The sequence below is a fragment of the Apodemus sylvaticus genome, chromosome 13, assembly GCF_947179515.1.
Source record: "Apodemus sylvaticus chromosome 13, mApoSyl1.1, whole genome shotgun sequence".
Taxonomy (NCBI): Eukaryota; Metazoa; Chordata; class Mammalia; order Rodentia; family Muridae; genus Apodemus; species Apodemus sylvaticus.
In genome coordinates, this window is record NC_067484.1 from 37,118,686 (window position 1) to 37,245,207 (window position 126,522).

Sequence of the window (126,522 nt, forward strand, 5' to 3'; positions counted from 1 at the left end):
TTTTCTTTGTAAACAGGTGTCTTAGATTCAATAATATTCATTACATTACTATTATGTGAAATAAATTTATTAACAACTAAGATCCCTTTGTATAATATTGGTAGTTTTTGAAAGGTTAAGTTTGCCAGCAGAGGTCATGAGGCTGACACAATGGCAGGAGTGATGCTTTCATAGAAAGATCAAGAACATCCACACATGCAGGAAATAAAGTCAAGTGTGGACATGAGGATGATTGATCTTTCCAAGGATCTGAACATGACTGCAACTGGATCTTAGATCTGGATCTCCAGATGGTGTACTGGAAATGTCAAATACCAACAGCAGACACTCTTTGTAACCAACAATTTATTAAGTATTATAGTAGTTCTTCATGATCATAATCAAAATAGGTAGTGATAGAAAGAAAGACCTCAGGGTTCTCAACCAGTCCTGGGACAGAATTATAGATCTTCTTTATTGTCTCTAGAAGAATTCAGATAGGTATTTTAGGAATTGATTGGTTAATAGCAAACTTGGGATTGGTGGTTATGGTTTCTTTTATTTTGGTTCTTAAAGTCTTCTTGTTGATAGAATCTGTAAGTTATCCTAGTCATTTTCTAACACAGGCTTAATGAGGATAAGAAGAATTGTTCAGGTGTGTGTGTGTGTGAGTGAATGTGGTGTGCTATGTGTATGTGTTCAAGCATGCATGTAGAGTTCAAAGACAGAGAACAAGATATTAGGGAATGTAGAGAGTTGAAGAGAGATTGGGGATTATCAAATTCTGACATAGTATTACCTATGACCCTAATCCTTAATTTTTTCCCATAGACAAAGAGCAAGGTATTAGGGAATGTAGAGTTGAGGAGAGAGAGTGGGGATTGTCAGGTTCTGACATAGTATTACCCATGACCCTAGTCCTCAGGTTTCTCCCATAGATATAGTTGGTTGGCTAGTGTAAAGAAAAGATGTCAGAGCGAGAATTTATCAAATGATTCCCTGGTATTAACCTGTTGGTCTTGTAATTGTAAGTAGCTGTGGGCAAATTGAGTTTGAGCTATTTTTTTGAATATGCCTCTTTAAGGAGAACTTTGGCATCTTCAGCCACTGTATCAAGGAAATGAAATTGTAGGTAATAGGTTTTCCTGAAGTAAAGACCCGTTGCCAGGAGCCCGCCATTAGCTGAGGCAAATTTCTCCAAACAGTTCAAAAGCATTCCTCCTAATGTTTCCTCTTTAAGTTCCAACAAATAAGGAGACTTAAGTTTTTTTTTCAGTAGTTCAACAGACACTTGGGAATCCTTAGCCATGGCCATTAGGGATTCATCATCTACTCCAAAGAGGTCACGATAGTGGTTTAAAATATTCTTCAGCCTGTCCATATCCAAGTCCTTTAAAATGCCCACTACAGGAACAGTCGCCAAAAGTCCATCCTTCATGGCGTCCAACCAGATAAACTGCTTAGTGGAGTTGTACTTTTTTTGGATGGCTGCCTCAGTAATATTAGGCAAGGAAAGCAGAAAGTTGTGGCGCTTTTCAGCAGGAAGGTCCTTAATCAGGGTGTCCATCAGGAGTGGAAAATCATAGTCAGATAAACTGTGGTTAGATATCAAGAAAACCTTAGGCTCCTCGATTTTATTATTCTTAAAGCCATCCAGACAGTAATTTTGGATATCTTCCAGGGTGGTTTCTCTATTAAAGGTACGTGGATGACATTTCTCTTCATTTTCGAGATCAACGTCCACTTTGGTTCTCACGAAGTAGTAATTCTTTTTCATAATTCTGATTGCTTTGGCAAGGTCTAGTTCATGTTTTGTAAATCGTGTGGAAGAAGCAATAATGAAGAAGTCATACTTTTTGAACTCTACCTTTTCCAGATAATCTTTTGGTTGAAATTTCATAGTTCCAATACCAGGCAGGTCCCATAATGTCAAATTTTTAACTTTGGGGTGTTTGTATGAAACTGCTTCCGTGGTTGTCTCTGTTACCCCCACTTTAGCTGCACCTTCCTCTTCGTGTTCAATCTCTCTCAGGGTATTGATGAGGCTGGACTTCCCTGCTCCAGACTCTCCTGTCACAGCAATATTTATTGGGGCATTATCAATATTTTTTAATATATCACTAATTACAGAGTTTGCTCCCTGAATGTCCCCCTTTTTCAGGCGTAACTCTATTGAACGGATGTTTTCCTCAGAAATTATTTTGGTTTCTGGCTTATACTTCCTAAAATATTTAGTGAAGCTGGACTCCAAATTTCCATTGTCTTCATCGTTAGGTGTATTAGAGAAGAGCTGACCCATGATTGTGATCAAAAAGGCACTGAAAGAAGGAGAGAGTAAGTTGCAAGTGATTAAAGATGTCTTTGTTGTTCTCAGTGTCTCAGACTCAGTTATGTTCTGATGTAACCAGTTCCCATATATATTGTGGTGGTTATTTTTTGTCAACAAGATACAATCTAGATTCCTCTTGATAAAGGAAACCTCAGATGAGGAATTGTCTCTATCAGATTGGACTGGGGCATGCCAATGGAACTTTTTTTCCCTTTTTCATTCTTTAATCTTTTATTTACACTCCAGTCTTTATCCCCTTTCCCATCTGCCCTCTGACTGTTCCACATTCCACACTTCCTCTGTTCCCCTGTCTCTAAGAGGATATCCCTACCCCACCCCCACCCCACCAGACCTAGCACTTATACAGCAGAGAACTGCTGGGTCTTGACTCAGTGATGCATCTAACCCCCAATGGACTTGGTAGTGGGATATTTCTTGATTGAGGATTCATGTGGGATGTCCTAGCCCAGGGTGGGTGTTACCATGCCTGGACAGGTGGTCCTGGGCTGTGAATTTAAGCAAATGATCCAACTATGGGGAACGAGGCAATAAGCAGCTTTCCAGTATTGTTCCTGCTTGAGCTTCTGCCCTGACTTTGCTCTGTGATGGGTTGTGAACACAAAGTATAAGCCCCACAAAACACTTTTCTCTCCCAAATGCTTTGGGTTATAGTGTTTTTCATATCAATATAAAGCAAACTAGAACAAGTATCAGGTATCTACTACCTCTCAATTAATCCCTTAAGTATGGAAAAATTAAAACTTATGTAAAGTAATAGGAAATAATCTAAACATCTCCATGTGTTCCAGAGCCAGCACCAGCAACTATAAAAACACAAGCAGCTGTGCTCCATCTAATCTGACTGGAGTGATCTGTATGAAATCAAATGTCTTCTCCATCTGTGCACACTTCTTTTAGTGTGAGCCTTCAAATGTGTGGGAACTTAATCAACATACTTTTAGTTTCTCAAACTCAAAACCAAGTAAAAATGAATAATAATCAACACCAGTCTTTAATCAATGCCAAATCTGTAATGCTCACATATATGTCAGTTTTATTCTTGTTTTCAAAAGATGTCAGTAAGTCCAGGTAATACATTTGGTTGAAACAATTTTTCTTAAATATTTATTTTATTTATATCAGCAGTCTATCTGCATGTGCACCTGCATGCCAGAAGAAGACATCAGATCCCATTATAAATGGTTGTGAGCTACCATATGGCTGTTGGGAATTGAACTCAGGAAGAGCAGTCAATGCTCTTAACTGCTGAGCCATCTCTCAAGGCTAGCTGAAATAATTTTTAATTTGTCTAGAATTTACTTTACTTCTGTCCTTTTCATGGATTGGAACTCACCTTGAGGAATGTAAACTTGGAATAATATAAAACTTCTTTACCCTTAAAGTCCATGTTTGTTTGTTTGTTTTTTTTTTTTTGTTGTTGTTTGTTTTTTGGATTTTGGTTTTTTTTTCGAGACAGGGTTTCTCTGTGTAGCCCTGGCTGTCCTGGAACTCACTCTGTAGACCAGGCTGGCCTCGAACTCAGAAATCCGCCTGCCTCTGCCTCCCAGAGTGCTGGGATTACAGGCATGCGCCACCACACCACCTCTTAAAGTCCATGTTAAAATACATTTATTGGTACAATATTTGAGTGTCCTGAAGTCATCATTTAGAGCCACTGTTTTCTTTTAAACTATTTATTTCATGAAAATAATTCAACTGTGCACTGCAGATACATAGGTCAATTGCTAGACTGCTTTCTCAGTATGAGTAAGCATACTTAGGCCCTAGGTTCAATCCCCAAGTCCTCATCAAATGCATGTGATTGTGGATTTCTGTAATTCTAGTACCCATTAAGTTGAGCTAAGTGTGACAGTACTTCAAGGTCATCCTTAGTACTTAATGAATTAGAGGCTAGCCTGGGCTACTTAAGATCATGTTACAAAAAATAAATATCAAGTCCATTAAGCTAGTGACTATACTTGCTGCCAGGTCAAAAGACCTGAATTTGATTGTTGGGTCATTAGTTCATATTTCTGCTCTTTATTCTTCATAAACCTGCCTACAAGACCTCCTGTAACAGCACAATGGACCTCACAATCCCTTAAGGAAACAGCAAAACCCCTGCTGTTACCCTGGGGCCTGCTCTCTCTGTTTCACCCATATCAAGTCAGTATGCAGACTTAAGTTCTATTTCCAGATCTACTCACAAATGATCATTCCTCCTACATTATCTTCTGCAAGACCTCCTCAGTCCCAGATTTGATTATGGGCATCACGATTACTGCATTTCCTGTGACTGTTTTTGCAACAACATGGATTATCAGATAACCAGTTATCCTATTGACACTGAAGTCCTGTCATGTCAAAGCAATTCTGAGAGGCTCCACTAGGATCCCCATCCACTCAGGGAAACCTCATTAGGTGTACAGTGTACATAATACACACAACATAACCTTTGAGTTTAATTATTACACCTCTGGAGCTGCTGGTGTCAGAATTCCAGCCACTCCGTTATCTTGGGCTGTCTTCTCATCTCAGGACTTTGTACTTAGTGACTGCTTCCTTTCCTTGATGTTCTTCCCCAGTAATCATCTGGTTAATTTTATTACCTTTCTGTAGGTTCTATTTTGGTTAGACAGGATTTGGGAAAGAACACAAGCTGTTCTCAACTCTTCAGTTTTCTCCTCCCATTCTTTCTATTCTTGCTCCTGGATCTGTGATGCAGACTCCAGAGTAATAGGCATCTGCAAGGTCTTCCCAAGGAAGATGAACACAACAGACAAGAAGGCTGTGTCACAGCCATCATTACAAAAGGGAGCCTGCCTCAGTGACAGCTGTCATCACACCCTGACCCAGCTCATGTTCTGTACAGATGCAGAGAAGATCCTTTAGCACACATGCTTAGTAATAATGAAAAGCACAGTGACCATGTTCTTGGTGCACAGATTTCCACAGCCTGCTCCAGCAGAAGGAGCATGCAGAGAGACCTTTTCTCCACAGGTCAGTGTCCTTGGGGCTGTTAGGAATTAAATATTTGATGCTGAACTAGGAAGCAATTTGAGCCTGAGATACAATAAACCTCATACACTCTGCAGAGATATTCTGTCACCTGACGCCCACTGCAACAATTTTAAGGACAGGAATAAGAGCCAAGCAAATCAATTGGATAAGTTTTTACCAAACCCAACATTCAGATCATTTCTTTAAGGTCCCGCATTTGAATGATGTGATCAAAGACCATCCACAAGCCAGTTCTGCTCACTGACCACCAATGCCCCTTAGCTTCCAAGCTGAGCATTCCCCAGTGTCTGGGCATCTTCCTAAATGTCTTGTTATGTATTAACTCTTTTGAGAAAAGAGATGGTAAGGGTTTGAAGTCAGATCTAAATACTCCTGCCCACTTACCGTAAACTCCTGTGTCCCTCTGATTCACACACTATAGTTCAGCTGCTCTCAATTCTGCTCCAGGGTCTTACATGAAACCCAGTCCTGCGCCTGAGGAAAGTGGCAGGTGCAAGGTGGTTGGTCAGGACTTATATATGATTCTGACTTCTCCCCCTCCTCTCTAGGTGTGTACTGTTAGATCACAGAAGAACATGGATATGATTGTTTTTCAGAAGCACCCACATTTCCAAGAAGCTGAAAGTGAAATATGAAACTACTAGCTGTCTTTCAATCTATTAATCTTTCATTTCTTGGCAGAAAAACCTAGATAGTCCTAAAATGTTAACATTTGTTGAATGTGGGACTTGGAAATTGAGACGGAACACAATAGCTTACTAACTAGGCTGAAGCACAACCTTGAAAGACAACTTTCCTGATGCCTGACTTCACAAATGCAGCTTGAACTGAAGTCCCACAGGACATTGTCTGGGCTCCTGTACAGGTGCCAATCAAAATTAGTCTTACCCAAGATACAACCCGTCTCCTGACTCTGACTGCAACCTTATTTCTTGCAAGATTCATGTACCTTGCAATTCCTGACATTCCCCGTCCTGCTGGGATTTGGTCTGGCTCGGGTTTGACAGGTCTCACATGTGTTGTCACAGTCTCTGTTCATATGTGGAGCTGCCCTTCTGTGTCCAGAAGTTACTGTTTCTTTCCTTGTAGTGATCTATCAACCCTGGTCTTACAGGTTTTTACCCCTTGTCCCACAACCACTCCTGTGTCTTTGAAGCAGAACTATTTATACTTCATCAAGGGCTAGATATTCCTCACTGTCTCATTCTGTGCATCATGGCCATTGTGAGTATCTGTGTTGATTATCATCATCTGAAAATAATTGTGTTTATGGTAAAAATTGAGTGCTGCCTTAATCTATGGGTCTAATGATAAATCATTAGGAAGTGGCTTAATATTGTGTCCATTTAACAGTAAAATATTAGTCATTCTCATCTAAGGTAACTGATCTGTCTAGCATTTAGTTCTTGGCCAGATATAGGTTTCATCATATGGAGAAGCTATTAAACCAGGAAGCAGTTGGTTATTTAGATGACATTCTTGCCACTATTACACTTTATGTGTCTTTAGCTTTAATTAGTGCTTGCTAAAGACATAAGTGGGAAAGTCTTTCCCGACCAGTCATTATTGTAGCTCACATCTGAGGCTGGTTAATGATGCCTTTTCTCCTCTGGTACTATAGGCAGTACTTTCCAGCACTATGAATGTCAGCCAGTAGAGATGAAGCTTCTGGATCAGTTATTAGCTTGATTTTTGCCACGTTTTATAACTCCAGTATGTGTCCATCTTATCTTCACTTATTGGAAATTGCAAGATTGGAACCTAATAAAGAACAGGGACAATGGCCTATACTGGCCAGGGACCACTCTGTCTAGGAACTCTAAAAATCAAACTAGTTCCTGGGAACGGGCTTCTTGTTGCCCTGTGGTGTCTAAAGGGGCATGACTGCCTAAGAGGAGGGCAATGCTATCTTTTTTTTAATTGAATATATTCTTCATTTACATTTCAAATGCTAAAACCTTTCCTTGTATCCCCCCTCCCCGAAACACCCAACCCCTTCTCCCACCCCCCTGCCTTCAAGTATATGCTCCTCTACCCCACCCACTCCACTCCTTCACCCCCCCTCCCTTGATTTCCCTTTGTTGGGGCTTCTGTTGAGTCTTCATCTGACCTAGGACCACTCCTCCCACTGATGCCTGACAAGGCATTCCTCTGCCACATTTTTGGCTGGAACTATGTATACCCCTGGGTTGACGGTTTAGTCCCTGGGAGTTGAAATTATTTTTAATTTGCCTAGAATTTACTTTCCTTCTGTCCTTTTCATGGATTGGAACTCATCTTGAGGAATGTAAACTTGTAATAATATGAAACTTTTTTACCCTGAAAATCCATATTAAAATCCATTTATCAGTATAATAATTCAGTATCCTCAAGTCATCATTTAGATCCACTGTTTCCTTTTAAACCATTTATTTCATGAAAATAATCCCACTGTGCAGATACATAGGTCAATTGTTAAGAGTATGTTCTTGGAATGAGTAAGGTCTTGGCTCAATCCCCAAGACCTCATCAAATGCATGTGGTTGTGGATTTCTACAATTCTGGTACTCAGAAAGTTGAGCTAAGTGGTCAGTACTTCAAAGTCATCCTTAGTACATAATGAATTAGAGGATAGCCTGGGCTACTTAAGCTCAGGCTTAAAACATTAATTAACATGATTAACATTATTGTCAAAAAACATAATTAACATTATTGTTATAAAACAATAAATATCAAGTCCACCAAGCTAGTGAATATAGTTGCTGCCAGGCTGAAAGACCTGAGTTTGATTGTTGGGTAATTAGTTCATATTTCTGTTCTTTATTCTCCACAAACCTGCCTACAAGACCTCCTGTAACAGCACAATGGACCTCACCATCCCTTAAGGAAACAGCAAAACCCCTGCTGTTACCCTGGGGCCTGCTCTCGCTGTCTTACCCATATCAAGTCAGTATGCAGACTTAAGTTCTATTTCCAAATCCACTCGCAACTGGTCATTCCTCCTACATTATCTTCTGCAAGACCTCCTCAGTTCCAGATTTGATTATGGGCATCACGATTACTGCATTTCCTGTGACTGTTTTGCAACAATATGGATTATCAAATAGCCAATTATCCTATTGACACTGAAGTTCTGTCATGTCAAAGCAATTCTGAGAGACACCACTAAGATCCCCATCCAGTCAAGGAAACTTCATTAGGTGTACAGTGTACATGCTACAAATAACACAACCTTTGAGTTTAATTATTACATCTCTGGAGCTGCTGGTGTCAGAATTCCAGCCACTCTGTTATCTCGGGCTGTCTTCTCATCTCAGGACTTTGTACTTAGTGACTGCTTCCTTTCCTTGATGTTCTTCCCCAGTAGCCATCTGGTTGATTTTATTACCTTTCTGTAGGTTCTATTTCAGTTAGACAGGATTTGGGAAAGAACACAAGCTGTTCTCACTCTTCAGTTTTCCCCTCCCATTCTTTCTATTGTCGCTCCTGATTTTGTGATGCAGACTCCAGAGTAATAGGCATCTGCAAAGTCTTTCCAAGGAAGATGAACACAACAGACAAGAAGGCTGTGTCACAGCCATCATTACAAAAGGAAGCCTGCCTCAATGACAGCTGTCACCACACCCTGACCCAGCTCATGTTCTGTACAGATGCAGAGAAGATCCTTTAGCACACATGCATAGTAATAATGAAAAGCACAGTGACCATGTTCTTGGTGCACAGATTTCCACAGCCTGCTCTAGCAGAAGCAGCATGCAGAGAGACCTTTTCTCCACAGGTCAGTGTCCTCGGGGCTGTTAGGAATTAAATATTTGGCCCTAAACTAGGAAGCAGTTTGAGCCTGAGATACAATAAACATCATACACACTTCAGAGATATTCCGTTACCTGACATCCATTGCAACCATTTTAGGGACAGGAATAAAAGACAAACAAATCAATTGGATACGTTTTATGAAAACCAACACCCAGATCATTTCTTTAAGGTCCCTCATTTTGAATGCTGTGAGCAAAGACCATCCACAAGCTAGTTCTGCTCACTGACCACCAGTGCCCCTTAGCTTCCAAGCTGAAGATTCCCCACTGTCTGGGCATCTTCCTAAATGTCTTGTTACGTATTAATTCTTTTGAGAAAAGAGATGGTAAGGGTTTGAAGTTAGATCTAAATGCTCCTGCCCATTTACCGGAAACTCCTGTGTGCTCTGGATTCACACAGTATAGTTCAGATGCAGGTAGCACACAATTCTGCTCCAGGCTCTTTACAGGAAACCCAGTCCTGCTTCCTCTGGGGAAAGCAGCAGGTGCAAGGTGGTTGGGCAGTACTTACATACAATTCTGACTTCTCCTCCTCCTCTCTAGGTGTATGCTGGCCAATCACAGAAGAACATGGATAAGACTGTTTTTCAGAAGCACCCACATTTCCAAGAAGCTGAAAGTGAAATATGAAACTACCAGCAGTTTTTCAACCTAGTAACCTCTCTTGGCAGAAAAAACCTAGACAATCCTAAAATGCTAAAGTATGTCAGACGTGGGACTTGGAAACTGAGGTGAAACACAGAGAAGCAGCTTACTAACTAGGCGAAGATACAACCTTGAAAGATAATTTTTCTGCCTGACTCTACAAGTTCAGCTTGAACTGAAGTCCTATAGGACATTGTCTGGGTTCCCGTACAAATGCCAATCAAAGTTACTCTTACCCAAGACACAACCCATTTTCCTGCCTCTGACTACAACCTTATTTCCTTGCAAGATTCATATACCTTGTGATTCCTGACTTTCCTTGTCCTGCTGGGATTTGGTCTGGCTTGGGTTAGACAGGTCTCACATGTGCTGCCACAATCACTCTTCATATGTGGAGCTGCCCTGCTGTGTCTAGAAGACTGTTTCTTTCCCTGTAGTGATCTACCAACTCTTACAGGTTTTTACCCCTTGTTCCACAACCACTCCCGTGCCTTTGAGGTAGAAGAATGTTTGTTACATCAAGGGCTAGACATTCTTCATTGTCTTACTCTGTGTATCATGGCCATTGTGAGTATCTGTATTGATTATCATCTTCTGAAAATACTAGCATTCCTGGTAAAATTTGAGTGATGCCTTAATCTATGGGTATAATGGTAAATCATTAGGATGTGGCTTAATGGTGTATCCATTCAACAGTAAAATATTAGTCATTCTGATCTAAGGTAACTGATCTGTCTAGCATTTAGTTCTTGGCCAGATATGGGTTTCATCATATTAAACCCAGCCAGGAAGCAGCTGGTTACTTAGATGACATTCTTGCCACTATTGCATTTTATGTATCTTTAGTTTTATTTACTGCTTGCTAAAGACATAGTGGCAATATCTTTCCCAGTCAGTCATTATTGTAGCTCACATCTGGGGCTGGTTAATGATTCCATTTCTCTTCTGGTACTATAGGCAGTACCTTCCAGCACTGTCAATGCTAGTTAATAGAGATGAAGCTTCTGGATCAGTTATCAGCTTGATTTTTGCCATGTTTTATAACTCAAGTATGTGTCTTTTTTATCTTCACTTATTGGAAGTTGCTAGTTTTGGAAGCTAATCAAGAGCAGGGACAATGGCCTATACTGGTCAGGGACCACTCTGTCTGGGAACTCTAAAAATCAAAGTAGTTTCTGGGAGTGGGCTTCTTGTTGCCCTGTGGTGTGTAATGGGCATGGCTGCCTAAGTGGAGGGCAACACTCTCTTAACTCATTATATAGATGTTTGTAGATTTATTTTAGGAAGCCTCCACGGTAATAGGTTTTCATACGACTCTTACAAATACTCTAGTCTTAGTTGTCCCTCCCACTGTCTCTCTTCATCCTATTGCCCACATCCCTTCCCAGTTTTAACCCTTCCTGTTCTATAACTCTCTTTCACCCCTTTCTACCCATTGATTATCTCTTCCCTCTCTTAAAAATTCCACTCCTTTGCACCATAGTAATTTCAACACCTCCGTGGTTATTCCAAATGGAGCACACACATCTGGAGAGTTGAAAGCTCACATCTACCAATGAGAAGGATTAAATTATGTTTGTCTTTTCTAGCCTGTGCTACCTCCCTCAGAAGGGTATTTCTAGCCTATCCATTTCCCCATGCATTTCATAGTTTCCTGTTGCTTTACTGAATATTCCACCGTTTAACATTGCACATTTCCAGTGTCCATTCTTCAGTTGATGGACATCTAGTCTGTTTACCTCTCCTGACTATTGTGAATAGAGCATGGAGGATGGGTGAAAGAGCTGCTCTGCAGGAGGACATAGAGTCATTTGAGACTATTTCCTAGAGTGACAATGCTGGATTAGGTAGTAAACCTGTTTTTCCTTCTTGTGGAATTTCCACATGAACCACTTTAGAGATTGCACCTGTTGGCACTCCAACTGGCAGGGACTGAGGTCTTCTCCTTTCCTTAGGTCTACAATAGGGTTTTTTGTTGTTGTTGTTGTTGTTTTATATTTTGTTTTTGTTTTTTCTTTTTATTTGTACTTTTGTTTTTAGCCATTCTGACTGAGGTGAGATAAAAATGTCAAAGTAGTTTTGATTTGCATTTTCCTGAGGGATAAGAATGTAGAACATTGTCACCTGGGAGGCTCTGCTAGTGCATGATAAATACAGAGGGGGGCACTCTCAGCCATTAAACTGAGCACAGGGTCCCCAATGGGGGAGCTAGAGAAAGAACCCAAGGAGCTGAAGGGGTTTGCAGTGCCATAGGAGGAACAATGATATGAGTCACCCAGTACTCACAGAACTTCCAGGGACAAAAACATCAACCAGATAGGACACATGGTGTTACCCAGGGCTCCAGATGCATAGTCAGCAGAGGATGGCCTTGTTGCACATCAAAGGGAGGAGAGGCCCCTGGTCCTGGAAAAGCTCAATGCAGCAGTGTGGGGGAATGACAGGACAGGGAAGTGGGAGAGGGTTGATTGAGGAACAGGGGGAGGGGAGATGGCTTATGGGACTTTTGTGTGTCTGGGGGAACCAGGAAAGAGGAAATAATTTGAAATGTAAATAAAGAATATATCTGACTAAAAAAAAGAATGTTGAACATTTTAAACATCCTTAGCCATTTGCATAACATCTTTTTTTTCTTTTTTTTTCTTTTTTTTTTCTTTTTTACTAAACTTATTTCATTATGCTGTACTTTTTTGTTTTGTTTTTGTTTTTTTTTTGATATATCTTTTTTATTCGATATAATTTATTTACATTTCAAATGATTTCCCCTTTTCTAGCACCCCACTCCCCGAAAGTCCCATAAGCCCCCTTCTCTTTCCCTGTGCATAACATCTTTTAAGAGTTCTGTGTTTGGGTCTATGTTCCATTTTAATATTGGGTTACTATTTTTTTGATGTGTCATTGTTCTTCATAGATTCCAGATACTAACCCTCTGTGTGGTACATCACTGGCAAAGACTCTTTTCCATTCTGAATGCTACCCCTTTATTTGAGTGATCATGTCTTTTTCAAAAGATATTTTTGAGATAATATCAAAAGCTATTGTCTTATTCTGGAATGGAACTGACCATGTAGTTTAGGCTGGACTTAAGGTCATAGTGATCTTCCTGTTTCAGTTTTCCCAGGGATTATAGCTAGGAGCCACTGTGTCTGCCTGGCTCCCATTCCCACTTTATAATTTCGGCAGTCTGTCTTCAGCTTTTTGGTGAAATGTGCACATCAAACAGTGTTCTGCAGATGGATATTGAGAGGGATGTACAGTGTTCAACTCTTATCTACACCTCCAGTGGTATGCTTGTCTGCCTGCTACCATGCTGATGGCCATGATGGACATGAACTCACTGTCTGAAACTGGGCAACCAAGGCCCTCATCTGTAGGCGTTCTTCATCCAAATCTCCGCATACCAGCAGCACCCATTGTAAGGCGAAGAAAACCAGCTCTCCTCAACTCCTCCTGGTTCTTCTGGTTCCTGTTCAAGGGAGCAATTAAGTTGTACGATTGTGCTTGGGGAGACACCAACTAATGTCTACTCATCCCATGACAGGCCGAAGAAAAGAAGTCTTCCTAGTCTAGCTTCATGAGTAAGTGATTTTATCAGGATGAGGGTTAAGTACAGGAGCATTGATCACTCAGAAGCAGCTGCATCACAGAAAAGTCCACCCCAGCATGGCAATAAACCACCATAGCTGCAGCCCTGGAGCTCCCTGCATGATTTGCAGGCACCTCAGCTAGTATGAAATTTCCTCTCCCTCAGAATGCTTACTGTTCATATAACTTTGAGAATAGGATCCTGATCTTTTAAGTTTCTGTACTTTCTTCTTCTTCTTTTTTTTTTATTTATTTTTTTGGTTTTTTGGGTTTGGTTTTTTGGAGACAGGGGTTCTCTGTATAGCCCTGGCTATCCTGGAACTCACTCTGTAGACCAGGCTGGTCTAGAACTCAGAAATCTGCCTGCCTCTGCCTCCCAGAGTGCTGGGATTACAGGCGTGCACCACCACCACCCAGCGTTTCTGTTGTAATTTTATTTACGTTCTGTTCTATTTTATTTCATATTTAAAATGTATCTATGTGTATGGCGTGCATATTTGCAGGTCTGTGGGCAAGTTAGGCTTAGGTTGGGCCTCTTCTGCAATTTCTTTCTGCATTTTCCGTCCAGGAAGATGCCCCATTTGTTTGGAAAGGTGTCCCAAGCTCTTGAATATATACACGCTTCAGCTAGTCAGCTTCCATGGTCTCTGCCTCCTGAGTATGGACACACAAGGTGGCTGCAAGCCCCACTCTCCATTTATGTGGGTTCTGGAAATTGAGCTCTGGTCATTTTTTTTTTTGTTGTTGTTGTTTGTTTGCTTGTTTTGTTCTCTCTCTCTCTCTCTCATTGGATATATTCTTTATTTCCATTTCAAACGTTATCCCTTTTCCAGGTTTCCCCCTCTCCCAGAAACCCCCCACCCCAACCTCTCTCCCCCTCCTTCTATGAAGGTGTTCCTCCACCCACCCTGCTCCCACCTCCCTGCCCTCAATTCCCATACACTGGGGCATCTAGCGAGCCTTCATAGGACCAAGGACCTCTCCTCCCATTGATGCCTGACAGCTGGAGCCATGTGTACTCATTGGTTAATGGCTTAGTCCCTGGGAGCTCTGGGGGCTCTGGGTGGATGATGTAGTTCTTCCTATGAGTTTGCAAACCCCTTCAGCTCCTATAGTTCTTTCTCTAACTCCTACACTGGAGATCCTGCGCTCAGTCCAATGGTTGGTTGTGAGCATCCACCTCTGTATTTGTAAGACTCATCAGGGTCTCTCAGCAGACCGCCATATCAGGTTCCTTTCAGTAAGCATTTCATGGCATCCACAATAGTGTCGATGTTTAGTGACTGTATATGGGATGAACCCCCAGGTGGGACAGACTGTCCTTCAGTCTCTGCTCTACACTTTATCTCCATATTTGCTCCTGTGAATATTTTGTTCCCCTTCTCAAAAGAACCTAAGCACCGACACTTTGGTCTTCCATCTTCTTGAGCTTCATGTGGTCTGTGAATTGTATCTTGGGTATTTGGAGCATTTGGGCTAATATCCACTTATCAGTGAGTGCATACCATGTGTGTTCTTTTGTGATTGGATAACCTCACGCAGGATGATATTTTCTAGTTCCGTCCATTTGCCTAAGAATTTCGTGAATTAATTGGTTTTTAAATCATTTTTAATAGTTGAGTAGTACTCCATTTTGTAAAAATACCACATTTTTTGTGTCCAGTCCTCTGTTCTGGGTTCTTTCCAGCTTCTGGCTATTATAAATAAGGGTGCTATGAACATAGTGAAGCATGTGTCCTTATTACATGTTGGAGCATCTTCTGGTACCAGGAGTGGTAAAGCTGGGTCGTTAGGTAGTATTATGTTCAATTTTCTGAGAAACCACCAAACTGATTTCCAGAGTGGTTGTACCACCTTGCAATCCCACCAGCAATGGAGGAGTGTTCCTCTTTCTTCCCATCCTCTCCAGCATCTGCTGTCACCTCCGTTTTTAATTTTAGCCATTCTGACTGGTGTGAGGAGAAATCTCAGGGTTGTTTGGATTTACATTTTCCTGATAACTAAGGATGTTGAACATGTCTTTAGGTGCTTCTCTACCATTTGATATTCCTCAGTTGAAAATTCTTTGTTTAGTTCTGTATCCCATTTTAAATAGGGTTATTTGATTCTCTGGAGTCTAACCTCTTGAGTTCTTTGTATATATTGGATATTAGCCTTCTATTAGATGTAGGATTTGTAAAGTTCTTTTCCCAATCTGTTGGTTGCCATTTTGTCCTATTGACAGTGTCCTTTGCCTTACAGAAGCTTTGCAATTTTATGAGATCCCATTTGTTGATTCTTGATGTTAAAGCATAAGCCACTGGTGTTCGTTCAAGAAAATTTCCCCTATGCCCATAGTGTTTGAGGTTCTTCCCCACTTTCTTCTCTATAAGTTTCACTGTCTGTGGTTTTATGTGATGGTCCTTGATCCACTTGGACTTGAGCTTCGTACAAGGAGATAAGAATGGCTCGGTTTGCATTTTTCTACATGCTGACTGCCAGTTGAATCAGCACCATTTGTTAAAAATGCTGTGTTTTTTCCACTGAAAGTTTTTAGCTCCTTTTTCAAATATCAAATGACCATAGGTGTGTGGGTTCATTTCTGGGTTATCAATTCTATTCCACTGATCTTCCTGCCTGTCTCTGTAACAATACCACACGGTTTTTTATCACTATTGCTCTGCAATACAGCTTGAGGTCAGGGATGGTGATTCCCCCTGAAGTTCTTTTATTATTGAGAATAGTTTTCACTATCCTGGGTTTTCTGTTATTCCAAACAAATTTTCAAATTGCTATTTTCTTACTCTATGAAGAATTGAGTTGGAATTTTGATGAGGATTGCACTGAATCTGTAGATTGCTTTCAGCAAGATGGCCATTTTTACTATAATAATCCTGCCAATCCATGAGAATGGGGGATCTTTCCATTTTCTGAGATCTTCAATTTCTTTCTTCAGAGACTTGAACTTCTCTTACAGATCTTTCACTTGCTTGGTTAGAGTCACACCAAAGTATGTAATATTATTTGTTACTATCGGAAGGGTGTCATTTCCCTAATTTTTTCTCATCTTGTTTATCCTTTGAGTAGAGGAAGGCTACTCATTTGTTTCAGTTAACTTCATATCCAGCCACTTTGCTGAAGTTATTAGCTTCAGGAGTTCTCCGGTGGATATTTTTTTGGGATTACTTAAGTATACGATCATATCATCTGCAAATAGTGATCTTTTGATTTCTTCCTTTCCAATTTGTATCCCTTTGACCTCCTTTTGTTGTCTAATTGCTCTAGCTAGAACTTCAAGTACTGTGTTGAATAGATAGGGAGAGTGTGGGCAGCCTTGTCTAGTCCCTGATTGTAGTGGGATTGCTTTAAGTGTCTCTCCATTTAGTTTGATGTTGGCTACTGGTTTGCTGTATATTGCTTTTACTATGTTTAGGTATGGGTCTTCAATTCCTGATCTTTCCAAGACTTTTAACATGAAGGGCTGGTAAATTTTTCAAATGATTTTTCAGCATCTAATGAAATAATCATGTGGATTTTTTCTTTGAGTTTGTTTATGTAGTGGATTACGTTGATGGATTTCCATCAACTGGGAAGCCAAAGCCAAGAGAGAGAGAGAGAGAGAGAGAGAGAGAGAGAGAGAGAGAGAGAGAGAGAGAGAGAGAGAGAGAGAGAAACCTTCCTAGGGATAACACTGTAGGGAAGAGGCCAAAGTTAAAGCAGGGTTTTGGGGAGACTACCCTAAGGAACACATCTCTGTCCACTTTGACCAGCTATTGGGTACTATTACTCCACTGTCCCCATAGTATCTGACCCAAGGAAGAGAGGCTCCTTTTGGCTCAGAGTTGCAGTTCACCATCAGGAAAAGCACAGGAGAGTTGGTCCCAGACTTTGTAGAGGGACCATGAGGGATGCTGTTCTCAAGGCTCCGATGAGGAAGAGGACAGGGCTAGAACCACAAACGGTACAGAGCAGTTCTAACACACCCAGACAATGTTTACTCTTTCTGTTGATAAAATCGTCTCTTTTCCCGATTCAGGGCCGGATCTGTTCTCTGCCAGTGTCTGCTTGTCTTCTGTGGAATGCTAGGTAAATGAAAGCGTGACGGGTGCCAGCTTGCCTTGGAGACTGGTTCCTTTGCGAGCACATGCTGTCAGATCTGCTCTTACTCTGGCTACGCACGTGGTTCTGTTCCTTTACAGGCTATGCCACCCCCTGATCATCTCTTAATGCACGAGCACTGGAATTGTTTTCAGCCGCTGTTTCTTCATTAAACAGCCATGATCGTTACATGTGCAGAGGTTTTAAAATAGTGTGTGGTGTTGCATGCAAGCGTGCTTGCCCTTGTTCGAACATCCAGAGGGCAGAAAAGGACTTGGTGTAATTGTCCTCTGTCATTCTTCACCTTATTGGCCGAGACATCATTTCTCACTGATCTACCTATGATTGTAGACAGGCTGGCTGGCCATCTGTCTGTCACTTTCCACAAATCCCCAACACGGGGTTACAGGCACACACTTGAGATTTGAACTCAGGTTCTCCTTGCACAGCATCCTTGCACAGGATGCTCTTATTCACAGAGCTGTCTCTCCAGCCCTTTGTATAGAGTTTTATATAAATACAACATTTCATTTTTATTTAACTTCTTTTACATATTTATTTATGTATGTATGTACTTATGCATGTATGTATGTGTATGGGCATTATGCACATAGGCAAAGGTAAGTGGACAACCTGCTGGAATGAGTTCTCTCCTTACCGTGTGGCTCCCAGAGATACAATTGTGATTGTCATGTTTGGCAGCAAATGCCTTCACTGTCTGAGCTACTCACTAGCCCCAAAGAATGCTGCTTAATGTGGAATTTATATCCTTCCCAGAGATTGACTAGTGTAACCCGTCCGGCAGGTCCAGTTATTCCAGAGTTCTGAAGGGGTGCTACCTGAGGGTCAAAGGGGGGAGAGAAAGAACCAGGCCAGGCAGAGAAGGGTTCAATTGTCGAGGCCTCGTTTAATGTTCTGGGGTACACAGGTTTTAAGGCTTTCAGGAGGGCCGTACCCCAAGGTAAGGACAAAGAGGGGCAGAGGTATTCCTGGCACTTACGGCAGGAGGTGAAGAGGTTATCTGATGAAGATACCCGGAGTCGGGGGTGTTGAGGCAGGCAGGACCATTCTGCAGTTATCTCGAAACAATGGCTAAACCAATGCCCATAGGAGAGGCTTTTGTTTGCTGATCTTAGGACCTTTGCCCTGTCAGCCGAAGTGAGGGTCTTTAATGGCTTCCCACATTTCCTCCCTTTCCTTATATTAGAAGTGGAAAGGTTTGGGGGAAATACTGGTCAAGGGGGCCAGACCGAAAATGTGTAGACGTCTCTTGTCTTAGGATCATCCTCTCTTTCCCTCTGCCTTACCCGTCGTAGGGTTACCTTGTCATCCTCAAGGTCTCATGTCTTAGGTTGGTCAGGGGATGGAGGATGTTGCCTGTCTTTAAGATGGCTACCTTGGGTCAGCTCCCCCTTCAGATAAACCCTGGGATGAATAGGTGGGAGCCAGGCAGAGCCTCATCAAAGGAGCTTATTGAAATCGAGCCTCTCCGTGGCAGGTATTGCAGTTGTTTCTGCTGAGCCGTCTTGTCTACCGGGTTCCATCGCTTCTGCTGCGTCCAAACGATGATACTGTACCGAGATCTAATTCTTGGGTAGGGTGGAATCTATTTGTGATTTAACAAAGCGGGTTAATCGTTGAAAAGCCCAGGGACCAAAGGAGATTAACAGCAATAACCCCATGAAGGGTCCTAGGATAGAAGGTAGTAGGGTGGAAAGCCACGGGGATGTGGAGAACCAATTTTTATACCAAGACTCCTGTTGTTCTCATTCTCTATTGCGTTTCTCTAAACTCTCTTTTGCTTTCCTCAGGCTGTCATCTACCAGGCCTGTCTTGTCTACATAAACACAGCATTCTTCCCTTAAGGCTGCACAGAGTCCTCCCTCCTTCAGGAAGAGTAAATCAAGACCTCTCCTGTTCTGTAACACTACTTCTGATAAGGAGGCAACAGAATCTTTTAAATTGGCTAAACCATCTCTGAGTTCAGCCAGGTCCTTATCAATGGCAGCACTAAGTAAATATTGTTGTCAATTCTGTTGAAAGGTAACATGGGAGGCAATGTTTGTGGATGTCTTAAAGAAAATAAATGGCAGGCCACATTCTATCTGGTCTACATTTGAGATCTGTAAAATTTAAATATATTGCCTTTTGACACCCTGAAGGGGGGCAATCAGCAGTAGCCAATATCTCCCCTTGATCTATTTATAATTTGTTTAATCTTTAGCTAAACACAATTGCCATGCAAAGAGGGATGTTGAGTCCGTAGTTATCTGTGGTGTCAGCATTAGTAAGAAGCATCCAAAGGTGTTGAGAACCACGGCCATTTTCAATGATCAGCATCTCTCCTTAACCACTCTGGCAGCTAGCATGCTCCTTCAGCATCCTGTAGAAAAACCACAAACATGCCCTCTTTTCTACTCAGAGAGATCCCTAGCATTAAAATTTTAAAATTTTTGTGGTATATAGAGATGTGATTCTCTCCTCTTTTATTATAAAAATATTGTTGTAAAGTTCTATGGGCTTGTTCTATAATATCTTGTCTTTGCGAATTATGAGGAATCTCAGTAATATGACTTAATATCAAATTGTTAATAAGACATCTCAAATGACTGATTATAATAATCAATTATAATATTTGTCTTAATTTGATTTGGAACATTTAGTATTAAAATATAACATATGTAACGACTAATTTTATATTTTATTTCTTATGTTAAAACAATTATAACTAGAAAGCTTGAAAAGCTGTCAATAGTCGTATGTATATTTTTGATTAATTTTTTGAATTGTATTTGTATAAATAATTGTAAAAGTTAAGAATTAGTATCATTAAAAAGACACAATTTTAAGCAATTGTAAACCATGAGCTATATATGTATTATTAATATATAAATCAAAAGTTTGATTTTTAACATTTTAAAAAGAATAGCTACAGCACCCAATTCAATTATCTGTGTTGAAGCAAGGGGACACTCAAAAGAATAAACATGTGATCTAATTATATGAGCTTTACTCCCATAGTATGCATTTTTATAGGATGCATGTATAAATCTATAGCAATATAAAACATGTATAGAGGCAAATTTTTAACAATTTATCTTTTAGATAACAATTATTAATTTTGTCAAAAAGGCTTGTCATGTCATAGATTAACAATTAATAATAATCAATTTGATTGCTGTTTAAAATAAGGAACAAACATTTTATCATGCTCTTAAAACATTCTTTTAAAAATATTTTTATGATTTTATTTTGTAACATTTTATTATTATGTCAAATCTTTATTGGAGGATGTCAAAACCTTATTTGGAGAGATTTCATATTAATCTTCTCTTTGTTAAGGAATGGAAGTGAACATATATCATAAACTGTTGACAAATACTTATGGTGGCTTTCTCTAAGTTATGTCTCTCAGTATTTGTTTTGTATCTATCTTGAGAACATCAGAGGCTTAAATGACAAACTTAAAGCAGTGTCTTAGGCAAAATATTTATCTTAACACCTTTTGAAAATCATTTTCTTAAAAATTTTAAAAGCTCAATGTTAAGAGCAAGCCATTTCTTGAGGTATGACTTTCTAATGAAAATCTTTTACAGATCTAAGTTTGAACTTTATTTTGAACCGCATCTGTATGAATCTGTTAAAAATGTTCTTTCGGTTAGAAACTCTCTAAGTGAGGTCTGCAAGACAAATCTGCATCTTTCAAGCCTCTGCAGCTTTGAGCAGCTTTGAGGAAGCTCTGAGCTTTGTATTAACTCAAATATAAATCTCCTGATCTGAGTTTGTTATCTCTAAGGCCAGACCTACACCCATCGGTCCTGCAAGGAGTAGCCTGTAACCAGACCCCATTGTATGGAGGTCAAATAACAAAGGGAACCTGTAATATCAAAGTATAACTACAATTTTTGAAAGCAAAACTCAGTTTTAAACAATCTTTTCTCCTTAAAATTAGTGGCAAACACATTTTCATATTGTAAAGTTTGTCCATCATCTTGTGTTTGAATGTATGACAGTGTAACTTATTGAAGAGACATTATTTTAAATCGTATTTCTTATAAGTCCAATCTCCAGGCCAAGATTCACACAAAACACCATGCCAATTTAAAAGCATCTTAGAGGCCTGTATTTCCTGGGTTGCGTCATGCCACGTGTAGCTAGTTAAGATGGCTCCGACACTGAATCACCAGTTTTAAACTAACCTTTTCTTAATAACATTATACCTTTTAAATCATAACCAATTAATTTATAACTCTAATGTCAAGATATGTAAAACATTTATACCTTTAAGACTAATTAGAAATAAAAATGAAGTGATCATACAAATCTCATAACTTTAAACCGAATATATATATTTTTTCTAGCTATAACTTCAGGGGAATAAAGCACTTTGAACCCAATCATCATCATGATAGAAATTTTTCTAGGAGAATTAACCATTTCCACTTGTCTGGCTCCTGGCCCTTTAAGAAGCAGCTTTTTTTTTCCAGCTGTCTTTGACTCCTACCTTAGAATGTGAGGCACCTCAAATTAGCCTCCTCTGTGTAAACTGCAATTGGCAGGACTGCCAGCAAGATAACGCCTTTTTACCTTTTTTTTTTTTTTACATAAAATATAAAAACAACCAATCATTCAGCCAAACAAAACAATAGACAACATGAATTGACCCACATATAGACAAGTTTTGGTGCACCAAGGACAAACAATAGACAGAGAGGGAACTTGATGTCCCCAAAAGACCCAAATATCTTAACCTGAACTAAGGAGATCTCCAGTAGGTTTCAGAGAGAAAACAGGACATCTCCTGTTTTCCTGTCCTCACCAGGAGAGTTTTGAAATAGCTTCAAACCATTATTATTATTATTATTATTGATACCGTGTCCTACACATTGAAAACTGCTTTTCTGCAACCTGCTTTTTTCTCTTGTTTAAGATTTAACAAGGGGGAAGGGGACTGCCTAGGTGAACACACACACCTGTGGAGAGAGGTGGGAGGAGAGTCCAGGTCTTACATTCTGCCCTGAGAGATTTTTCTCCAGCTGCCTCAGCAGCAGTTTCTGACTTCTACCTGCATGGGTCTCCCCTGTCTATTTTTTGCCTAGTCCCTGTCCAGGGAGATAGCCCTGAGAGAGCATTTGTTGAGCAATAACCTCATTGGGACTACACATAAGGACTTTCATTTGAGAGAGAATGTCTCTTCCCCAGAGGTTAACTGGCAGACCAGGGACCATGAAGGGCCGAGTAGAGCCAGTATTTCCCTCACTGTCCTCCCAAGTCAGCAAATGTGAGCTCTGGAGAGTATTTTTTTTTTTTTTTTTTTTTTTGTCCAATCCCCTGCAGATGGGTCAGAGAGACTTGCAATGGCCAAGCAGGGGGCCAAGCACATTGCGAGATCACAGTGGAATCGGCACCTGAGTCTAAGATGCCCTCAAAGCTTTTACCATTTATTTTAAGGCTGAGTATAGGACGATCTCTGGTGATTGCCTGGACCCAGTAAAGGTCTGAGGGACCTGGCTGAGAGGAGCCGCGCTGCATGCCTATCACTGGGTATAGGGTGGCGGGCCACGTGGAGGGCCTTGTTTTGGCTCTGGTTTTTTCTAGGCATTTGACTTTGAAATAAATCTTGAAGTTAGAGTGACCATTTGTCCCTCGTAGCTCCTTTAAGAGGACTGCTTGCTCTCTGCAGCTTTTCTCTTCCAAGTTGGCTTTCTCCCCAGGGGGTCTCTAAACTTAATGGCATATCAGCAAGGGATGGGTCCCTCAGGAGCAGAGGAAGATAAAGAGAAGTTACAGGAGCGGATGGCAGGGACTCAGACCTGTCTATAATGACCGAGGAAGGTTTTGGAGAGTTCTTTTTAAGGGATAGCAAGGTCACAGAAGCTGCCCGAGACAAAGGGTGGAGGCAATATTCAGCAGGGTCCTCTGAATGAGCCCCCAGTAACTAAAGAATGTATCAGACATTGGTTCACATGTACCTGTTTTCAAAATCTTATTAATTTCTTTACCAACTCTATTCCACGTTAGTGGGTGAATGTCAGGTCCACTTAAAACCAACCAAGGACATTTATTATGACAAAACAAAAACACTTAATTAAATCCTTTTTCTTAACTCTTATTCCTCTCTCTCTGAATTAATGCTTGATTTCTCCTATGAATCAAGCCTCTTTAGCCTCTTTTTTTCCCCAGTGACAATTGGACAATGTTTGGCCACTCACCTGCCCCTCGAGCAATGCACGAGCGATGCGGTCTGTGGGGGTCCTTGAATCCTCTTCCCGGGGTTTCTGATCCGTCGTCCGGCAGTTGACCATACTTCGGGTCCCTGGTTCGGGCGCCACTGTAACCTGTCCAGCAGGTCCAGTTATTCCAGGGTTCCGAAGGGGTGCTACCTGAGGGTCAAAGGGAGGAGAGAAAGAACGAGGCCAGGCAGAGAAGGGTTCAATTGTCGAGGCCTTGTTTAATGTTCTGGGGTACACAGGTTTTAAGGCTTTCAGGAGGGGCGTACCCCAAGGTAAGGACAAAGAGGGGCAGAGGTATTCCTGGCATTTACAGTAGGAGGTGAAGAGGTTATCTGATGAAGATACCCGGAGTCGGAGGTGTTGAGGCAGGCAGGACCATTCTGCAGTTATCTCGAAACAATGGCTAAACCAATGCCCATGGGAGAGGCTCTTGTTTGCTGATCTCAGGACCTTTGCCCTGTCAGCCGAAGTGAGTGTCTCTAATGGCTTCCCACAGACTAGCTAATTCCTGAGAGGAGCATTCCCAGCTGCACGACTTGCTAAGTGACTTAAATCACATTTAGAATCCTTCCCCATTCTAGTAGGTGTGAACTTTTAACTTGAATTCCCCTAATGTTGACTGTCTTGTCAAGTGCTCATCTGACCCTGGTGTTTCCTGTTGTTAAGATATCTATTGAAGTTTTAGCCTCCTTTATAAAACTGAGTTGCTTGCTTTCTTACTATTGAGTTTTAAGAAATCTTTATGTGTGGTTCATAAGGTCTGATTCTTAATCTGCAAATATTTTCTCTAAGTCAGGAGCATATCTTTTTCATTTTACTTTTTCTTTTAAAGCAAATTTTCTAAGGTCTATTAATTCTCTTTTTCTCTGCAAGATGTTCTGATTGCCCTTGTTATTTCTACATGTGAATGGCAGTTTTGTTTTGTTTTGATTTTTTTTTTTCCGAGACAGGGTTTCTCTGCATAGCCCTGGCTGTCCTGGAACTCACTCTGTAGACCAGGCTGGCCTTGAACTCAGAAATCCACCTGCCTCTTCCTTCCAAGTGCTGGGATTACAGGCATGTGCCACCACTGCCCAGTTGAATGGCCGTTTTGAATGTTCTGAATGTTTTGGTTAGGATGCACTTATGGAGAACATTAATTTCTTTTTGACCTGGTGAGTTGGCCATGATTCCTTTCTGCCTGATGCCAGCAACATCAATTTCCCAAGCTGTGGCTGTGCTAGTCGGAGGAGGTTCAAACTTGCTCCATCTAGTGGACAGCATATGCCAGTGCGGCTGTCAGCCTTCTTCACAAGTTTCAAAACAGATATCCTGTTTATGGAAAGAGCTGGCTTGCTTTAACTTGTGGCTGAGGCCTGCTGCCCTAGACAACGTTCTGCAGGTGCTTCCTTCAGCTCTCTTTTCATAGCTGACTCCCTTTTGCCCGGTTTCCCCTTTCCTAAGGGTGAAGCATCCCAACTTAGTTACCAGGCACTGGGGACACAGAGGGACACAGAGAGGAAACACTGGAGATACCTGATACTTCCCCTCTCAGCATCACAGTTCTCCAGTCAAGGACAAACACTGCTTGCTCCCTTGCCTTCTGTGCCATGGGCGGGGCAGAGAAAGACTAAAAACCACTTGCTTCCTCTAACCCAGAGGCACTTCCTGCCCTGCCTTTTTGGAGCAAAGTAAAAAGGTTCTGTTAGAACACTGCCAGCAAACCTCAGGCATTCGGGCCATCTTTGATTGAGTTCAGAATATCAACAGACAGGAGAAAAGAAATACATACAATGCCCAGACTGATAACCGACTGGAGGGAAAACAAAGGAAACCTATTAAACCGTGGTGTTGTGCTGTCTCCCTCCTCTGATTCACTGTTAATTCTCCTTTTTAAATGTTATTCTTTGGTATTTGAACACAGGAATATGACGTATTTAAGTAATACCTACCCTCTCCAACTCCTGCTTCCTCCTAGCCCTTCCAAATTTATGTCTTCTCATTTGCTTTTAAGATTTATTTTTATTAATATTAAAATTGTGTGTGTATATGTGTGTGTGTGTTGTGCCTGTTCACCTGTGTGTTTGTGTGGGCATTTGGGTGCAGCTACTTGGGAAGGGCAGAGGCTTTGGAACCTCAGGAACTATGGGTAAGGTGTGAACTGCTCAGTGTTGGGGCTGGGACCTGACAAGTGTGTGCTCTTAGCTGTTGAGCCATCTCTCTAGATCTTTAAAAGAAGATTTATTTATTTTTTATTATTTTACAGTTGTCTTTGTCTCTGTGTGGATCTGGGTACGTGAGTACAGATCTTTTTTCTTTTCTTCCTTCCTTCCTATTACAATTTAATTACATTTCTCTCTCCTTTCTTCCCTCCAAACCCTCCCACACTCTCAGTCTGTTCAATGTTACTTTCGTGTGTGTTTTCAGGGCTGACCATTTGGCACTGGACAAACAATAGTTCTCAGCTTTCCTCATTTGCCTATCATTCTTTGGTTTGATTTCTCACAGGCTTTTCCCTGTCCAGTTTGGTGTGTTCATTGGTTATCCTTTCTTAGCTCATGTCTGGGCAGTCATGCTGGGGAGACAAATAGCCCACTAGGACATACTGGTGCTGCCCATATGACCATGGGTGAAGATACCATCCATTGGAACATGGGCAACCATGGCCCATCTCACTGAAGAGAACTGACTCTTCCTCTCTCAGCATCCAAGGACTGCCCATGGCTCCTCACCTGTGGGTGTCGCTACATGAGCACTTTCCCTCTCTGTGCTGGAGTGTTGACTGGCTGGATTTTGTGGGCTTTTCCCAGCATCCTCTGCTGATGTGAGGTCAAGAGTGCAGCAGCCCTGCCGTGTCCAGAAGATTCTATTTCACAGCTTCCCTGAGGTCTGGCTGTTACAGTTTTTCAGCCTCTGCTTTGGAGTGCTCCCTGAGCCTTGAGTGTGGAGGGATATGGTATAGATGCCCTGTTTAGGGCTGGGCACTCCACTGTTGCAGTCTTCCAGAGACCACAGTCAGCTGCTCTGAGCATCCTTCAGGGCAGAGTCCTTCCCACCCCTACCCCCATTCATCTGCTCTCCAGTAGGAACACATCTCCTCCAAAACAGTCATGCCAACTGGGGATCTACTATGGCCCCCCTCTTTACCCAAAGGCTATTGGCTAGCAGCCTGAGGGGAGAAAGGGGGTAGAGGCAGAGAAGCGGGGTTCACACAGCCATGAGTATGGACAGAAAGGCCTTTGGAGACTGCTGCAGTGATACAAGTCTGTATTATTGTTTCAGGGAAAGGGTGCATAAGGGCTTTTTTTCTTTTCTTTTTCACTTCCCTCCCTTCCCTTTCCTCCCTGCCTCCTTTCTTTCTTTCTTTCTTTCTTTCTTTCTTTCTTTCTTTCTTTCTTTCTTTCTTTCTTTCTTTCTTTCTTTCTTTCTTTCTTTCTGGATACTAGTGGAAAGGGCTGATAGGTCATGGCATCAAGTGAGCAGGAAGGACTGATTGGCTATAGTTCAGTACCTAATTATCATGTGGACAGGAAACTAGAGTGGGGTGTGTGCTGAGATATGCAGCCTTGCAGAGAGCTCTGATTAAGGTCACTTTTCAGACAAGGCTAGTTAAGGCCAGCCACCTGTGTTCAGGGATGTTCTCCAGGCAGAGGCAGAGACAAGGCAACCTGGCTAAGAAAGGGAGTCCTCCATTTGGCTTCCAGCTCAGAGAGCCATCCTGTCATGGGAGACTGCTACCTTAATAGCAAGGTTCTCCAACAATCAGTTGTTCAAATATATGAACCTTTGGGGATATTGACCTTTAAACCACCAGAGTCACAATGTTTATCACATAAATATCAAACTAGGATACTTACTCACCATACTTTACAATGTCCATCCTTACTTACCCTACCTTTCAAAGTCCATCTTTAACCTCACTTTCATTGCACAGTTCACTTAACATTCAATCCTATTTCAATCTGTCCCATGTCCCTACTTCTCCTAACCTTATGAACTACAGTCCCAATAGACTCCATACTCTCCTTCCTTTACCCTCCAACAGCCTTTGAAGTCTAAGCAGCCTGTTATGAATCTGCTGTCATTGGCTAGATGACAAGAACATAGTTGTAGCTTTTGACAGCTGTGTCTGCTCTCCCAGTTAATATCCTACACAGCAAATGATGTAGAACGTATTCAAGGCACCAGAGCTCTTTTTCTGAGGAGTCATTTTCTAAAGTACACACTCATGTCCCACCTGGATATTGCAAATACCTCAACTGAAAGGACATAAACAATACAATGAAGCCAAGCAAGGAGTAGCAGCAGACACATAACCTCCAGTGAAGTGACATAAGAAACAAAAGAACTGAGAATTTTCACTCCTTTAAAAGTTATTAATCCCACAGCAGTAGCATTTCGCGGGAGTAAGTTGAATGAAATCCTAGACAGAGATACTAAAGTGAGTATTATAAATACTCTGAAAGACACAAACAGATGAATGAAATAAGGAAGGAAATGGATGATATTAATAGGAATCTAACCATGGGACAGGAATAATTGAAGAAAAACCAATGTAAATGCTTGAAATGAAAACAAACAAACACAGAAAGTCATATAACTGTGGAAAGTCTCATCATCAGAAGGTACAAAGGAAAGGGGCAGGAATTGGAAACAATCCAAGGTCGAAAATTAAATAATAAGCTACCAGTGGGAATTCTGAGATATATGGGAATCTTATAGACACCAAATTTATGGGTTAAAAGTATAAAACAGCCAGGCGGTGGTGGTGCATGCCTTAATCCCAGCACTTGGGAGGCAGAGGCAGGCGGATTTCTGAGTTCAAGGCCAGCCTGGTCTACAAAAGTGAGTTCCAGGACAGCCAGGGCTGCACAGAGAAACTCTGTCTCAAAAAACAAAAAGAATAAAACAAGGAGAATAATTGTGTTCTAAAAGCATAGAAAACATTTAAAAATTAACCATAACAGATAATTTCCCAGAGTTTGGAAAGCCATAATGGACCCTCACCAACAGCCCGGAGGGCTGGCAGGGCAAAGGTACTGAGTAAAACAAAGAAGAGCCTCTCCCCATGTACTGCTGGTTAAAGGCAAGGTCTGAGATAACCGAGGGATGTTCCAGCCTGCGCAAACATCAGGTGTCTCTAGCAGACTACCCTTATCTCTTCCTTCTGAATCTGCTAAAGAATGCCTTTGCCCCTCCTTTCTTTGTTCTTGCCTTGAGGCAAGCTCTTCCTCTGAAAGCCTTAAAACCTGTGAACCCCGGAAAATTAAATGAGACCTCAACAATTGAACCTTGCTTGCCTGGTCTCCTTTCTCTCCCTCCGCCCCTCGTTGACCCTCAGGTAGCACCTCTTCGGAACCCTGAATAACTGGACCTGCTGGACGGGTCATAGTGGCGCCCGAACAGGGACCCGAAGCATGATCAACTACTGGACGACGGGGAAACCCCAGGAAGAAGATTCAAGGACCCCACAGACCTCATCACTCGTGCGTCGCTGGAGGGTTAGGTAAGTGGCCAAACATTGTCGTCCAATTGTCATGGGGAAACAATTATCAAAAGAGTCTAAAGAGGCTTGTTTCATAGGAGGAATCAAGCATTCATTCAGGGAGAGAGGAATAAGAGTTAAGAAAAAAGATTTAATTAAGTTCTTTTGTTTTGTCAATGATAAATGTCCTTGGTTAATTTTAAGTGGACCTGATATTCACCCACTAACTTGAGATAAGGTTGGTAAGGAAATTAATAAGATTCTGAAAACCGGTAAACCAGTGTCTGATACATTCTTTAGTGTATACTAAATGTAATACTGGATATTACATTAGTAGTGTATACTGGATGTAATAGAAAGTGTGAACGAGGACCCTGACAGACAATAGCTTTTGTCTGTCGCTGAATATTGCCTCTGCCCTTTGTCTCGGGCAGTTTCTATGACCTCGCTTTCCCCTAAAAAGAATTCTCCAAAACCTTCCTCAGCTGCTCCCTCGGCTTCTCTTTATTTCCTCCCCTGAAGGGACCATCCCCTGCTGATATGCCATTAAGTTAAGAGACCCCCCCCCCGCCCCCGGGGAGAAAGCCAACTTGGAGGAGAAGAGCTACAGAGAGCAAGTAGCCCTCTTAAAGGAGCTATGAGGGACAAATGGTCATTCTAACTTCAAGATCTATTTCAAAGTCAAATGCCTAGAAAAAGCCAGAGCCAAAACAAGCCCCTTGACTTTAAAATTTTAGAAGAATTAAAGTCCGCAGTCACAGCCTATGGGCGGACTGCTCCCTTCACTTTGGCACTTAGAATCTTCCGCTGAGGGCTGACTGACACCTGAGGAATTTATCCAGCTGGCCCAAGCTGAGCTTTGTCTGAGGGAGAAAATTTTCTTTGGAAGTCAGAGACGGCTGCTGAGGCGGCCGGAGAAAAACTGCTCACAGGCAGCATGTAAGACCTGGACTGCAAAGAAATTCCCCTCCTCCCCTCCCACCTCTCTCCACAGGTGTGTGTGTTCACCTAGGCATCCCTCTTCCCCCTTGTTAAATCTTAAATAAGAGAAAAAGCAGGTTTCAGAAAAGCAGTTTTTCCACGTGTAGGACATGGTATCAAAAAAAAAAAAATGATTGGAAGCTATTTCAAAACTCTCCTGGTGAGGACAGAAAAACGGGAGACTTTCCTCTCTGAAACCTACTGGAGATCTCCTTAGTTCAGGTTAAGATATTTGGATCTCTTTGGGACATCAAGTTCCCTCGCTGTCTGTTGTTTGTCTTTGGTGCACCAAAACTTGTTCATATGTGTGTCAATTTATGTTGTCCATTGTTTTGTTTGGCTGAATGATTGGTTGTTTTTATGCTTTATGTTAAAAAGAAAAAAATGTTATTTGCTGTCAGTCCTGTCAGTCCTAGTTTACACAGAGGAGGCTAATTCAAGGTGCTTCACATTCTTAAGTAGCAGTCAAACACAGCTGAAAAAAAATTGCCGCGCACAGCAGCCGTATGGTGGTGCATGTCTTTAATCCCGGCACTTGGGAGGCAGAGCGCAGGGCAGCTCATGGTGCAGTGCGGGGCACAGGCCAATAACAGTGGCCACCAGAGAGAGCCCGGAATGAGCCGGTAGCCCCGGCAGTGGCATCGTGCTCAACTTTTTTTCTCTTAAAGGGCCAATACCCTCCATTTTGGGAAAACTCTGGTTTAACTTATGAAATTCGTGTAATTGCTTTATTCTTGTTTTTAATTGGTCTTAATGATATAAGGTTTTACATATCTTGACTATAGAGTTATAAATTAATTGGTTATGATTTAAGAGGTATAGTGTTATTAAGAAAAGGTTAGTTTAAAACTGGTGATTCAGTGTCGGAGCCAACTTAACTAGGTACATGTGGCATGACACAACCTAGGAAATACAGGCCTCTAAGATGCTTCTAAATTGGCATTGTGTTTTGTGTGAATCTTGGCCTAGATATTGGACTTATAAGAAATACGATTTAAAATAATGTCTCTTCAATAAGTTACACTGTCATACATTCAAACACAAGATGAAGGACAAACTTTGCAATATGAAAATAATGTGTTTGCCATTGATTTTAAGGAGAAAAGATTGTTTAAAACTGGATTTTGCTTTAAAAAAATTGTAGTTATGCTTTGATATTATAGGTTCCTTTTGTTATTTGACCTTCATACAATGGGGTCTGGTTACAGGCTACTCCTTGCAGGACCGGTGGGTGTAGGTCTGGCCTTAGAGATAACTAACTCAGATCAGGAGATTTACATTTGAGTTAATACAAAGCTCAGAGCTGCCTCAAAGCTGTTCAAAGCTGCAGAGGCTTGAGAGATGCAGTTTTGTCTTGTAGGCCTCACTTAGAAAGTTTCTGGCCAAAAGAACATTTTTAACAGATTCATACAGATGTGGTTTTAAATAAAGTTCAAACTTAGATCTGTAAAAGGTAATAAGGCTATGTAGAAATTATGAAGACATTAAAATTTGGCCTGCCTACTACATACAAAACTATTATAGATTTAAAAGGATGGTTTTTTTCTTTGTGGATATTGATAATTATAAAAGCATTTACTTCTAACTTTAAAGGAGCATAAGCTAACTTTAAAAAAAAACCAATAAAAGATTTTCATTAGAAAATTATTCCTCAAGAAATGGTTTTCTCTTAACAATGGGCTTTTAAATTTTTTAAGAAAATGATTTTCAAAAGATGTCAAGATAAATGTTTTGCCTAAGACACTGCTTTAAGTTTGCCATTTAAGCCTCTGATGTTCTCAAGATGGATACAAAACAAATATTGAGAGACACAACTTGGAGAAAGCTACCATAAGTATTTGTCAACTGTTTGTGATATATGTTCACTTCCATTCCTTAACAAAGAGAACATTAATTAAAAATCTCTCCAAATAAGGTTTTGACATCCTCCAATAAAGAATTGGTGTAATAATAAAATGTTGCAAAATAAAATCATAAAAATATTTTTAAAAAAATATATTTTAAGAGCATGATAAAATGTTTGTTCCTTATTTTAAACAGCAATCAAATTGATTATTATTGTTAATGTATTACATGACAAGCCTTTTTTGACAAAATTAATAATTGTCATCTAAAAGATAAATTGTTAAAAATTTGCCTCTATACATGCTTTTATATTATTATAGATTTATACATGCATCCAATAAAAATGCATCTACTATGGGAGTAAAGCTCATATAATTAGATCACATGTTTATTCTTTTGAGTGTCCCCTTGCTTCAGTACAGATAATTGAATTGAGTGCTGTAGCTATTCTTTTTAAAATGTTAAAAATCAAACTTTTGATTTTTTATATTAATAATATACATATATAGCTCATGGCTTACAATTGCTTGAAATTTTTTCTTTTTAATTCTTAACTTTTACAATTATTTATACAAATATAATTCAAAAAATTAATAAAAAATATACATACGACTATTGACAGCCTTTCAAGCTTTCTAGTTATAACTGTTTTAACATAAGAAACAAAATATAAAATAAAATTAGTCATTACATATTTTTTTTAATACTAAATGTTCCAAATCAGATTAAGACAAATATTATAACTGGTTATTATAGTCAGTCATTTGAGATGTCTTATTAACAATTTGATATTAGTCATATTATTGAGATTCCTCATAATTTGCAAAGACAAGGTATTATAGAACAAGCCAATAGAACTTTACAACAGTATTTTTATAATAAAAGAGGGGAGAATCACATCTCTATATACCACAAAAATTTTAAAATTTTAATGCTAGGGATCTCTCTGAGTGTAGAGAGGAGGGCATGTTTGTGTTTTTTCTACAGGATGCCGAAGGAACATGCTAGCTGCCAGAGTATGCTGAGACAAAGAATGATGCTGATTATAATCATTGAAAATGGCCACAGCCCTCAAAACCTTTGGATGCTTCTTACTAATGCTCATACCACAGATAACTACAGACTCAACATCCCTCTTTGCATGGCAATTGTATTTAGCTGAAGATTAAACAAATTATAAACAGATCAAAGGAGAGATATTGGCTACTGCTGATTGCCCCCCCCCAGGGTGTCAAAAGGCCATATATTTAAATTTTACAGATTTTAAGTGTAGATCAGATAGAATGTGGCTTGCCATTTATTTTCTTTAAGACATCCACAGGCATTGCCTCCCTTGTTACCTCTCAACAGAATCGACAACAATATTATTTACTTAGTGCCGCTATTGATAAGGACCTGGCCGAACTCAGAGATGGTTTAGCCAATTTAAAAGATTCTGTTGCCTCCTTATCAGAAGTAGTATTGCAAAATAGGAGAGGACTTGATCTGCTCTTCCTACAACAGGGAGGACTTTGTGCAGCCTTAAGGGAAGAATGCTGTGTTTATGTGGACAAGATAGGACTGGTAGATGACAGTCTGAGGAGAGTAAAAGAAAGTTTAGAGAAACGCAAAAGAGAATGAGAACAACAGGAGTCTTGGTATAAAAATTGGTTTTCCACATCTCCGTGTCTTTCCACCCTACTACCTTCTATTCTAGGACCCTTCTTAGGGTTATTGCTGTTAATCTCCTTTGGTCCCTGGGCTTTTCAACGATTAACCCACTTCATTAAATCACAAATAGATTCCACTCTACCCAAGAATTATATCTTGGTACAGTATCATGGACTGGAGACAGGGGAAATGGTGGACCCCGGGAGACAAGACGGCTTGGCAGAAACAATTGCAATACCCTCCACGGAGAGGCTCAGTTTCAATAAGCTCCTTTAATGAGACTCTGTTTGGCTTCCACCTATTCATCTCTGGGCTTATCTGGAGGGGGAGCTGACCCAAGGTAGCCATCTTAAGGATGAGCAACTTCCTCTATCCCCTGACCAACCTAAGACACGGGGCCTTGAGGATGACAAGGTAACCCTACACCGGGTAAGGCTGGGAATAGGGAGGTCAATCCTAAGACAGAGACGGCTACACATTATCAGTCTGGCCCCCTTGCCCAGTATTTCTGCCCAGACCTTACCACTTCTAATATAAGGAAAGGGGGAAATGTGGAAAGCCATAATGGACCCTCACCAACAGCCCAGAGGGCGGGCAGGGCAAAGGTCCTGAGTAAAACAAAGAAGAGCCTCTCCCTATGAACTGCAGGTTAAAGGGAAGTTCTGAGATAACCGCAGGATGTTCCAGCCTGCGCAAACATCGGATGTCTCCACAGGATGGCTCTTATCTTTTCCTGCTGAAACTGCTAAAGAATGCCTTTGCCCCTCCCTTCTTTGTTCTTGCCTTGAGGCAAGCTCTTCCTCTGAAAGCGTTAAAACCTGTGAACCCCGGAAAATTAAATAAGACCTCGACAATTGAACCCTGCTTGCCTGGTCTCCTTTCTCTCCCCCCCCCCTTTGACCCTCAGGTAGCACCTCTTTGGAACCCTGAATAACTGGACCTGCTGGACGGGTCACCAGAGTTAGGAAAAGAGTTGCCAGGACAAATATAGGAGTCATTTAGGACTCCAAGCAGACATGGCCAGAAAAGAACTTCTCTCATCATAACTAAAACACTAAATATACAGAATAAGGAACTATATTGAAGGTGACAAGAACCATCATACAGTAGGTCATCAGAATAATACAAATTACTCATTGAAGCTGGAGCTTAAGGGCCTAGAATGAAGTATTATAAGTTTTGAATAATAATAGCTGTCAAGCCAGAATACTATACTTAGCAAAGGTGTCTGTTACAATTGAGAGGGAAATAAAAATTTTATATGATGAAAACAGAAAAAAAGAAAGAAGTTTTGACTGCCAGGGCAGTTCTACAGAATATACCTGAAGGAATTCTATGGATTGAAGAGAAGCACAATTCCACCATAAGACAGACAAGAGGAAAGAATAAAACTAAGCAAGAGAGGAAGAGCAAATCCCCAAACCCAACCCTGAAAAATCAACATAATGGCTAGAATCAATATATAACTTTTGACAATAATTCTAAGTATTAATGGTGTCAGTTTCCCACTAGTATTTGGATCAAAAAGCAGGTTGTTGCTTCAAAGAATCACCTTACCACAAAAGATAGAGATTGTCTCAGGGTCTGTGATGGGAGAAGATGTCTAAAGCAATGGATTTAGAACCAAGAAGGTGTTGCTGTTCTGATATCCGAGAAAGTAGAATTCACATGAAAGCTAGTGAGAAAAGATAAGGATGGCTCCTTCATAGTGATTAATGGAACAATCAACCAAGAAGACATTACTGTTCTGGTCAACAAGCCTGAGGATCTTGAGTTTGATCCTGGAACTCACATGGTAGAAGGATAGGACAGACCTCCACATGCACCTGTAAAATAAATAAGATCAATACTTAAAAAAAAAAAAAAAAACGAATTTCAGCAGGGCAGTGGTGGTGAATGCCTTTAACTCCAGCACTCAGGAGGCAGAGGCAGATGGACTTCTGAGTTCGAGGCCAGCCTAGTCTACCGAGTGAGTTTCAGGACAGCTAGGGCTACACAGAGAAACCCTGTCTTGAAAAACCAAAAAAAAAAAAAAAAAAAAAAAAAAAGGTAAAAGATTTAAGGACTGGAGAGATGGCTCAGCAGTTAAGAGCACCAACTGCTCTTCTGAAGGTCCTGAGTTCAAATCCCAGCCACCACATGTTGGCTCACAACCATCCTTAACAACATCTGACTCCCTCTTCTGGAGTGTCTGAAGACAGCTACAGTGTACTTACATATAATAAATAAATTAAAAAAAAATACTGTCTTTAAAAAAAAACAAATTTCAAATTTCCTTAAGAGACTCATATTAATTCCGACTTTCTTTTTTTCTTTTTTTTTTTTTTTTTCAGATTTGTTTTTTTCGAGAAACAGGGTTTCTCTGTGTAGCCCTGGCTGTCCTGGAACTCACTCTACAGACCAGGCTGGCCTTGAACTCAGAAATCTGCCTGCCTCTTCCTCCTAGAGTGCTGCGATTACAGGCAGGCACCACCACCGCCTGGCTAATTCTGACTTACTTTTTTTTTTTCTTTCTTTTTTTTTTATTCAATATAATTTATTTACATTTCAAATGATTTCCCCTTTTCTAGCCCCCCCCTCCCCGAAAGTCCCATAAGCCCCCTTCTCTTCCCCTGTCCTCCCTCCCACCCCTTCCCAGTTCCCCATTCTGGTTTTGCCGGATACTGTTTCACTGAGTCTTTCCAGAACCAGGGACCATTCCTCCTTTCTTCTTCTATCTCATTTGATGTGTGGATTATGTTTTGGGTATTCCAGTTTTCTGGGTTAATAACCACTTATTAGTGAGTGCATACCATGATTCACCTTTTGAGTCTGGGTTACCTCACTTAGTATGATGTTCTCTAGCTCAATCCATTTGCCTAAGAATTTCATGAATTCATTGTTTCTAATGGCTGAATAGTACTCCATTGTGTAGATATACCACATTTTTTGCATCCACTCTTCTGTTGAGGGATACCTGGGTTCTTTCCAGCATCTGGCAATTATAAATAGGGCTGCTATGAACATAGTAGAGCATGTATCCTTATTACATGGTGGGGGATCCTCTGGGTATATGCCCAGGAGTGGTATAGCAGGATCTTCTGGAAGTGAGGTGCCCAGTTTTTGGAGGAACCGCCAGACTGATTTCCAGAGTGGTTGTACCAATTTGCAACCCCACCAGCAGTGGAGGAGTGTTCCTCTTTCTCCACACCCTCTCCAACACCTGCTGTCTCCTGAATTTTTAATCTTAGCCATTCTGACTGGTGTAAGATGAAATCTTAGGGTTGTTTTGATTTGCATTTCCCTAATGACTAATGAAGTTGAGCATTTTTTAAGATGCTTCTCCGCCATCCGAAGTTCTTCAGGTGAGAATTCTTTGTTTAACTCTGTACCCCATTTTTTTAATAGGGTTGTTCGGTTTTCTGGAGTCTAACTTCTTGAGTTCTTTATATATATTGGATATTAGCCCTCTATCTGATGTAGGATTGGTGAAGATCTTTTCCCAATTTGTTGGTTGCCGATCTGTCCTCTTGATGGTGTCCTTTGCCTTACAGAAACTCTGTAACCTTATGAGGTCCCATTTGTCAATTCTTGCTCTTAGAGCATACGCTATTGGTGTTCTGTTCAGGAACTTTCTCCCTGTACCGATGTCCTCAAGGGTCTTCCCCAGTTTCTTTTCTATTAGCTGCAGAGTGTCTGGCTTTATGTGGAGGTCCTTGATCCATTTGGATTTGAGCTTAGTACAAGGAGACAAGGATGAATCAATTCGCATTCTTCTGCATGCTGACCTCCAGTTGAACCAGCACCATTTGTTGAAAAGGCTATCTTTTTTCCATTGGATGTTTTTAGCCTCTTTGTCGAAGATCAAGTGGCCATAGGTGTGTGGGTTCATTTCTGGATCTTCAATTCTGTTCCATTGATCCTCCTGCCTGTCACTGTACCAATACCATGCAGTTTTTAACACTATTGCTCTGTAGTATTGCTTGAGGTCAGGGATACTGATTCCCCCAGATTTTCTTTTGTTGCTGAGAATAGTTTTAGCTATCCTGGGTTTTTTGTTGTTCCAGATGAATTTGATAATTGCTCTTTCTAACTCTGTGAAGAATTGAGTTGGGATTTTGATGGGTATTGCATTGCATCTGTATATTGCTTTTGGCAAAATGGCCATTTTAACTATATTGATTCTACCGATCCATGAGCATGGGAGGTTTTCCCATTTTTTGAGGTCTTCTTCCATTTCCTTCTTCAGAGTCTTGAAGTTCTTGTCATACAGATCTTTCACATGTTTGGTAAAAGTCACCCCAAGATACTTTATACTGTTTGTGGCTATTGTGAAGGGGGTCATTTCCCTAATTTCTTTCTCAGCCTGCTTATCCTTTGAGTATAGGAAGGCCACTGATTTGCTTGAGTTGATTTTATAACCTGCCACTTTGCTGAAGTTGTTTATCAGCTGTAGGAGCTCTCTAGTGGAGTTTTTTGGGTCACTTAGGTAGACTATCATGTCGTCTGCAAATAATGATAGTTTGACTTCCTCCTTTCCAATTTGTATCCCTTTGACCTCCTTATGTTGTCGAATTGCCCGAACTAGTACCTCAAGTACAATATTGAAAAGATAAGGAGAAAGGGGGCAGCCTTGTCTGGTCCCTGATTTCAGTGGGATTGCTTCAAGTTTCTCTCCATTTAGTTTGATGCTGGCTACCGGTTTGCTGTATATTGCTTTTACTATGTTTAGGTATGGGCCTTGAATTCCTGTTCTCTCCAAGACTTTAAGCATGAAAGGATGCTGAATTTTGTCAAATGCTTTTTCAGCATCCAATGAAATGACCATGTGGTTTTGTTCTTTGAGTTTGTTTATGTAGTGGATTGTATTGATGGATTTCCGTATATTGAACCAACCCTGCATTCCCGGGATAAAGCCTACTTGATCATGGTGGATGATCGTTTTGATGTGTTCTTGGATTCGGTTGGCAAGAATTTTATTGAGTATTTTTGCATCGATGTTCATAAGGGAAATTGGTCTGAAGTTCTCTTTCTTTGTTGGATCTTTGTGTGGCTTTGGTATCAGCGTAATTGTGGCTTTGTAGAAGGAATTGGGTAGTGTTCCTTCTGTTTCTATTTTGTGGAATAGTTTGAAGAGTATTGGTGTTAACTCTTCTTTGAAGGTCTGGTAGAATTCTGCACTGAAACCATCTGGTCCTGTGCTTTTTTTGGTTGGAAGACTTTCTATGACTCCTTCTATTTCTTTAGGCTTTATGGGACTGTTTAGATGGTCTAGTTGGTCCTGATTTAATTTTGGTATTTGGTATCTGTCAAGGAAATTGTCCATTTCCTCCAGATTCTCCAGCTGTGTTGAGTACAGGCTCTTGTAGTAGGATCTGATGATTTTTTGGATTTCCTCAGTTTCCGTTGTTATATCTCCCTTTTCATTTCTAAGTTTGTTAATTTGGATACTTTCTCTGTGTCCTTTGGTCAGTCTGGCTAAGGGTTTATCTATCTTGTTGATTTTCTCAAAGAACCAGCTCCTGGTTTTGTTGATTTTTTGTATGGTTCTCTTTGTTTCTACTTGATTGATTTCGGCCCTGAGTTTGATGATTTCCTGCCTTCTACTCCTCCTGGGCGAAATAGCTTCTTTTTGTTCTAGGGCTTTCAGGTGTGTCATTAAGCTGGTAATGTATGCTCTCTCCATTTTCTTTTTGGAGGCACTCAGGGCTATGAGTTTTCCTCTTAGCACTGCTTTCATTGTGTCCCATAGATTTGGGTATGTTGTGTTTTCATTTTCATTGTGTTCTAAAAAGTCTTTAATTTCTTTCTTTATTTCTTCCTTGACCAAGGTATCATTGAGTAGAGTATTGTTCAATTTCCACGTGTATGTGGGTTTTCTATTGTTTCTGTTGCTATTGAAGACCACTTTTACTCCATAGTGATCAGATAGAAGGCATGGGATCAGTTCGATCTTCTTATATTTGTTGAGGTCTGTTTTGTGACCAATTATATGGTCGATTTTGGAGAAGGTACCATGAGGTGCTGAAAAAAAGGTATATTCTTTTGTTTTAGGATAGATTGTTCTATATATATCTGTTAAATCTAATTCGTCCAAAGCTTCAATTAGTTTCATTGTGTCCTTGTTTAGTTTCTGTTTTCCTGATCGGTCCATTGAGGAAAGTGCAGTGTTGAAGTCACCCACAATTATTGTGTTAGGTGCAATGTGTGCTTTGAGTTTTAATAAAGTTTCTTTTATGAAAGAGGGTGCCCTTGCATTTGGAGCATAGATGTTCAGGATTGAGAGTTCTTCTTGTTGTATTTTTCCTTTGACCAGCAAGAAGTGTCCCTCAGAGTCTCTTTTGATGACTTTGGGTTGAAAGTCAATTTTATCTGATATTAAAATGGCTACTCCAGCTTGTTTCCTGAGACCATTTGCTTGTAAAATTGTCTTCCAGCCTTTTACTCTAAGGTAGTGTTTGTCTTTGACCCTGAGGTGTGTTTCCTGTAAGCAGCAAAATGTAGGGTCCTGTTTACGTATCCAGTCCGTTAGTCTGTGTCTTTTTATCGAGGCATTAAGTCCATTGATGTTAAGAGATATTAAGGAATAGTGATTGTTACTTCCTATCATTTTTGACGTTATTTTTTTAAATTTGATTGCTTAACTTCTTTTGGGTTTGATGAAAGGTTTCTATCTTGCTTTTTCCAGGGTGAAGTTTCCCTCCTTGTATTGGTGTTGTCCTCCTATTATCCTTTTTAGGGCTGGGTTTGTGGATAGATATTGGGTAAACTTGGTTTTGTCGTGAAATATCTTAGTTTCTCCATCTATGGTGATTGAGAGTTTTGCTGGATATAGTAGTTTTGGTTGGCATTTGTGTTCTCTTAGAGTCTGCATGAGATCTGCCCAGGACCTTCTAGCCTTCATAGTCTCAGGTGAAAAGTCTGCTGTGATTCTGATAGGTCTTCCTTTATATGTTACTTGGCCTTTTTCTCTTACTGCCTTTAATATTCTTTCTTTGTTTAGAACATTTGGTGTTTTGATTATTATGTGACGGGAAGTATTTCTGTTCTGGTCCAGTCTGTTTGGAGTTCTGTAGGCTTCTTGTATATTCATGGGCATCTCTCTCTTTAGGTTAGGGAAGTTTTCTTCCATAATTTTATTGAAGATCTTTGCTGGCCCTTTAAGTTGTAAATCTTCACTCTCATCTATGCCTATAATCCTTAGGTTTGGTCTTCTCATTGTGTCCTGGATTTCCTGGATATTTTGGGTTACAAGCTTTTTGCATTTTGCATTTTCTTTAACTGTTGAGTCCATGGTTTCTATGGAATCTTCAGCATCTGAGATTCTTTCTTCTCTTTCTTGTATTCTGTTGTTGATATTTGCATCTCTGTCCCCTGATTTCTTCCCAAGGCTTTCTATCTCCAAAGTTGTCTCCTTTTGAGTTTTCTTAGTTGTTTCTACTTCTGATTTTAGATCCTGGATGGTTTTGCTTAGCTCCTTCACTTGCTTGTTTGTGCTTTCCTGTAATTCTTTAAGAGATTTTTGTGTTTTCTCTTTCATGACCTCAGCCTGTTGACCAAAGTTCTCCTGTATTTCTTTAAGAGATTTTTGTGTTTCGTCTTTCATGACCTCAGCCTGTTGACCAAGGTTCTCCTGTATTTCTTTAAGAGATTTTTGTGTTTCGTCTTTCATGACTTCAGCCTGTTGACCAAAGTTCTCCTGTATTTCTTTAATTGTTTTTTGCATTTCCTCCTTGTTGGCTTTTGTATTCTCCTGGATTTCTTTCAATGATTTTTGTGTTTCCCTTGCAAGGGCTTCTACCTTTTGATCCATTTTGTCCTGAATTTCTTTAAGTATGTCCTTCATGTGTTCCTGTACCAGCATCATGACCAGTGATTTTAAATCCAAATCTTGTTTTACTGGTGTGATGGGGTATCCAGGACATGCTGGTAGAGGAGAATTGGGTTCAGATGTTGCCATATTGCCTTGATTTCTGTTAGTGACGTTTCTGCGTTTGCCTTTTGCCATCTAGCTCTCACTGGTGTTACTTGGTCTTGTCAGTGCTGGACTCACCAGTGCAAGCTGCCCCTTCCCCGTTGGCCTCTGGTGCACAGCTTACACCCTGCACTGCCTGTAGACAGGGTGCTGCTGTCCAGGCTGTTTAGATCCTGAAGCAGGCACCTGAAGGCTCCCGCTGGGGCCTGCTGGATTCACTGGAGCACACTGACTTCTCCCAGTTGGCTGCCCGGAAGCCCCCGCTAGCCTCTTGAGGGACCTGGAGATGTGGTGCGGCCGCCCAGGCTGATCTTAAGCGGAAAGAGTTGAGCTGAGGGCTTCTGCCTGAGGCCTTGCCCCAGATTGTGTCTGTGGACCAGATGGGGCCAGTGTGCACCCCCAGGGAGTGCCGAAGGTGTATGCTGCTGTGACCTCCCCTGTGTTCCGCTCACTCTGCTAGGCAGCCGATTCCCCAACCGGGCTGGCGCACACAAGATTAGCCTGGTCGCCCAGGCCCTGAGTCCAGGCAAAAGCCTGGGAGGCCAAGGTCCGAGCAAAGTTCCCCTAGGGCTATGACTGTTAATTGGGTCCGCCAGGTGACCCGGATGGCAGGCGTGCGCGTCTGCGCTTCCCGAAAGCACCGGGAGAGTCTGCTGTGCTAACAATCTCCTGGGCGGGTTGACACACAGATGGCCCACCAAGCCGCCCAGTTCTTGGGGTCAGTCCTGTGCCTTTTGGGGCCTAGACCCCCGTTTTGTTAGCCTCAGGCTACAGTTGTTAGCCGTCTTTGCCCTCCCGAGCACTCTGGGTCCTGTAGGCAAAATGGCGGCGCGTGCGCCGGCCAGGGCAAAAAAACCTCCTGGCTGGGTTGGCACCCTGATGGTCACCGGAACAGCCTAGGGCCTGGGTGCAGGCCAACGCCCGTCGGGCTCAGACCCCTGCGGTGTTGGCCTCGGATTATGTTTGTGTATTATGTTTCATAGCCCAATCCATTGCAACACTGCTTGATTTAAATGCCTGTGGGGCGCTAGCAATGCCGGCTCCGACGCTCGCGCGGGTCTGCTCGCAGGCAGGGACGACGGGCTCGTCTGCGGTTCAGCGCTCTCCACAACCGTCTTCTCCCCTTTTCTTCCCTCAACCGTCTCCCGCGGTGCCAACCGCTCAGGGAGCTGCGCAGCTGAGCTACTGGCGAGGGGGGCTCTGACTTACTTTTAACCATTTAGAAAAAGATGTGAATACTGATTTGCTCTGCAAGGTGATTTTGAATGCCAAAGAACCATTTCATTGATATTATCTGTCAGGGTTCTGATACTGTGTAATCCACATTTTATCACTATTGTTAGCAGGACAGATGTGGCAATTAAATAGTATGAGTACAGAATTCCAGAATAGTCAGATTATTGGGTTCCTGAAACCTGCAAGCTGTCACCAGGGGAGGTGTGTGGTTTGATGGTAGGTGCTCATCTAGCATGTATGGTTGGAGCCCTGGCTTCACAAATAAGTGAATAAACATCCTACTGAAGAATTAGCTCACCTCTTTAATAAGTTTACATATTAATGCTCTTATATAGTAGAATTAAAACTAATCTGAATATTAAATTTTTTTTTGAGAATGTACTTCATTCCATTCACAATGGCTAAGATAAAGCAAGACACGTGACAACAAATTCTGGTAAGGATGTGTGGAAAGAGTAACACTTACCTGTTCTGCTGAGAGTGCAAATCTGTGGAACCACTATAGAAATCAGTTTGGAGTATCTGCAAAAAGTAAAAACTGGACTACCATATAATCCAGGCATATTGTCTCCACTGTATATACAAAAGATTCCATTTTTTTCTGCCAGAGACACTGCACATCCATCCCCACCACTAGGCTGTTGGCATCTCCATTAGGAGCTGGAATTAGGCTGCAGGTCCATCAGGTGATGGATGGATAATGAAAATGTGGTTCATCTACAGAATGGAAATTTATTCATCTGTAAAGACAATGAAATTATGAAATTGTTGGCAAAATATTATATTGAATGTGGTAACCCTGGCTGAGAGAGATAGACACTGCACATTCTCCCTCATACGTGAGCTATAGCTGTAAACTTTTAGATTTATGTGTTTAATTTGGAGTACCTTAAGACCTCAGAACCTAAAGTATGTCCATGGGAGGCAAGAGAAGAGCTTTGAAGGGAAGAATGTATATGATATAAAAGTAGATGGGGAGGAGAAGATCTTGGAAATTAAAGGTTTATGCAGGAATAGGAGTCGAGGAGAAGAAGAGAAGAAAGGGGAGAGATGGGTTAACCACAATTAAAAATATGTGAAAATCCTCTATGGAAAGCCACTACTTGTAAGACAATTACCTGAAAAGGAGGGGTTTGAACATAGATATCTTGTATATGCTGATAATGAAACCATGAGGTGACAACATAAGCTATTGCTATTGCTTTTCATTGCTTGCCAGATTAGATAGTAAGATCTCATTGAAGACACAACACAGTTTGGTTGTAGGAGAAAGAACAATGAAGTTTGAACTGATCTGAAAACTTACTTTCTAGTGACCAGTTTTCTTAGTGCTGCAAGGTGCTATGTAGGCCACTGGGATAGAAAAGACATTAATGGTATTCCTACCGCCAAATCTGCATAGGTATAATACTGACACTGCAGGCAAGATGTTCTCATTGGTAAATAATGGCATCAAGGTGATGGGTACAACCAATTTCTGTTGGGTTGGCGTTGAGGCCTACTCCTCAGGAAGAAACTCACCCTCGTACTGTCAAATGTCTATGGCCCAGGGCAACACAGGCCATTAGGGAAACCTACTAATTTTTTGGCTAAATGACAAACTGCCTTCTAAATGTGTATCTTTATACCCATCGATTAATGCTGCCCTTAGCCTTGCCTGGAGAAGTTTCCCATTGAGTTGGTTAGCAATTGGTGCCGAGACTCATGACTGGTTGAAGTTCTGTGAATTCGTGTTGATCTAGAATTCACCTACAAATGAGATATCTGTATCAATGCCTTTCCTCAGTGCTCAGGGAACATGTCATAGGAGAAGCAGAAGGAATGGAAGAACTGGGGTTTTGTGAGTAATGTTGTCAAAGTTGTCTTGGAGCATGACATGGCTACTGTATCCATGATTTCACTGTGGATATGAGAATCAGCAAGGACAGTGACTATTCCAGCAGACAGTACTAGGCACTAATAGGACTCAGCAGCTTATCAAAATTAAAGAAGAGGAGGACATGTTGGTGGTACTTGGGGAAGAGGAGAGAGGAATTGTGGGTGCACCCGATCTAGGTGTCTGAATGAAAATGTCACAGAATATATGAAGCCTCTGTTATATATTTAGTTCAGAGCTGCCGAGTTGGCCCAGGGAGTAAATCCACTTGCTGCCAAGCCTGATGACTTGACTTCATCCATCAGATTCATGGTGGACATAAGGAACTGATTCCCACAAATTGCTGATGAATAAGAGTCACAAAAATTTTGGTAAAGTATGCTAGTTGCTTCAATAATAAATGAATGTGATAATGGAAGTAGGCAAGGAAAATAAAAAATGGGAGAAATACAGTCAAATATATGAAGGGACAGAGGAGAGAGCAGAGGCATTATACAAAGGAAGGGAGAAAAGCAAGAGCTTAGGGAAAAAAAAACTAAAAATGTCCTAACTGTATGAAAATTTACAACCAAATCATAAACATTGTGACCTTCCCACCAGCTTTGAGTTGGCAAAACCCCAGAGGGGTTTTTACACCTTGCTGGGGCCAGCTTCTGGCCTTACTGCATTTGCATTTCCCTGCCAGAGCCTTGAGGAGTTGACTGCCTACAAAGTTTACTTTGCAAAAAAAAATCTAGCAGGAACAAAGCAAGGGAACTCAGCTGAAACTAAGGATGGATTTTTGCCTATACAAACTCAGAACTGAAAAGTAAACTTTGAGCCTTGGTCAGAAATTTTGTTTTGGCTCCTTCTTTCTCTTGCCCGCTTGTCCTTTCTATTCTATCCCCAGTTCTCCTTCCAGGTGACCTTGGTTCCCTTAGCCGCAGGCAGTTACACATATAAGGAGAATAAATAAAAACACACTACTTTTAAAAAAGAAAAAATATTTTATTTTATGTGTATTAGTGTTTTGCTTGCATGTGTGTTCGTTTGTGTGTGTGTGAGTGTGTGTGTGTGCTTGCAGTGGCCACACGAGGGCATCAGATCCTCCTGGAACTGGAATTAGAGATGCTTGTGAACAGACATGTGGGTTCTGGGAACAAACCCCAGGCCTCTGGAAGAGCAACTTATACCATGTTTATTAAGATTTAAGCAGGGATGAGAGTTGGGGATAAGTGGAGAAAAAGGGGTGCAGTAGAAGTATCCCAAATGAAAACCTCTGTTGAAACCTATTACTTGTAAAAACTCTATGGAAACCTGCTATTGAAAACATAACCAAAGAGCAAAAGTATGAACATAGATCCTGTGCACCTGTGGACAATGAAATCATAAGACTTCTACACAGACTGTTGCCACTGCTTGGGGTCGTTTACCAGAAGTAGGTTGTAAGACCTTTCACTGGTCTCTCTTGGCATAATGTTATAAGCGGACTGTGTAAAGATTATCTTTGTATTATTCAAATGCTGACTTTCTCCCCCCATATCTTGTTGCAATCTGGACATGACATTGTAACGCTTGTTCTAAGAATCTCCTGTCTCAATGTTTTGTAACATCACTCGAATTTATCCTCTGATTTTTCAATAAAAGACGATCGGCTAATGACTGAGCAGGGGAAAGGACCGGGCTGGATTAACACTTCCAGGAAGGGAAGGGGTAGAGAGAGGAAAAGGAAGGAGTCACCAGATGGAAACGGTCTAGGAGATAGTATGAGACCACGGCTGGAACAGAGAGAGCCAGATAGATATTAAAATGCAAATATCTGGGGGATTTTGGCTGGGAAGTAGTCAGATTAGTTTAGAGAACTAAAATAGATTAACAACTGCTCAGGTATTGTATCATAAAGTTTATCAAATAAATCTTATAGTCTCTGTCTCATTTATTTGGGTGTTAGCTGAGATAAAGAGAAAACTATCATTTATAAAATTGCAATAACAAGCATCCAAATCTTTTTTTAGGTTTTAAAAGAATTTTCATATAAATATATAACTTATTGTGCATAAAATATTTTCTTTGTGTGTGCGTGTATGTGTGTCTGTGCACTCACTCATATGTGCAAGTGTGGAGGCCATCAGTTAATGTCAGATGTTATCCTTTATTGGTCTCTACCTTATTGTCTTGAGACAGGGTCTCTCAAGAAGTCTTGAGCTTCTGTTTCAGGTAGACTGGGTAACCAGCAAGTCACCCAGCACTGGGGTTACAGAAACATGCCATCATGCTTGGGTTTATGTGGGTGCTGTGGACTTGATCAGGTCTTTAGGTTTGCACACCACACACTTTACCCACCTTTTTTTTATTGGATAATTTATTTATTTACATTTAAAATGTTATCCCCTTTCCTGGTTTTTCAGCTGGAGCCATGAGTCACTCCATATGTAGTCTTTAGTTGGTGGTTTAGTCCCTGGGAGCTTTGGGTTCTGGTTGGTTGATATTGTTGTTCTTCCTATGGGGTTGCAAATCCCTTCTGCTCCTTCAGTTCTAACTTCTAGATTGAGGTCCTTGTCCTTTGTCCAATGGTTGGCTGTGAGCATCTGCCTCTGTATATGTCAGGCTCTGGCCAAATCTCTCAGAAGACAGTTATATCAGGCTCCTGTCAGCAAACGTTCAATAGTGTCTGGCTTTGGTGTCAATATCTGGGATGGATCCCCAGGTGGGGCAGTCTCTGGATGGCCTTTCCTTCAGTTTCTGCTTCACACTTTGTCCCCATATTTCCTTTAGACAGGAGCCCTTTTGGGTTAAAAATTTGGAGATGAGTGGGTGGCCCCATCCCCCAACCAGGGGCCTTGCCTAACCTCTGGATATGCTCTCTACAGGTTCTCCCTCCTCTTTGTGGGACATTTCAGCTAATCTCATCCCTGTTGGGTCCTGGGAGCCTCTTGCTTTCCTGGTGTGCTGGTGGCCAACCCCAGGCCCCCACCTCCCATTGCTACATACCTCTGTTCAAATTCCTGACCCTCTGAATATCATCCCTATCTCCTCCTATACCCAATTCTTCCCCATTTCCCCACTCCCCTTCCTTGTTTCTTCCCAAGTCTAATCCCCCTTCTAAGAATGACTGAAGCATCCACACTTTGCTCTTCCTTCTTCTTGAGCTTCATATAATCTGTGAATTATATCTGAGGTTTTGGTTTAATATCCTCTTATCAATGAGTGCATACCATGTGTGTTCTTTTGTGACTGGGTTACCTCACTCTGGATATTTTCTAGTTCCATCCACTTGCCTAAGAATTCCATGAAGTCATTGTTTTCTAATAGCTGAGTAGTACAACATCTTTTTTAAACGAAAAAAAAAATGAGACAAGCTAAAGGTAAAATACTACTAAAGAAAAGCAGAATGGAAATAGGGTGTGATATACTAGAGTAAAAAAAAATGATTTCACATAATGAAAAAAAACCCAAATTAGATAAACACTTGAGAGGTGGGGCTGGAGAGGTGGCTCAGGTTTCATGAAAATATATTGCTCTTTCAGAGGAGCAGGGTTTGCCTCCCAGCACCCACATCAGGTTACTCCCACAATCTGTAAATCCAGCTGTAGGGGATCTGATGCCTCTGGACTCTGCAACCCTGACATATGATACATACCACTCAAACACACATGCACAATATTAAGAAAATAAAACACATCTTAAAATAACAAATGAGGACACTTAAAGTTAAAACCCTAAGTAAACTACAACCAAAGTACATATAATAGTAAAAGTATAAGAATAAAAAAACTTGAAACAGGGGACATAGATGATTAGGTGTTGTGCGTATCTTTGAAGGGGTTTGTATGACCCTATCCCTTTTATTGCTTTTGCTACCTGGGTGTGGGGTGAACAAATGACTTGGCTACATGTTGACCACCCATGATATCCAACAATATTGTGAAAGACCTAAATCAATAGATCTGCCCAATTATGTCATGGAAACTCTGAAACCCTAAGCCAATATAACTTTGTAGCTTAAAAGTTTTTTTCATATACCAGCTGTTTGGGTATGGTAAAAGAAAACTGATATTTTTTGGTCCAGGCATTTTGGATAAGGAATATTCAACCTTTATCTTAATTAAACTGTAAAATAATTTGAGATTTTTTTTCTTTGTAAACAGGTATCTTAGATTCAATAATTTTCATTACATTACTATTATGTGAAATAAATTTATTAACAACTAAGATCCCTTTGTATAATATTGGGAGTTTTTGAAAGGTTAAGATTGCCAGCAGAGGTCATGAGGCTGACACAATGGCAGGAGTGATGCTTTCATAGAAAGATCAAGAACATCCACACATGCAGGAAATAAAGTCAAGAGTGGACATGAGGATGATTGATCTTCCCAAGGATCTGAACATGACTGCAACTGGATCTTAGATCTGGATCTCCAGATGGTGTACTGGAAATGTCAAATACCAACAGCAGACACTCTTTGTAACCAACAATTTATTAAGTATTATAGTAGTTCTTCATGATCATAATCAAGATAGGTAGTGATAGAAAGAAAGACCTCAGGGTTCTTAACCAGTCCTGGGACAGAATTATAGATCTTCTTTATTGTCTCTAGAAGAATTCAGATAGGTATTTTAGGAATTGATTGGTTAATAGCAAACTTGGGATTGGGGGTTATGGTTTCTTTTACTTTGGTTCTTAAAGTCTTCTTGTTGATAGAATCTGTAAGTTATCCTAGTCATTTTCTAACACAGGCTTAATGAGGATAAGAAGAAATGTTCAGGTGTGTGTGTGTGTGTGTGAGTGAATGTGGTGTGCTATGTGTATGTGTTCAAGCATGCATGTAGAGTTCAAAGACAGAGAACAAGATATTAGGGAATGTAGAGGGTTGAAGAGAGATTGGGGATTATCAAATTCTGACATAGTATTACCTATGACCCCAATCCTTAATTTTTTCCCATAGACAAAGAACAAGGTATTAGGGAATGTAGAGTTGAGGAGAGAGTGGGGATTGTCAGGTTCTGGCATAGTATTACCCATGACCCTAGTCCTCAGGTTTCTCCCATAGATGTAGTGGGTTGGCTAGTGTAAAGAAAAGATGTCAGAGCGAGAATTTATCAAATGATTCCCTGGTATTAACCTGTTGGTCTTGTAATTGTCAGTAGCTGTGGGCAAATTGAGTTTGGGCTATTTTTTTGAATATGCCTCTTTAAGGAGAACTTTGGCATCTTCAGCCACTGTATCAAGGAAATGAAATTCTAGGTAATAAGTTTTCCTGAAGTAAAGACCTGTTGCCAGCGGCCCACCATTAGCTGAGGCAAATTTCTCCAAACAGTTCAAAAGCATTCCTCCTAATGTTTCCTCTTTAAGTTCCAACAAATAAGGAGACTTAAGTTTTTTTTTCAGTAGTTCAACAGACACTTGGGAATCCTTAGCCATGGCCATTAGGGATTCATCATCTACTCCAAAGAGGTCACGATAGTGGTTTAAAATATTCTTCAGCCTATCCATATCCAAGTCCTTTAAAATGCCCACTACAGGAACAGTCGCCAAAAGTCCATCTTTTAAGGCGTCCAACCAGATAAACTGCTTAGTGGAGTTGTACTTTTTTTGGATGGCTGCCTCAGTAATATTAGGCAAGGAAAGCAGAAAGTTGTGGCGCTTTTCAGCAGGAAGGTCCTTAATCAGGGTGTCCATCAGGAGTGGAAAATCATAGTCAGATAAACTGTGGTTAGATATCAAGAAAACCTGAGGCTCCTCAATTTTACTCTCCCTAAAGCCATCCAGATAGGACTTTCGGATACGGTTCAGGGTGGTTTCTCTGTCAAAGTCACGTGGATGGCATTTCTCTTCATTTCCCAGATCAAAGTCCACCTTGGTTCTCACGAAGTAGTAATTCTTTTTCATAATTCTGATTGCTTTGGCGAGGTCTAGTTCGTGTTTTGTAAATCGTGTGGAAGAAGCAATAATGAAGAAGTCATACTTTTTGAACTCTACCTTTTCCAGATAATCTTTTGGTTGAAATTTCATAGTTCCAATACCAGGCAGGTCCCATAACGTCAAATTTTTAACTCTGGGGTGTTTGTATGAATCTATCTTCATGGTTGTCTCTGTTACCCCCACTTTAGCTGCACCTTTCTCTTCATGTTCAATTTCTCTCAGGGCATTGATGAGGCTGGACTTCCCTGCTCCAGACTCTCCTGTCACAGCAATATTTATTGGGGCATTATCAATATTTTTTAATGCATCGCTGATTACAGAGTTTGCTCCCTGAATGTCCCCCCTTTTCAGGCGTAACTCTATTGAACGGGTGGTTTCTTCAGAAATTATTTTGGTTTCTGGCTTATACTTCCTAAAATATTTAGTGAAGCTGGACTCCAAATTTCCATTGTCTTCATTGTTAGGTGTATTAGAGAAGAGCTGACCCATGATTGTGATCAAAAAGGCACTGAAAGAAGGAGAGAGTAAGTTGCAAGTGATTAAAGATGTCTTTGTTGTTCTCAATGTCTCAGACTCAGTTATGTTCTGATGTAACCAGTTCCCATATATATTGTGGTGGTTATTTTTTGTCAACAAGATACAATCTAGATTCCTCTTGATAATGGAAAGCTCAGATGAGGAATTGTCTCTATCAGATTGGACTGGGGCATGCCAATGGAACTTTTTTCTTTCTTTTTTCATTCTTTAGTCTTTTATTTACACTCCAGTCTTTATCCCCTTTCCCATCTGCCCTCTGACTGTACCACATCCCATACTTCCTCCGTTCTCCCCTGTCTCTAAGAGGCTGTCCCTACCCTACCTCCACCCCACCAGACCTAGCACGTATACAGCAGAGAACTGCTGGGTCTTGACTCAGTGATGCATCTAACCCCCAATGGACTTGGTAGTGGGATATTTCTTGATTGAGGATTCATGTGGGATGTCCTAGCCCAGGGTGGGTGTTACCATGCCTGGACAGGTGGTCCTGGGCTGTGAATTAAAGCAAATGATCCAACTATGGGGAACGAGGCAATAAGCAGCTTTCCAGTATTGTTCCTGCTTGAGCTTCTGCCCTGACTTTGCTCTGTGATGGGTTGTGAACACAAAGTATAAGCCCCACAAAACACTTTTCTCTCCCAAATGCTTTGGGTTATAGTGTTTTTCATATCAATATAAAGCAAACTAGAACAAGTATCAGGTATCTACTACCTCTCAATTAATCCCTTAAGTATGGAAAAATTAAAACTTATGTAAAGTAATAGGAAATAATCTAAACATCTCCATGTGTTCCAGAGCCAGCACCAGCAACTATAAAAACACAAGCAGCTGTGCTCCATCTAATCTGACTGGAGTGATCTGTATGAAATCAAATGTCTTCTCCATCTGTGCACACTTCTTTTAGTGTGAGCCTTCAAATGTGTGGGAACTTAATCAACATACTTTTAGTTTCTCAAACTCAAAACCAAGTAAAAATGAATAATAATCAACACCAGTCTTTAATCAATGCCAAATCTGTAATGCTCACATATATGTCAGTTTTATTCTTGTTTTCAAAAGATGTCAGTAAGTCCAGGTAATACATTTGGTTGAAACAATTTTTCTTAAATATTTATTTTATTTATATCAGCAGTCTATCTGCATGTGCACCTGCATGCCAGAAGAAGACATCAGATCCCATTATAAATGGTTGTGAGCTACCATATGGCTGTTGGGAATTGAACTCAGGAAGAGCAGTCAATGCTCTTAACTGCTGAGCCATCTCTCAAGGCTAGCTGAAATAATTTTTAATTTGTCTAGAATTTACTTTACTTCTGTCCTTTTCATGGATTGGAACTCACCTTGAGGAATGTAAACTTGGAATAATATAAAACTTCTTTACCGTTAAAGTCCATGTTAAAATACATTTATTGGTACAATATTTGAGTGTCCTCAAGTCATCATTTAGAGCCACTGTTTTCTTTTAAACTATTTGTTTCATGAAAATAATTCAACTGTGCACTGCGGATACATAGGTCAATTGCTAGACTGCTTTCTCAGTATGAGTAAGCATACTTAGGCCCTAGGTTCAATCCCCAAGTCCTCATCAAATGCATGTGATTGTGGATTTCTGTAATTCTAGTACCCATTAAGTTGAGCTAAGTGTGACAGTACTTCAAGGTCATCCTTAGTACTTAATGAATTAGAGGCTAGCCTGGGCTACTTACGATCATGTTACAAAAAATAAATATCAAGTCCATTAAGCTAGTGACTATACTTGCTGCCAGGTCAAAAGACCTGAATTTGATTGTTGGGTCATTAGTTCATATTTCTGCTCTTTATTCTTCATAAACCTGCCTACAAGACCTCCTGTAACAGCACAATGGACCTCACAATCCCTTAAGGAAACAGCAAAACCCCTGCTGTTACCCTGGGGCCTGCTCTCTCTGTTTCACCCATATCAAGTCAGTATGCAGACTTAAGTTCTATTTCCAGATCTACTCACAAATGATCATTCCTCCTACATTATCTTCTGCAAGACCTCCTCAGTCCCAGATTTGATTATGGGCATCACGATTACTGCATTTCCTGTGACTGTTTTTGCAACAACATGGATTATCAAATAACCAGTTATCCTATTGACACTGAAGTCCTGTCATGTCAAAGCAATTCTGAGAGGCTCCACTAGGATCCCCATCCACTCAGGGAAACCTCATTAGGTGTACAGTGTACATAATACACACAACATAACCTTTGAGTTTAATTATTACACCTCTGGAGCTGCTGGTGTCAGAATTCCAGCCACTCCGTTATCTTGGGCTGTCTTCTCATCTCAGGACTTTGTACTTAGTGACTGCTTCCTTTCCTTGATGTTCTTCCCCAGTAATCATCTGGTTAATTTTATTACCTTTCTGTAGGTTCTATTTTGGTTAGACAGGATTTGGGAAAGAACACAAGCTGTTCTCAGCTCTTCAGTTTTCTCCTCCCATTCTTTCTATTCTTGCTCCTGGATCTGTGATGCAGACTCCAGAGTAATAGGCATCTGCAAGGTCTTCCCAAGGAAGATGAACACAACAGACAAGAAGGCTGTGTCACAGCCATCATTACAAAAGGGAGCCTGCCTCAGTGACAGCTGTCACCGCACCCTAACCCAGCTCATGTTCCGTACAGATGCAGAGAAGATCCTTTAGCACACATGCTTAGTAATAATGAAAAGCACAGTGACCATGTTCTTGGTGCACAGATTTCCACAGCCTGCTCCAGCAGAAGGAGCATGCAGAGAGACCTTTTCTCCACAGGTCAGTGTCCTTGGGGCTGTTAGGAATTAAATATTTGATGCTGAACTAGGAAGCAATTTGAGCCTGAGATACAATAAGCCTCATACACTCTGCAGAGATATTCTGTCACCTGACGCCCACTGCAACAATTTTAAGGACAGGAATAAGAGCCAAGCAAATCAATTGGATAAGTTTTTACCAAACCCAACATTCAGATCATTTCTTTAAGGTCCCGCATTTGAATGATGTGATCAAAGACCATCCACAAGCCAGTTCTGCTCACTGACCACCAATGCCCCTTAGCTTCCAAGCTGAGCATTCCCCAGTGTCTGGGCATCTTCCTAAATGTCTTGTTATGTATTAACTCTTTTGAGAAAAGAGATGGTAAGGGTTTTAAGTCAGATCTAAATACTCCTGCCCACTTACCGTAAACTCCTGTGTCCCTCTGATTCACACACTATAGTTCAGCTGCTCTCAATTCTGCTCCAGGGTCTTACATGAAACCCAGTCCTGCGCCTGAGGAAAGTGGCAGGTGCAAGGTGGTTGGTCAGGACTTATATATGATTCTGACTTCTCCCCCTCCTCTCTAGGTGTGTACTGTTAGATCACAGAAGAACATGGATATGATTGTTTTTCAGAAAAACCCACATTTCCAAGAAGCTGAAAGTGAAATATGAAACTACTAGCTGTCTTTCAATCTATTAATCTTTCATTTCTTGGCAGAAAAACCTAGATAGTCCTAAAATGTTAACGTATGTTGAATGTGGGACTTGGAAATTGAGACGGAACACAATAGCTTACTAACTAGGCTGAAGCACAACCTTGAAAGACAACTTTCCTGATGCCTGACTTCACAAATGCAGCTTGAACTGAAGTCCCACAGGACATTGTCTGGGCTCCTGTACAGGTGCCAATCAAAATTAGTCTTACCCAAGATACAACCCGTCTCCTGACTCTGACTGCAACCTTATTTCTTGCAAGATTCATGTACCTTGCAATTCCTGACTTTCCCTGTCCTGCTGGGATTTGGTCTGGCTCGGGTTTGACAGGTCTCACATGTGTTGTCACAGTCTCTGTTCATATGTGGAGCTGCCCTTCTGTGTCCAGAAGTTACTGTTTCTTTCCTTGTAGTGATCTATCAACCCTGGTCTTACAGGTTTTTACCCCTTGTCCCACAACCACTCCTGTGTCTTTGAAGCAGAACTATTTATACTTCATCAAGGGCTAGATATTCCTCACTGTCTCATTCTGTGCATCATGGCCATTGTGAGTATCTGTGTTGATTATCATCATCTGAAAATAATTGTGTTTATGGTAAAAATTGAGTGCTGCCTTAATCTATGGGTCTAATGATAAATCATTAGGAAGTGGCTTAATATTGTGTCCATTTAACAGTAAAATATTAGTCATTCTCATCTAAGGTAACTGATCTGTCTAGTATTTAGTTCTTGGCCAGATATAGGTTTCATCATATGGAGAAGCTATTAAACCAGGAAGCAGTTGGTTATTTAGATGACATTCTTGCCACTATTACACTTTATGTGTCTTTAGCTTTAATTAGTGCTTGCTAAAGACATAAGTGGGAAAGTCTTTCCCGGCCAGTCATTATTGTAGCTCACATCTGAGGCTGGTTAATGATGCCTTTTTTCCTCTGGTACTGTAGGCAGTACTTTCCAGCACTATGAATGTCAGCCAGTAGAGATGAAGCTTCTGGATCAGTTATTAGCTTGATTTTTGCCACGTTTTATAACTCCAGTATGTGTCCATCTTATCTTCACTTATTGGAAATTGCAAGATTGGAACCTAATAAAGAACAGGGACAATGGCCTATACTGGCCAGGGACCACTCTGTCTAGGAACTCTAAAAATCAAACTAGTTCCTGGGAACGGGCTTCTTGTTGCCCTGTGGTGTCTAAAGGGGCATGACTGCCTAAGAGGAGGGCAATGCTATCTTTTTTTTTAATTGAATATATTCTTCATTTACATTTCAAATGCTAAAACCTTTCCCTGTATCCCTCCTCCCCGAAACACCCAACCCCTTCTCCCACCCCCCTGCCTTCAAGTATATGCTCCTCTACCCCACCCACTCCACTCCTCCACCCCCCCCTCCCTTGATTTCCCTTTGTTGGGGCTTCTGTTGAGTCTTCATCTGACCAAGGACCACTCCTCCCACTGATGCCTGACAAGGCATTCCTCTGCCATATTTTTGGCTGGAACCATGTATACCCCTGGGTTGACGGTTTAGTCCCTGGGAGTTGAAATTATTTTTAATTTGCCTAGAATTTACTTTCCTTCTGTCCTTTTCATGGATTGGAACTCATCTTGAGGAATGTAAACTTGTAATAATATGAAACTTTTTTACCCTGAAAATCCATATTAAAATCCATTTATCAGTATAATAATTCAGTATCCTCAAGTCATCATTTAGATCCACTGTTTTCTTTTAAACCATTTATTTCATGAAAATAATCCCACTGTGCAGATACATAGGTCAATTGTTAAGAGTATGTTCTTGGAATGAGTAAGGTCTTGGCTCAATCCCCAAGACCTCATCAAATGCATGTGGTTGTGGATTTCTACAATTCTGGTACTCAGAAAGTTGAGCTAAGTGGTCAGTACTTCAAAGTCATCCTTAGTACATAATGAATTAGAGGATAGCCTGGACTACTTAAGCTCAGGCTTAAAACATTAATTAACATGATTAACATTATTGTCAAAAAACATAATTAACATTATTGTTATAAAACAATAAATATCAAGTCCACCAAGCTAGTGAATACAGTTGCTGCCAGGCTGAAAGACCTGAGTTTGATTGTTGGGTAATTAGTTCATATTTCTGTTCTTTATTCTCCACAAACCTGCCTACAAGACCTCCTGTAACAGCACAATGGACCTCACCATCCCTTAAGGAAACAGCAAAACCCCTGCTGTTACCCTGGGGCCTGCTCTCGCTGTCTTACCCATATCAAGTCAGTATGCAGACTTAAGTTCTATTTCCAAATCCACTCGCAACTGGTCATTCCTCCTACATTATCTTCTGCAAGACCTCCTCAGTTCCAGATTTGATTATGGGCATCACGATTACTGCATTTCCTGTGACTGTTTTGCAACAATATGGATTATCAAATAGCCAATTATCCTATTGACACTGAAGTTCTGTCATGTCAAAGCAATTCTGAGAGACACCACTAAGATCCCCATCCACTCAAGGAAACTTCATTAGGTGTACAGTGTACATGCTACAAATAACACAACCTTTGAGTTTAATTATTACATCTCTGGAGCTGCTGGTGTCAGAATTCCAGCCACTCTGTTATCTCGGGCTGTCTTCTCATCTCAGGACTTTGTACTTAGTGACTGCTTCCTTTCCTTGATGTTCTTCCCCAGTAGCCATCTGGTTGATTTTATTACCTTTCTGTAGGTTCTATTTCAGTTAGACAGGATTTGGGAAAGAACACAAGCTGTTCTCACTCTTCAGTTTTCCCCTCCCATTCTTTCTATTGTCGCTCCTGATTTTGTGATGCAGACTCCAGAGTAATAGGCATCTGCAAAGTCTTCCCAAGGAAGATGAACACAACAGACAAGAAGGCTGTGTCACAGCCATCATTACAAAAGGAAGCCTGCCTCAATGACAGCTGTCACCACACCCTGACCCAGCTCATGTTCTGTACAGATGCAGAGAAGATCCTTTAGCACACATGCATAGTAATAATGAAAAGCACAGTGACCATGTTCTTGGTGCACAGATTTTCACAGCCTGCTCCAGCAGAAGCAGCATGCAGAGAGACATTTTCTCCACAGGTCAGTGTCCTCGGGGCTGTTAGGAATTAAATATTTGGCCCTAAACTAGGAAGCAGTTTGAGCCTGAGATACAATAAACGTCATACACACTTCAGAGATATTCCGTTACCTGACATCCATTGCAACCATTTTAGGGACAGGAATAAAAGACAAACAAATCAATTGGATACGTTTTATGAAAACCAACACCCAGATCATTTCTTTAAGGTCCCTCATTTTGAATGCTGTGAGCAAAGACCATCCACAAGCTAGTTCTGCTCACTGACCACCAGTGCCCCTTAGCTTCCAAGCTGAAGATTCCCCACTGTCTGGGCATCTTCCTAAATGTCTTGTTACGTATTAATTCTTTTGAGAAAAGAGATGGTAAGGGTTTGAAGTTAGATCTAAAGGCTCCTGCCCATTTACCGGAAACTCCTGTGTGCTCTGGATTCACACAGTATAGTTCAGGTGCAGGTAGCACACAATTCTGCTCCAGGCTCTTTACAGGAAACCCAGTCCTGCTTCCTCTGGGGAAAGCAGCAGGTGCAAGGTGGTTGGGCAGTACTTACAATTCTGACTTCTCCTCCTCCTCTCTAGGTGTATGCTGGCCAATCACAGAAGAACATGGATAAGACTGTTTTTCAGAAGCACCCACATTTCCAAGAAGCTGAAAGTGAAATATGAAACTACCAGCAGTTTTTCAACCTAGTAACCTCTCTTGGCAGAAAAAACCTAGACAATCCTAAAATGCTAAAGTATGTCAGACGTGGGACTTGGAAACTGAGGTGAAACACAGAGAAGCAGCTTACTAACTAGGCGAAGATACAACCTTGAAAGATAATTTTTCTGCCTGACTCTACAAGTTCAGCTTGAACTGAAGTCCTATAGGACATTGTCTGGGTTCCCGTACAAATGCCAATCAAAGTTACTCTTACCCAAGACACAACCCATTTTCCTGCCTCTGACTACAACCTTATTTCCTTGCAAGATTCATATACCTTGTGATTCCTGACTTTCCTTGTCCTGCTGGGATTTGGTCTGGCTTGGGTTAGACAGGTCTCACATGTGCTGCCACAATCACTCTTCATATGTGGAGCTGCCCTGCTGTGTCTAGAAGACTGTTTCTTTCCCTGTAGTGATCTACCAACTCTTACAGGTTTTTACCCCTTGTTCCACAACCACTCCCGTGCCTTTGAGGTAGAAGAATGTTTGTTACATCAAGGGCTAGACATTCTTCATTGTCTTACTCTGTGTATCATGGCCATTGTGAGTATCTGTATTGATTATCATCTTCTGAAAATACTAGCATTCCTGGTAAAATTTGAGTGATGCCTTAATCTATGGGTATAATGGTAAATCATTAGGATGTGGCTTAATGGTGTATCCATTCAACAGTAAAATATTAGTCATTCTGATCTAAGGTAACTGATCTGTCTAGCATTTAGTTCTTGGCCAGATATGGGTTTCATCATATTAAACCCAGCCAGGAAGCAGCTGGTTACTTAGATGACATTCTTGCCACTATTGCATTTTATGTATCTTTAGTTTTATTTACTGCTTGCTAAAGACATAGTGGCAATGTCTTTCCCAGTCAGTCATTATTGTAGCTCACATCTGGGGCTGGTTAATGATTCCATTTCTCTTCTGGTACTATAGGCAGTACCTTCCAGCACTGTCAATGCTAGTTAATAAAGATGAAGCTTCTGGATCAGTTATCAGCTTGATTTTTGCCATGTTTTATAACTCAAGTATGTGTCTTTTTTATCTTCACTTATTGGAAGTTGCTAGTTTTGGAAGCTAATCAAGAGCAGGGACAATGGCCTATACTGGTCAGGGACCACTCTGTCTAGGAACTCTAAAAATCAAAGTAGTTTCTGGGAGTGGGCTTCTTGTTGCCCTGTGGTGTGTAATGGGCATGGCTGCCTAAGTGGAGGGCAACGCTCTCTTAACTCATTATATAGATGTTTGTAGATTTATTTTAGGAAGCCTCCATGGTAATAGGTTTTCATATGACTCTTACAAATACTCTAGTCTTAGTTGTCCCTCCCACTGTCTCTCTTCATCCTATTGCCCACATCCCTTCCCAGTTTTAACCCTTCCTGTTCTATAACTCTCTTTCACCCCTTTCTACCCATTGATTATCTCTTCCCTCTCTTAAAAATTCCACTCCATGGCACCATAGTAATTTCAACACCTCCGTGGTTATTCCAAATGGAGCACACACATCTGGAGAGTTGAAAGCTCACATCTACCAATGAGAAGGATTAAATGATGTTTGTCTTTTCTAGCCTGTGCTACCTCCCTCAGAAGGGTATTTCTAGCCTATCCATTTCCCCATGCATTTCATAGTTTCCTGTTGCTTTACTGAATATTCCACCGTTTAACATTGCACATTTCCAGTGTCCATTCTTCAGTTGATGGACATCTAGTCTGTTTACCTCTCCTGACTATTGTGAATAGAGCATGGAGGATGGGTGAAAGAGCTGCTCTGCAGGAGGACATAGAGTCATTTGAGACTATTTCCTAGAGTGACAATGCTGGATTAGGTAGTAAACCTGTTTTTCCTTCTTGTGGAATTTCCACATGAACCACTTTAGAGATTGCACCTGTTGGCACTCCAACTGGCAGGGACTGAGGTCTTCTCCTTTCCTTAGGTCTACAATAGGGTTTTTTTTTTGTTGTTGTTGTTGTTTTATATTTTGTTTTTGTTTTTTCTTTTTATTTGTACTTTTGTTTTTAGCCATTCTGACTGAGGTGAGATAAAAATGTCAAAGTAGTTTTGATTTGCATTTTCCTGAGGGATAAGAATGTAGAACATTGTCACCTGGGAGGCTCTGCTAGTGCATGATAAATACAGAGGGGGGCACTCTCAGCCATTAAACTGAGCACAGGGTCCCCAATGGGGGAGCTAGAGAAAGAACCCAAGGAGCTGAAGGGGTTTGCAGTGCCATAGGAGGAACAATGATATGAGTCACCCAGTACTCACAGAACTTCCAGGGACAAAAACATCAACCAGATAGGACACATGGTGTTACCCAAGGCTCCAGATGCATAGTCAGCAGAGGATGGCCTTGTTGCACATCAAAGGGAGGAGAGGCCCCTGGTCCTGGAAAAGCTCAATGCAGCAGTGTGGGGGAATGACAGGACAGGGAAGTGGGAGAGGGTTGATTGGGGAACAGGGGGAGAGGAGATGGTTTATGGGACTTTTGTGTGTCTGGGGGAACCAGGAAAGAGGAAATAATTTGAAATGTAAATAAAGAATATATCTGACTAAAAAAAAGAATGTTGAACATTTCAAACATCCTTAGCCATTTGCATAACATCTTTTTTTCTTTTTTTTTCTTTTTTCTTTTTTACTAAACTTATTTCATTATGCTGTACTTTTTTTGGTTTTTGTTTTTTTTCGATGTATTTTTTTATTCGATATAATTTATTTACATTTCAAATGATTTCCCCTCTTCTAGCCCCCCACTCCCCGAAAGTCCCGTAATCCCCCTTCTCTTCCCCTGTGCATAACATCTTTTAAGAGTTCTGTGTTTGGGTCTATGTTCCATTTTAATATTGGGTTACTATTTTTTTGATGTGTCATTGTTCTTCATAGATTCCAGATACTAACCCTCTGTGTGGTACATCACTGGCAAAGACTCTTTTCCATTCTGAATGCTACCCCTTTATTTGAGTGATCATGTCTTTTTCAAAAGATATTTTTGAGATAATATCAAAAGCTATTGTCTTATTCTGGAATGGAACTGACCATGTAGTTTAGGCTGGACTTAAGGTCATAGTGATCTTCCTGTTTCAGTTTTCCCAGGGATTATAGCTAGGAGCCACTGTGTCTGCCTGGCTCCCATTCCCACTTTATAATTTCGGCAGTCTGTCTTCAGCTTTTTGGTGAAATGTGCACATCAAACAGTGTTCTGCAGATGGATATTGAGAGGGATGTACAGTGTTCAACTCTTATCTACACCTCCAGTGGTATGCTTGTCTGCCTGCTACCATGCTGATGGCCATGATGGACATGAACTCACTGTCTGAAACTGGGCAACCAAGGCCCTCATCTGTAGGTATTCTTCATCCAAATCTCCGCATACCAGCAGCACCCATTGTAAGGCGAAGACAACCAGCCCTCCTCAACTCCTCCTGGTTCTTCTGGTTCCTGTTCAAGGGAGCAATTAAGTTGTACTATTCAGCCATTAGAAACAATGAATTCATGAAATTCTTAGGCAAATGGATGGAGCTAGAGAACATCATACTAAGTGAGGTAACCCAGACTCAAAAGGTGAATCATGGTGTGCACTCACTAATAAGTGGTTATTAACCTAGAAAACTGGAATACCCAAAACATAATCCACACATCAAATGAGATACAAGAAGAAAGGAGGAGTGGTCCCTGGTTCTGGAAAGACTCAGTGAAACAGTATTCGGCAAAACCAGAACGGGGAACTGGGAAGGGGTGGGAGGGAGAACAGGGGAAGAGAAGGGGGCTTATGGGACTTTCGGGGAGTGTGGGGGGGCTAGAAAAGGGGAAATCATTTGAAATGTAAATAAATTATATCGAATAAAAAAAATTAAAAAACAAAAAAAAGTTGTACGATTGTGCTTGGGGAGACACCAACTAATGTCTACTCATCCCATGACAGGCCGAAGAAAAGAAGTCTTCCTAGTCTAGCTTCATGAGTAAGTGATTTTATCAGGATGAGGGTTAAGTACAGGAGCATTGATCACTCAGAAGCAGCTGCATCACAGAAAAGTCCACCCCAGCATGGCAATAAACCACCATAGCTGCAGCCCTGGAGCTCCCTGCATGATTTGCAGGCACCTCAGCTAGTATGAAATTTCCCCTCCCTCAGAATGCTTACTGTTCATATAAGTTTGAGAATAGGATCCTGATCTTTTAAGTTTCTGTACTTTCTTTTTCTTTTTTTTTATTTCTTTTTTTGTTTTTTTGGGTTTGGTTTTTTGGAGACAGGGATTCTCTGTATAGCCCTGGCTATCCTGGAACTCACTCTGTAGACCAGGCTGGTCTAGAACTCAGAAATCTGCCTGCCTCTGCCTCCCAGAGTGCTGGGATTACAGGCGTGCACCACCACCACCCAGCGTTTCTGTTGTAATTTTATTTACGTTTTGTTCTATTTTATTTCATATTTAAAATGTATCTATGTGTATGGCGTGCATATTTGCAGGTCTGTGGGCAAGTTAGGCTTAGGTTGGGCCTCTTCTGCAATTTCTTTCTGCATTTTCCGTCCAGGAAGATGTCCCATTTGTACCAAGCACTTGAATATATACACGCTTCAGCTAATCAGCTTCCATGGTCTCTGCCTCCTGAGTATGGACACACAAGGTGGCTGCAAGGCCCACTCTCCATTTATGTGGGTTCTGGAAATTGAGCTCTGGTCATTTTTTGTTGTTGTTGTTGTTTGTTTGCTTGTTTTGTTCTCTCTCTCTCATTGGATATATTCTTTATTTCCATTTCAAACGTTATCCCTTTTCCAGGTTTCCCCCTCTCCCAGAAACCCCCCACCCCAACCTCTCTCCCCCTCCTTCTATGAAGGTGTTCCTCCACCCACCCTGCTCCCACCTCCCTGCCCTCAATTCCCATACACTGGGGCATCTAGCGAGCCTTCATAGGTCCACGGACCTCTCCTCCCATTGATGCCTGACAGCTGGAGCCATGTGTACTCATTGGTTAATGGCTTAGTCCCTGGGAGCTCTGGGGTCTCTGGGTGGATGATGTAGTTCTTCCTATGAGTTTGCAAACCCCTTCAGCTCCTATAGTTCTTTCTCTAACTCCTACACTGGAGATCCTGCGCTCAGTCCAATGGTTGGTTGTGAGCATCCACCTCTGTATTTGTAAGACTCATCAGGGTCTCTCAGCAGACCGCCATATCAGGTTCCTTTCAGTAAGCATTTCATGGCATCCACAATAGTGTCGATGTTTAGTGACTGTATATGGGATGAACCCCCAGGTGGGACAGACTGTCCTTCAGTCTCTGCTCTACACTTTATCTCCATATTTGCTCCTGTGAATATTTTGTTCCCCTTCTCAAAAGAACCAAAGCACCCACACTTTGGTCTTCCATCTTCTTGAGCTTCATGTGGTCTGTGAATTGTATCTTGGGTATTTGGAGCATTTGGGCTAATATCCACTTATCAGTGAGTGCATACCATGTGTGTTCTTTTGTGATTGAATAACCTCACACAGGATGATATTTTCTAGTTCCGTCCACTTGCCTAAGAATTTCGTGAATTAATTGGTTTTTTTTTTTTTATTATTTTTAATAGTTGAGTAGTACTCCATTTTGTAAAAATACCACATTTTTGTGTCCAGTCCTCTGTTCTGGGTTCTTTCCAGCTTCTGGCTATTATAAATAAGGGTGCTATGAACATAGTGAAGCATGTGTCCTTATTACATGTTGGAGCATCTTCTGGTACCAGGAGTGGTAAAGCTGGGTCGTTAGGTAGTATTATGTTCAATTTTCTGAGAAACCACCAAACTGATTTCCAGAGTGGTTGTACCAGCTTGCAATCCCACCAGCAATGGAGGAATGTTCCTCTTTCTCCACATCCTCTCCAGCATCTGCTGTCACCTCCGTTCTTAATTTTAGCCATTCTGACTGGTGTGAGGACAAATCTCAGGGTTGTTTTGATTTGCATTTTCCTGATAACTAAGGATGTTGAACATTTCTTTAGGTGCTTCTCGACCATTTGATATTCCTCAGCTGAAAATTCTTTGTTTAGTTCTGTATCCCATTTAAATAGGGTTATTTGATTCTCGAGTCTAACCTCTTGAGTTCTTTGTATATATTGGATATTAGCCTTCTATTAGATGTAGGATTTGTAAAGTTCTTTTCCCAATCTGTTGGTGGCCATTTTGTCCTATTGACAGTGTCCTTTGCCTTACAGAAGCTTTGCAATTTTATGAGATCCCATTTGTTGATTCTTGATCTTAAAGCATAAGCCATTGGTGTTCGTTCAAGAAAATTTCCCCTATGCCCATAGTGTTTGAGGTTCTTCCCCACTTTCTTCTCTATAAGTTTCACTGTCTGTGGTTTTATGTGATGGTCCTTGATCCACTTGGACTTGAGCTTCGTACAAGGAGATAAGAATGGCTCGGTTTGCATTTTTCTACATGCTGACTGCCAGTTGAATCAGCACCATTTGTTAAAAATGCTGTGTTTTTTCCACTGAAAGTTTTTAGCTCCTTTGTCAAATATCAAATGACCATAGGTGTGTGGGTTCATTTCTGGGTTATCAGTTCTATTCCACTGATCTTCCTGCCTGTCTCTGTAACAATACCACACCGCTTTTTATCACTATTGCTCTGCAATACAGCTTGAGGTCAGGGATGGTGATTCCCCCCAGAAGTTCTTTTATTATTGAGAATAGTTTTCACTATCCTGGGTTTTCTGTTATTCCAAACAAATTTTCAAATTGCTATTTTCTTACTCTATGAAGAATTGAGTTGGAATTTTGATGAGGATTGCACTGAATCTGTAGATTGCTTTCAGCAAGATGGCCATTTTTACTATAATAATCCTGCCAATCCATGAGAATGGGGGATCTTTCCATTTTCTGAGATCTTCAATTTCTTTCTTCAGAGACTTGAAGTTCTCTTACAGATCTTTCACTTGCTTGGTTAGAGTCACACCAAGGTATGTAATATTATTTGTTACTATTGGAAGGGTGTCATTTCCCTAATTTCTTTCTCATCCTGTTTATCCTTTGAGTAGAGGAAGGCTACTCATTTGTTTCAGTTAACTTCATATCCAGCCACTTTGTTGAAGTTATTAGCTTCAGGAGTTCTCCAGTGGAATTTTTGGGGTTACTTAAGTATACGATCATATCATCTGCAAATAGTGATCTTTTGATTTCTTACTTTCCAATTTGTATCCCTTTGGCCTCCTTTTGTTGTCTAATTGCTCTAGCTAGAACTTCAAGTACTGTGTTGAATAGATAGGGAGAGCATGGGCAGCCTTGTCTAGTCCCTGATTTTAGTGGGATTGCTTTAAGTGTCTCTCCATTTAGTTTGATGTTGGCTACTGATTTGCTGTATATTGCTTTTACTATGTTTGGGTATGGGCCTTCAATTCCTGATCTTTCCAAGACTTTTAACCTGAAGGGCTGCTAAATTTTTCAAATGATTTTTCAGCATCTAATGAAATAATCATGTGGATTTTTTCTTTGAGTTTGTTTATGTAGTGGATTACGTTGATGGATTTCCATCAACTGGGAAGCCAAAGCCAAGAGAGAGAGAGAGAGAGAGAGAGAGAGAGAGAGAGAGAGAGAGAGAGAGAGAGAGAGAGAACCTTCCTAGGGGTAACACTGTAGGGAAGAGGCCAAAGTTAAAGGAGGGTTTTGGGGAGACTGCCCTAAGGAACACATCTCTGTCCACTTGGACCAGCTATTGGGTACTATTATTCCACTGTCCCCAATGTACCTGACCCAAGGAAGAGAGGCTCCTTTTGGCTCAGAGTTTCAGTTCACCATCAGGAAAAGCACAGGAGAGTTGGTCCCAGACTTTGTAGCGGGACCATGAGGGATGCTGCTCTCATGGCTCCGATGAGGAAGAGGACAGGGCTAGAACCACAAACGGTACAGAGCAGTTCTAACACACCGAGACACCGTGAACTCTTTCTGTTGATGAAATCGTCTCCTTTCCCGATTCAGGGCCGGATCTGTTCTCTGCCAGTGTCTGCTTGCCTTCTGCGGAATGCTAGGTAAATGAAAGCATGACGTGTGCCAGCCTGCCTTGGAGACTGGTTCCTTTGCGAGCCCATGCTGTCAGATGTGTTCTCACTCTGGCTACGCACGTGGTTCTGTTCCTTTACAGGCTGTGCCACCCCCTGATCATCTCTTAATGCACGAGCACTGGAATTGTTTTCAGCCGCTGCTTCTTCATTAAACAGCCATGATCGTTACATGTGCAGAGGTTTTAAAATAGTGTGTGGTGTTGCATGCAAGCATGCTTGCCCTTGTTCGAACATCCAGAGGGCAGAAAAGGACTTGGTGTAATTGTCCTCTGTCTTTCTTCTCCTTATTGGTCGAGACATCATTTCTCACTGATCTACCTATGATTGTAGACAGGCTGGCTGGCCATCTGTCTGTCACTTTCCACAAACCCCCAACACGGGGTTACAGGCACACACCTGAGATTTGACCTCAGGTTCTCCTTGCACAGCATCCTTGCACAGGATGCTCTTACTCACAGAGCTGTCTCTCCAGCCCTTTGTATAGAGTTTTATATAAATACGACATTTCATTTTTATTTAACTTCTTTTACATATTTATTTATGTATGTATGTACTTATGCATGTATGTATGTGTATGGGCATTATGCACATAGGCAAAGGTAAGTGGACAACCTGCTGGAAGGAGTTCTCTCCTTACCGTGTGGCTCCCAGAGATACAATTGTGATTGTCATGTTTGGCAGCAAATGCCTTCACTATCTGAGCTACCTCACTAGCCCCAAAGAATGCTGCTTAATGTGGAATTTATATCCTTCCCAGAGATTGACTAGTGTAACCCGTCCGGCAGGTCCAGTTATTCCAGAGTTCTGAAGGGGTGCTACCTGAGGGTCAAAGGGGGGAGAGAAAGAACGAGGCCAGGCAGAGAAGGGTTCAATTGTCGAGGCCTCGTTTAATGTTCTGGGGTACACAGGTTTTAAGGCTTTCAGGAGGGGCGTACCCCAAGGTAAGGACAAAGAGGGGCAGAGGTATTCCTGGCACTTACGGCAGGAGGTGAAGAGGTTATCTGATGAAGATACCCGGAGTCGGGGGTGTTGAGGCAGGCAGGACCATTCTGCAGTTATCTCGAAACAATGGCTAAACCAATGCCCATGGGAGAGGCTCTTGTTTGCTGATCTCAGGACCTTTGCCCTGTCAGCCGAAGTGAGGGTCTTTAATGGCTTCCCACATTTCCTTCCTTTCCTTATATTAGAAGTGGAAAGGTTTGGGGGAAATACTGGTCAAGGGGGCCAGACCGAAAATGTGTAGCCGTCTCTTGTCTTAGGATCATCCTCTCTTTCCCTCTGCCTTACCCGTCGTAGGGTTACCTTGTCATCCTCAAGGCCCCATGTCTTAGGTTGGTCAGGGGATGGAGGAAGTTGCCCGTCTTTAAGATGGCTACCTTGGGTCAGCTCCCCCTTTAGATAAACCCGGGGATGAATAGGTGGGAGCCAGGCAGAGCCTCATCAAAGGAGCTTATTGAAATCGAGCCTCTCCGTGGCAGGTATTGCAGTTGTTTCTGCTGAGCCGTCTTGTCTACCGGGTTCCATCGCTTCTGCTGCGTCCAAACGATGATACTGTACCGAGATCTAATTCTTGGGTAGGGTGGAATCTATTTGTGATTTAACAAAGCGGATTAATCGTTGAAAAGCCCAGGGACCAAAGGAGATTAACAGCAATAACCCCATGAAGGGTCCTAGGATAGAAGGTAGTAGGGTGGAAAGCCACGGGGATGTGGAGAACCAATTTTTATACCAAGACTCCTGTTGTTCTCGTTCTCTATTGCGTTTCTCTAAACTCTCTTTTGCTTTCCTCAGGCTGTCATCTACCAGGCCTGTCTTGTCTACATAAACACAGCATTCTTCCCTTAAGGCTGCACAGAGTCCTCCCTCCTTCAGGAAGAGTAAATCAAGACCTCTCCTGTTCTGTAACACTACTTCTGATAAGGAGGCAACAGAATCTTTTAAATTGGCTAAACCATCTCTGAGTTCAGCCAGGTCCTTATCAATGGCAGCACTAAGTAAATATTGTTGTCAATTCTGTTGAAAGGTAACATGGGAGGCAATGTCTGTGGATGTCTTAAAGAAAATAAATGGCAGGCCACATTCTATCTGGTCTACATTTGAGATCTGTAAAATTTAAATATATTGCCTTTTGACACCCTGAAGGGGGGCAATCAGCAGTAGCCAATATCTCCCCTTGATCTATTTATAATTTGTTTAATCTTTAGCTAAACACAATTGCCATGCAAAGAGGGATGTTGAGTCCGTAGGTATCTGTGGTGTCAGCATTAGTAAGAAGCATCCAAAGGTGTTGAGGACCACGGCCATTTTCAATGATCAGCATCTCTCCTTAACCACTCTGGCAGCTAGCATGCTCCTTCAGCATCCTGTAGAAAAACCACAAACATGCCCTCTTTTCTACTCAGAGAGATCCCTAGCATTAAAATTTTAAAATTTTTGTGGTATATAGAGATGTGATTCTCTCCTCTTTTATTATAAAAATATTGTTGTAAAGTTCTATGGGCTTGTTCTAAAATATCTTGTCTTTGCGAATTATGAGGAATCTCAGTAATATGACTTAATATCAAATTGTTAATAAGACATCTCAAATGACTGATTATAATAATCAATTATAATATTTGTCTTAATTTGATTTGGAACATTTAGTATTAAAATATAACATATGTAACGACTAATTTTATATTTTATTTCTTATGTTAAAACAATTATAACTAGAAAGCTTGAAAAGCTGTCAATAGTCGTATGTATATTTTTGATTAATTTTTTGAATTGTATTTGTATAAATAATTGTAAAAGTTAAGAATTAGTATCATTAAAAAGAAATAATTTTAAGCAATTGTAAATCATGAGCTATATATGTATTATTAATATATAAATCAAAAGTTTGATTTTTAACATTTTAAAAAGAATAGCTACAGCACCCAATTCAATTATCTGTGTTGAAGCAAGGGGACGCTCAAAAGAATAAGCATGTGATCTAATTATATGAGCTTTACTCCCATAGTAGATGCATTTTTATAGGATGCATGTATAAATCTATAACAATATAAAACATGTATAGAGACAAATTTTTAACAATTTATCTTTTAGATAACAATTATTAATTTTGTCAAAAAGGCTTGTCCTGTCATAGATTAACAATTAATAATAATCAATTTGATTGCTGTTTAAAATAAGGAACAAACATTTTATCATGCTCTTAAAACATTCTTTTAAAAAATATTTTTATGATTTTATTTTGTAACATTTTATTATTATGTCAAATCTTTATTGGAGGATGTCAAAACCTTATTTGGAGAGATTTCATATTAATCTTCTCTTTGTTAAGGAATGGAAGTGAACATATATCATAAACTGTTGACAAATACTTATGGTGGCTTTCTCTAAGTTATGTCTCTCAGTATTTGTTTTGTATCTATCTTGAGAACATCAGAGGCTTAAATGACAAACTTAAAGCAGTGTCTTAGGCAAAATATTTATCTTAACACCTTTTGAAAATCATTTTCTTAAAAATTTTAAAAGCTCAATGTTAAGAGCAAGCCATTTCTTGAGGTATGACTTTCTAATGAAAATCTTTTACAGATCTAAGTTTGAACTTTATTTTGAACCGCATCTGTATGGATCTGTTAAAAATGTTCTTTTGGTTAGAAACTCTCTAAGTGAGGCCTGCAAGACAAAGCTGCATCTCTCAAGCCTCTGCAGCTTTGAGCAGCTTTGAGGAAGCTCTGAGCTTTGTATTAACTCAAATATAAATCTCCTGATCTGAGTTTGATATCTCTAAGGCCAGACCTACACCCATCGGTCCTGCAAGGAGTAGCCTGTAACCAGACCCCATTGTATGGAGGTCAAATAACAAAGGGAACCTGTAATATCAAAGTATAACTACAATTTTTGCAAGCAAAACTCAGTTTTAAACAATCTTTTCTCCTTAAAATTAGTGGCAAACACATTTTCATATTGTAAAGTTTGTCCATCATCTTGTGTTTGAATGTATGACAGTGTAACTTATTGAAGAGACATTATTTTAAATCGTATTTCTTATAAGTCCAATCTCCAGGCCAAGATTCACACAAAACACCATGCCAATTTAAAAGCTAAAATCTTAGAGGCCTGTATTTCCTGGGTTGCGTCATGCCACGTGTAGCTAGTTAAGATGGCTCCGACACTGAATCACCAGTTTTAAACTAACCTTTTCTTAATAACATTATACCTTTTAAATCATAACCAATTAATTTATAACTCTAATGTCAAGATATGTAAAACATTTATACCCTTAAGACTAATTAGAAATAAAAACGAAGTGATCATACAAATCTCATAACTTTAAACCGAATATATATATTTTTTCTAGCTATAACTTCAGGGGAATAAAGCACTTTGAACCCAATCATCATCATGATAGAAATTTTTCCAGGAGAATTAACCATTTCTACTTGTCCGGCTCTTGGCCCTTTAAGAAGCAGCTTTTTTTTCCAGCTGTCTTTGACTCCTACCTTAGAATGTGAGGCACCTCAAATTAGCCTCCTCTGTGTAAACTGCAATTGGCAGGACTGCCAGCAAGATAACGCCTTTTTACCTTTTTTTTTTTTTTTTTTACATAAAACATAAAAACAACCAATCATTCAGCCAAACAAAACAATAGACAACATGAATTGACCCACATATAGACAAGTTTTGGTGCACCAAGGACAAACAATAGACAGAGAGGGAACTTGATGTCCCCAAAAGACCCAAATATCTTAACCTGAACTAAGGAGATCTCCAGTAGGTATCAGAGAGAAAACAGGACATCTCCTATTTTCCTGTCCTCACCAGGAGAGTTTTGAAATAGCTTCAAACCATTATTATTATTATTATTATTATTATTATTATTATTGATACCGTGCCCTACACATTGAAAACTGCTTTTCTGCAACCTGCTTTTTTCTCTTGTTTAAGATTTAACAAGGGGGAAGGGGGCTGCCTAGGTGAACACACACACCTGTGGAGAGAGGTGGGAGGAGAGTCCAGGTCTTACATTCTGCCCTGAGAGATTTTTCTCCAGCTGCCTCAGCAGCAGTTTCTGACTTCTACCTGCATGGGTCTCCCCTGTCTATTTTTTGCCTAGTCCCTGTCCAGGGAGATAGCCCTGAGAGAGCATTTGTTGAGCAATAACCTCATTGGGACTACACATAAGGACTTTCATTTGAGAGAGAATGTCTCTTCCCCAGAGGTTAACTGGCAGACCAGGGACCATGAAGGGCCGAGTAGAGCCAGTATTTCCCTCACTGTCCTCCCAAGTCAGCAAATGTGAGCTCTGGAGAGTATTTTTTTTTTTTTTGTCCAATCCCCTGCAGATGGGTCAGAGAGACTTGCAATGGCCAAGCAGGGGGCCAAGCACATTGCGAGATCACAGTGGAATCGGCACCTGAGTCTAAGATGCCCTCAAAGCTTTTACCATTTATTTTAAGGCTGAGTATAGGACGATCTCTGGTGATTGCCTGGACCCAGTAAAGGTCTGAGGGACCTGGCTGAGAGGAGCCGCGCTGCATGCCTATCACTGGGTATAGGGTGGCGGGCCACGTGGAGGGCCTTGTTTTGGCTCTGGTTTTTTCTAGGCATTTGACTTTGAAATAAATCTTGAAGTTAGAGTGACCATTTGTCCCTCGTAGCTCCTTTAAGAGGACTGCTTGCTCTCTGCAGCTTTTCTCTTCCAAGTTGGCTTTCTCCCCAGGGGGTCTCTAAACTTAATGGCATATCAGCAAGGGATGGGTCCCTCAGGAGCAGAGGAAGATAAAGAGAAGTTACAGGAGCGGATGGCAGGGACTCAGACCTGTCTATAATGACCGAGGAAGGTTTTGGAGAGTTCTTTTTAAGGGATAGCAAGGTCACAGAAGCTGCCCGAGACAAAGGGTGGAGGCAATATTCAGCAGGGTCCTCTGAATGAGCCCCCAGTAACTAAAGAATGTATCAGACATTGGTTCACATGTACCTGTTTTCAAAATCTTATTAATTTCTTTACCAACTCTATTCCACGTTAGTGGGTGAATGTCAGGTCCACTTAAAACCAACCAAGGACATTTATTATGACAAAACAAAAACACTTAATTAAATCCTTTTTCTTAACTCTTATTCCTCTCTCTCTGAATTAATGCTTGATTTCTCCTATGAATCAAGCCTCTTTAGCCTCTTTTTTTCCCCAGTGACAATTGGACAATGTTTGGCCACTCACCTGCCCCTCGAGCAATGCACGAGCGATGCGGTCTGTGGGGGTCCTTGAATCCTCTTCCCGGGGTTTCTGATCCGTCGTCCGGCAGTTGACCATACTTCGGGTCCCTGGTTCGGGCGCCACTGTAACCTGTCCAGCAGGTCCAGTTATTCCAGGGTTCCGAAGGGGTGCTACCTGAGGGTCAAAGGGAGGAGAGAAAGAACGAGGCCAGGCAGAGAAGGGTTCAATTGTCGAGGCCTTGTTTAATGTTCTGGGGTACACAGGTTTTAAGGCTTTCAGGAGGGGCGTACCCCAAGGTAAGGACAAAGAGGGGCAGAGGTATTCCTGGCATTTACAGTAGGAGGTGAAGAGGTTATCTGATGAAGATACCCGGAGTCGGAGGTGTTGAGGCAGGCAGGACCATTCTGCAGTTATCTCGAAACAATGGCTAAACCAATGCCCATGGGAGAGGCTCTTGTTTGCTGATCTCAGGACCTTTGCCCTGTCAGCCGAAGTGAGTGTCTCTAATGGCTTCCCACAGACTAGCTAATTCCTGAGAGGAGCATTCCCAGCTGCACGACTTGCTAAGTGACTTAAATCACATTTAGAATCCTTCCCCATTCTAGTAGGTGTGAACTTTTAACTTGAATTCCCCTAATGTTGACTGTCTTGTCAAGTGCTCATCTGACCCTGGTGTTTCCTGTTGTTAAGATATCTATTGAAGTTTTAGCCTCCTTTATAAAACTGAGTTGCTTGCTTTCTTACTATTGAGTTTTAAGAAATCTTTATGTGTGGTTCATAAGGTCTGATTCTTAATCTGCAAATATTTTCTCTAAGTCAGGAGCATATCTTTTTCATTTTACTTTTTCTTTTAAAGCAAATTTTCTAAGGTCTATTAATTCTCTTTTTCTCTGCAAGATGTTCTGATTGCCCTTGTTATTTCTACATGTGAATGGCAGTTTTGTTTTGTTTTGATTTTTTTTTTTCCGAGACAGGGTTTCTCTGCATAGCCCTGGCTGTCCTGGAACTCACTCTGTAGACCAGGCTGGCCTTGAACTCAGAAATCCACCTGCCTCTTCCTTCCAAGTGCTGGGATTACAGGCATGTGCCACCACTGCCCAGTTGAATGGCCGTTTTGAATGTTCTGAATGTTTTGGTTAGGATGCACTTATGGAGAACATTAATTTCTTTTTGACCTGGTGAGTTGGCCATGATTCCTTTCTGCCTGATGCCAGCAACATCAATTTCCCAAGCTGTGGCTGTGCTAGTCGGAGGAGGTTCAAACTTGCTCCATCTAGTGGACAGCATATGCCAGTGCGGCTGTCAGCCTTCTTCACAAGTTTCAAAACAGATATCCTGTTTATGGAAAGAGCTGGCTTGCTTTAACTTGTGGCTGAGGCCTGCTGCCCTAGACAACGTTCTGCAGGTGCTTCCTTCAGCTCTCTTTTCATAGCTGACTCCCTTTTGCCCGGTTTCCCCTTTCCTAAGGGTGAAGCATCCCAACTTAGTTACCAGGCACTGGGGACACAGAGGGACACAGAGAGGAAACACTGGAGATACCTGATACTTCCCCTCTCAGCATCACAGTTCTCCAGTCAAGGACAAACACTGCTTGCTCCCTTGCCTTCTGTGCCATGGGCGGGGCAGAGAAAGACTAAAAACCACTTGCTTCCTCTAACCCAGAGGCACTTCCTGCCCTGCCTTTTTGGAGCAAAGTAAAAAGGTTCTGTTAGAACACTGCCAGCAAACCTCAGGCATTCGGGCCATCTTTGATTGAGTTCAGAATATCAACAGACAGGAGAAAAGAAATACATACAATGCCCAGACTGATAACCGACTGGAGGGAAAACAAAGGAAACCTATTAAACCGTGGTGTTGTGCTGTCTCCCTCCTCTGATTCACTGTTAATTCTCCTTTTTAAATGTTATTCTTTGGTATTTGAACACAGGAATATGACGTATTTAAGTAATACCTACCCTCTCCAACTCCTGCTTCCTCCTAGCCCTTCCAAATTTATGTCTTCTCATTTGCTTTTAAGATTTATTTTTATTAATATTAAAATTGTGTGTGTATATGTGTGTGTGTGTTGTGCCTGTTCACCTGTGTGTTTGTGTGGGCATTTGGGTGCAGCTACTTGGGAAGGGCAGAGGCTTTGGAACCTCAGGAACTATGGGTAAGGTGTGAACTGCTCAGTGTTGGGGCTGGGACCTGACAAGTGTGTGCTCTTAGCTGTTGAGCCATCTCTCTAGATCTTTAAAAGAAGATTTATTTATTTTTTATTATTTTACAGTTGTCTTTGTCTCTGTGTGGATCTGGGTACGTGAGTACAGATCTTTTTTCTTTTCTTCCTTCCTTCCTATTACAATTTAATTACATTTCTCTCTCCTTTCTTCCCTCCAAACCCTCCCACACTCTCAGTCTGTTCAATGTTACTTTCGTGTGTGTTTTCAGGGCTGACCATTTGGCACTGGACAAACAATAGTTCTCAGCTTTCCTCATTTGCCTATCATTCTTTGGTTTGATTTCTCACAGGCTTTTCCCTGTCCAGTTTGGTGTGTTCATTGGTTATCCTTTCTTAGCTCATGTCTGGGCAGTCATGCTGGGGAGACAAATAGCCCACTAGGACATACTGGTGCTGCCCATATGACCATGGGTGAAGATACCATCCATTGGAACATGGGCAACCATGGCCCATCTCACTGAAGAGAACTGACTCTTCCTCTCTCAGCATCCAAGGACTGCCCATGGCTCCTCACCTGTGGGTGTCGCTACATGAGCACTTTCCCTCTCTGTGCTGGAGTGTTGACTGGCTGGATTTTGTGGGCTTTTCCCAGCATCCTCTGCTGATGTGAGGTCAAGAGTGCAGCAGCCCTGCCGTGTCCAGAAGATTCTATTTCACAGCTTCCCTGAGGTCTGGCTGTTACAGTTTTTCAGCCTCTGCTTTGGAGTGCTCCCTGAGCCTTGAGTGTGGAGGGATATGGTATAGATGCCCTGTTTAGGGCTGGGCACTCCACTGTTGCAGTCTTCCAGAGACCACAGTCAGCTGCTCTGAGCATCCTTCAGGGCAGAGTCCTTCCCACCCCTACCCCCATTCATCTGCTCTCCAGTAGGAACACATCTCCTCCAAAACAGTCATGCCAACTGGGGATCTACTATGGCCCCCCTCTTTACCCAAAGGCTATTGGCTAGCAGCCTGAGGGGAGAAAGGGGGTAGAGGCAGAGAAGCGGGGTTCACACAGCCATGAGTATGGACAGAAAGGCCTTTGGAGACTGCTGCAGTGATACAAGTCTGTATTATTGTTTCAGGGAAAGGGTGCATAAGGGCTTTTTTTCTTTTCTTTTTCACTTCCCTCCCTTCCCTTTCCTCCCTGCCTCCTTTCTTTCTTTCTTTCTTTCTTTCTTTCTTTCTTTCTTTCTTTCTTTCTTTCTTTCTTTCTTTCTTTCTTTCTTTCTTTCTTTCTGGATACTAGTGGAAAGGGCTGATAGGTCATGGCATCAAGTGAGCAGGAAGGACTGATTGGCTATAGTTCAGTACCTAATTATCATGTGGACAGGAAACTAGAGTGGGGTGTGTGCTGAGATATGCAGCCTTGCAGAGAGCTCTGATTAAGGTCACTTTTCAGACAAGGCTAGTTAAGGCCAGCCACCTGTGTTCAGGGATGTTCTCCAGGCAGAGGCAGAGACAAGGCAACCTGGCTAAGAAAGGGAGTCCTCCATTTGGCTTCCAGCTCAGAGAGCCATCCTGTCATGGGAGACTGCTACCTTAATAGCAAGGTTCTCCAACAATCAGTTGTTCAAATATATGAACCTTTGGGGATATTGACCTTTAAACCACCAGAGTCACAATGTTTATCACATAAATATCAAACTAGGATACTTACTCACCATACTTTACAATGTCCATCCTTACTTACCCTACCTTTCAAAGTCCATCTTTAACCTCACTTTCATTGCACAGTTCACTTAACATTCAATCCTATTTCAATCTGTCCCATGTCCCTACTTCTCCTAACCTTATGAACTACAGTCCCAATAGACTCCATACTCTCCTTCCTTTACCCTCCAACAGCCTTTGAAGTCTAAGCAGCCTGTTATGAATCTGCTGTCATTGGCTAGATGACAAGAACATAGTTGTAGCTTTTGACAGCTGTGTCTGCTCTCCCAGTTAATATCCTACACAGCAAATGATGTAGAACGTATTCAAGGCACCAGAGCTCTTTTTCTGAGGAGTCATTTTCTAAAGTACACACTCATGTCCCACCTGGATATTGCAAATACCTCAACTGAAAGGACATAAACAATACAATGAAGCCAAGCAAGGAGTAGCAGCAGACACATAACCTCCAGTGAAGTGACATAAGAAACAAAAGAACTGAGAATTTTCACTCCTTTAAAAGTTATTAATCCCACAGCAGTAGCATTTCGCGGGAGTAAGTTGAATGAAATCCTAGACAGAGATACTAAAGTGAGTATTATAAATACTCTGAAAGACACAAACAGATGAATGAAATAAGGAAGGAAATGGATGATATTAATAGGAATCTAACCATGGGACAGGAATAATTGAAGAAAAACCAATGTAAATGCTTGAAATGAAAACAAACAAACACAGAAAGTCATATAACTGTGGAAAGTCTCATCATCAGAAGGTACAAAGGAAAGGGGCAGGAATTGGAAACAATCCAAGGTCGAAAATTAAATAATAAGCTACCAGTGGGAATTCTGAGATATATGGGAATCTTATAGACACCAAATTTATGGGTTAAAAGTATAAAACAGCCAGGCGGTGGTGGTGCATGCCTTAATCCCAGCACTTGGGAGGCAGAGGCAGGCGGATTTCTGAGTTCAAGGCCAGCCTGGTCTACAAAAGTGAGTTCCAGGACAGCCAGGGCTGCACAGAGAAACTCTGTCTCAAAAAACAAAAAGAATAAAACAAGGAGAATAATTGTGTTCTAAAAGCATAGAAAACATTTAAAAATTAACCATAACAGATAATTTCCCAGAGTTTGGAAAGCCATAATGGACCCTCACCAACAGCCCGGAGGGCTGGCAGGGCAAAGGTACTGAGTAAAACAAAGAAGAGCCTCTCCCCATGTACTGCTGGTTAAAGGCAAGGTCTGAGATAACCGAGGGATGTTCCAGCCTGCGCAAACATCAGGTGTCTCTAGCAGACTACCCTTATCTCTTCCTTCTGAATCTGCTAAAGAATGCCTTTGCCCCTCCTTTCTTTGTTCTTGCCTTGAGGCAAGCTCTTCCTCTGAAAGCCTTAAAACCTGTGAACCCCGGAAAATTAAATGAGACCTCAACAATTGAACCTTGCTTGCCTGGTCTCCTTTCTCTCCCTCCGCCCCTCGTTGACCCTCAGGTAGCACCTCTTCGGAACCCTGAATAACTGGACCTGCTGGACGGGTCATAGTGGCGCCCGAACAGGGACCCGAAGCATGATCAACTACTGGACGACGGGGAAACCCCAGGAAGAAGATTCAAGGACCCCACAGACCTCATCACTCGTGCGTCGCTGGAGGGTTAGGTAAGTGGCCAAACATTGTCGTCCAATTGTCATGGGGAAACAATTATCAAAAGAGTCTAAAGAGGCTTGTTTCATAGGAGGAATCAAGCATTCATTCAGGGAGAGAGGAATAAGAGTTAAGAAAAAAGATTTAATTAAGTTCTTTTGTTTTGTCAATGATAAATGTCCTTGGTTAATTTTAAGTGGACCTGATATTCACCCACTAACTTGAGATAAGGTTGGTAAGGAAATTAATAAGATTCTGAAAACCGGTAAACCAGTGTCTGATACATTCTTTAGTGTATACTAAATGTAATACTGGATATTACATTAGTAGTGTATACTGGATGTAATAGAAAGTGTGAACGAGGACCCTGACAGACAATAGCTTTTGTCTGTCGCTGAATATTGCCTCTGCCCTTTGTCTCGGGCAGTTTCTATGACCTCGCTTTCCCCTAAAAAGAATTCTCCAAAACCTTCCTCAGCTGCTCCCTCGGCTTCTCTTTATTTCCTCCCCTGAAGGGACCATCCCCTGCTGATATGCCATTAAGTTAAGAGACCCCCCCCCCGCCCCCGGGGAGAAAGCCAACTTGGAGGAGAAGAGCTACAGAGAGCAAGTAGCCCTCTTAAAGGAGCTATGAGGGACAAATGGTCATTCTAACTTCAAGATCTATTTCAAAGTCAAATGCCTAGAAAAAGCCAGAGCCAAAACAAGCCCCTTGACTTTAAAATTTTAGAAGAATTAAAGTCCGCAGTCACAGCCTATGGGCGGACTGCTCCCTTCACTTTGGCACTTAGAATCTTCCGCTGAGGGCTGACTGACACCTGAGGAATTTATCCAGCTGGCCCAAGCTGAGCTTTGTCTGAGGGAGAAAATTTTCTTTGGAAGTCAGAGACGGCTGCTGAGGCGGCCGGAGAAAAACTGCTCACAGGCAGCATGTAAGACCTGGACTGCAAAGAAATTCCCCTCCTCCCCTCCCACCTCTCTCCACAGGTGTGTGTGTTCACCTAGGCATCCCTCTTCCCCCTTGTTAAATCTTAAATAAGAGAAAAAGCAGGTTTCAGAAAAGCAGTTTTTCCACGTGTAGGACATGGTATCAAAAAAAAAAAAATGATTGGAAGCTATTTCAAAACTCTCCTGGTGAGGACAGAAAAACGGGAGACTTTCCTCTCTGAAACCTACTGGAGATCTCCTTAGTTCAGGTTAAGATATTTGGATCTCTTTGGGACATCAAGTTCCCTCGCTGTCTGTTGTTTGTCTTTGGTGCACCAAAACTTGTTCATATGTGTGTCAATTTATGTTGTCCATTGTTTTGTTTGGCTGAATGATTGGTTGTTTTTATGCTTTATGTTAAAAAGAAAAAAATGTTATTTGCTGTCAGTCCTGTCAGTCCTAGTTTACACAGAGGAGGCTAATTCAAGGTGCTTCACATTCTTAAGTAGCAGTCAAACACAGCTGAAAAAAAATTGCCGCGCACAGCAGCCGTATGGTGGTGCATGTCTTTAATCCCGGCACTTGGGAGGCAGAGCGCAGGGCAGCTCATGGTGCAGTGCGGGGCACAGGCCAATAACAGTGGCCACCAGAGAGAGCCCGGAATGAGCCGGTAGCCCCGGCAGTGGCATCGTGCTCAACTTTTTTTCTCTTAAAGGGCCAATACCCTCCATTTTGGGAAAACTCTGGTTTAACTTATGAAATTCGTGTAATTGCTTTATTCTTGTTTTTAATTGGTCTTAATGATATAAGGTTTTACATATCTTGACTATAGAGTTATAAATTAATTGGTTATGATTTAAGAGGTATAGTGTTATTAAGAAAAGGTTAGTTTAAAACTGGTGATTCAGTGTCGGAGCCAACTTAACTAGGTACATGTGGCATGACACAACCTAGGAAATACAGGCCTCTAAGATGCTTCTAAATTGGCATTGTGTTTTGTGTGAATCTTGGCCTAGATATTGGACTTATAAGAAATACGATTTAAAATAATGTCTCTTCAATAAGTTACACTGTCATACATTCAAACACAAGATGAAGGACAAACTTTGCAATATGAAAATAATGTGTTTGCCATTGATTTTAAGGAGAAAAGATTGTTTAAAACTGGATTTTGCTTTAAAAAAATTGTAGTTATGCTTTGATATTATAGGTTCCTTTTGTTATTTGACCTTCATACAATGGGGTCTGGTTACAGGCTACTCCTTGCAGGACCGGTGGGTGTAGGTCTGGCCTTAGAGATAACTAACTCAGATCAGGAGATTTACATTTGAGTTAATACAAAGCTCAGAGCTGCCTCAAAGCTGTTCAAAGCTGCAGAGGCTTGAGAGATGCAGTTTTGTCTTGTAGGCCTCACTTAGAAAGTTTCTGGCCAAAAGAACATTTTTAACAGATTCATACAGATGTGGTTTTAAATAAAGTTCAAACTTAGATCTGTAAAAGGTAATAAGGCTATGTAGAAATTATGAAGACATTAAAATTTGGCCTGCCTACTACATACAAAACTATTATAGATTTAAAAGGATGGTTTTTTTCTTTGTGGATATTGATAATTATAAAAGCATTTACTTCTAACTTTAAAGGAGCATAAGCTAACTTTAAAAAAAAACCAATAAAAGATTTTCATTAGAAAATTATTCCTCAAGAAATGGTTTTCTCTTAACAATGGGCTTTTAAATTTTTTAAGAAAATGATTTTCAAAAGATGTCAAGATAAATGTTTTGCCTAAGACACTGCTTTAAGTTTGCCATTTAAGCCTCTGATGTTCTCAAGATGGATACAAAACAAATATTGAGAGACACAACTTGGAGAAAGCTACCATAAGTATTTGTCAACTGTTTGTGATATATGTTCACTTCCATTCCTTAACAAAGAGAACATTAATATAAAATCTCTCCAAATAAGGTTTTGACATCCTCCAATAAAGAATTGGTGTAATAATAAAATGTTGCAAAATAAAATCATAAAAATATTTTTAAAAAAATATATTTTAAGAGCATGATAAAATGTTTGTTCCTTATTTTAAACAGCAATCAAATTGATTATTATTGTTAATGTATTACATGACAAGCTTTTTTTGACAAAATTAATAATTGTTATCTAAAAGATAAATTGTTAAAAATTTGCCTCTATACATGCTTTTATATTGTTATAGATTTATACATGCATCCAATAAAAATGCATCTACTATGGGAGTAAAGCTCATATAATTAGATCACATGTTTATTCTTTTGAGTGTCCCCTTGCTTCAGTACAGATAATTGAATTGAGTGCTGTAGCTATTCTTTTTAAAATGTTAAAAATCAAACTTTTGATTTTTTATATTAATAATATACATATATAGCTCATGGCTTACAATTGCTTGAAATTTTTTCTTTTTAATGCTACTAATTCTTAACTTTTACAATTATTTATACAAATAAAATTCAAAAAATTAATAAAAAATATACATACGACTATTGACAGCCTTTCAAGCTTTCTAGTTATAACTGTTTTAACATAAGAAACAAAATATAAAATAAAATTAGTCATTACATATTTTTTTTAATACTAAATGTTCCAAATCAGATTATGACAAATATTATAACTGGTTATTATAGTCAGTCATTTGAGATGTCTTATTAACAATTTGATATTAGTCATATTATTGAGATTCCTCATAATTCGCAAAGACAAGGTATTATAGAACAAGCCAATAGAACTTTACAACAGTATTTTTATAATAAAAGAGGGGAGAATCACATCTCTATATACCACAAAAATTTTAAAATTTTAATGCTAGGGATCTCTCTGAGTGTAGAGAGGAGGGCATGTTTGTGTTTTTTCTACAGGATGCCGAAGGAACATGCTAGCTGCCAGAGTATGCTGAGACAAAGAATGATGCTGATTATAATCATTGAAAATGGCCACAGCCCTCAAAACCTTTGGATGCTTCTTACTAATGCTCACACCACAGATAACTACAGACTCAACATCCCTCTTTGCATGGCAATTGTATTTAGCTGAAGATTAAACAAATTATAAACAGATCAAAGGAGAGATATTGGCTACTGCTGATTGCCCCCCCCCTCAGGGTGTCAAAAGGCCATATATTTAAATTTTACAGATTTTAAGTGTAGACCAGATAGAATGTGGCCTGCCATTTATTTTCTTTAAGACATCCACAGGCATTGCCTCCCTTGTTACCTCTCAACAGAATCGACAACAATATTATTTGCTTAGTGCCGCCATTGATAAGGACCTGGCCGAACTCAGAGATGGTTTAGCCAATTTAAAAGATTCTGTTGCCTCCTTATCAGAAGTAGTATTGCAAAATAGGAGAGGACTTGATCTGCTCTTCCCACAACAGGGAGGACTTTGTACAGCCTTAAGGGAAGAATGCTGTGTTTATGTGGACAAGATAGGACTGGTAGATGACAGTCTGAGGAGAGTAAAAGAAAGTTTAGAGAAACGCAAAAGAGAATGAGAACAACAGGAGTTTTGGTATAAAAATTGGTTTTCCACATCTCCGTGTCTTTCCACCCTACTACCTTCTATTCTAGGACACTTCTTAGGGTTATTGCTGTTAATCTCCTTTGGTCCCTGGGCTTTTCAACGATTAACCCACTTCATTAAATCACAAATAGATTCCACTCTACCCAAGAATTATATCTTGGTACAGTATCATGGACTGGAGACAGGGGAAATGATGGACCCTGGGAGACAAGACGGCTTGGCAGAAACAATTGCAATACCCTCCACGGAGAGGCTCAGTTTCAATAAGCTCCTTTAATGAGACTCTGTTTGGCTTCCACCTATTCATCCCTGGGCTTATCTGGAGGGGGAGCTGACCCAAGGTAGCCATCTTAAGGATGAGCAACTTCCTCTATCCCCTGACCAATCTAAGTGAATAAACATCCTACTGAAGAATTAGCTCACCTCTTTAATAAGTTTACATATTAATGCTCTTATATAGTAGAATTAAAACTAATCTGAATATTAAATTTTTTTTTTTGAGAATGTACTTCATTCCATTCACAATGGCTAAGATAAAGCAAGACACGTGACAACAAATTCTGGTAAGGATGTATGGAAAGAGTAACACTTACCTGTTCTGCTGAGAGTGCAAATCTGTGGAACCACTATAGAAATCAGTTTGGAGTATCTGCAAAAAGTAAAAACTGGACTACCATATAATCCAGGCATATTGTCTCCACCGTATATACAAAAGATTCCATTTTTTTTCTGCCAGAGACACTGCACATCCATCCCCACCACTTGGCTGTTGGCATCTCCATTAGGAGCTGGAATTAGGCTGCAGGTCCATCAGGTGATGGATGGATAATGAAAATGTGGTTCATCTACAGAATGGAAATTTATTCATCTGTAAAGACAATGAAATTATGAAATTGTTGGCAAAATATTATATTGAATGTGGTAACCCTGGCTGAGAGAGATAGACACTGCACATTCTCCCTCATACGTGAGCTATAGCTGTAAACTTTTAGATTTATGTGTTTAATTTGGAGTACCTTAAGACCTCAGAACCTAAAGTATGTCCATGGGAGGCAAGAGAAGAGCTTTGAAGGGAAGAATGTATATGATATAAAAGTAGATGGGGAGGAGAAGATCTTGGAAATTAAAGGTTTATGCAGGGATAGGAGTCGAGGAGAAGAGAAGAAAGGGGAGAGATGGGTTAACCACAATTAAAAATCTTGCCAGATTAGATAGTAAGATCTCATTGAAGACACAACACAGTTTGGTTGTAGGAGAAAGAACAATGAAGTTTGAACTGATCTGAAAACTTACTTCCTAGTGACCAGTTTTCTTAGTGCTGCAAGGTGCTATGTAGGCCACTGGGATAGAAAAGACATTAATGGTATTCCTACCGCCAAATCTGCATAGGTATAATACTGACACTGCAGGCAAGATGTTCTCATTGGTAAATAATGGCATCAAGGTGATGGGTACAACCAATTTCTGTTGGGTTGGCGTTGAGGCCTATTCCTCAGGAAGAAACTCACCCTGGTACTGTCAAATGTCTATGGCCCAGGGCAACACAGGCTATTAGGGAAACCTACTAATTTTTTGGCTAAATGACAAACTGCCTTCTAAATGTGTATCTTTATACCCATCGATTAATGCTGCCCTTAGCCTTGCCTGGAGAAGTTTCCCATTGAGCTGGTCAGCAATTGGTGCCGAGACTCATGACTGGTTGAAGTTCTGTGAATTTGTGTTGATCTAGAATTCACCTACAAATGAGATATCTGTATCAATGCCTTTCCTCAGTGCTCAGGGAACATGTCATAGGAGAAGCAGAAGGAATGGAAGAACTGGGGTTTTGTGAGTAATGTTGTCAAAGTTGTCTTGGAGCATGACATGGCTACTGTATCCATGATTTCACTGTGGATATGAGAATCAGCAAGGACAGTGACTATTCCAGCAGACAGTACTAGGCACTAATAGGACTCAGCAGCTTATCAAAATTAAAGAAGAGGAGGACATGTTGGTGGTACTTGGGGAAGAGGAGAGAGGAATTGTGGGTGCACCCGATCTAGGTGTCTGAATGAAAATGTCACAGAATATATGAAGCCTCTGTTATATATTTAATTCAGAGCTGCCGAGTTGGCCCAGGGAGTAAATCCACTTGCTGCCAAGCCTGATGACTTGACTTCATCCATCAGATTCATGGTGGACATAAGGAACTGATTCCCACAAATTGCTGATGAATAAGAGTCACAAAAATTTTGGTAAAGTATGCTAGTTGCTTCAATAATAAATGAATGTGATAATGGAAGTAGGCAAGGAAAATAAAAAATGGAAATACAGTCAAATATATGAAGGGACAGAGGAGAGAGCAGAAGCATTATACAAAGGAAGGGAGAAAAGCAAGAGCTTAGGGAAAAAAAACTAAAAATGTCCTAACTGTATGAAAATTTACAACCAAATCATAAACATTGTGACCTTCCCACCAGCTTTGAGTTGGCAAAACCCCAGAGGGGTTTTTACACCTTGCTGGGGCCAGCTTCTGGCCTTACTGCATTTGCATTTCCCTGCCAGAGCCTTGAGGAGTTGAGTGCCTACAGAGTTTACTTTGCAAAAAAAAAATCTAGCAGGAACAAAGCAAGGGAACTCAGCTGAAACTAAGGATGGATTTTTGCCTATACAAACTCAGAACTGAAAAGTAAACTTTGAGCCTTGATCAGAAATCTTGTCTTGGCTCCTTCTTTCTCTTGCCCGCTTGTCCTTTCTATTCTATGCCCAGTTCTCCTTCCAGGTGACCTTGGTTCCCTTAGCCGCAGGCAGTTACACATATAAGGAGAATAAATAAAAACACACTACTTTTAAAAAAGAAAAAATATTTTATTTTATGTGTATTAGTGTTTTGCTTGCATGTGTGTTCGTGTGTGTGTGTGTGTGTGTGTGTGTGTGTGTGTGTGTGTGTGTATGTGTGTGTGTGCTTGCAGTGGCCACACGAGGGCATCAGATCCTCCTGGAACTGGAATTAGAGATGCTTGTGAACAGACATGTGGGTTCTGGGAACAATCCCCAGGCCTCTGGAAGAGCAACTTATACCATGTTTATTAAGATTTAAGCAGGGATGAGAGTTGGGGATAAGTGGAGAAAAAGGGGTGCAGTAGAAGTATCCCAAATGAAAACCTCTATTGAAACCTATTACTTGTAAAAACTCTATGGAAACCTGTTATTGAAAACATAACCAAAGAGCAAAAGTATGAACATAGATCCTGTGCACCTGTGGACAATGAAATCATAAGACTTCTACACAGACTGTTGCCACTGCTTGGGGTCGTTTACCAGAAGTAGGTTGTAAGACCTTTCAATGGTCTCTCTTGGCATAATGTTATAAGCGGACTGTGTAAAGATTATCTTTGTATTATTCAAATGCTGACTTTCTCCCCCCATATCTTGTTGCAATCTGGACATGACATTGTAATGCTTGTTCTAAGAATCTCCTGTCTCAATGTTTTGTAAACATCACTCGAATTTATCCTCTGATTTTTCAATAAAAGATGATCGGCTAATGACTGAGCAGGGGAAAGGACCGGGCTGGATTAACACTTCCAGGAAGGGAAGGGGTAGAGAGAGGAAAAGGAAGGAGTCACCAGATGGAAACGGTCTAGGAGATAGTATGAGACCACGGCTGGAACAGAGAGAGCCAGATAGATATTAAAATGCAAATATCTGGGGAATTTTGGCTGGGAAGTAGTCAGATTAGTTTAGAGAACTAAAATAGATTAACAACTGCTCAGGTATTGTATCATAAAGTTTATCAAATAAATCTTATAGTCTCTGTCTCATTTATTTGGGTGTTAGCTGAGATAAAGAGAAAACTATCATTTATAAAATTGCAATAACAAGCATCCAAATCTTTTTTTTTTAGGTTTTAAAAGAATTTTCATATAAATATATAACTTATTGTGCATAAAATATTTTCTTTGTGTGTGCGTGTATGTGTGTCTGTGCACTCACTCATATGTGCAAGTGTGGAGGCCATCAATTAATGTCAGATGTTATCCTTTATTGGTCTCTACCTTATTGTCTTGAGGCAGGGTCTCTCAAGAAGTCTTGAGCTTCTGTTTCAGGTAGACTGGGTAACCAGCAAGTCACCCAGCACTGGGGTTACAGAAACATGCCATCATGCTTGGGTTTATGTGGGTGCTGTGGACTTGATCAGGTCTTTAGGTTTGCACACCACACACTTTACCCACCTTTTTTTATTGGATAATTTATTTATTTACATTTAAAATGTTATCCCCTTTCCTGGTTTTTCAGCTGGAGCCATGAGTCACTCCATATGTAGTCTTTAGTTGGTGGTTTAGTCCCTGGGAGCTTTGGGTTCTGGTTGGTTGATATTGTTGTTCTTCCTATGGGGTTGCAAATCCCTTCTGCTCCTTCAGTTCTAACTTCTAGATTGAGGTCCTTGTGCTTTGTCCAATGGTTGGCTGTGAGCATCTGCCTCTGTATATGTCAGGCTCTGGCCAAATCTCTCAGAAGACAGTTATATCAGGCTCCTGTCAGCAAACGTTCAATAGTGTCTGGCTTTGGTGTCAATATCTGGGATGGATCCCCAGGTGGGGCAGTCTCTGGATGGCCTTTCCTTCAGTTTCTGCTTCACACTTTGTCCCCATATTTCCTTTAGACAGGAGCCCTTTTGGGTTAAAAATTTGGAGATGAGTGGGTGGCCCCATCCCCCAACCAGGGGCCTTGCCTAACCTCTGGATATGCTCTCTACAGGTTCTCCCTCCTCTTTGTGGGACATTTCAGCTAATCTCATCCCTGTTGGGTCCTGGGAGCCTCTTGCTTTCCTGGTGTGCTGGTGGCCAACCCCAGGCCCCCACCTCCCATTGCTACATACCTCTGTTCAAATTCCTGACCCTCTGAATATCATCCATATCTCCTCCTATACCCAATTCTTCCCCATTTCCCCACTCCCCTTCCTTGTTTCTTCCCAAGTCTAATCCCCCTTCTAAGAATGACTGAAGCATCCACACTTTGCTCTTCCTTCTTCTTGAGCTTCATATAATCTGTGAATTATATCTGAGGTTTTGGTTTAATATCCTATTATCAATGAGTGCATACCATGTGTGTTCTTTTGTGACTGGGTTACCTCACTCTGGATATTTTCTAGTTCCATCCACTTGCCTAAGAATTCCATGAAGTCATTGTTTTCTAATAGCTGAGCAGTACAACATCTTTTTTAAAAGAAAAAAAATGAGACAAGCTAAAGGTAAAATACTACTAAAGAAAAGCAGAATGGAAATAGGGTGTGATATACTAGAGTAAAAAAAAAATGATTTCACATAATGAAAAAAAAAACCCAAATTAGATAAACACTTGAGAGGTGGGGCTGGAGAGGTGGCTCAGGTTTCATGAAAATATATTGCTCTTTCAGAGGAGCAGGGTTTGCCTCCCAGCACCCACATCAGGTTACTCCCACAATCTGTAAATCCAGCTGTAGGGGATCTGATGCCTCTGGACTCTGCAACCCTGACAAATGATACATACCACTCAAACACACATGCACAATATTAAGAAAATGAAACACATCTTAAAATAACAAATGAGGACACTTAAAGTTAAAACCCTAAGTAAACTACAACCAAGTACATATAATAGTAAAAGTATAAGAATAAAAAAACTTGAAACAGGGGACATAGATGATTAGGTGTTGTGCGTATCTTTGAAGGGGTTTGTATGACCCTATCCCTTTTATTGCTTTTGCTACCTGGGTGTGGGGTGAACAAATGACTTGGCTACATGTTGACCACCCATGATATCCAACAATATCATGAAAGACCTAAATAGATCTGCCAAGTTATGTCATGGAAACTCTGAAACTCTAAGCCAATATAACTTTGTACCTTAAAAGTTTTTTTTTTTTTTTTTATATACCAGCTGTTTGTGTATGGTAAAAGAAAACTGATATTTGTTGGCCCAGGCATTTTGGATAAGGAATATTCAACATTTATCTCAATTAAACTGTAAAATAATTTGAGGTGTTTTTTTCTTTGTAAACAGGTGTCTTAGATTCAATAATATTCATTACATTACTATTATGTGAAATAAATTTAATAACAACTAAGATCCCTTTGTATAATATTGGGAGTTTTTGAAAGGTTAAGATTGCCAGCAGAGGTCATGAGGCTGACACAATGGCAGGAGTGATGCTTTCATAGAAAGATCAAGAACATCCACACATGCAGGAAATAAAGTCAAGTGTGGACATGAGGATGATTGATCTTCCCAAGGATCTGAACATGACTGCAACTGGATCTTAGATCTGGATCTCCAGATGGTGTACTGGAAATGTCAAATACCAACAGCAGACACTCTTTGTAACCAACAATTTATTAAGTATTATAGTAGTTCTTCATGATCATAATCAAGATAGGTAGTGATAGAAAGACCTCAGGGTTCTTAACCAGTCCTGGGACAGAATTATAGATCTTCTTTATTGTCTCTAGAAGAATTCAGATAGGTATTTTAGGAATTGATTGGTTAATAGCAAACTTGGGATTGGTGGTTATGGTTTCTTTTACTTTGGTTCTTAAAGTCTTCTTGTTGATAGAATCTGTAAGTTATCCTAGTCATTTTCTAACACAGGCTTAATGAGGATAAGAAGAAGTGTTCAGGTGTGTGTGTGTGTGTGTGTGTGTGTGTGTGAATGTGGTGTGCTATGTGTATGTGTTCAAGCATGCATGTAGAGTTCAAAGACAGAGAACAAGATATTAGGGAATGTAGAGAGTTGAAGAGAGATTGGGGATTATCAAATTCTGACATAGTATTACCTATGACCCTAATCCTTAATTTTTTCCCATAGACAAAGAACAAGGTATTAGGGAATGTAGAGTTGAGGAGAGAGTGGGGATTGTCAGGTTCTGGCATAGTATTACCCATGACCCTAGTCCTCAGGTTTCTCCCATAGATGTAGTGGGTTGGCTAGTGTAAAGAAAAGATGTCAGAGCGAGAATTTATCAAATGATTCCCTGGTATTAACCTGTTGGTCTTGTAATTGTCAGTAGCTGTGGGCAAATTGAGTTTGGGCTATTTTTTTGAATATGCCTCTTTAAGGAGAACTTCGGCATCTTCAGCCACTGTATCAAGGAAATGAAATTCTAGGTAATAAGTTTTCCTGAAGTAAAGACCTGTTGCCAGGAGCCCACCATTAGCTGAGGCAAATTTCTCCAAACAGTTCAAAAGCATTCCTCCTAATGTTTCCTCTTTAAGTTCCAACAAATAAGGAGACTTAAGTTTTTTTTTCAGTAGTTCAACAGACACTTGGGAATCCTTAGCCATGGCCATTAGGGATTCATCATCTACTCCAAAGAGGTCACGATAGTGGTTTAAAATATTCTTCAGCCTATCCATATCCAAGTCCTTTAAAATGCCCACTACAGGAACAGTCGCCAAAAGTCCATCCTTCATGGCGTCCAACCAGATAAACTGCTTAGTGGAGTTGTACTTTTTTTGGATGGCTGCCTCAGTGATATTAGGCAAGGAAAGCAGAAAGTTGTGGCGCTTTTCAGCAGGAAGGTCCTTAATCAGGGTGTCCATCAGGAGTGGAAAATCATAGTCAGATAAACTGTGGTTAGATATCAAGAAAACCTGAGGCTCCTCAATTTTACTCTCCCTAAAGCCATCCAGATAGGACTTTCGGATAAGGTTCAGGGTGGTTTCTCTGTCAAAGTCATGTGGATGGCATTTCTCTTCATTTTCCAGATCAAAGTCCACCTTGGTTCTCACGAAGTAGAAATTCTTTTTCATAATTCTGATTGCTTTGGCGAGGTCTAGTTCATGTTTTGTAAATCGTGTGGAAGAAGCAATAATGAAGAAGTCATACTTTTTGAACTCTACCTTTTCCAGATAATCTTTTGGTTGAAATTTCATAGTTCCAATACCAGGCAGGTCCCATAACGTCAAATTTTTAACTCTGGGGTGTTTGTATGAATCTATCTTCATGGTTGTCTCTGTTACCCCCACTTTAGCTGCACCTTTCTCTTTATGTTCAATTTCTCTCAGGGCATTGATGAGGCTGGACTTCCCCGCTCCAGACTCTCCTGTCACAGCAATATTTATTGGGGCATTATCAATATTTTTTAATGCATCTCTGATTACAGAGTTTGCTCCCTGAATGTCCCCCTTTTTCAGGTGTAACTCTATTGAACGGGTGGTTTCCTCAGAAATTATTTTGGTTTCTGGCTTATACTTCCTAAAATATTTAGTGAAGCTGGACTCCAAATTTCCATTGTCTTCATTGTTAGGTGTATTAGAGAAGAGCTGACCCATGATTGTGACCAAAAAGGCACTGAAAGAAGGAGAGAGTAAGTTGCAAGTGATTAAAGATGTCTTTGTTGTTCTCAATGCCTCAGACTCAGTTATGTTCTGATGTAACCAGTTCCCATATATATTGTGGTGGTTATTTTTTGTCAACAAGATACAATCTAGATTCCTCTTGATAATGGAAACCTCAGATGAGTAATTGTCTCTATCAGATTGGACTGGGGCATGCCAATGGAACTTTTTTCTTTCTTTTTTCATTCTTTAGTCTTTTATTTACACTCCAGTCTTTATCCCCTTTCCCATCTGCCCTCTGACTGTACCACATCCCATACTTCCTCCGTTCCCCCCTGTCTCTAAGAGGCTGTCCCTACCCTACCTCCACCCCACCAGACCTAGCACGTATACAGCAGAGAACTGCTGGGTCTTGACTCAGTGATGCATCTAACCCCCAATGGACTTGGTAGTGGGATATTTCTTGATTGAGGATTCATGTGGGATGTCCTAGCCCAGGGTGGGTGTTACCATGCCTGGACAGGTGGTCCTGGGCTGTGAATTAAAGCAAATGATCCAACTATGGGGAACGAGGCAATAAGCAGCTTTCCAGTATTGTTCCTGCTTGAGCTTCTGCCCTGACTTTGCTCTGTGATGGGTTGTGAACACAAAGTATAAGCCCCACAAAACACTTTTCTCTCCCAAATGCTTTGGGTTATAGTGTTTTTCATATCAATATAAAGCAAACTAGAACAAGTATCAGGTATCTACTACCTCTCAATTAATCCCTTAAGTATGGAAAAATTAAAACTTATGTAAAGTAATAGGAAATAATCTAAACATCTCCATGTGTTCCAGAGCCAGCACCAGCAACTATAAAAACACAAGCAGCTGTGCTCCATCTAATCTGACTGGAGTGATCTGTATGAAATCAAATGTCTTCTCCATCTGTGCACACTTCTTTTAGTGTGAGCCTTCAAATGTGTGGGAACTTAATCAACATACTTTTAGTTTCTCAAACTCAAAACCAAGTAAAAATGAATAATAATCAACACCAGTCTTTAATCAATGCCAAATCTGTAATGCTCACATATATGTCAGTTTTATTCTTGTTTTCAAAAGATGTCAGTAAGTCCAGGTAATACATTTGGTTGAAACAATTTTTCTTAAATATTTATTTTATTTATATCAGCAGTCTATCTGCATGTGCACCTGCATGCCAGAAGAAGACATCAGATCCCATTATAAATGGTTGTGAGCTACCATATGGCTGTTGGGAATTGAACTCAGGAAGAGCAGTCAATGCTCTTAACTGCTGAGCCATCTCTCAAGGCTAGCTGAAATAATTTTTAATTTGTCTAGAATTTACTTTACTTCTGTCCTTTTCATGGATTGGAACTCACCTTGAGGAATGTAAACTTGGAATAATATAAAACTTCTTTACCGTTAAAGTCCATGTTAAAATACATTTATTGGTACAATATTTGAGTGTCCTCAAGTCATCATTTAGAGCCACTGTTTTCTTTTAAACTATTTATTTCATGAAAATAATTCAACTGTGCACTGCAGATACATAGGTCAATTGCTAGACTGCTTTCTCAGTATGAGTAAGCATACTTAGGCCCTAGGTTCAATCCCCAAGTCCTCATCAAATGCATGTGATTGTGGATTTCTGTAATTCTAGTACCCATTAAGTTGAGCTAAGTGTGACAGTACTTCAAGGTCATCCTTAGTACTTAAATGAATTAGAGGCTAGCCTGGGCTACTTAAGATCATGCTACAAAAAATAAATATCAAGTCCATTAAGCTAGTGACTATACTTGCTGCCAGGTCAAAAGACCTGAATTTGATTGTTGGGTCATTAGTTCATATTTCTGCTCTTTATTCTTCATAAACCTGCCTACAAGACCTCCTGTAACAGCACAATGGACCTCACAATCCCTTAAGGAAACAGCAAAACCCCTGCTCTTACCCTGGGGCCTGCTCTCTCTGTTTCACCCATATCAAGTCAGTATGCAGACTTAAGTTCTATTTCCAGATCTACTCACAAATGATCATTCCTCCTACATTATCTTCTGCAAGACCTCCTCAGTCCCAGATTTGATTATGGGCATCACGATTACTGCATTTCCTGTGACTGTTTTTGCAACAACATGGATTATCAAATAACCAGTTATCCTATTGACACTGAAGTCCTGTCATGTCAAAGCAATTCTGAGAGGCTCCACTAGGATCCCCATCCACTCAGGGAAACCTCATTAGGTGTACAGTGTACATAATACACACAACATAACCTTTGAGTTTAATTATTACACCTCTGGAGCTGCTGGTGTCAGAATTCCAGCCACTCCGTTATCTTGGGCTGTCTTCTCATCTCAGGACTTTGTACTTAGTGACTGCTTCCTTTCCTTGATGTTCTTCCCCAGTAATCATCTGGTTAATTTTATTACCTTTCTGTAGGTTCTATTTTGGTTAGACAGGATTTGGGAAAGAACACAAGCTGTTCTCATCTCTTCAGTTTTCTCCTCCCATTCTTTCTATTCTTGCTCCTGGATCTGTGATGCAGACTCCAGAGTAATAGGCATCTGCAAGGTCTTCCCAAGGAAGATGAACACAACCGACAAGAAGGCTGTGTCACAGCTATCATTACAAAAGGGAGCCTGCCTCAATGACAGCTGTCATCACACCCTGACTCAGCTCATGTTCTGTACAGATGCAGAGAAGATCCTTTAGCACACATGCTTAGTAATAATGAAAAGCACAGTGACCATGTTCTTGGTGCACAGATTTCCACAGCCTGCTCCAGCAGAAACAGCATGCAGAGAGACCTTTTCTCCACAGGTCAGTGTCCTTGGGGCTGTTAGGAATTAAATATTTGATGCTGAACTAGGAAGCAATTTGAGCCTGAGATACAATAAACCTCATACACTCTGCAGAGATATTCCGTCACCTGACGTCCACTGCAACAATTTTAAAGACAGGAATAAGAGCCAAGCAAATCAATTGGATAAGTTTTTACCAAATCCAACATTCAGATCATTTCTTTAAGGTCCCGCATTTGAATGGTGTGATCAAAGACCATCCACAAGCCAGTTCTGCTCACTGACCACCAATGCCCCTTAGCTTCCATGTTGAGCATTCCCCAGTGTCTGGGCATCTTCCTAAATGTCTTGTTATGTATTAACTCTTTTGAGAAAAGAAATGGTAAGGGTTTGAAGTTAGATCTAAATACTCCTGCCCACTTACCGTAAACTCCTGTGTCCCTCTGATTCACACACTATAGTTCAGCTGCTCTCAATTCTGCTCCAGGGTCTTACATGAAACCCAGTCCTGCGCCTGAGGAAAGTGACAGGTGCAAGGTGGTTGGTCAGGACTTATATATGATTCTGACTTCTCCCCCTCCGCTCTAGGTGTGTACTGTTAGATCACAGAAGAACATGGATATGATTGTTTTTCAGAAGCACCCACATTTCCAAGAAGCTGAAAGTGAAATATGAAACTACTAGCTGTCTTTCAATCTATTAATCTTTCATTTCTTGGCAGAAAAACCTAGATAGTCCTAAAATGTTAACGTATGTTGAATGTGGGACTTGGAAATTGAGACAGAACACAATAGCTTACTAACTAGGCTGAAGCACAACCTTGAAAGACAACTTTCCTGATGCCTGACTTCACAAATGTAGCTTGAACTGAAGTCCCACAGGACATTGTCTGGGCTCCTGTACAGGTACCAATCAAAGTTAGTCTTACCCAAGATACAACCCATCTCCCCACTCTGACTGCAACCTTATTTCTTGCAAGATTCATGTACCTTGCAATTCCTGACTTTCCCTGTCCTGCTGGGATTTGGTCTGGCTTGGGTTTGACAGGTCTCACATGTGTTGTCACAGTCTCTGTTCATATGTGGAGCTGCCCTTCTGTGTCCAGAAGTTACTGTTTCTTTCCTTGCAGTGATCTATCAACCCTGGTCTTACAGGTTTTTACCCCTTGTCCCACAACCACTCCTGTGCCTTTGAAGCAGAACTATTTATACTACATCAAGGGCTAGATATTCCTCACTGTCTTATTCTCTGCATCATGGCCATTGTGAGTATCTGTGTTGATTATCATCGTCTGAAAATAATTGTGTTTATGGTAAAAATTGAGTGCTGCCTTAATCTATGGGTCTAATGATAAATCATTAGGAAGTGGCTTAATATTGTGTCCATTTAACAGTAAAATATTAGTCATTCTCATCTAAGGTAACTGATCTGTCTAGCATTTAGTTCTTGGCCAGATATAGGTTTCATCATATGGAGAAGCTATTAAACCAGGAAGCAGTTGGTTATTTAGATGACATTCTTGCCACTATTACACTTTATGTGTCTTTAGCTTTAATTAGTGCTTGCTAAAGACATAAGTGGGAAAGTCTTTCCTGGCCAGTCATTATTGTAGCTCACATCTGAGGCTGGTTAATGATGCCTTTTCTCCTCTTGTACTATAGGCAGTACCTTCCAGCACTATGAATGTCAGCCAGTAGAGATGAAGCTTCTGAATCAGTTATCAGCTTGATTTTTGCCACGTTTTATAACTCCAGTGTGTGTCCATCTTATCTTCACTTATTGGAAATTGCAAAATTGGAAGCTAATGAAGAACAGGGACAATGGCCTATACTGGTCAGGGACCACTCTGTCTAGGAACTCAAAAATCAAACTAGTTCTTGGGAACGGGCTTCTTGTTGCCCTGTGGTGTCTAAAGGGGCATGGCTGCCTAAGAGGAGGGCAATGCTATCTTTTTTTTTAATTGAATATATTCTTCATTTACATTTCAAATGCTAAAACCTTTCCCTGTATGCCCCCTCCCTGAAACACCCAACCCCTTCTCCCACCCCCCTGCCTCCAAGTATATGCTCCTCTACCCCACCCACTCCACTCCTCCACCCCCCCTCCCTTGATTTCCCTTTGTTGGGGCTTCTGTTGAGCCTTCACCTGACCAAGGACCACTCCTCCCACTGATGCCTGACAAGGCATTCCTCTGCCACATTTTTGGCTGGAACCATGTATACCCCTGGGTTGACGGTTTAGTCCCTGGGAGTTCTGGGGCGTCTGGGTGGCCGACATTGTTGCTCTTCCCGTGGGGCTGTAAACACCTTCAGCACCTCCAGACTGCCCTCCAACTCCTCCATTGGGGACCCCATGCCCAGACCAATGGTTGGCTGCTAGCATCTGCCTCTGTATGTATAAGGCTCTGGCAGGGCCCCTCCAGAGACAACCATGGCATACTCCTTTTGGTATGTACTTCTTGTAGTCCATAATAGTGTCGGGGTTTGGTGACTGTATATAGGATGAATCCCCATATAGGGCAGTCTCTGCATGGCCTTTCCTTCAGTCTCTGCTCCACATTTTGTCTCCTTTATTGCTCCTTTGAGTATTTTAGGGCAACTCTCTCTTAACTCCTTTCATAGATGTGTATAAATTTATTTTAGGAAGTCCCTACAGCAATAGGTTTTCATATGACTTTTACAAGTACTCTAGTGTTATTTATCCCTCCCACTGTCTCTCTTCACCCTATCTCTCACATTCCTTTCTGGTTTTAACCCTTCCTGTTCCATAGTTCTCTTTCACCCTTTTTTACATGTTGATCATTTCTCCCTACGCTTGAAAATTCCACTGGTGCTGGAGAGATGACTCAGTCATCAAAGCCTAGGCTTACCATGGAAAGTATAAGAAAATTCTACTGCATGGCACCATAATAATTTCAAGACCTCTGTGGGTATTCCAAATGGAGCACACATATTTGAAGAGTGAAAGCTCACAGTCACCTATGAGAGGGATTGAATGATATTTGTCTTTCCTAGCCTGTGCTACCTCCCTCAGAATGGTATTTCCATCTCTATCCATTTTCCCATGAATTTCCTAGTCTTCTTTGGCTTCACTGAATATTCCACAGTGTAAAGTTGCACATTTCCAATGTCTCTTCATCAGTTGATGGACATCTAGTCTGTTTCCACCTCCTGGCAGTTGTGAATAGAGAATGGAGGATGGATGAACAAGTTGCTCTACAGTAGGACATAGCATCGTTTGAGACTATTGCCAGGAGTGGCAAAGCTGGATAAGGTCTTAAACCTGTCCTTCTTTCTTGTGGAATTTCCACACGAATCACTTTAGAGGCTACAGTTCTTGGCACTCCCACCAGCAGGGACTGAGTGTTCTCCTTTCCCTAGGTCTCCAACAGGAGGTTTTTGTTTTTGTTGTTATTGCTGTTTTTTGTTTTTGTTTTTTTCCATTTGTAGTTTTATTTCTAGCCACTCTGACTGAGGTGAGATAAAATCTCAAAGTAGTTTTGATTTGCATTTTCCTGATGGATAAGAATGTTGAACATTAAAAAAAAAATGTTTCTTAGCCATTTGCATATCATCTGTGTTTAGGTCAATGTTTCAATTTAAGGTTGGGTTATATGTCTTTGTATGTGTGTGGATATAAATATCTTAGTGCAGGTCTTTCTTTCTTTCTTTCTTTTTTTGTTTTTTATTTTTTGAGATAGGTTTCTCTGTATAGCCCTGGCTGTCCTGGAACTCACTCTGTAGACCAGGTTGGCCTCAAACTCAGAAATCAGCCTGCCTCTACCTCTCAAGTACTGGGATTACAGGCATGTGCCACCACCGCCCGACTGTGTAGGTCTTTCTTTTCTTCAGGGAAATTATAATTTAATTACTACATTTCTTTCTTTCCTTTCTTCCCTTTACATTTTCCCATATACCCCTCCCCACTCTTCTTCAAATCATGCCCATCTAGAGACTGCCCGACCTGGGGTAGAGACCAAACCCAGACACTATTGCTAATGCCAAGAAATGCTTGTTGACAGGAGCCTGTTATAGCTGTGTCATGAGAAGCTCTGCCAGAGCCTGCCCAATACAGATAGAGATGCTTGCAGCCAACCATTAGACTGAGCACAGGGACCCCAATGTAGGAGGTCAGGGAAGGACTGAAGGAATTGAAGGTATTTGCAGTCCCATAGGGAGAACAACAATATCAGCCAGCCAGAATCCCCCAGACTCCCAGAGACTAAACACCAACCAAAGAGAACACCTGGAGGGACCTATGGCTCCAGCTGCACATACAGCAGAGCATGACCTTATTTGGCATTTATGGGAGGGGTGGCCTTTGGTACTGTGAAGGCTTTATGCCCTAGTGTAGGGGAATGCTAGGGCTGTGAGGCAGGAGTGAGTGGGTGGGTGAGGGAGTGTCCTCATAGAAGCAGGGGGAGGGGGATGGGATAGGGTGGTTTCCAGAGGGGAAACTGGGAAAGGAGATAACATTTGAAATGTAAATAAATAAAATAACCAATTCTTTAAAAAAAGATAACCTTTGAGAGAGTTTTGCTGAACTCAGTACTTTTCATCCTTTTTTTTTTTTCTGGTTGGTTAGAGATCCCTTGCCCCTACCCCTGTTGTTTGCTGGTTCACTGTGCTGCATAGGGTGCATTCCTTCTGAATTCTCCCTGTTTACTATCTTCTCCTGAGATGGTTTCTTTCCTGTGCTGTCAGGACTGATACTGTTCTGTCTCCCTCTGTGTACTGTATTCACTTAAGGATGCTCCCCTGTGCTAGATTAGTAGCCATCACTGTCCACATTTGTGCTTGTCTAAAAACGCTTTTAATTTTCTTTCAATTTTAAAAGATGTCTTTGTGGATATAGTGATATCGATTGGCAATTATTTACATTTAGGACTTGAAATTAACCATGTTACAGTGTTCTATTACATAGGGTCCCTGATTAGAGATTTACTGTCATTTTGATGTATTTTCTTTTATGATTGATGATTTTCCTTATAGATTTTAATAAAGTTTCTTTTATTTATGTATACCCTTTTTTTGGTGTATGTCTTTTCCCCCTTTTTTAAAAATTTTCTGTATTATTTGTTTAAATTCCAAATGATTTCCCCTTTCTTGGTTCTCCCCTCCCCATAAGTCCCATAATCCCTCTTCCCTCCATCCTTTCTCCAATCGACCCACTTCTCTGTCCTGGCAATCCCCTACATTGCTGCATCAAGCCTGGTGTATGACTTTTATTTACAAAGAATTTTCCTCTTTGGGGGCAAGGGCAAGCAATGTCCTCTTGTGTTCATCCCACAGAGTAAGAGTAAGACCACTATCACAATTTTGAGCAAAATTTGAAGCAAACTTGATATTTATTGCAGCAGAGAGCAGACCAGTCACTGCCTCCTAAACCTAGTTATGTAGATCAGTCCTGATTCTATTACATAGGACCTATGGTGGTTTGAATATGTTTGACCCATGGGAAGGTGTGGCCTTGTTGGAGGAAGTGCATTTCTGTTGAGGTGTGCTTGGCAGTTCTGTCCAGTGTGGAAGAGACTCTCCAGCTGGCAGCCTGCAGAAGAGCCAGTCTCTTTCTGGTTGCCTTCAGATCAAGGTGTCAAACTTTCAGCAACTCCAGCACCACACCTGCCTGACTAGGTGCTACCATGCTTGCTGGCATGATGATAATGGAGTCAACCTCTGAAACTGTAAGCCACCCCCATTTAAATGTTGTCCTTTATGAGAGTTGCCTTGGTCATGATTTCTCTTCACAGTAATGGATTCCCTAACTAAAACAGGTCCCTTTGGAGGAGTAAAGACAGGAGTGTTACCAAAGACAATGGAGCAGTAAGGAATTACAGAAAAGTCTTAAACAAAGGGAGGCAAACCAAAACTAGCAGCCCTTACCAAGTGGTTGGCTTGTAACTAGGGAGGGTGTTCTCTCCTAATTTGGGTGTTTCTCAAAACAAGTCAAGGCCATGGGTTGGGATAGGTCAAGGAAACAGTGAGAGAAACTTATCAGTAACAGTACAGGATAATGGCTCCTGCCTTCCAAATGGAGTCAGGCCATTCTTCATTCTCCCTTGAGTTTGGGTCCCTGTCAAATCCTTAAGAGACTGTCTTTAGTAATGCCAGCAGTGATTCTAGCAATGATTCTAGGAAAGAGTAACAATAATTCTAGCATTGCTTATCTAAATGACAATCCGAGTTTGTAACATAGAGCATGCAGGGCCTGATTATGATAACCAGTAGAAGTAATATTAGAGGGCCAATGAAGAGTGAGAACCATCTTAGTCCTGCTGATCAGTCAACATTTGTTTGAGGAGTTTTTATCTGTTTGTTCACATAGATCATCAGTTTGTCAATAGTATGAGAAAAATCAGAGATATTAAGCAGTATATTCAAGTAAATTGCTGACAACCAGGATTATGTTTAAGTAACAAATCATCTATAGTAGCTCTATTTTGCAAGACAATTGTTCTCATTTCTCCTATTTATTGATTAATTTTGGATAACATTTTTGCCTAGGTTGAAAACAAACAATAAAATTGCTAGCCAATGGACAGTCATGGTGCAGATTCCAACAGGCAGGAAAAACAGCAACCTTAACAGCAGTAGGCATCAGGAGAATCACGATGTAAGTCCTTTCCACCTAGGTTTGAGCCTGTTGGTTTTGAAGCACTGGACCAATACTGCATCTCTGGGCTGGAATGGGTGATCAGGCAGGTGGTTCACAACTGATTGAACAGCCAGGACCTGAGGGAAAAGTCTTATCCTAGTTAATTGTCTTCCTTTTAAGGACTTAGAGAATAGAGTCCTTAGGACTTAGAGTCCTAAGGACTTAGAGGGCAATCTGATAATAGTCCAGCAGGTACCTCAAAGGTCATGAGAGGTTAGTAGGGGGACCTTGAGAGGCATAAGGAAAGAGGCCAACTCAGTAACTACCAGAAACTTATTTTAAACAATACAGCTTGATGTCTCCTGCCTTCAAAATGGAGTCAGGCTTGTTCCTCAGCTCCTCATAAACTCCCAATGACAAACTAATGTTTGATTCTTCCAATATTTATTCTGAGAGAAACAATGAGTTTATTAGACTAAATTATAGAGCATGGGTGAGGGGCTATAGGCAGAGGCATGGTGACCCTAAGTACCACTTGTTGTCTGGTATCTTTAGAAGCCAGAAAAGGGTATTTGATCCCCTGTGAGCCACCATGTGGGTTCTGGAAATCAAACTTGTCTCCTCTGGAAAAGCACCTAATGCTCTTAACTTCTGAGCCATATTTTCAGTCTGATAAAGTGTTTTGATTGATGATTGATGTGGCTCCAACCATTTCAAGTAACAATATCCATAGATAGGTGATCCTGGGATGCATGAAAAGGCCCACTCAGCATGGGCCAGAGAGCAGGCCAGTAAACAACCTTCCTGAATGATTTCTTTTTCAGGTGACAGACAGCCTTGAGCTTCGGTCCTAAGTTTGCTCAGTGATGGATTGTGATCTAGGAGGTGTAAGATAAGATGAATTCTTTGCTCCTCAGTTGCTTTCAGTCATTATCTTACTTTTCTATTGCAGTGATAAGACTGTGTGACCAAGGCAACTTAGGGAACTAGGATTAACTTGGAACTTACAGTTTCAAGGGTGTGTCCAAGACTATCCTGGTTAGGAGCATGGTAGCAGGGAGGTGTGGTACTGGAGCAGTAGCTAAAGGCTTGCATCTTGATCTATAAGCGTGAGGCAGAGAGAGCTAATTTAAAATGATGCGGCATTTGAAACTTCAAAGCCTGTCCTCAGTACTATACCTCCTTCAACTGGGCCACATATCTTAATCCTTCCTAATCATTTCCAATAAAGCAATTCAAATACACAACCCTATCAAGGGTTTTCATACAGAAACCAGCAGAGTCACAATGTTTGTCACATAAATAGAGAGCAAACTAAGTCACATACCTACCCTATCTTTCAAAGTCCATTTTACCCACCCTATCTTTCAAACTCCATCTTTACCCACCCTACCTTTCAAAGTCCATCCTTACTTACCCTACTTTTCAAAGTGTGGGAAGCCGTCCTGAGCTATTCAGATTTAATGCTTACTCATGGTCCTAAGGTGGTGGCTGCTAAAATATGAGAACAATTAACTAGAGCCTTCCCCATGAGCTGTTGGTGCGAGAAGAGTGGGAGAAGAGTACGTTCCTGCCCTAACCAGGGAATGTTCCTGCAGGCATTAACTCCGGGTGTCCCCACCGGATGACCTCGCTTCCTGCTTCGATCTCTAGGGGTGTCTTCACCCTTCCCTCCTTTGTTCTTGTGTGAAGGTCAATTCCTTCTCTGTAAGCCTTAAAACTCATTTACCTCCCCGACATTAAATGAGGTCTTGACACAACCCAGACTACTTTGCCTTTCTTAGCGTGCTTGGCTTCCTTTCTCTTTTCCCCCCATTTTTGACCCTCAGGTAGTGCCTCTTCGGGAGCCTGGAATAACTGGACCTGCAGGATGGGTCATCAAAGTCTATCTTTACCCATTTGCAAAGGTCACATAACATTAATCCTATTTCTATCTGTCTCACTTCCCTCCTTCTTCTAATCTTATGAACTCCAGTTCCAATAGACTCCATACTCAGTCCTAAGTTTACTCTACAACTGCTCTGAAGTCTGAGCAGCCTGTTAGAATCTGTCATGATTGGCTGGATGACAAGAACATAGTTGTCATTTCAGACAGCTGTGGTTGTTCTTCCAGTTAATATCCGACTCAGGGAGTAATGTAGAGCTTATTCAAGGCACCCAGAGCTCTTTGTCTGAGAAGTTATTTTCTAAAGTATACACTGAACAATACATCTCTGTTCCACCAGGACCATGCAGATACTTCAACTGAAAGTTCATAGATTACAAAAATGAAGCCAAGAAAGGAAGTGACTCCACACACTTAACTCCCTCGTAGTGACAAGAGAAACAAACAAACAAAAAAAACCTCTACACCTTCAAAATATTATTATTCCTACAGCAGTGTAATTTAGTGAGAATGAGTTGCATTAAGTCCCAGATGGAGAACTCAAAAAACCCAAACCAATCCACACCAAACCAAACCAAACCAAACCAAACCAAACCAAACCAAACCAAACCAAACCAAACCAAACCAAACCAAACCAAAAAAAAAAAAAAACCTATTACAAATGTGTTCAAAGATAAAACCTGCCACGGACGTTCCCAGTTGGGAACTATATATATAAGAGTTCAGGCTGGAGAGATGGCTCAGCTGTTAAAGACTAGGCTCACAACCATAAAATATAAGAGTTGGGTTCCCAACTAGAAACTAAATTTGAGGGGGAACTCTGGATATCAGGAGAGGAAACAGGTGATGACAGACACAACCACACACAGACGTGGCTTAATCTGAATGTATTTTTCTGGGTATCTCCTAGTCCAGCAGATGAATGTAATGCTTAATTTGAGATGTTAACTTGGCTGGACTAGTTAGGCAGTACAGGGTGTTTACCCATAGTCCGGCCATAGTCCAGTTGACCAATTGGCATATGCAGTTAAACTGCTTCGTGGGACGGACAGCTCCCATGCCTAGCTTCCTTGCGAAGATAGCGGCATTGCAGAGCTTGGAGAGCTGCCTGGCCCATGCTGTCCTCCCAGAGCACTTCCACCAAGTCTACCGGTTGCATTCTTCTCTGTGCAGTGACTGGGACTGCCGTAGACCCCCGGTGATCAGCTCCAGTAGCAGCCTCTAGCCCCCAGCCCAGGGCCGCCGAAGGCCCCAGGCGATCAGCTCTGGTAGCAGCCTCGAGCTCCCAGCCTGGTGAACGAACCAGCTGCTTCCCTTAGGCCCAGCTCGGTGAGCTAACTAACTACTCACTCAGAGTGTCTTACTCTCTCTGAGTAAAAAGTATCGACTGTCTTCAGAATCACACCTGGATAAGCTAAAAATGTTGTTTTGCCCACTACTCCCTAGGTGGGTCTACAAAACAAAAATAGTTCCTCACAGGCTTCAGACATAGCCTCTCTGCATAACAAGCAAGGTCAAGAGTTAAAGGCAGAACAGGATTAACTTGTCTGCTGAGGATGTCCCAGAGGTATTCAATTAGCAACTCAGAAGACAGAAAGCCTGGCCTCTGGGAAGGGGGAGGTAGCTTTGAGCTCAAAAGTAAAATCTTTCTACCTCGCCCAACACCCACTTATATGGCAAGGACTTAGTATAAGGTTCTTCATATGTAAATATCCCCAGTTCTGGGCCTATTGTTTCCAATTCTACTGCCCTGCAAGGAATGGCTAAAAAAACAGGAAAGAACCTGTGACTTAGAGTTCCTGGAAACTTTTACTGCCTTCTAAAAATGCTTTTTCTACTGTAATTACATAAACGATTGGAGCAAAGAATTGAACAATATTTTTTTGGCTACAAGATGGATTCTTTTACATCTTAACATGCTCGGTATTCTTAGTCAATGCTTTCATTTTTTTTTATTCGATATGATTTATTTACATTTCAAATGATTTCCCTTTTCTAGTCCCCCCACTCCCTGAAAGTCCCGTAAGCCCCCTTCTCTTCCCCTGTCCTCCCTCCCACCCCTTCCCACTTCCCCGTTCTGGTTTTGCCGAATACTGTTTCACTGAGTCTTTCCAGAACCAGGGGCCACTCCTCCTTTCTTCTTGTATCTCATTTGATGTGTGGATTATGTTTTGGGTATTCCAGTTTTCTAGGTTAATATCCACTTATTAGTGAGTGCATACCATGATTCACCTTTTGAGTCTGGGTTACCTCACTTAGTATGATGTTCTCTAGCTCCATCCATTTGCCTAAGAATTTCATGAATTCATTGTTTCTAATGGCTGAATAGTACTCCATTGTGTAGATATACCACATTTTTTGCATCCACTCTTCTGTTGAGGGATACCTGGGTTCTTTCCAGCATCTGGCAATTATAAATAGGGCTGCTATGAACATAGTAGAGCATGTATCCTTATTACATGGTGGGGAATCCTCTGGATATATGCCCAGGAGTGGTATAGCAGGATCTTCTGGAAGTGAGGTGCCCAGTTTTCGGAGGAACCGCCAGACTGATTTCCAGAGTGGTTGTACCAATTTGCAACCCCACCAGCAGTGGAGTAGTATTCCTCTTTCTCCACATCCTCTCCAACACCTGCTGTCTCCTGAATTTTTAATCTTAGCCATTCTGACTGGTGTAAGATGAAATCTTAGGGTTGTTTTGATTTGCATTTCCCTAATGACTAATGAAGTTGAGCATTTTTTAAGATGCTTCTCTGCCATCCGAAGTTCTTCAGGTGAGAATTCTTTGTTTAACTCTGTACCCCATTTTTTAATAGGGTTGTTCGGTTTTCTGGAGTCTAACTTCTTGAGTTCTTTATATATATTGGATATTAGCCCTCTATCTGATGTAGGATTGGTGAAGATCTTTTCCCAATTTGTTGGTTGCCGATCTGTCCTCTTGATGGTGTCCTTTGCCTTACAGAAACTCTGTAACCTTATGAGGTCCCATTTGTCAATTCTTGCTCTTAGAGCATACGCTATTGGTGTTCTGTTCAGAAACTTTCTCCCTGTACTGATGTCCTCAAGGGTCTTCCCCAGTTTCTTTTCTATTAGCTTCAGAGTGTCTGGCTTTATGTGGAGGTCCTTGATCCATTTGGATTTGAGCTTAGTACAAGGAGACAAAGATGGATCAATTCGCATTCTTCTGCATGCTGACCTCCAGTTGAACCAGCACCATTTGTTGAAAAGGCTATCTTTTTTCCATTGGATGTTTTCAGGCTCTTTGTCGAGGATCAAGTGGCCATAGGTGTGTGGGTTCATTTCTGGATCTTCAATCCTGTTCCATTGATCCTCCTGCCTGTCACTGTACCAATACCATGCAGTTTTTAACACTATTGCTCTGTAGTATTGCTTGAGGTCAGGGATACTGATTCCCCCAGATTTTCTTTTGTTGCTGAGAATAGTTTTAGCTATCCTGGGTTTTTTGTTGTTCCAGATGAATTTGATAATTGCTCTTTCTAACTCTTTGAAGAATTGAGTTGGGATTTTGATGGGTATTGCATTGAATCTGTATAGTGCTTTAGGCAAAATGGCCATTTTAACTATATTGATTCTACGGATCCATGAGCATGGGAGGTTTTCCCATTTTTTGAGGTCTTCTTCCATTTCCTTCTTCAGAGTCTTGAAGTTCTTGTCATACAGATCTTTCACATGTTTGGTAAGAGTCACCCCAAGATACTTTATACTGTTTGTGGCTATTGTGTAGGGGGTCATTTCCCTAATTTCTTTCTCAGCCTGCTTATCCTTTGAGTATAGGAAGGCCACTGATTTGCTGGAGTTGATTTTATAACCTGCCACTTTGCTGAAGTTGTTTATCAGCTGTAGGAGCTCTCTAGTGGAGTTTTTTGGGTCACTTAGGTAGACTATCATGTCGTCTGCAAATAATGATAGTTTGACTTCTTCTTTTCCAATTTGTATCCCTTTGACCTCCTTATGTAGTCAAATTGCCCGAGCTAGTACCTCAAGTACAATATTGAAAAGATAAGGAGAAAGGGGGCAGCCTTGTCTGGTCCCTGATTTCAGTGGGATTGCTTCAAGTTTCTCTCCATTTAGTTTGATGCTGGCTACCGGTTTGCTGTATATTGCTTTTACTATGTTTAGGTATGGGCCTTGAATTCCTGTTCTCTCCAAGACTTTAAGCATGAAGGGATGCTGAATTTTGTCAAATGCTTTTTCAACATCCAATGAAATGACCATGTGGTTTTGTTCTTTGAGTTTGTTTATGTAGTGGATTGTATTGATGGATTTCTGTATATTGAACCAACCCTGCATTCCCGGGATAAAGCCTACTTGATCATGGTGGATGATCGTTTTGATGTGTTCTTGGATTCGGTTGGCAAGAATTTTATTGAGTATTTTTGCATCGATGTTCATAAGGGAAATTGGTCTGAAGTTCTCTTTCTTTGTTGGATCTTTTTGTGGCTTTGGTATCAGCGTAATTGTGGCTTCGTAGAAGGAATTGGGTAGTGTTCCTTCTGTTTCTATTTTGTGGAATAGTTTGAAGAGTATTGGTGTTAACTCTTCTTTGAAGGTCTGGTAGAATTCTGCACTGAAGCCATCTGGTCCTGTGCTTTTTTTGGTTGGAAGACTTTCTATGACTCCTATTTCTTTAGGCATTATGGGACTGTTTAGATGGTCTAGTTGGTCCTGATTTAATTTTGGTATTTGGTATCTGTCAAGGAAATTGTCCATTTCCTCCAGATTCTCCAGTTGTGTTGAGTACAGGCTCTTGTAGTAGGATCTGATGATTTTTTGGATTTCCTCAGTTTCCGTTGTTATATCTCCCTTTTCATTTCTAAGTTTGTTAATTTGGATACTTTCTCTGTGCCCTTTGGTCAGTCTGGCTAAGGGTTTATCTATCTTGTTGATTTTCTCAAAGAACCAGCTCCTGGTTTTGTTGAATTTTTGTATGGTTCTCTTTGTTTCTACTTGATTGATTTCGGCCCTGAGTTTGATGATTTCCTGCCTTCTACTCCTCCTGGGCGAAATAGCTTCTTTTTGTTCTAGGGCTTTCAGGTGTGTCATTAAGCTGGTAATGTATGCTCTCTCCATTTTCTTTTTGGAGGCACTCAGGGCTATGAGTTTTCCTCTTAGCACTGCTTTCATTGTGTCCCATAGATTTGGGTATGTTGTGTTTTCATTTTCATTATGTTCTAAAAAGTCTTTAATTTCTTTCTTTATTTCTTCCTTGACCAAGGTATCATTGAGTAGAGTATTGTTCAGTTTCCACGTGTATGTGGGTTTTCTGTTGTTTCTGTTGCTATTGAAGATCACTTTTACTCCATAGTGATCAGATAGGAGGCATGGGATTAGTTCTATCTTCTTATATTTGTTGAGGTCTGTCTTGTGACCAATTATATGGTCGATTTTGGAGAAGGTACCGTGAGGTGCTGAGAAAAAGGTATATTCTTTTGTTTTAGGATCGAATGTTCTATATATATATCTGTTAAATCTAATTGGTCCAAAGCTTCAATTAGTTTCATTGTGTCTCTGTTTAGTTTCTGTTTTCCTGATCGGTCCATTGAGGAAAGTGCAGTGTTGAAGTCACCCACAATTATTGTGTTAGGTGCAATGTGTGCTTTTAGTTTTAATAAAGTTTCTTTTACGAAAGAGGGTGCCCTTGCATTTGGGGCATAGATGTTCAGGATTGACAGTTCTTCTTTTTGTATTTTTCCTTTGACCAGCAAGAAGTGTCCCTCAGGGTCCCTTTTGATGACTTTGGGTTGAAAGTCAATTTTATCTGATATTAAAATGGCTACTCCAGCTTGTTTCCTGAGACCATTTGCTTGTAAAATTGTCTTCCAGCCTTTTACTCTAAGGTAGTGTTTGTCTTTGACCCTGAGGTGTGTTTCCTGTAAGCAGCAAAATGTAGGGTCCTGTTTACGTATCCAGTCAGTTAGTCTGTGTCTTTTTATTGGGGCATTAAGTCCATTGATGTTAAGAGATATTAAGGAATAGTGATTGTTACTTCCTATCATTTTTGACGTTATTTTTTAAATTTGAATGCTTATCTTCTTTTGGGTTTGATGAAAGGTTACTATCTTGCTTTTTCCAGGGTGAAGTTTCCCTCCTTGCATTGGTGTTGTCCTCCTATTATCCTTTTTAGGGCTGGGTTTGTGGATAGATATTGGGTAAACTTGGTTTTGTCATGAAATATCTTAGTTTCTCCATCTATGGTGATTGAGAGTTTTGCTGGATATAGTAGTTTTGGTTGGCATTTGTGTTCTCTTAGAGTCTGCATGAGATCTGCCCAGGACCTTCTAGCCTTCATAGTCTCAGGTGAAAAGTCTGCTGTGGTTCTGATAGGTCTTCCTTTATATGTTACTTGGCCTTTTTCTCTTACTGCCTTTAGTATTCTTTCTTTGTTTAGAACATTTGGTGTTTTGATTATTATGTGACGGGAAGTATTTCTGTTCTGGTCCAGTCTGTTTGGAGTTCTGTAGGCTTCTTGTATATTCATGGGCATCTCTCTCTTTAGGTTAGGGAAGTTTTCTTCCATAATTTTATTGAAGATATTTGCTGGCCCTTTAAGTTGTAAATCTTCACTCTCATCTATGCCTATAATCCTTAGGTTTGGTCTTCTCATTGTGTCCTGGATTTCCTGGATATTTTGGGTTACAAGCTTTTTGCATTTTGCATTTTCTTTAACTGTTGAGTCCATGGTTTCTATGGAATCTTCAGCATCTGAGATTCTTTCTTCTATCTCTTGTATTCTGTTGTTGATGTTTGCATCTCTGTCCCCCGATTTCTTCCCAAGGCTTTCTATCTCCAAAGTTGTCTCCCTTTGAGTTTTCTTAGTTGTTTCTACTTCTGATTTTAGATCCTGGATGGTTTTGCTTAGCTCCTTCACTTGCATGTTTGTGTTTTCCTGTAATTTTTTAAGAGATTTTTGTGTTTCCTTTTTCATGACCTCAGCCTGTTGACCAAAGTTCTCCTGTATTTCTTTAAGAGATTTTTGTGTTTCGTCTTTCATGACCTCAGCCTGTTGACCAAAGTTCTCCTGTATTTCTTTAAGTGTTTTTTGCATTTCCTCCTTGTTGGCTTTTGTATTCTCCTGGATTTCTTTCAATGATTTTTGTGTTTCCCTTGCAAGGGCTTCTAACTTTTGATCCATTTTCTCCTGAATTTCTTTAAGTATGTCCTTCATGTGTTCCTGTACCAGCATCATGACCAGTGATTTTAAATCCAAATCTTGTTTTACTGGTGTGATGGGGTATCCAGGACATGTTGGTAGAGGAGAATTGGGTTCAGATGTTGCCATATTGCCTTGATTTCTGTTAGTGACGTTCCTGCATTTGCCTTTTGCCATCTAGTTCTCACTGGTGTTAGTTTGTCTTGTCAGTGCTGGACTCACCAGTTCAAGCTGCCCCTTCCCAGTTGGCCTCTGGTGCACAGCTTACCTCCTGCACTGCTTGTAGACAGGGTGCTGCTGCCCAGGCTGTTCAGATCCCAAAGCAGGCACCCGAAGGCTCCCGCTGGGGCCCGCTGGATTCACTGGAGCACACTGACTTCTCCCAGCTGGCCTCCCGGAAGCCCAGCTAGCCACTTGCAGGACTTGGAGATGTGGTGCTGCCGCCCAGGCTGATCTGGATCCGGAAGCGGAGGGAGTAGAGCTGAGGGCTTCTGCCTGAGGCCTTGCTCCAGATTGTGTCTGTGGAGCAGATGGAGCCCGTGTGCACCCCCAGGGAGTGCCGATGGTGTATGCTGCTGTGATCTCCCCTGTGTTCCGCTCACTCCGCTGGGCAGCCGATCCGCCAACCAGGCTGTCGCACACAAGGTTAGCCTGGCCGCCCAGTCCCTGAGTCCAGGCAAAAGCCTGGGAGGCCAAGGTCCGAGCAAAGTTCCCCTAGGGCTATGACTGTTAATTGGGTCCGCCAGGTGACTAGGATGGCGGGCGTGCGCGCCCGCGCTCCCTGAAAGCGCCGGGAGAGTCTGCTGTGCTAACAATCCCCTGGGCGGGTTGACTCACAGATGGCCCACCAAGCCGCCCAGTCCTTGGGGTCAGTCCGGTGCCTTTTGGGGCCTAGACCCTCGCTTTGTAAGCCTCAGGCTATGCCTGTTACAGGTCTGCCCGCCAGAGCTCTCTGTCGTCCTGCATGCAAAATGGTGGCGGCGCGCGCGCAGGCCTGGGCAAAAAAAACCCCTGGCTGTGTTGGCACCCCGATGGCCCCCTGACCAGCCCAGGGCCTGGGTGCAGGCCAACGCCCGTCGGGCTCAGACCACCGCGGTGTTGGCCTCGGATTATGTTTGTGTACCTCAGTCTGTCCGATCCCCGGAGTCCGGAACCAAGATGGATGCACCTCCCCTGACTGGTAGGAGGCCGAGTTCTGAAGTGGCCTCCGTGCAGGAAAGGCGCAGCACAACTGCAGCTGTTTGCCGCCCGGCTGGTCAGCGAAGGTCAGTGGTCGTGTGCGCAGGGCCTAACTGGTCCCTGTGTCGCCCTGGCTCCACTGCTGATGGCCCTGAGTCAATGCTTTCATAATGACAGGAAGAACCAGTGCCTTATGCAGTAAGTAAAGTCATGTGTGGATATGAGGATGTTTAATCTCCAAGGACCTGGCCATGATGCCAATGTGCAGAAGTGTGAGATCTTAGATGGCCAGTATGCAGAAGTGTGAGTATTAAGTCTACAGGATAGCATAGTATTCTAAATGTTGCATCATCTCTTTTTTGTGCCCCTTTCAGCCTTTCAAACTCAGTTACTCATCATCATACTTTCTTCAATGAAGAAGGTTGGCCTATTTCTTCCTTCCCAGCCCCACGCTCCCAGGAAGAAGATCCAGACTCTAAATATATTTACAAATACCTTGGCCGTATAGCCAGGCTCTTCTCTGTCTAGATTCAACTTAAAATAACTTCTTTATTCAACCCTACATTCTGCCACGCGGCTGGTTGCCTGTGCTCAGGTGTCACATGTCCCTCTTATCTCATCTTCCTGGTGAATTTCCTGCCTTACTCTATCCCAGAATCCTGTCTTGCTCTATCCCAGAATCCTTTCTCCTCCCAGTTATCCCACCTTTCACTTCCTGTCTATGCCATAGGCTTTTTAAGTGACAGGAGATGCATCCATATAATAAACAAGACATTCTATCTATGATTCAGAGAAAAACAAAGTGTTAGGCCAGGGAACAGGAATGAGATTATCAGCAAACAAAAGCAACACTGTCAGTTATCAACTGAAGCATATCAACTGAAGACACTTTTTTTTTTTTTTTTTTTTTTTTTTTGGGTTTTCTGAGACAGGGTTTCTCTGTGTAGCCCTGGCTGTCCTGGAACTCACTCTGTAGACCAGGCTGGCCTCGAACTCAGAAATCCACCTGCCTCTGCCTCCCAAGTGCTGGGATTAAAGGCGTGCGCCATCACCACCCGGCTGAAGACACATTTTTTTAATCAGTAATTTATTATATATTTTATGGTGCCATTGTAAGATCCCCAAAAACCGAGGGTGCCCCAGCACCCCACACCCCGGAAGGCGACACCCAAATCACTCTCGAGAAACGGTCTCGATGCAATAGCATGAGGATTTCTTTATTCCCGAATTCTGGGTTCCACAGCCGTACACCACGCAGGGCTAGAGGGCTGAGGACCACGAGTGCCGAACTGCGACAGCTTTTATAAGTTTATGACAAAGCCCAAGAATCACAAGCCAATCATTTCTTAGCATGGAGAGCCCGTGAAATGTGAGCCAATTGATTTGTACCACTCCATAGTTTTTAGGCCAATCAGTTTAAATTATCGGAGCCCACTCTCAGTGGACCAATTAGTTTCCTATTTTCTTGAATGTCTACAGCTGCGTGAACTCCTGAATAGGGGTAATGGCGTAAGTTTACAGAAGCAAGATAAGCTTAGCCCATTTCCTGTTACCTTATGGGGACAGGATCTCCTATTCAAGGCCTTTCTGCTAGCTCTAAACAAAGGGCGGGCTCTGGAATGTGACCTTTCTAACAAAGCGAGATAGCATTTTAAACTTCTGATTTCTTGGGGTCATTAGAGTTAGGCTGTATTATTTTCTATCCATTCACCAGGTGTGGCTTAAAACAGTTTTTTTTTTAATGACCATAACAAGATAGGTAATGACAGTAATTCATAGTTTTCCAGTGGTCCTGGCACAGGATTACAAATCTTCTCTAGTTTTTATCCATAGCAAGAAGGTGACAGAAGTTTTAGAAATTTGTTCATTAACAAACTTATGATTTGTGGTTATAGTTTCTTTCTACTTTGGTTTTATGTTCTTCCTGTTGAGAGAATCTGTAAACCATGCTAGTCATTCTCTAACGCAGGCTTGATGACAGCAGGATAGGTAAAGTTCAGGTGAATGTGCATATATGTTTGTGTGTGTGTCTGTGAGTGTCTGTACCTGTCTGTGTATGACTGTGTGTGTGTGCCTGTTTGTGTGTGTTCCAATGTGTGTATACCTGTGTGTCTATGTGTCTCTGTGTTTGTGTGTACATGTATGTGTGGTGTGTGTGTGCATGTATGTGTGCATGTGCCTGTGTGTGTTTGTGTGTGTGTGTGTGTCTGTGTGTGTGTCTGTGTGTGTATTTGGGAGTCAGAAAGGGAGGTATGAGAGAGAATATGAGTTAGTAAGAGGATTCTGCTATAATTCAGGCCCTTGAGCATTATCTTCAGGTATCTCATGCGGTTAGGAGATTGGATAATGACTCTAGTGTTAACTGTTAGACATGGTTATGGTCAGTGGCTGTGTGTGACTTGAATTTGAACTTATATGTTTTTTTTTTTATTGTCTTTGTTTTTTGAGGTAGGTTCTCACCATGTAGCTCTAGCAGGAATTCGGAATGTAGACTAACTAGGGTGGTTCAAACTCACACACATGTGCCTGCCTCTGCCTCCTGAGTGGAGTCCTGGGGTTAAAGTGTTCACCTCTAAGCTTGGCCTAAACTAGTCTGAACTAGTTTCTTGAGTGTGTCTTTCTAAGGAGAACTTTGGCATCTTCAGCCACTGTGTCAAGGAGAAGAAGTTGTAAGTAAAAGGCTTTCCTAAAGTAAAGACCTGTTGCCAGGAGCCGATCATTGGCTGAAACAGATTTCTCTATATATTTTACAAACATTCCTTCTAATGTTTTTCTGTTCTTAGTTTCCAACAAATAAGGAGATTTAGTGATTTTTTTCAGTTGTTCAACAGGCACTTGGGAATCCTTTGCCATGAACTCCAGGGTTGCATCATCTACTCCCAAGAGAACTCGATAGTGGTTTAAACTAGTCTTTAACTTCTCCACATCACTGTCCTTGAGGATGCCCACTGCAGGAATAGACGTCAAAACTCCATCTTTGAAGGCTTCTAGCCAGATAAACTGCTGTATAGAGTTGCATTTTCTTTCAATGACTGCCTCCGTAATATTAGGCAAGGAAAACATAATATTCCGATGTGTGTGAGTAGACAGTTTGTTTTTCAGCATGACCTTCAGGATTGGGAAATCATAGTCAGAAACATTTTTGTTTGAGATCAGGAAGATTGGTGGCACATCAAGGTCATTCTTCTTAAACATATTCACACAATGGCTTCGGATATGCTGCAGGAAGGCTTCTCTGCCAAAGGTGTCTTTGCATTGCTTTTCATTTTCTAGATCTATGTCCACCTTAGTTCTCACAAAGTAGAAATCCTTCTTCATGATGCTGACTGCTTTGGCGAGGTCTATATCATTTTTCCTAAAGCGTGTGGCCGAAATAATAATGAAGAAGTCATACTCACAGAACTTTACTTTCTCCAGATAATCTTTCGGTGGGAAATTTGTCGTTCCAATACCAGGCAGGTCCCAAATAACCACATTTGGAATGTTGGGGTGTCTGTATGGAGTTCTCCTCATGGTTGTCTCCACTACCCCAACTGGAGCTGCAGTTTCCTCTTCATGTCCAACCCCCCTGAAGACATTGATGAAACTGGACTTGCCCGTTCCAGACTCTCCTATCACAGCGACATTGAGTGGGGCACTAGCAAGTTCTCTTAATGCATAAGTAATTGTATCATTTACTTGCTGAAGGTCTCCTAGTGTCAGGTATAACTCAACTGACGTGATGGTTTCCTGAGAAATGATTTTGTTTTCTGCCTTAAACTTCTGAAAATATCCAGTGAAGCTAGAGCACAAGGCTTCCCTCCTAGATGTGCCAGAGAACAGCTGACCCATGACACTGAGTGAACAAAAGGCCTGAAAGGAAAAAGGGAGAGTAAGTTTCAGGAGCCTGATGCCAGGGGAACACCTTTGTGCTTTGCTCTCTCTAAAGCACCGTGTCATCCGGAATGACGCCTGTTACATTCTGATGTGGACTAGTTCTTACATATTTCTACTTGCTCTCTGTCAAGACCTTTTTGGCACCTATCCCCATGGGACTGAAAACTTCTGAGAATTATATAAAGCTTCTTTATCCTTAAAGACAATGTTAGAACCCATTTATTCAATGTAACAGTTCTGTGTGCTTGAGCTATTATTTCGCTCTGTTTTATTTTAGTATTTTACTTTATGAAAATTATCTACCTGTACACTGGAGAGTATCTCAGTTGGTAGAATGCTTTGAGCATGAAGAAGGCCCTGGGCTCAATGCCCAATAATGTATAAACATGTTTGGATGTGCACAAATATACATAGCTATAAACTTATAGAATTAGCTACATGTCAGTCCACATCCAGACTCTGTGTTCTTTTGTCCTTTTTGAGTAGTTTTTTTTTTTAAATGGAGAATGAGAGAAATGGGTTTGGTGCAGGGTTGTGGTGGTGGGAGTCATTAAGCGGGTCACCTGCATGGCCTCAACTTCAGTTCCTGCCTCCAGGTTCCCACCTTGGCTTTCCTCGATGGACTGTGACCTAGTATATGTAATCCAAGTCAATCCCTTCCTCCTAAATTTGTTTTTGGTCAGTGTTTTATTGCATCAGTAGAAATAACACTAGCACAGAATATAGTTCCAAACCCCTTCAGCAAAGTAGCAGGATACAATATCAGCATGAAAATCAGTAGCTATTCTACATGCAGTCCAGTTTGGATATGAGGTAAATTCCAGTTACGTTCTTCACAGGATAGAAAAACCACTCCTAACATTCACACAGATTGACAGCAGACGTGTAAGAAACCAGGGCCATCCTGAATAAAGAAGCCATTGTGGATATATCATAATGCCAGTGGGCAATGTAGATTGAAATGACAATGACAAGAAGTGATATTGAACTGCCCAAGTCATCAAGGCACCAACCCACCCACAGAAATTCAGGTCAAGGAACTGGATAGATGACCCAGAAATAAACCCAATCATGGAATATCTGACAGAGGCCTCAAAAAATATACACAGGAGAAAAGGCTGTATCTTCTACAAATGATGCTGGGAAAGCTGGATACTCTCACATGGAAGTGGGTAAACATTTCTTTTTGTACTTTGTTTGGAACACACCATGATAGTTGTTTAGGGCAGTAGAACTAATTTGCATTCCTTTACTCCCTCTTCCCTCATCCTCTCCAACATTTGTTTGACTTTACCATTGATGATTGAAAGCTATTTTTCCTGGGGGGTGAGATGGACTCTCAATGCAGTTTGTGTTTAAAAGTTGTCTGTATTTAATTTATTAATTTACTTGAGAGTGATAGCATATCTGTAGTCTTGTATGGTTGTGTGCACAGAGACCAGAAGAAGTCATTGACTTTCCTCTGCCTTCACTCTGTGTCTATTCCTCTCAACAGGCTTTCCCTGAATCTGGGGCTCACTCCTAAGCTGGAGGCAAGCAAATCTGTGAAAGCCTCTTATTTATGGATATACTCAGGGCTAGTGTTACAGGTATTTGCTGGTTTGCTCAGCTTGTTACATGCTTGATGTGATGTGAACTCCGGTCATCACAATTATGGAGCAAGCTCTCTTAACCACTGAGCAATCTCTCTAGATCCTAAATGTAGTTTGTGATTTGCCTTTTCCTGGGATTTTTTTTCTTTTCAGAGACAGGGTTTCTCTGTATAGTCCTGGCTGTCTTGGAACTCACTCTATAGACCAGGCTGGCCTTGAACTCAGAAATCCAGCTACCTCTGCCTCTCGAGTGTGGAGATTAAAGGCATGTGCCACCACTGTCCAGCTGGACTAAAGATTTTGGACATTATTGTCATTGGGCATTTTTGCTGCTTTCAAGGACTATATCAAGGTCTTTTTTTTTGTTTATTTACTCCTTATAGATGATATTTAATATATTTGTGTTTAAAATAGTATGTCTTCTATTCATTTTGGGTACTCACACCTCAATGGATGAATCTAATCCAATTGGTTACCCATAAACACATGTACCTAAAAGCCACATTTAATATATTCAGTAGGTTGCATGATATATATACTTATGTTTGTATATTCAACAATAATTAAAGACAGTTTGAATTAGGGAGGGCACAGAATGAGTTTGAAAGGGGAAAGGGGGTAGAAATGATATAAATCCATTAGTCATGTATGAAATTTTAAATAACTTCAAATTTAAAAAGAAGGTTCCTTGATGAGGAGTGGGATCTCTATTTGTCCATGGTTATAAAAAGAGAGGCTATAATAACGTAGGAAAAATGCAGCATTAGATTCTTCTCTAGTGTCCATCTATGATGTCTTCATTATGAATAGTTGTCTAGGTTTACAGTGCCAGGCATGAATTCCTCTCTATGCAATGGGCCTTAAATTTAGTTAAATATCTCTGATGACCCACAATATAAAGTGCCACCATCGCACCATTGAGGACATCTTACTTGGCTGGTCATTGTGCTTGATAGGCTCTAGGGCTGTGTGGAGATGGTTTTCTGAAAAATGCTGTTTGAAGCTTGCCTTTAGAAATCAAACCTTCACCCAAACTGTAACCAAGTTAATAATGTGCTTTGGGACATTAAGAACTACATACTCATTCCTCTTACATGCTGAGTATACAACTGGCTCAGAATTAGCTGTCCTTTAAGAAAAACAGTGCAACCTAAAATCATACTATGATTTGTACACGCTGATGGGTGTCAAAACATTACTGGCTCTCCATTACGATTCCTGCAGCAGCTCACACACTGGATGAGTGTGTGTGTGGTGGTTTGAATATGATTGGCCCATAAGGAGTGGTACTGTTAGGAGGTGTGGCCTTTTTGGAGGAAGTGTGTCACTGTGGGGGTGGGCTTTGGAGGTTTCTTCCTATGCTCAGGTTCCATCCATTGTGGAAGCGATCATCTTCCTAGCTTCCTGGAAGTTAGTCTTTTCCTGGTTTCCCAGAAAGTTAACTCAGCTTAGGTTGAGATTTCCCTGGGACATCTCTCTGGTTTCATGATCCTGTACCAGGTGATCCCCTGCTTGAGTCAAGCTTCGTGATGGTTGACTCTGACCTTTCAGGCACAAATTCTTGATCTACTTCAACTTCTTCATCTACTTCTCTTCTAACTTTGCAGGTGAGGCCACAGGTTTTCTATCTCTCATGGAAAGGCCTTTTAATTAGCCCAGATCTCTCTTTCTCTCTCTTTTAAACTTTTCTTTTTCTATAATGTGGGATTTACCATTATTAGTTAAGGGAACAGCAAATTCCTGCTGTCACTCTGGGGCCTCCTCTTTCTGTCTCATCCATATGAAATCAGTAAGCAGAGTTAAGCTCTATTTCTCAATCCATTCACAATTCATCACTCTTCCTACATTATCTTCTTCAAGACTTCCTCAGTCCCAGCTTCAACATCACTATGTTTTCTTTGGTTGGTTTGTAACTACATCTGCGTTTTTGTGTTGATACTAAAGTCATGTCATGTTAAGTCAGTCCTGAGAGACACCATAAGGATCACCATTTTATCCAGGGAAAGTTCACTGAGTGTACAGTGTACATGCTACATACAACATAACCTTTGAATTTTATTATTGCTGGGGTCACTCAGTTCTGAATTTGAGCCATCCTGTCATCGTAGTGCTTTTCTCTACTCAGGACTTTGTAATTAGGTACAGCTTCCATGTCCTTGTCACTGTCCCCTAGTAGCCACATGGCTATTGACTTAATCACCTTTCTCTAGGCTCTGCTTTGATTATGCAGACTTTGAGATTTATATTCACTTTGAGAAATTGTACCTTCTTCTATCATTCACCATCCTTTCCTTGTCTTCTGATCTCTCCACAGCACTGGCTATGCTAGTTTATTATGATGGAATAGATGGGGGAAATGAGGAAACCACTTATTTTATTGTGAACATTTGTGACTGTTCTGTAATTTTACCTGGTATGTAGCAAATTGGAATCCTACCACATTCATAGAGTGGATGCCAAGATTCTCAGGAGAATTAAAAAATCCCTACCTGTGGTGATTTGAATATACTTGGCCCAGGGGGAGGAACTATGAGTAGGTATGGCCTTGTTGGAGTAGGTTTGGCCTTGTTGGAGTAGGTGTGGCCTTGTTGGAGTAGGTGTGGCCTCGTTGGAGGAGTAGTGTCACTGTGGGGGTGGGCTTTGAGACCCTCCTTCTAGATGTCTCAGAGATATTCATAGTCTTCTCCTGGTTCTCTACAGAATAAGCTGTAGAACTTTCAGCTTCTTTAGTACCATGTCTGCCTGGACACTACTGTGCTTCCTCCCTTGATGATAATGGACTGACATCTGAACCCTTATGCCACCCCCAATTAAATGTTGTCCTTTACAAGAGTAGTCTTGGTCATGGAGTCTCTTCACAGCAATGGAAATTCCAACTAAGATACCACCCTAATACAAAACAGAGATCTCCATAGACTCATGAAGAATCACTGTGTATATGAACCTGCACAAACACACACAGAGTGGAGGCACAGGCAGAGTCTTTTCTCTCTCTCACCTACATGTCAAGGTACACAGCTGTCTGGGAAGCCAGAACTATGGAACTCTCTTCAACCTGACTGCAGACACAGGTCCATACATTCCAAATGAGAGACTGCCACCCATAGACTCACAACCAGACTTCAGTATTTGCTCAAAAGTTAAGAAAAATTATGGGTGAGATTGAAAACCTTTGCAGACTTTCCAAACCCCATGGATTAATACTTTGCTGCTGTCACCCACATGATTATCACACCCCAACAAAACCTTCAATAACTTCCTTCTTAGTTTTTACCAGTATCCAGCACTCAGATATCTTCTCAATACATGTGCATCAGGGTAGGAAAAACAAAACATTGTGATAGGCAGTGTGAAGTATATGTTGTCATTAAAGTCAAGATTGAATATGCAATCTGCTCTGCAAATGGTCCATAAAGACATGTTCATACTGTAGACAGAATGAGTTTTCAATGAAGTAGCAGTGAAGAACATGGCTAATGGGAACATGTGGGTCCCTGTTGGTAGTTTTCACTTAGGGTAATGTTACCTCTCCATTGACTTTTAGGAACCTCTGAAGAACTTTTGTATGGCCCAGCTGGAAAGCCATAGCTAGCTGACTGTGCTTACTACACAGAGACACCAGATTTTGTTTAACACCCAATAATGTTCAAGACAGAAACACTCCATGCTCCTTCCCCAATCATCCTGACTCCCCACTCACATTCCGAAGTCTTAGCAGACTGGAATGCCAGGATTAAAAACTCTGGTTTTTGGAGTGAACAATTCCTTGATCAGGCCATTGGGAGGCACAGTCCTGGGGTCAACTGTGCAGGACCCAGAGACAATTAAGGAGCAAATTGCTTTTAGAGCCCTGTAAGACCTGCTTGTGTAACCGTTTAACAATTATGCCAACTGTTCTACTCAAACCCAAGGAAAACAGAGACATGTGAAGGATTCCATCCAGTGTGTCTGGCTGTATGCTGAGGGCCAAACCTGGGGCCTATTCAGAGTCTTCCTCTAAATGGTGACTTTTTCCTCATACCAGTCACTATAGACTGGTAGATGTGGGGATGACAGAGCTTAGGAAGAGGTGAAGCACACAGCAGACCATTTTCACTGAGTGCTGCCTGAGCAGCTCATTGCTGATGACCCATGAGATGGGCAACCACAGCAGACTGGGCTCAGAGTGATGTGTGAGCTTCAGAGCTGGAGAGAAGAGTGAGGCACAAGGAACGGAGTAGAGTTCTCTGCTGAAGTTGTAGTGTAAGGTGCCTTGCCTGTGGCAGGGAAGACATGAGTAAAGACAATGTTCTGAAAGAGAAGATTATAGATTAAATAAATTAGCACTGTAGCCCAATGAAATAACTGAGCACCATAGCCAGATTCAATAAGTTAGCACCATAGCCTTATGTACTGTTGAAAGGGCCAATCACCTACAGGACACAGACAGAATGTCCCTGAAGGTACACAGCTGTTCTTGCCTCTTCAGTTTTCCCCTCTCATTCAGTTCTAGCTCCTGGTTTTGTGATGCAGACTCCAGTGTAATAGCAATGTGCAAGGTCTTCCTACTGAAAACGAACACAAGAGACCAGAAGGTGGCGACAAAGGCAGCATTACAAAAGGAAGTCTGGCTAAATGATCGCTGCCAGCTCACCCAGACACAGCATGTGTTCCTTACAGATGCAGAGAAGAGCCTTAGCACTCATGCTTTGCAATAAAGAAAACCACAATGAACACAATTCCCAGAGACACAGAGCTCCACAGCCAACTACAGCAGAAGCACCATGCTGAGAGTCCTCTTCTCCATAGGCCAGAGGTCCTCAGGAAAGGTAGGAATGAAATAGTTGACCCCGAGCTAGGAAGCATGAGTGTGAGGTACAACAAACCTCATACACACTGCAGAGACCTTCTGCTCCATGAAACCTTCATTACAGCCATTTCAGGGAGAGGACTAAGAAGCAAGCAAATCAATTGGATAAATTTAACCAAAACCAACATCCAGATCCTTCTCTTAGGTCTACCTCAGTTTGAATGATGTGAGCAAAGACCATTCATAAGCCAGTTCTATCTAACTCTCATTTCCTCTCTCTTCCAAGCTGAGGAATCCCACTGTCTGGGCATGTTCCTAAGTGTCTTCTTACCTATCTGTTCTTTAGAGAAAACAGATGGCGAGGGTTAGAGGTTAGATCTGAATGCTCCTGCCCACTTACCAGAAACTCCTGTGTCCAGTGGATTCACACACTGTAGGTCCACTGCAGGAAGCACCCTCCTGTGTGTGCTCTAGTCTCTTCCCATGAAACCCACTCCTGCTTCCTCTGTGGCTCAGGTCAGTTCCAGGACTCACACACCTTTCTGGCTTCTGCCCCTCCCCTCACAGTGTGTGTTGGCCAATCATGGAAGAACATAGATCTAGTTGCTTTTAGAATCTCCTGCATTTCCAAGAAGAGGAAAGTGAAAATAAAACTTACGGCAGGTTTTCATTCTAGTATCACTTCTAATGTATGAATTCAATGTAATCCTTATCAAATTCTAAACCTTTTCACAGAACTTGAAAGAACTCTTTTCAGCCATATGGAAACACAACAAACAAACAAGCAAGCAAAACAGACAAACAAACAAAAAACCTTGTAGCTAAAAAACAATTCTGAACTAAAAACCAAAAAACCTTCTGGAGGTGTCACCATCCTTGGTTTCAATTGTCCTACAAAGCTATAGCACAGAAATAAAAACCCAAAGAAACAGACATAAGACCCCAGCATGGTACTGGCACAAAAACAGACACATTGATCATTGGAGTAGAGTTGAAATTCAACAATTAATAAATGGGACTTCATAAAACTGGAAATTTTCATAAGGCAAATGACACTGTCAATTGAACAGAGCTGCAGCTTACAGAATGGGACAAGGTGTTCACTAACTATCACTAACTACACATCCAATAGAGGGCTAATGTCCACAATATATAAGGAACTCAAACAACCAAACCAAACCAAACCAGACCAGACCAGATCAGACCAGACCAGACCAGACCAGACCAGACCAGACCAGACCAGACCAAACCAAACCAAACCAAACCAAACCAAACCAAACCAAAGCACACCAAACCAAAAACCAAAACCAAAAATCCTGGACACCAAGAAAGCAAATAGCTCAATTAGAAAATGGGGTACAAGTCTAAACATGGAATTATAAATAGAGCATAGTTAAGTGGCTGAGGAACACTTAAAAATGTCTAACATCTTTAATTATAATTGAAATGCAGATCAAATTAAATAAAAAGTACTGTCAGTGTTGGTGTGTTGCACAGGACAATGGATGGAAGAAAAAGAACCTCTCTAGGATGAATTTAGCCTTCGCAGCAGTGGGAGAATCGGGCTCTGAAGAACTGAACCCCAATAGCTTTCATGAAGCTCTTTTTATTGTTACACAAAAGACACCTTTAGTCAAGCTACAATCCTAAGATCCACAGAGGCTAGGTATAGGGACAGCAAGGATAGACAGACAGACAGACTTCCCTAGGGAGAGAAAATATAATACATATTTGTAGATAGATGGAAAGAAACAAGTGTGTGTGTGTGTGTGTGTGTGTGTGTGTGTATGTGTGGCTAGAACAGGACAATCTACTCATGAAAGGGATTTTTTTACTTAAATAAAGGAACTTTACTCAAGGCCCAGAAACAGAGGCAAGCCCGAACAAGCCCTGGAATGCCCTGGAATGCAGAGCCCACCCTCATGGCTGTTAAGACATTCCAGGAACTAACAGGTCGTAAAGATAAGAGAGCTACCTCCGCAGAGTCTGGGACCATCTGGGCTCTTCCCCCCCCCCCCCTTGTAACAGATAAGCTTCTCGCCCTTCCCCATCACCTACGCACCGACCTGCATGTACTACCCGCTGATGTATTTGTATGAGTTACCCAATCTTGTAAAAGCACGCGAAACCCCCTCACCTTTCCTATAAAACCCCCAGTTTTTGAGTCTCGGGGTCGGCCCCTCTGTCTTTTGCACAAGACACATGTCGACCCGGAGCTCTGCCATTAAAGCTACCTTGTGTGTTTGCAGCAAGTTGGTCTCTCATGCTTCTTTGGGTGTGTGCCGATCCGGGACACGAGTGGGGTCCCTCGTTTGGGGGTCCTACATTGTGGGGACTCGCCCTGGGATCCCTGCAGCACCCAGGAACCCCGAAGGTCCCTTGGAGGTACGTTCACGTGAGTTTGAGTGTTTGAGTGCAGCGCCGCAGCATCTGTGTGTCTCTGGTTTCGGTTTGTGTACATTAGGGCAGACGAGGAACCCTGCTCTTGCAGCTGCCGTTGCGGCCTGTGAGGACCCAGTGGCTGCGATAAGGGGACTCCCATAAATTTTTTGATTGACACAGGTGCGGAATATTCGGTACTACAAGCTCCTCTGGGTAAGACTAAAAATAAAAAAACACTAGTAGTCGGGGCCACGGGACAAAAATCTTACCCGTGGACCACCTCTCGGACAGTGGACTTGGGAAAGAGTGTAGTGTCTCACTTGTTTCTGGTCATTCCCGAGTGCCCCATACCTATACTGGGACGGGATTTGCTCACAAAGTTAAAGGCACAAATAACCTTTACCTCCTCTGGGCCAGCTCTGGGGAGCTGTTCCCCCCCAAGCATTGGAACTATCTTTGCAATTAGGAGAAGAGTATAGGATTTATCAAAAGAGGTTAAAGGCTACCGCCCCTGAGGGGCTAAAGGACTGGCTTGATCAGTTTCCCCTGGCTTGGGCTGAAACAGGGGGGATGGGAATGGCAAGACAGGCCCCTCCAATAGTGGTAGAGCTCAAGTCTGGGGCCACCCCCATCAGGGCTCGTCAGTACCCTATGAGAAAGGAAGCTCAAGAGGGGATACGTCCTCACATCGACCGTCTAATCCGAGGAGGGATCCTGGTCCCCTGTAAGTCTGCTTGGAATACCCCCCTTCTTCCAGTAAAGAAGTCAGGGACAGGTGATTATCGCCCTGTGCAAGACCTTAGAGAAGTTAACAAGAGAATACAAGATATATACCCCACTGTTCCCAACCCTTACAATCTGCTCAGCACACTGCCGCCTGAACGAGCCTGGTATACAGTGTTAGACCTTAAAGATGCCTTCTTTTGTCTGAGATTGCACCCTAACAGTCAACCCCTGTTTGCCTTCGAATGGCGGGATCCTGAGAGCGGCCGAACAGGACAGCTCACATGGACCAGGTTGCCTCAAGGGTTCAAGAATTCCCCAACCTTGTTCGATGAGGCCTTACATCGGGACTTGGCTCCTTTTCGGGCCCGCAATCCGTGCGTGACTGTCCTGCAGTACGTAGATGACCTTCTTCTTGCGACAGAGACACGCGAGGAGTGTGAGCGTGGGACACAGAATCTCCTGGCTGAGTTAGGTGAGTTGGGGTATCGGGCTTCAGCTAAAAAGGCACAGCTGTGCCAAACGGAGGTGACATATTTAGGATACACCCTGAAGAATGGACAGCGATGGCTCACAGAAGACAGAAAGTGGACAGTGACACAGATCCTGACCCCAACCACCCCTCGCCAGGTAAGAGAGTTTCTGGGAACGGCAGGGTTCTGCAGACTCTGGATCCCAGGGTTTGCCACCCTGGTGGCTCCTTATATCCATTGACCAAAGAAAAAGGAGAGTTTGTGTGGACAGAGGAACACCAATTGGCTTTCGAAACCCTTAAAAAGGCATTGCTACAGGCCCCCGCCCTAGCACTACCAGACCCGAAAAAGCCTTTTACCCTGTATATCGAAGAATGGAATAGCAAGAGGAGTCCTTACTCAGACATTGGGACCTTGGAAGCGTCCTGTAGCTTACCTGTCAAAGAAATTAGACCCAGTAGCCAGCGGATGGCCCTCATGTTTGAGGGCAATTGCAGCTACTGCGGTGCTAGTAAAAGACGCTGATAAATTGACCATGGGCCAGAATGTGACCATAGTGGCCCCGCACTCCCTCGAGAGCATCATCCGACAGCCCCCGGATCGTTGGATGACTAATGCCAGTATGACCCACTATCAGAGTTTATTGCTGACTGAGCGAGTGACCTTTGCTCTACCTGCTATTCTCAACCCTGCCACTTTACTACCTGAAGCTGATGAAGCCCCCATACACCACTGTGGAGATATATTGGCCGAGAGGTGGGGACCCGGTCATACTTATCTGACCGTCCCTGGCCTGGGGCCATGACTTGGTTCACCGAAGGCAGCAGCTTCGTGGTGGAAGGTAAGCGGAGGGCTGGGGCAGCGGTAGTGGATGGAAAAATCTGTTTGTTATATGGGCCAGCGGTTTGCCCGAAGGGACATCAGCTCAAAAGGCAGAGCTCATTGCACTGATCCAGGCCTTGAGGCTTGCAGAGAAAAAGGCTGTCAATATCTACACTGACAGCCGGTATGCCTTTGCAACCGCTCATGTCCATGGGGCAATATACAGGCAACGCGGACTATTAACTTCCACTGGCAAGGAAATTAAGAACAAAGAAGAAATCCTTAGCCTGCTAGAAGCTGTTTATTTGCCTCATAAAGTGGCAGTCATTCACTGCCTGGGACATCAAAAGGGGAACGGGCCGATAGAAAACGGGAATAATTGGGCAGTTTTTCTCCCCTATGCTCTGTTCAGGGTTCAGAATACCCCCGGAGCTTCAGGTCTAACACCTTTTGAATTAATGTTTGGGGCGCCCCCGCCCATCCATATGTTCACAGAAGGAAAGGCTTGTTCTGACGAACCCCTCTCCTTCATCCCCCCATCTTGCCTTCTAGCCCGGTTAAAAGCCCTAGAGATTGTCTGAAGGGAGATCTGGGAGCAGTTAAAAGAGACCTACACAGCAGATGACCTCCAAGTGCTGCATCGCTTTGAAGTAGGAAATGCAGTACTGGTGAGGAGACATAGAGCTGGGAACCTCGAGCCTCGGTGGAAGGGACCCTACCTAGTGCTGCTGACCACGCCAACTGCTATAAAGGTAGAAGGAATCCCTACCTGGGTCCACGCCTCGCACGTCAAGAAAGCCCCGCCCTCCGGACCCGATCAAGATGAGTGGATCCTGGAAAAGACTGATAATCCTCTTAAGCTGCGCCTGCGTCGCCAGAACAATGTTAAATGAAAATTTCAACCCCCACACACCGATTCGGCAGACTTGGGAGGTACTCAATGAAGAAGGGAACCCTGTCTGGTCTACAACTGCGACGCACCCCCCTTGGGTATGGTGGCCAGATCTCACGCCTGATATTTGTAAGTTAGCTGCGGGATCACTTTCATGGGATATTCCAGACCATACTGATTTGCTTAAACCCTCAGCTGAAAACCAGTGTGTTCCGAGTGGGATTGGAAGTACATATGGGTGTTCGGGACAATTTTATCATGCAAATCTCAGGTCCGCATCCTTCTATGTGTGCCCAGCCCAGGGACAAGTCCGGAGCCTCCGTCATAAATGTGGGGGGGGGGGGGGATCAGACTTTTACTGTGCCGCCTGGGGGTGCGAGACGACGGGAGACATTTACTGGACTCCGTCTTCCTCCTGGGACTTAATTACAGTAAAAAGAAACAGTAGTTATGACAGGTCTAACCAAGGGGA

At 41.5% G+C, this 126,522-nt stretch overlaps 4 protein-coding genes across 6 annotated transcripts; all 4 read right to left on the bottom strand.

Annotated features, from left to right (window-relative positions):
- Positions 1-369: 369 nt before the first annotated feature.
- Positions 370-94,178, bottom strand: LOC127664066 (interferon-inducible GTPase 1-like). Of its 3 annotated transcripts, none has more exons than XM_052155954.1 (2): positions 94,097-94,178; positions 370-2,297 (listed from the first exon to the last, which is right to left on the bottom strand). In XM_052155954.1, the coding sequence occupies exon 2, from the start codon at positions 2,276-2,278 to the stop codon at positions 1,037-1,039; it is 1,242 nt and encodes a 413-aa protein (XP_052011914.1). In that variant the 5' UTR covers positions 2,279-2,297; positions 94,097-94,178; the 3' UTR covers positions 370-1,036. The 3 variants fall into 3 exon arrangements, with proteins under 3 accessions (XP_052011914.1, XP_052011913.1, XP_052011912.1); XM_052155953.1 differs by lacking the exon at positions 94,097-94,178 and adding an exon at positions 54,291-54,417; XM_052155952.1 differs by lacking the exon at positions 94,097-94,178 and adding an exon at positions 5,714-5,840.
- On the bottom strand, positions 49,602-51,068 carry LOC127664067 (interferon-inducible GTPase 1-like). Its single transcript, XM_052155955.1, has one exon. The coding sequence runs from the start codon at positions 51,058-51,060 to the stop codon at positions 49,819-49,821; it is 1,242 nt and encodes a 413-aa protein (XP_052011915.1). The 5' UTR covers positions 51,061-51,068; the 3' UTR covers positions 49,602-49,818.
- Positions 88,940-94,183, bottom strand: LOC127664065 (interferon-inducible GTPase 1-like). The gene is made up of 2 exons (XM_052155951.1): positions 94,097-94,183; positions 88,940-90,884 (listed from the first exon to the last, which is right to left on the bottom strand). Exon 2 carries the CDS (start codon positions 90,863-90,865, stop codon positions 89,624-89,626), a length of 1,242 nt encoding a protein of 413 aa, XP_052011911.1. The 5' UTR covers positions 90,866-90,884; positions 94,097-94,183; the 3' UTR covers positions 88,940-89,623.
- Positions 94,184-112,683: 18,500 nt separating this feature from the next.
- LOC127664068 (interferon-inducible GTPase 1-like) lies at positions 112,684-121,340 on the bottom strand. Its single transcript, XM_052155956.1, has 2 exons — positions 121,159-121,340; positions 112,684-114,353 (listed from the first exon to the last, which is right to left on the bottom strand). The coding sequence occupies exon 2, from the start codon at positions 114,330-114,332 to the stop codon at positions 113,100-113,102; it is 1,233 nt and encodes a 410-aa protein (XP_052011916.1). The 5' UTR covers positions 114,333-114,353; positions 121,159-121,340; the 3' UTR covers positions 112,684-113,099.
- Positions 121,341-126,522: the final 5,182 nt, after the last annotated feature.

What these genes read in the sequence shown, in the direction of transcription:
- LOC127664066 (XM_052155954.1), bottom strand. Translation starts at nt 2,278, where the DNA reads ATGGGTCAGCTCTTCTCTAATACACCTAACGATGAAGACAATGGAAAT.
- LOC127664067 (XM_052155955.1), bottom strand. Translation starts at nt 51,060, where the DNA reads ATGGGTCAGCTCTTCTCTAATACACCTAACAATGAAGACAATGGAAAT.
- LOC127664065 (XM_052155951.1), bottom strand. Translation starts at nt 90,865, where the DNA reads ATGGGTCAGCTCTTCTCTAATACACCTAACAATGAAGACAATGGAAAT.
- LOC127664068 (XM_052155956.1), bottom strand. Translation starts at nt 114,332, where the DNA reads ATGGGTCAGCTGTTCTCTGGCACATCTAGGAGGGAAGCCTTGTGCTCT.